This window comes from Dipodomys spectabilis, unplaced genomic scaffold (assembly GCF_019054845.1).
Source record: "Dipodomys spectabilis isolate Male_0828 unplaced genomic scaffold, ASM1905484v1 ptg000320l, whole genome shotgun sequence".
In the NCBI taxonomy this organism is placed as follows: Eukaryota; Metazoa; Chordata; class Mammalia; order Rodentia; family Heteromyidae; genus Dipodomys; species Dipodomys spectabilis.
The window spans coordinates 837,267-981,445 of record NW_024870997.1 but is presented as its reverse complement, the minus strand read 5'-3'; the positions used below and the strand labels follow the sequence as shown (position 1 = coordinate 981,445).

Genomic DNA, 144,179 nt, shown 5'->3' with positions numbered 1-144,179 from the left:
ATAAGGAGAAGTTCACTGAATGCAAGATTCTGCGCACACATTTATGTAAATATAGATCCTATATTTAAATTATGAATTTACGACTATCTGGCTCTCCCTGGCACTCGATGTCAGGTCCTGGGAATGGCCTATCACCTTCATTGCTCACAGACCTGTGTCCTCACCTTGACCCTTTCCTCAATTGGGTCTGCTAGGCTCTGAGTTGAAATCCCAACACAGCGAAAATATGAATCATGATTTGAGAAGCCAATCGATTCAGCTATTTTCCTGTCTTGCGAATGTCCTGTGTCTCAACTAGGATGGAGAAAGCATTAGAAACCCTATAGACATGGAAATAAGTTGTCATCCATGTAAACACTGTTATATCTGTTACCATACTCAGTAAAATACACAATACCTCCATGGATAACACACAAAATAAGAAGTACACCGAACACGAGATGCTTTCCATACATATATATATATATATATATATATATATATATATATATATATATATATATATAAATATAGATCCTATATTTAAACAATGAATTTATAACTCTTGTGGCCGACCGTGGGGATCAATGTCATATCCTGGGAATGGCCTTCCTTCTTAGTTGCTCACAGGATGGTGTGTTCACATTGACCTATTTGCCAATTAGTGCTACTAGGCCCTGAGTTCAGATTCCAGCACTACCAACAATTGGATCATGGAGTAAGAAGCTGAGTGTGAAATTTGTTTTCCTTTTCTCTGAGAGTCCTGGGTGTCAGGCATGATGGAGAACACTTCTACAAATCTAGATGCTGTGTTATAGAATGTCATTAATGTAATAAACGGAATGGGTGTCATCATCTTCAGTAAAATCAATGGTAAATAAATGAATACAACAATAAATACAAGGAACAACCACACCAAACTTGTATGGACTGAACATCTATAGGTAAGTACAAAGCCTATCTTTATATAAACAGTATGTTTTCAAAGGCTGGGGCTTGAATTCAGGCCTAGTGAACAGGCCTGAAATTCTTATCTTCAAGTACGGTGAGCTTCCCCTTCATCCACTGCAGATTTACCCAGACCCTTAGTTCAAATCCAAAACCTGGCAGAATAAATGGTGGGAATTGCAAGCCAGGGAGCTAAATTTATTTTATTTTATTTTTTCCCAGAGCGTTCCTTGAACTTGGGTCCTGGCAACTCTGCTTCAGCTTCGATCACCCTAAGCTGGGGTGCAGCCACTGGACCCACAGCTTATCCTGGGATTCTAGATCCCTAGGCCTTGAAGAGAAAAAAAATCACAGGAACAATGTGGAGATGGCCTATTTATGTTTTCTTTCTTTGTGAGGTGACCCTCCTGGGTCCGAATGACACTGTTGCAAAGGATATTTTACCTTGCATTGCTGAAGGCTGGTGGACTATCGGGGAAGCCATAGGACCACGTGGCAACATAGGCCCTGATTTCAAATCCCAGTCCTGACACCGACCAATGGCATGAGATACTAAGAGACTCGTTCCCACCCATAGGAATGTTTTCAATGTCAGGTTGAATGAGTTGATCGTGAATGATTCTCCTATAAAATTAGACAAGATGATTTGAGGAAGCTGATTGATTTTATTTAATATTTATGAAGCAATAAAAGAATACTATTATTTACAGGAATGCAATAATTTCAAGACACTGATTTAGTTAATAGTTTATTAAGGATGAAAACAATAACATTATTTACATGGAGGCATAATAAATACCCCAGAATTTGTAGAAATGTCGTCTATATAACTAAATAATGTATAGACATCTCTGGCACTATATAAACATATAGATTTATTAGTGTACTGTCATCCACATGTCAATCTGTTCATATTTTGTCAACCCCTGGGGCTTGATCTCAGGTCCTGGGAACTGCCTTTCAGCTCAATTTGCCCCAGGATGGCGTGTTGACACTCACCCATTCATGAATTTGGCCTTGTAGGCCATGAGTTCAGATGCCAGGACTCCCAAACCATTAATCGTGGCGTAAGAAGCTGATAATGACACATTTTTTTTCCTTTTCTCTGAAAGTCCTGGGTGTCAAGTATAAAGTGGAATACATATGCAGACCTATAATCCTATATAATCAATGTAATCGATGTTCTATGTGTCATAATAGTCAATAAAATAAATTATCAATACAAGAAAAGACAAAAAAGAATAAGTATACTGAGTGTAATAGGGATTGAACATATGTATATGAATATTAATCATATATTTAAAATGTACATGAATAGGATGTTTTTTAGTGCTGGGGATCTAATTCAGGCCTAAGGAACAGACTTGAATTTCCTGATTTTAAGGAGGCAAGCTTCCCCTTCCCACACAGTGCAACAAAGTTACCAAGACAATGAGTTCTAATTCCAATTCTGGCAGAAAAAAATTGCATCTTTATATTTTGTGAGGTCAAATTCTTAGGTAATTCATTCTGCCTCCATTTAATTAATGTGATTGTTGAAATGCTTAATGAAGTATTAACTAAAATCGATCAGTGTCCTAGGATATAATTGTGTATAATTTGATCCTAGAATCATTCAAGAACTACTCATTCAATCTTGACATTGATCACATTCCATTGGTAATCTTATGGATAAGAATGAGTTTCTTAGGTTCTCCTGCCATTTGGAGGTGGCAAGACCAGGATTCCTACTGTGGGCTCCAGCTCCCACCACTTCAACCCGAGGATAGGGAACTCACAGGTCTGTGCCAGAACATCAGCAAGACCAATGATTTGGCAGGCACCAGTGGCTCTCAGCAGTCCTCCTTACAAGGCTGTGATAGGAGGATCATGTTCAAACTCACCCTAGGCAGGAAAGTCCTTGAGACCCCTGTCAACTTCAATGCCAACAAAGTCAGAAGTAGAGCTGTGTGGCTCCAATGGTAGAGGGCTAGTCTTGTACAAAAGCAGCTTACAGACTGTGCCCAGGTCCTGAGTTTAAGGTCCAGGACTGGCAACAAACAGACATACACAACAATCTAAAACCAGTCACTCTCTTGTCCCCAACTGAATTAGTAGACAGAGTTCCCTGGGAAAGGGGCTGAGGAAGCCACTGTCATCTTCACTCTGCCCATTCTGCCTGTATCACAGGATTCTGGCCACACTCCCATTCTTTCATGGTTCTTTCTGACCAATGGGATATAAGAATGGTGGTCACACCCACATTCCATGCTGCTTGATAGCACTGGAATTCCTCTGTTGGTTGACACCACTACCAACAGTTGAGGAAGGTAGAGGTGGCTGAGTGGTGATCAAGAGACTCAAGCCGTAGGAGGAAAGGCCTTGCTCAGCACTGCCATGTACCTGCCCACTCACCGGTCCCCTTTAGCATTCCGCACGGCACTGCATTTCAAACCGAGCACTGCTTGCTTGGACCCATGGCACCTCTTGGAGTCCTCAGGTGATGGCACTCCACAGGCAGGCTTGTGGCCCCAACCTGGTCCAGCCCCCCCTGTCTCTGCTCCAGGCCTGAGTATTTGCCATGCTACTGCCTTTGCTGCTCAAACCCACCCGGAGCTGCCTCCAAAAGCTTCTCCCAGCAGCACATGTGAATGGCCTCCTCCTGGGCCCATACCCTATGACCCCAAACCACGTGATCCTCTCCCTCCAGACTGGACCTCCGGCTCCCCCATGCCCTACAGTCTGGCCAGGGCTGTGCCACAAATGTGCCCCAGGGGTGGGAGTGGGTGTTGACCAGTGTATCCCACCCCCATCCCTAGTTGCCAGTGTCCCAAGAAACAGGGAGATGCAGGGATGGGTGAGGAGGGGGCACCACAGAGCCCCTGGACTGGAGCAGTGGGAGCCACACAGCCACCTATCTGCACACTTCATCTTCCTGTTGGGAACCTGGTGGCTTTAGTCAGAGGTGGGGAGTAGCACCTTCACACCTGCCTTCTTGGGTCTTTTCTTTTTCTGGGGTTGGGGGCATTGGATGCAGGTCTCTCTTGAGGTGTGAGCCCTTGTCCTCTGTGCTCGGTCACCCTTTCACCTGAAGAGAGGGTCCCAGAAGAGCCCATTAGGGAAGTGAGAGTGCTGGGGGTCAAGGCAGAATGTAAATATTGGGAGGAACACCCCCCCCAAACACACATACACATACACCCAGCCTGTCCCCTCCCCCAACTCTCAACTGTTCTCACAGAGTGATCACATTTCCTAGCTCTGCCAGTTTCTGCTGGTGCTCCCAGTCCATCTGGTCTCCTTGTCCATCCCAAGACTCTGCCATGTGGACCAGAAGCATGCAGGCTGGATGTAGGGACTAAATCCATGTATGTATCCTTTAGGACCCCATCCATATCCCCAATACCGCCCCCACCTCATGTCAGATACCCCTCTGGGGTCACCATGACCCCCTGCTTGTTTCCTCTCCTGGCTCTAAGGAGCCACTTGTCTCAGAACTCCTTCACCCAGCGTCCTGGCCTATGCTTTTGGTGAATGGGGAGTCAAGGGTCTGGCCCTGGAGAAAGTGATAGGCAGGGTATGCTGCATCATTAGAGTGGTGCTCCCCTTGGGTGGGAGCTCCTGATTACTCCAAGGGAACCCCCGTGCTCTAGCTCGTACAATGTTCCAGATGAGGAACCAACAAACTCTGGAGAGGCACTGCTCTGAGTCTCTGTGTGTGTGTGTGTGTGTGTGTGTGTGTGTGTGTGTGTGTGTGTGGTGCTGCATCATTAGAGTGATGCTCCACTTGGGTGGGAACCCCTGATTCTTCTAAGGGAACTCCTGTGCTCCAGCTTGCACATTGTCCCAGATGAGGAACCAACAACTCTGGAGAGGCACTTCTCTGAGACTCTGTGTGTGTGTGCGTGTGTGTGTGTGTGTGTGTGTGTGTGTGTGTGTGTGTGTGTGTGTGCATGAGAGAGAGAGAAGGAGAGAGAGATATAACATCCTCCTCCTTGTATAACCTGACTGTGCTCAGGTGAGTGATCATTTGGAAAATTGCAGGTGCTGCATGGACGAGTCTTCTGTCACTGGTCTGGATTTGTGTGTGTGTGTGTGTGTGTGTGTGTGTGTGTAGAAGTGGATTGTAATGAGGAGGTGTGGTCCTTTGGTAACTTCTGCTTGCTACATTTGGGGGATGCATGGGCTTTGTGACTGAGGTTTAGGGACCTGGAAGTGTGAGACACTTGAAGGGGACTCAGCAATATTATAAGACCACGGGACCTGTGTGCCTTGGAGCTGTCTACTCCTTTGGGCCTGGTTGGTGGCAGCTGGAGCTTGGTCGGACCTGAGTATGGGGCCCACAGGGATTGGCTTCCCAGGGGGACAGAAAGCATGGCCAGCACTTAGTAAGGATGTGAGCCCTGTTGGTATGGAGTGCACCAGCATAAGTCAGACTCCGGGTTTTCTCATTATGACTTCTGATGGGTGAGGCCAAACCTATTTTAAATCTTTTGCTGTGATCTTCATATCTCAGCTTCCTGAGTAGCTAGGATTATAGACATGAGCCTCTGCCACCGGGACTCTGTTATTTTTGGTGTATTAGTGTTTGAACTCAAGGCCTTACGCTTGCCAGTCAGGTCTTCTACCACGGCAGCCAAGCCTTTCTGTCTTGGGCATTTCCGAAATAGAGACTCACTCAATATGTGCATAGGCTGGGCTGGATCGTGGTCCTCCTATCTGTGACAGGTGTGCACCACGAGGCCCGGTCCTCCTTAGTTGGGATGGTAAACATATAGCGCCATGCTCAGTCATCGGTTTAGATGATTGTCCCAAACTTAGTTTACAGCAGCCATAAAGCTCTGGGTTGGGCCTCCACCATTGTACCTCAGGCTCATCTTGGGACAGTTGTGAGGAAACAAGGGATCAATACAGAGGGATCTCTGGAGCTGGGCCAGGCACAGAAGGAGCAGCTGTCAGATACGGTTCTTGGCAATATTGTGAGCATACGACAGTAAGATAACTGGGAAAGGGCTCAGATGAGGCCTGTTATTATTCCTGTGACATGTACAGGTTTATGAAACAAAACACGGTTCTCTTTCATCCTTATCCTATTCCTATGAGGAAGGAGATCCTTCCCTGTATTCAGTTATGTACCTGGGGAAAATGAGGCACGGAGAAGCCAGGTGACCAACTCATGCCCTCCAGTTGACAGAAAGCTCAGCATTACTTCTTTGCCATGGTCCCTAGGAAAATGTGTGGTATTCAGCAAACTTCTTGTGGTGGGAAGTCCAATTCTTGTCAATCGTGGGGCTTGAACTCTGGGCCTGGGTGCTGTCTTCGAGCTTCTCAGCTCAAGACTAGCACTCTACCACTTGAGCCCCAGTGCCACTTCCAGTTTTCTGGTGGTTCTTTGGAGATTAAGGGTCTCATGGACGTTCCCGGCTGGGCTGGCTATGAACCATGTTCATCATATCTCAGCCTCTTAGGATTATAGTCCTGAGCCACTGGCACCCAGCTTAACTGTAATTTTGATTTTCTTTCTTTCTTTCTTTCTTTCTTTCTTTCTTTCTTTCTTTCTTTCTTTCTTTCTTTCTTTCTTTCTTTCTCTCTTTCTTTCTTTCTTTCTTTCTTTCTTTCTTTCTTTTTCTTTCTTTCTTTCTTTCTTCTCTCTCTCTCTCTCTCTCTCTCTCTCTCTCTCTCTCTCTCTCTCTCTCTCTCTCTCTGTCTCTCTCAGGAACTGGTTGAATGGGTACTGAATAAGTGGCCCAGTGTCCCCATGTGGCTGGAACCCAAGGTGGCCCTCTCATTCTGGAGGTGGGCTGTGGGTCAGCAACTGTCTTACTCAGCCTGTTGAACCAGCCCTATGAGGTAAGCCCCTCTGTGCCCTGGCTAGACCGTGACAGTTACTCATTGTCCATCCTGCCTTATTGAACTTAATATTGTTTTCTATGTCCTTTTCTAGCAACTGGCCAAAATTATGATACATAGTTATGGAATGAAAATATAATACCATCTTAAGAAAGTCATTTAGAGCTCTGGGAATGTGGCTTCATGGTACGGTGATTGCTTACCATGCATGAACCCCTGGGTTCCAGTCCCATGACCAACAAAAAGTCCAAATATGACTTTAAGTTTCCCCAAGTGGGAACATGAAGTATGAGGCCACTCCCTTTCTAAATCACACTTCCAATCGTGCAAATTTGTAAAAAGTAGAATAGAAGTATGATTCTGTTTCCATGCAATTCAGATATAAGAGAATGGACTTAACTGGAAAAAACATCCATCTTGAAAGAGCAGGGATTATACTAGCAATGAACCTGGAGGCAAAGAACATATTTCTTTTTATTTCCTTTATATATATATATATATATATATATATATATATATATATATATATGTTGTTGTTGTTGTTGTTTTAGGTCATGGCACTTGAACCCTGGGCGCTGTCCCTCTGCTATTCAGCTCCAGGCTAGTGCTCTACCACTTGAGCCACAGTGCCACTTCCAGTTTTCTTGTAGTTAATTAGAGAAAAGAGTCGCTGGGACTTTCCTACTGTCTTTGAACCTCAATCCTCAGATCTCACCGCCACCCAGCTTAAGATCACATTTTTAACAGTGTACACTCAGCATATGTAATGTGTATGCTCATCTACCTTTATATGAATTCTTGAGTTAAAAATCTGGGCTACAGGTTAGACTTAACACTCACAAAAATGTTTGTAGTTTAAAAGTTGATACTCTTGGAAAAATAAAACTTAAGAATGTAAAGGAGTCTGGGAAGTTCAGTTTGCATCCAGCCTGGGCAGAACAATCTTTGAGACACTATCTATAATTAACAGCCAAAGCTGCATTGGAAGAACAGTTCAAGTGATGGAATACCACTCATGAGCAAGATTGTTGAATAAGAGCTTGAGGCTTTTGCATACATACATACACACATACGCATACACACAGAGGCACTTATATGTGCACCCACGAATACACAAATGAAACAACTCTCCGAATATGTAGAAAAGTTAGAAAGCAATAGAAAATATGTCCTGAGTAATACTAGAATCAAGTGATAAATTTTAATATTAAAAAGTCCTCTAGTGAACTTTCTTCAAAAAAGTTTGAGACTATTATATAGGTATGGACCAGAGATAGTAAGAAAATCAAGAATTCATTATTAAAGGGATCAGATCCATGGAGGAATGAATCAGAGACCCCTGCAGGTGCATCTGAAAATGTTCATATCCTGTGTCAAATGTTAGAACATCTTTCAAAACTGTACATAAACAATCTGAGCAGTCAATGGATAAGATCATCAGAGAAGTTCAGAATTGCTAGTGTGTTTCTAGATTAAATAAACCAACAAACTATGGCAGGGCAATGTGATACAAGCCTGGAATTCTAGCACTCAGACTAAGACCAGAGATTAGAGAGTGGAATTACATAGTGATACCTTCCTTGGACCAGGTAGTATAATTTTGTCTCAATAAAACAAACCAAATTACAAGAAAGAAATACACAGTTGGAAGTTTGGGCTAATTTTGTCATTATGTTTTGAGAAGTGAAGTTTCCAATTGAAATGCAACTAATATATAATCCTCAGTTTTGTTTTAAATCTCTCTTCATTACAGAATATTCTTAGATGCAAAATAGCTCATGATTCCCATCCAAAATTTGAAAAAGTAAGTAAGCGTCATTCTGTTGGATGCCAAAGAAATGATGAAGTTTTACAAAACTTAAGCCCGGAGAAATAGCACAGTTCGTCTAATGTAGGACTTTGTGGACCTTGAAAAATTAGAATTTAGACTCAAAATAAATTGTTTCTTTTTGTAATTCCATATTCTATTGGATACTACAAAATTCTTTTTAAGTAGAGGTTTTAACTGACAAATTCACAAATGATTCTGGCATTCAATTTGCCTAGAATATTCTTTCAAGAGAGTTATAATTAGAACTTAGTTAATAGATCATTCCAACAGTTCACGTATAAAATGATAATGTGAATAATCTAGACAGAGTTGGCAACGAATGGATGATATTAATTTATAAATTTAGAAAAAACACTTTTTGAGGGTTTGGTATAACATGGTATGAAGAGAATAATTGTGTGACATCTTCTTTCTTCTACTTATATGTTACACTGGAAGCAATTTCCTTAATTATGTGCCTCTGTATACAATGATAAAAATGCTAGATTTGGGTTAATTTTTAGTTTTTTTTGGGGGGGGTCAGGTCGTGAGGCCTGAACTCTGGGCCTGGATGCTGTCCCTCAGCTCTCCAGCTCAAGGCTAGCACTCTACCACTTAAGCCACAGTGCCCCTTCCGGCTTTATTTCTTTTTGCTTATGTGGTGCTGAGGAATCGAACCCAGGGCCTCATGCATGCAAGGCAATTGCTCTACCACTGAGCCACCTTCCCAGCCCAATTTTTGTTTTTGTTTTATTGGTTTGACCTAGGATTGAACTCTGGGCCTTGACACTGTCTCTGAGCTCAAAGCTCCTGCCCTACCACTTCCACCTCAGTGCCACTTGTGTCTGGCTTTTTCTGAGAAGTTTATTGGAGATAAGATTCTAAGGGACCTTCCTGCCTGGATGGGCTTTGAACCATAATCTTCTGATCTTAGTATCCTGAATATCTTGATAGTTAAAAAGTATAAATTTAAATAATATTTGCAAGAGTTCTGATCTCAAGAATACCACTGGGGGAAAATTGATGCAACTGAGTTTATTGTGGTGTTCTTTGCAGAACAAGGAAGGCATCACAATACCAGAGGTGCAGTATTTTTTCACAGTACAGATAAGCTATTCATAATGTGAAATAAGGGAATTTTAAGGTGCACCTTACAAGTTGGAAACTGTTGGGCTAGGATGACTTTATGGCATAAAGCTTGGGATTGCTTACTCTTGAAGAATTATTACAGATGCTTCATAGTTTTATCCTCTACAAGAATGTGGCTATTTTTCTGTTGACTTCTCAATGTGTAACACCCCATTGGAATCTGCATCCATGGCAGAATTATATAACATGAAAACAAGTACTGTTTTGAATCTCTCAGGTATGGAATGTTCAGAATCTGAAAATGAGTAGTTATTAGTCATAGGAATTTTGAAGAACACATATATTCTGTCCTCACAACTTATTTAATTTTAAAAGTTATGGGTTTCCATAGAAGTAAACTGTTTTCGGATTTATGTGTGTGAAGTGCTAAATTTATTTTTTTCCAAAATATGCAAATATATTGTGAAAATATTGTCTAGTTGGATAACATTCAAGTTGACGAACTTCTGATAAAGAAAGGGTAATTAAATTAGATGCCAAATAGTATTGATTTTTTTAATTTTACTATATAAAGAATAATGTTAACTATACCAATACAGTGAAATTTTATTTTATGCAGCTTATTTTTTAAATATAATTTTATTGTCAAAGTGATGTACAGTCGGGTTACAGTAATTGTAAGGTAGTGAATACATAACTTTTCAAACTTGTTACCCCCTCCCTCACTTTTCTCACAGTTTTCCTTCACCTACATACCCCCTCACAAGTTGTAATGTATATTTCCAACATATTGTCTTGTGAGTATTGCTAATGAATTGGTTTGGCCTTTGTCATTTGTGTCATCATTGTGATGTTCCTCTTCCCTTCCCTAATTAAGGTAAATGTATACACAATACACAGGGTACCAAAATCAAATACAGCAAGGGATAAACCAAAGGGGAAAAAACAAAGAAAATAGAAATCACATAATACATAAAAAACAACAACCGCAAATAAAATTCTCTGATTCCATATCTTGGAGTTCATTTTGTTCAACATCAGCTTATATGGTCATAACGAAGCCACTGGAAAATAATAGTTGCATGGACACTATATCGTGAAAAGAACATGTTAACTCTTTTTGATGGTAAAGGTGGAATTAGGATTGGTGAATTTGTGGTTTTCATAAAGGAATTTCAAAAGAGTTTTAAAAATATGACACATAAATTTTAATTGTTCAAACTTTTAAACAACGTAGCCTATTGAGAAAATTTAAAATTGCCTGGGAAAATAAGCTTTCATGCAAAGAAATCCATGGAGACTTAGTGGAAAGGGAGCAATGTGAGTGAAGATGGCTCATTTTCACACTAAACAAACAAACCTCAGAAACCTTGCTGTAAATCCTGTAGCTTTCCTTGAAAACTGTCCTTACCCAGGAAATAGTCCCTTACTGTGTGAAACAAGGTTATAGTGCAATTTAATTCAAATTTCTTAAAAAAAAAAAAGACATCAAAATTTGTGAATTGACCTTTAATTACCAAACAGTAATTCTCTGAAAAAGATAATTTGGGTCAAAATATTTAGGGAGAAAGTGCCCTCCACAATGAAAAAAGCTATTGGGTTTACACTTTTTGTTTGTAATACTTTCCACAATTTCTTTGCACGTGAATCATTGAAACACAGAAAAAATTCTGATTGGATACTTCAAACCAGTGATTTCACATTTCTAAGTGGCTCACAAATATAAATCCTTATTAAAATGAGATAGTGAATACTTCTCTTATTACATAAGCCAAAATGTTTTGGGATCAGAAAAGAATTGAGCACATGGAAAAAGTAAGAAAAGAGTGTTCTTAGAAGCCCTAGCTAAGCAAATTGGCTTCAACAGTGGAGGGAGGCCAAAACTTTTTGATATAGATTGTAATATTTTTGCTACCTAAAGTGATTTTACAGAGCAGATTTGGCCAACTACAATGCAGAACTGATTGAATGAAGACATGAAAATAAATCCCACATCCAATGGAGGCAACTTAAAAGAGTTTTAAAGGAGAAACCATGAAGATGTAGCAGTGGGGGAGGTCTTAGAGTCCTTCACCTTCACTAGACTTGGAGCCAAGAAGCTGTGATTAATCGGAAATCAGGCAAGAGCTAAGAGGAGGACATAGAAATAGGACATAGCATTGTCCTTTGTAACAGACACTGTCATCCAAGGTATGGGTGCTTTAACTTTATTCTCTTCCATATATCTTGTTGACCAAATGCAAGACTAAGAGAAAAATAATCTATTGAAATAATTTTGCAAAGAATAACTTCACTGTTTCTGATATGGTATCTAAGGAGAGTCTTAAGAGAGAAGATAAAAGTGGAGTATTCGGTTTCCTCTAAGCATCTTATTAGCAAAGGATATCTTTGAGGTTAGAAGTGATTGAACCAAAAAGTGTTGGAGTACTTATGTTTGTGGGCACTTTAGACACAAGAAGACTTTCTTTCTTTCTTTTTTTTTTTTTGGGTCCGGTCGTGGGACTTACACTCTGGGCTTGGGCGTTGTCCCTCAGCTCTTCAGCTCAAAGCTAGTGCTCTACCACTTGAGCCACAATGCCACTTCCGGTTTTTTTGTTTTTGCTTATATGGTGCTGAGAAATCGAACTCGGGGCAGCAAGCATGCAAGGCAAGCACTCCACCACTGAGCCACCTTCCCAGCCCGACACAAGAAGACTTTCAAGGCAAAAGAAAAAAAGAAAAATGGATATCCAAACATTTGTGATCACAGTTTCTTGGACTGGTTTTTTTGGAGACAAAGTTTTACATTACAGTTTGTCATGATTAACATCAATGTTGGGTTCTTATGGCAACCAAATGCAGGGGTGAAGTTTAATGGACTCCCTTGAACAAGTAAACAGCATGATAAAAAAAATTGCAAATAATATTTAGTGAATTACTTTCACCAATTACTTTTCCAGAATAAAGAAGGAAATATACAATTCAAAATCAATTGACTTAAAAGTATGAAGAAAAGTAGTGAAGAGAGATGAAAGAAAACATAGAGAATTGTTTTCTTTCCAGCGGAGTAATGGGTTCTTGATCTTTTCTCTTGCATTCTATCTTCACAAGCTATCAAGTGTGGCTCAGGAGTGGAGTATCCAGTTCAGAGAGAACTCGCAGAAGGAAGATAACATTTGCAGCAGATATAGGTGATTTATAACCTGAGACAATCTATTTAAATCTGTTCAAATTTCTCCCCTACCCCAAACTGCCCTCTTTTAATAGTTTTGTTTGCTTTTCCTAGTACTGCCCTTCATTAACTGCTTAAAATTTTGAGAGGTCATATTCATACTCTCTAGAGATTGCTGTTTGGTTATAATTTTTGTGTGTTTTTTAACTGAATTTCAAAAGGTTGTGCAAGTGTGTTACAATTAAATATGTCCATCTAATTGTCCAATGCTCCTGGATCAGATTTCACTCCTTCTATCATAGTCAACCAACTCCTTCTCCAAGATGTATTTCAGATTTACCACTTCCTTATCACATGTGTACATTGATATTCTAGCTGTGCTTGCCCCTTGTTCCGTTTTTCATTCATTCTATGCATTTAAAATTATTCCTCTCTGGCTTCAACTTCCTGATAGTCATTCTGTTAAACTGTCTGTTGATAGTTTGAAAGGTTTATATACATTCCATGGAGTTTCAATCCTGCATATACTTGAACTTATGTCAGCTTATATTTCCATAATTCATTCATCTGCAATAATAATTTGCACGACTGGAGGCATGAAGCACCTAGACATGATTTAATTCTCATCCATTTAGAAGATTAATCGTTAGTCAACAAGAAAGTTTAAAAATGGTTTAGAATGTATTCCAAACTACCAATTTTTATAAATGGCTTTGTACAAGGGTGTGTGATTATTTTATTTTACATGGGATAATATTTTGTACTACATTTAAGTTTTGAAAAAAAGAAAATTAAAATTTACTATTATAGAGGAATATGATAGAAATAGAAGACAGATTTTATGCTTGTCACATCTTTGACAAGTACCCATATTCAAGACTTACTATGTTAGACAGATAGGAAAAACATAAAATAACATATAATAAGGCAACTATTTGTGACTTTTTAAAATGTACCTTATTAAATGATGAAATTTACTTTATTATCTAACGTTTGAGTTTGAAATATGGGAGGCTGATACATTTAACAAATTTGAAAGGCACCTAATGAATAACACAAATGGTGGGTGGTACTATTTCTACAGTTTAATGAATGGTTGAACCTGATTGGCATTAGTGCTGGGTAAGTAAATTAACTCTATTGTACCTCTATTATAACTCTATTGCCACTAAGTATCATTTATTAGTCAAATGTTATTTTGGTGAATGTGATTTTTTTTTGGTAGTTCGTGGGGCTTGAACTCTGGGCTTGGGCACTGTCCATGTGTTCTTCAGCTCAAGGCAAGCACTCTACCACTTGAGCCACAGTGCCACTTCTGATATTAAAGTGGTTTATTGGAGATAAGAGTTTAACGGACTTTCCTGCCTGGGCTGGCTTTGAACCGTGATCCTCAAATCTCAGCCTCCTGAGTATTTAGGATTACATGCGTGAGCCACTAGTACCTGGTTTGAGAATTTGATTTTTCAAAGATTATTTGAAAACGAATACACTTTCAGGAGATTAAATATTTTGAGAATGACAACATTTTTATACCACAGAACCAAGTTTTACTGAAGTACCAGTGTATTTTTTTTTATTGTGAAAATACTGTACAGAGGGGTTACAATTACGTGGGGAAGATAATAAGTACATTTCTTATCAAGCATTGTAGCCTCCTCCTTTGTTTCCACTTCTCATCCTTTTGCATCCTTCCCCTGCACCCCGACCCAATCTTCCCTCCCCTCCCCCGCACCCAAGTTGTAAAGTTTGTTTTCGACATGGGAACTTATACATATCACAGTGTTATCAAGCACTAAGGATATTCTCAATTAATTTTTTTCTGAAGTACATTTGACCTCTAAGTCAAGTTTTCCTGACCTTTATAGACCAATTGTGGATCTATCGTTCCAGGAGCCATTTTTCAGGCCCACTTATGCTGGACTGAAATCATTCATTAATCATTAGGGAAGGGGTATTAAAAATAGTCTTGTGACACTTTGTGATCTTGTTCACTCCTATGGGCTAGTCATCTGTAAACCGAAAGTTTGAATTGCAGTACTTTCTCATAGATTTTGTGGTCTCATCCTTCATTTTAAGTTGACTTGCATTTCACTATTGCTTACTGCTAATTCCTGCTTCTCAAGGAATTGGGGCCCTGAAATATTATTGGAAATGAGAAATTGACATGGCTCTTCAATTATTTCTGTTGGCATGTTGCCTGGGCCTAGTTGAGAAGTCTTGACCCTGTTATCTGATGATGCGGGTAACTGGGACATGGGATCCTAGGACCCATACATCTTGCAGAAGATAATATCTTGTATACATAATATCAGAAAAATTTGGGTCTAATCAATAGGCATGCTTCAGAAATATGGAGAAAAAACAGTTTGGAACAAGCGAGTTGAAACAATAAACAGAGCAGCAGAGTAAAATTCCTTATACTTTAGAGGAAATCAACATTTTTTTTTTACCATGTGAATTCAGAAGAACAAGAACACTTAGAAGGTATCACAAGTTTATAGTGAAGACATTACATTGATACTTTTTATATTCTAGTTTGTATTCTAAACCTAATTATTTGTATTCTAATTCTCTTTATTGGAATAAATAATTATCAATTTATTTGTCAAATTATCAATTAATTCTACTAAGTTTCATTGTGTGAAATATGAAATCAGCACATATAAATATAAAATATATAACTATATATAATATAATAAAAAGGGCACATGTTTTGCGTTGTTCTGTTGTGGTTAGGGTATCAAAGACAACTCTGTTTTAAAGTATTATTGCATTATCTGTACCTCAGTGATAGGTAGAGTTAGACCTAAATCTTTAGCATTTGGAGATTTACAGCCTGGAGGCAAGAGGAAACACTGTGATTAAAACATTACCAATTTAAGGCTTAATAATGAGGAGAAACATGGACTTCTCCTGGAGCTATGGAAATATTTCGTGATAGAAAGGCAGTAGTGTAAGTTCCTGCCTGGTTGGAAGGTAGACAGTCCAGACATTAGGAAATCATGCATATGAAGAATTTTTTTCACCTTGGCGTTAGTTACTTTTGAAATGGTAGGTATAATAGACACTTAAATTTTGATAAAATACCTTCTAGTCTGAACAGTTCTGCTGAACTGTTCATCTCTCTATGGTCCCTTGTAACTAAGATTAGTTTTGTTCCAGTAAGACAATCTATGCTGTCAGGGTAGGATATTCTGGTTGGTCTGTTCCTACATGGAAGAAGGATAAAGGGTCAGGTAGAAATTTGTGCCAGTAAGACCTCATTTGGAAAATTTAAGCTGAAGAAGTTTAGAAGTAGCTCTTAAGCAAGCTTACATTGAATCTATTAGCTCCACAAAGCTAACTCAGTTACATAAATAAGAACTTGAAAAAGCCATCACCTTAGGACCTAGCTATAAGTGCTTCAAAGTATGATCAAATCTAAAATGAAAAAGCCTTAAAATTGTCATTGACAAAAAAACGCAAATGTGAGCAATCGACCGAACAATATAATTTTTTTCCACTATACAGATTATTTTAGGGAAATAAGATCAATAGTATTGTTAGGAACAATAAGGTTTCCTTGCTACAAATAGGCACCCAAGGATATAAGCCTGTATAAATATTGCATCATTAACTACTTAAATTTAGAGGATACTACATGCTTCAGCAGCACGTATACCCAAATTACAACAATACAGAGATTAACATAACACTTGCACAAGGATAATATGAAAATTTGTGAAGTATTCCATATTTTTCATTGTTCAGTTGCAGAAATGAAAAACAGTTATTAAAAGGTTGATTACAAAATTACAAGTGTAACAATATATGCAAGTGTTAGAATTAAACGTTAGTTTGACATCAGTGTATTAAATCTTCACCTTAGAAAGGCCTTTACATAGAACTTTACAAAACTTTTGAAATTAGTTAACATTATCATTTTATCCCAAAGAAACAAACTACTATAAGAACCTAGAAAAAGGGGCTGGGAAGGTGGCTCAGTGGTAGAGCGCTTGCCTTGCATGCTTGAGGCCCTGGGTTCGATATCTCAGCACCACATACGCAAAAAGAAAAAAGTCAGAAGTAGCTCTGTGGCTCAAGTGGTAAAGCGCTAGCCTTGAGCTGAAGAGCTGAGGGTCAGCGTTCAGAGTTCAGAGGCCCAGAGTTCAGGCCCATGACTGGACCAGAAAAAAAAAAGAACCTAGAAAAAAATAATCTTAAATTTTCTATATGAAATGCAATCTGAAAGGACACATTTATTAATAAATAACATATTATAAAACAATGTTGAATTCAAAGTATATCTAGGAAAGAATTAAATAAATTATGGATATTATGCAAACACAGAATATAGAATATTTTAAAATATACTTTTTTCAGTCATGAACCAGAAATATCATTAGCTTCTGTACCACTCATTTCAACAGATAAGATCAAATTATTTCTGATTAAAAAAATCACAAACTCTGCAGAAATCATTATAGATGTACACAAACAACTCAAATGCATTTTGACATCAAAGTCAGGCAATTCAATTGGAAAAATTCCACGGAATTTTTACAGTAAGATATTGCTGTTATTTGGATTGTGAAAATATTTTGTATGGACACAAAGAATGGACGGGCATTTTGATGTTTAAGAAACGTAACTGATATCTTAGCTATGCTAAATAATGTTGCGATAAATATAGTTGTTCTGGTAGCTTTAGTATGGTCTTGTTTGATGCCCCTAAGTAGATGAATGGATTAAGAAAATAGAATTCTATGGAATGGAATTTTATGCCTCCCTCAGAAAGAATGCCATTGCCCCATTTGTTAGGAAATGGAAAGAATTGGAAAACAATATATTAAGTGAAGTAAACCAGGCCCAAAGAAACATAGATCCCATGGTTTCCCTTATTTGCAATAACTAATATATGTCTGAGACAAACAGAAATGGTCAGATAAGTTGATATTAGTTGAATTGAACCCCAAGATAAGGATTCATATGTTATTTTTTTCTTGCTTGCAATTGTTTCTAACATATTTATAAGATGATATCTTTGCTGCTTTGTATGTCCCTCCACCACCGTAAAACCCCTACTTTAATTTTATTTGATGTTGGTATGATTTGTGGAGGGGAAGGGAAGAAACAAATTGTTTAAATAGGGATACGGGTTGACCCATTGCAACAATGAGATATACAAGACGTCAGGTAGAAAAACGAACTTTACAACTTTGATGGGGGGGAGGGGTAGTGAGGGGGGATGGGAGTGGGGGGGAGATGAGAAGGTATGGGAAGGGGAAATAAAGGAGGAGGCAACAATGCTTGATAAGAAATGTACTCATTACCTTGCCCATGTAATTTTAACCCCTCTGTATGGTGTTTTCACAGTAAAATAATAAAATTCAACAAAAAAAAAGATAAAAGAAAAGAAACTTAACCGAACCATTACAACTTAATAGAACAGTTTGTACAACCTTCCACAACTTCAAAGAGTAGTGATACATACTTATCCTTTTGGTAATATCAAAGGCAGTTTCTTCCAAGTTTTTCTTCAGACCTGGTTTGATATAATGGTTCAACAGAAGGAGATCTAGTGTATCTTTGCTATCTATATTCCCATCAGCAAGATGCAAGGGAGTCAAGAGGCATTTAGTTTGGGCATTGGTATCTGCATCATGATGAAGTAAGAAAGACGCCACACTGGTATTATTCCACGAGTAAGCACTGCGCAGGGGTATCCAGCCATTAACAATTATTGCATGACTATCTGCTGCTTGAGCCACCAACTCATGGACAATGTCTACATGTCCACTGTAGGCTTCCCGATGAAGAGGGGTATATTCATTGTCATCCCTAGTATTCACATGAGTGGCCTTTATGGAAAGTAGTCACCACACTCTAGTAAGCCGATTATTTTCAGCAGCACAAAGAAGAAATTTGCTTGGATCCTACTCCATTTTTTTTTCTTGCAATTGATACGATTTCTCACTTTTTCTTTTTTCTTTTCTTTTTTTTTAATTTAATTTTATTTTATTTGAGAACATACTGTACAGAGGGGTTACAATTACATGGGCAGGATAATGCATACATTTCTTACCAAGCATTGCAGCCTCCTCCTATGTTTACCCTTCACCTCCCTTCCCAGCCTCCCCCCTCCCCCGCACCAAATCATACCCCCCTCCCCCCCACCGACATTGTAAAGCTGGTTTTGACATGACATTTTGTACTTCTCATTGTTGCAACAGGTCCACCTGAATCCTTAAACGACTTGTTTGTCCCCATCTTCTCCACATGTTATACTGACATCAAATATAGTGAAAGCGGGGGTTACACTGTGGAGGAGGGACATACAAAGCAACAAAGAAATAATCTTATAAATGCGTTAGAAACACATGCATGAAAGAAACAAAAACATTAAAATACATATTTGAGGGTTCCTTTTCCTAACATCACATTCTCTGACTTTTTCCGCTTGACTCATACCTATACTAGATATTGCAAATAAGGGAAACCATGGGACCTATGTTTCTTTGGGCTTGGCTTACTTCACTTAATATAATTTTTTCCAAGCCTTTCCATTTCCTAACAAATGGGGAAATGTCATTCTTTCTGATGGAGGCATAGAATTCCATTGTGTATATATACCACATCTTCTTGATCCATTCATCTACTGAAGGGCATCTGGGTTGGTTCCATATCTTAGCTATGGTAAATAATGCTGCAATAAACATAGTTGTGCTGGTAGCTTTAGTGTGGCCTTGTTTGTGATCATTTGGGTAAATGCCCAAAAGTGGGATTGCTGGGTCATTGGGGAGCTCTATGTGGAGTCTTTTGAGGAACTTCCATACTGCTTTACAAAGTGGTTGAACAAGTTTACATTCCCACCAACAATGAAGTAAGGTTCCTTTCTGTCCACATCTCCTCCAGCATCTGTTGTTGTTAGAGTTCTTGATTTTTGCTGTTCTAACTGGAGTGAGGTGATATCTCAGTGTTGTTTTGATTTGCATTTCTTTTATGGCTAGGGATGTTGAACATTTCTTCATGTGTCTATTGGCCATCCTTCTTTCTTCTTCAGAGAAGCTTCTCTTTAAGTCTTTCGCCCACTTACTTATTGGGCAGTTGTTTCTTTGAGGATTTGTTGTTGGGTGGTTTAATTTTTTGAGTTCCAAGTATATTTTAGATATGAGACCCTTGTCCGTTTTATGGCTAGTAAAGATCTTCTCCCAATCCGTGGGCTTTCTATTGATCTTGCTAGCTATGTCATTTGCCCTGCAGAAGCTCTGCAACCTTATACAATCCCATTTGTCCAACCTTTCTTTGATTTGTTGTGTTTCCGGGTCTCTATTCAGAAAATTTCGGCCTGAGCCAAGGAGACCCAGGGTTTCTCCTATTCCATCCTGTAATGTTTTCAGAGTGTCTGCTTTGAGTTCAAGGTCTTTGATCCATTTGGAGTTGATTCTGGTGCAGGGTGATATATAAGGATCTAGCTTTAGTTTTCTACATGTAGTTAACCAGTTTTGCCAGCACCATTTACTGAAGAGGCTGTCTGTCTTCCATTCTATTGTTTTAGCTCCCTTATCGAAGATTAGATGGCTATAGGTCTGTAGGTTCATTTCTGGGTTTTCAATTATATTCCATTGGTCCTGAGGTCTGTTCTTATGCCAATACCAAGCTGTTTTGATTACTATGGCTTTATAGTAGAGTTTGAAATTTGGTATTGATATTCCTCCAGCAGTGTTCTTTCCGTTGAGGAGCGTTTTTGCTATTCGGGGTCTTTTAATTTTCCATATGGATTTTTGGATTGCTTCTTCTATTTCCTTCCTTTTTTTTCTTGCAATTGATACGATTTCTCCCTTTTTGGTTTTGTTGCTCATCTTCATCAGAATTGCCTAACTAGAGTCTTTCAGTGCCAGTGGGAATAAGGTGTCCATGTATTTCCCCAATAGTTCATATTGGTTGAACTTGTGGGAAAAATACAGTGAATTTTCTGCATCTGTTTTTTTCATGATGATTTATTTTCTCTTTTTACATTTTTATTGTTCTAAGTCATTCTAACTGGAAAGTAGGGAATTGATGGAGAACAGAGGAGAGATGTTCCTCCGTATTCAAAGGTACAGACTGAAAATGAGGATCAGTGTTGTCTTCATGTGCAGCTTCTCCCAGGAATGAGAAAATGAAGGTGGCTCAGTGGTAGAGTGCTTGCCTTGCATGTCTGAGCAACGGCAGGTCATGCCCACTTTGTAACCTTGTCATTCAGACACACGGTGCAAAGAAAAAGACAGAATACCCCAGCCCTCTGAAGCTCGCCACTTTTTGTGGTATCCTCCTTTTTTTTCTTCCTGCAAACCCTCAGGGCCTAGGATCCCAGGATGGGCTATGGGTCCAGAGACTGCACCACAGCCTAGGGTGATGGAAGCTGAGTCAGCATAGCCACAACCTGAGTTCAAGCCCCGTGGTTAAAAATAAAGAATAAATAAAACAATTAATTAATTATTTAACTAAATTAAAAAGAAATAAAGATCTCTGGTTTGGAATTTCTGCCAGTTTCCTTCCTTAACCTGGAATTTGTACTCAGGGTCTTGGTAAATCTGTAGCAATGTGAGGGAAGGTGCAGCGTTGCCACTACTTGAGTTCAAACCCCGTGCCAAGCCAAAAATAAAAAAAAGTCACTGAGCTCGGCAGGGGGAGTAGTTGTGGAGAAGGGAGGGAAGGGAAGGTAGGGGGAAAACAAACAAAAGAGGAGGCAACAATGCTCAATAGGAAATGAACTCATTACCTTGCTCATGTAACTGTGATCCCTCTGTACAACATTTTTGCCATAAAAATGTACAAAAAAAGAAACAATGTAGTGCTCAGAGAAGCACTTTGGGGATAATGGAAGGATGTCTGAAAAGCTGTATAAAATTCTACACTCCTTTTTTTTTTTTAAATGCTCTGTATGAAACTGAATGAACATAACTGCTTTCAGTAAAAAAAAAAAAAATTAAGCTACTGTCGTGGAACTGTAATTACAGTATTTCTGTAATTGCTGTGATTTTATCTCACCCTCCAGGTAACTCTTTTGCACCAAGAGTGAAGACGAAGCTTACTGTCTTGAGGAAAACAAATTCAAGCTAGAGATATGAAAGCCCAAATGAATGCCCTGCAATGGAAAATAATATTACTATACATGTGTAATATATGATATATACTTACATATGTATGTTTATTACATATAAATTTTATTATTGATTTTGTATTTTATTTTTTATTTGATTCATTTATTTATTGTTTATTGTATTTAGTATTATTATACACATAATATTTAGTGCATGTTTTACATCTATTATAAAATGATTCACAATAATTTAAGACATTGACTCATTTTCATTTATACTTTATTAAGTGTTGAAACATGATACATAATTAAATGGAAGCATTTGTTACAGTCTTCACATGTTTAGAGTCTCGCCCACAGATGAGCTTTGTCTTCTTTATTTTTGGAAACCTTCCTATAGGGATTTCTTTAGATGATTTATAATCAGAGGCCTTTTCTTGAGGATAGGCAAGTTGAGGGATAAAATTTAAGGGTGGGGCTAGAAATGTGACTTAGTGGTAAGGAGCTTGCTCAGCATGCATGAATGCCATGGTTTGAATCCTCAGTGCCACATACTCAGAAAAACCCAGAAGCTGTGGAGTGGCTCAAGTGGTAGAGCTCTAGTCTTGAGAAAAACAAGCTCACAGAGAGTGCCCAGGCCCTAAGATCAAGCCCCAGGATTTTCAAAAATAATAGGCCAGATTCTGGTGCTGACATCTGGAAAACTAGCTTCTCAGGAGACTGGGAGCTGAAGACCACAGTTCAAAGAAAGGCTAAGCAAGGAAAGCCTGTTAGACTCTTATCTCCAATGAACCACCAAAAGACACTGTAGCTCAAGTGGTACTGTTTGCATTGAGCTGAAGGGCTCAGAGACAGTGCCCAGGCTTGAGTTCGAGACACACAACTGGAAAAATGTGAGGGTTAATCAAAGTACTTTTCCTATTTGCTAATTAAGAGAACATTCTCTGGAAAATGAATGCTGATGTATACCAGAATTGGAGTCAGAGCTCAAGGTTCAAGTTTAGTAGATCCATATGCCCAGTCTCTGAGACTCTAGCATTATAACCTTGTGTGCTACAGGGTTCTGAAAGATCCAATGTTGAAAGGGTTAATATGCTCCCCAAGCCCTTTGTGATAAGCAGTTGACTTGTACTGAAAATGTCATTACAGTTCTGAACCTAGCAGAGAATCAGTAGCTCACGCCCATCACCCTATCTTAGGAGGCTGGGGTCTCAGGATCACAGGGTAAAGTCAGCCAGAGTAGGAAAGTCTATGACACTCTGACTTCCACTTCTGAAAGGTCAGATGTTCAAGAGCTTCCTGGGTTTCCCTTGGTGATGAGAAGTTACTTGCACTCTAAATGTTCTTAAAGTTCTCAAGCTATAGAAGCAGGAAAGAAACATTATTGACTCATCATGGGTTCAAATGAAGTTCTCAGGGTCAAAGCCCTGTTAGCAGGAAGAACTCCATTGTATCACTGTATTTGAAGGACAGAAAATAGTTGCAAAAGCCAGGCTAGGTGAAGAGACCAAGGCCTGCAGGATTAGGAGGCAGAATGTACACACTCAACAGGAAAGTGAGCTGCAAAACCACTTCATTAATTCCATGCACAACCAGCAACGGGGGAGGGGGGACTTCAAACATTTGTTAGAGTTATACCAGGGTCAGGCTTTTCTCAGCCTCTTCAAACAATGACTGATTAACCTTCCTCCCTCAGGTGAAGGGAGCCTCAAACTATCTTTAGGTTACCAACAGAGAGCCAGTTTAGTGTGCGAGTGTGTATGTGTGTGGGGGGGGAAGGAACAGAGTTGAAAACCCTGATCTCTGGTTTGAAGGAGTGGGTTTTTCACTCTTCATTTCTCAGATTTGAAGGCCCTTCTTCTACCTCGGTGAGTCCAATCTCCTTCCTTCCTTCTGCACATCATTAATGCCAATCCCCAGTCCAAGGAGAAGCAGGGCCATTTCTCTTCTCTCTCCAAGCACATGGCTTTTCCCTCTTGGCTCTGGGGCCCTCAGCTGCCTGAGAAGTGGGAGAGAGGCAGTCTTCCTGCTCTGTGGTTATGTGAATGCGATGCTGGTATCCTGGCACACTGCAGAAGGCCTCATGACTGCTAATTGTTCCCTTCTTCCCTCTTGACGTCCAAGAGCAGATTCATCTATCATGTTTGTATCTATCTATCTATCTCTCTATCTCTCTATCTATCTATCTATCTATCTATCTAACTATCTATTATCTACCCACCCACCTACCTACCTACCTATCTATCTCTTTGTCAGTTCTCCATTGAACTCAAGGCCTGGGTACTATATGTAGCACTCTATTACTTGAGCCACAGCACCAATTCTGGCTTTTTCTGTGTATGTCCTACTGAGGAATCGAACCCAGGGCTTCTTGCATGCTAGGCAAACAGTCTCTCACTAATCCACATTCCCAGCCCTCTCATCTTTTTCTTAATGGTATTTTTTACATAAATATGCTTCCATTTTTCGTCCGCAAATTAATTTTTCTGAATACCGGTTACTTCTAAGAAACCTGATCTTGTCTTCCCTTGCCTGATTTGTGATTGTTCCTGTGTTGGCCTCATAATAAAATGTAAATAAACCCTGCTGAAAGCCTAAGTGTGCATCATATAAGGACACAGGCCTGAAACCCTGGAAGAGAAAAGCGATGGGCCTGAAATGAAGATTAAGATGCAGTTCGTGCAACAGACATCTCTGAAAAATAAATCAGTAAATAAAAGCAGAAGCATTGCATATGGTCTGTTTGCACTCAGGGAGGTAATACACACACAAGTAGGTAAGGCACTGATACATAACTTGGCCTTCTCCCTTTGAATATTTTTGTAGTCATCCCAGGGCTTAAACTCAGGGCCCAATACAATCCTGAGGCTCTACCACCACCACAGCTCCACTTCCAGCCATCTGGTCGATAAAAATTGGACATAAGCACCTTCCAGGCTTTCCAGCCTGCTCTGGCCAATATCTCCTGCTTGGCTTTCTCTCTCAAAGCTGGAACTCTACCCTCTAGGCCACTGCTCCACTTCTGGTTTTCTGGTGGTTTATTGGAGAAAAGAGACTCACAACTTCCTGCTCAGGCTGGCTTTGGACAGGGATCTGAGGAAGATTCAAGCAACTTTCCTCAGGGATTCGCCGAGGAACCGCTCCACACAAACCTTTAGTCTAAATCTCGAGAGGTACTGGAGAAAAACAGAAACAGGAAGATGTTTCTAGTGTGTTCTAGATACTTAAGGTTGGAAACACTCATAATTAGTAGGTCATTTTATAGGCAAAAGGAGCAGTGCAGACTGCATGAGGATCATTCCAGCTTTTGTTCCACTCATCCTGAGACAGTAAATTTACTGCAGCTCAATGCTAAGTGACTGAACTGATGTGTCCTGTGGACATTTGCTCCCAAATCCTGGAACACTCTATTCTCACTTTTGGTTGCAAGCCTGTGACCAGAGGAGAAGATGAGGAGAGAAAATCGTTTTCAGAGAAAGCATCTATAAAGAACATTGGGTAGTTTACTTATAAATTCAAACCAATGGAATGACCCTGTTAAGAAGTCAGCTTGTCCAGAGTAAAAAATGAAGAAGGAAAGAAGGGGAAGAGCCAGTGGCTTCTGACTCTAATCTCAGCTCTGAGGAGGCTGAGATGTAGAGAACCTTAGTTTGAATCCAGCCAGTATTGGAAAGTCCATGATACTGTTATTTCTAAGAGCTCAGAGAAAAGCCCAGATGTGGGGCTGAGACTGAAAGTTAAAGCAATACCTGAGCAAAAGCAGCTCAGGAACAATGCCTACGGTCATAATCCAACCCCAGGACCTGCCCCCACAAAAAGGTCCTGTACCTCCATGTGTTTGCGTATGTATGGATGTTCCTTTAGGTGTAGCTCCAGAGTAGTTATAATGAACAGCACCAAACTAGGAAATTTGTTTATAATACAATGATTTCATAGCATAGAGAGTGCTTTCGAAACAGTGCATGTTCAGGTACTCCCCTTACTGTTCCGTGTAGCCTGAGGGGTTCTCCCTACCCCATGGTGTGGGAAGAAGTCTCACTCATTGTCTGAACAGGAAAACAAAAGGCCTTACTCCTGTACAGCAGTGAAACAACTCCATCTGGGCCAATTAGTGAGGATGAGTGTGGGTAGGCTCTGAAGGCCCAGAGAAAAAGGCCTCTTTGTACCCCAAGCTATCTCTCTCCCCAGTTCGCTGTTTTGACAGGATGCCTTCATTTGTGTAACCTCTATTGGCAGGCCAAGTTCCCTGCACTTATCCTGCCTTTGTGAGACTATATTCCGGTGTTCAGATACAGTGCTCAATAAAATTCAGGAGTTCTTCTGGCAGAAAACTAAGATATTGAACCTAATGAAATGTTTAATTGCAGGTGATGATGGGCCTATGATGCGTTTCCTAGGTTTCTGGAAGCTTGGGAAATCCAAGCACATATCACATAACAGAAAGCTTCCTGTCATCTAGGGCTGGTGAAGCTCATCATGTTTTGAAACATTTGACCTCTCCTTGTTGGGCCCTGGGTGGCTAGGTTTGGGTTGAACACAGGGCCTGGGTGCTGAACATGAGCTCAATGCAGAAGCCCAGTGCTTTACCATTTTGTGTCTCAGTTTCACTTCTGGTCTGTGTGTGTGTGTGTGTGTGTGTGTGTGTGTGTCTGTGTGTGTGTGTGTGTGTCTGTGTGTGTGCACGCGCGCGCGCATACACCAGTCCTGGAGCTTGAACTCAGCACTGTACTTTGTTTTTCTTGCACAAGGATAGCTCTCTCCCACTTGAACCACGGAGCTAATTCAGGCTTTATTCTAGTGAGGTGGTCCTGAGAAATGAAGCCCAGGGTTTCATATATGCAAAGCACTCTACCCCTAAGGCCCATTCCCAGCCCTCTACTTCAGGTTTGTTAGATTTTTTTCTACTTTTTTGTTGTTGTTGGTTGTAGGAGATGATGCATGGGCCTGCGTGCTGTCCCTGAGTTCTTCAGCTTAAGTCTAGTGCTCTATCACTTGAGCCACAGAGCCACTTCAGGTTTTCTGGTGACCCATTGGAGCTAAGTGTCTAAAGGACTTTCCTGCCCCAGACTAGCTTTGAACTATGATCCTCAGATCTCATCCTCCTGAGTAGCTAGGATGACAGGCATGAGCCAAAAGTACCAAGCTCCACTTCAGGTTTCTTAGGGGTCAATTGGACATAATAGTCTCATAGGATCTTTTGTGTCTGGGATAGTTTGGAACCTAGATCCTCAGATCTCAGCTTCCTGAGAAAGCAGCTATCGACCCCTAGGTCATGGCACTCTGCTGCAAGGGGATCCGTGGTTCCATATGGTGGAGTGGTAGCCATGTGCCCAAGAGGTAAGGATCAGAGCCTAGGCCCTGAGTTCAAGGTCATGACTTAGCCAAAGCAGAACAAAACAATTGTCTTCAGGAGACAACTCACTAGTCTTCAGTAATACATAATTTTGTCCCTGCCATGGAGACATATCTGAGCTCAAACTTCTTGTCTGCATAATCGTCTCAGTATGTAGCTCTTACAAGGACCCAATGAAAGAATGCATCCTGAGAAGGACACAGCACATGGCACTCTTAGCTTGACTCAGCACACAGCATCCTGTGAAAGATTCAGAACACAGCACCCAATGCAAGACTCAGCACACTGCACCCTATGAAAGACTCTGCACATAGCTCCCTGTGCAAGACTCAGCACAGAGCATGCAATGAAGGACTCAGCACATAGATCTATTCCACAAGCTGTCATTAGAATTAGGGAAATACTAGAAATATACTGTGACATCATGAATATTGTGACATCACATTGCTAGATGCAATGACTGTTGTGTCACATTGTCACATCACAAATCTGTTCTGACTTCATCACATTTGTGCCAACAAATGCCTTTGGAATCCTCACAATCACATTCTAAAATTATATACTCATTGTGAGTTAATGACAATTGACGTCTGGCATGTCATTGTCACATCAGCAATCTATTGCAACATCACAAAGGTATTTTGAACTCATCACTATTATGGCATCACCAACTAATTGTTACATAACACTCTTATGACATAATTTGACATCATATTGCAATTGTGGTATTACTGTACCATCATGCTTTCACAAATCTATTATGCCCTCATCACATCTTAGAAAATTCATGGCCTTTGGGATATCAAGCTCTTTCTATGAACGTGTTTCATTATGAACTTGTAGCAACTTAAATTTGAAATAAGATGTGACATTACAAAGTAGTTTTGACATCACTAACCCATTTTTATATCATTAACATTTTGAAAACTGAAATCTGTTAGGAATTTTAGCACTTTTGACAAAAACACATGGCCTTTGTGTCATCACAGTTCATTTGTGTATGTCATTATGATTTCATTCTTATATCCTCACTATAAACTAATGGCAATTGAGATTTGACATGTCATTTTGACATCACAAACCCTTTGTGACATCATCACCAATTTGACATCAGACTGTCGTTATGACACCATCAGCTCATGGTGACATCACCAAGCTACAGTGACATCATAGCATTGTCATTTTGCTGCCATAGACACACTGTGAATGTATATCCTGTGATTTCATAATATTTCAAATGTGGCATATCAGTTGATATCAGAAACACATTGTGACCTCATAACCATTGTAACATTATAAACCCTGTGTGACGTCATAACCAGTGTCATATCACATTGTTATTATGACATCTTTAGCTTATGGTGACATCACAAAATGACAATGACATTATAGGATTTGCCATTATGTCATTGTGATATCATAGTCACATTATGAGTGCCTGATCTGTGATTTCATTGTATTTGAAATGTGGCATATGGGTTGATATTAGAAACTCATTGTGATGTCATAACCATTGTCACATCAAAATCCCTTTGTGACATCAATTTGGCAATGTGACATATTAAGGCACCGTGATATCACAATGGTCATGAACTCACAATGGGTTTCTGATATCAACCAACATGCCACATTAGAAATAGAATCAAATAACATAATAGGCAAACACAACGTGTATATGACATCAGAATGACAATGTGATGTTACAATGCTATGATGTCATTGTAGTTTTACATGTGAAAATTAGCTGATGGTGTCATAATGGCAACATGATTTCACAATTATGATGATGTCAGAAAAGATTTGTTATGTTTCAATGGTATGTCTGATGTCAGTTGTCATTAGTTCCCCATGAGGATATGGATACAAAAAAGTTCTGTGATGTCACAGAGGTCACGTGTGTTTTCAAAGGTGGTAAGAAGTCATAATAGGTTTGTATGGCAAAATGTGATCCATAATGTCACAATGGGAATGAGATGTCACAATGGAAATGAGATGTCTTATTGGGTTTTTGATGTCACAGTGGTGATGAGGTCACAAAAGTCTTGTGATGTCAGTTTATTTATAATATCAGAATGATATATCCAATTCCAATTACTCATAATTCAATGTGAGGATACCAGGTGATAGAAGAAGCTTCATAGAATGAGGTCATAGCATGTGAAAACCCAATAGGACAGTGATTTTACAATGACAATGTAATGTCGTAACATCATGTTATAATAATGTTTTGAGGTCACAATTGGTGACGCCATACGGATAAGGGGTCTCAATAGATTTGAGATGTCCCAAGGGGTTGGTGATGTCACAATGGCATGTAGGATCTCAATTGTCATTAACTAATCATACATATATGAGTTTGGGAAGGGATTCTGATGGCACCAACGTATATGTAATCAAAAAGGTGAAGAACTTACAGGTCTGAGATGTCCAAAGTGACACAATGGTTATGATGTCCAGTGCTGTGATATCATGATGTTACACTGGATTTTAGATATCTCATGTCATATCTGAAATATGAGGTCGAACACAGTATTTCAACTCACAAAGGGCCTAAGATATCACAATGGCATGTCACAAAAATTATGAGGACAGGAGAGGTATTTGATGTCACAGTGGATTAGTGATATAACAAAAGCAATGTTCTGTGACAAAGAAATTTGATGTCACAAAGGTTATGAGTTCACAATGGTTTCTGATATCAACTCACATGGCACATTTGAAATTGAATGAAATCAAAGAATAGGCATTCACAATGGGTCTATGACATCCAAATGACAATATAATGTCAAGGCAGCAATGTTTGATAGGATATGTACTCATTACCTCGCTAATGTAACTGCAATCCCTCTGTATACTTACAATAAATAACAGAGAAGAAAATAAAAAGAAAAAATGATATGGTGTCATTGGGGTTTGGTGATGTCACAATGAGATGAAGATGTCATGATGACAATGTGATTTCACAGTCATAATTATTGCTCAAAGTATTTGTGATGATACAATGCTATGTGTGATCACAATTTTCATTAGTTCACTATGAGGATATGGGTACACAAAGGGTCTGTGATGCCACAGAAGTCATGTGTTTTATAAAGATGCTAAGAGTTCACAATAGCTTTGTGATGTCACAATGTGATTGCAAAGGCACAACAGCAAGGTGATGTCACAATGGGTTTGTGTTGTCACAGTGGTGATGAGACCAAATGAATTTGTGATGTCACTATGAGTTTGTAATATCACAATGACATGTGTAATTTCAATTTCTACTAGTTCACAATGAGGAAACAGTTTCGAAGAAAGAAATTTAAGCTCCAAAGACCTTGAGTTTTTAATCATAACTTGTGTGATATGCTGCCTTTAGTAAGCTTATAATGTTTTCAAACTCATAATAATTCTGGTATGATATATGATATTCGAAATTGACTCTGACATCATGAATATTGTGACATCACATTGATAGATATCAAGACCATGGTATCGGTATCATATTCTGAACTCACAAATCTGTTAGGACTTCATCACATTTGTGCCAATACATGACTTTGGAGACAACATAGTCCCTTTGTGAACTCATATCTTCATTGTGAATTAATGACATTTGAGGTCTGGCATGGCATGGTGACATTTCCAACCAATTGTGACAACACAAACCTATTATAGTAGAAACACATTGTGTTCTAATAGCCATTGTGGTAGCACAATCCCTTTGTGATCCCACATTTCCATTGTGATATCACTAACCCACTGTGAAATTGCAATCCTCTCATACCCAATCCAGGAACGAAATGTGATACCTGAATTCAGTTGACATCTAGATCATGGTGACATCACACTGATAGATGTTATGAGTATTTTGTCACATCCTGACAACACACACCTGTTAGGACTGCATCACTTTTGAGACAACGCATGCCTTTGGAGACATCACAGTCCCTTTGTGAGCTCATATATTCACTGAGAGTTAATGACAATTGAGATCATATGTGTCATTTTGATAGCACCAACCTATTGTGACCTCACACACCTCTTGTAAATTCATCACCAGTGTGGCCTCACCAATTGTGATATCAAAACTATATTGTCATCATATTGCAACATCCATTACCATTGTGATATCACTGTTCCATTGTTTTTTCAAAAATCTAGTATGTCTTCATAGCATTTTAGAAAATTCATGGCCTTTTATATTTCATTCTTCTTCTGTGAACTCATATCCTCATTGTGAAATAGTTGCAACTGAAATTGGACATGTGATTATGAGATGTGACTTCACAAAACTATTTGATTTCATCACCAATGTGACATCACAAACCTATTGTGAGCTTTCATTGTCATTTGACATCACTATCACATTGTGACATCCCAAACCTATTAGAACCTCTTAGCACCTTTGAAAAAACACATATCCTTTGTGACATCACAGTCCCTTTGTGTAACTATACCCTCATTATGAACTGACAATTGATATCAGACATGCCATTGTAACATAACGAACCCTTTGTGACATCACCAATGTGATATAACATTCTCATTATGACAGCATCAACTACTTTTGACATCACAAAACTACAGTGATAAGAGGACACATTTTCATTGTGATGTTATAGACAGAATGTGAATGTCCATTTTTAATCTTTTTGTGTGTGTGTGTGTGGGTCGTGGTTCGTGGAGGTTGAAATCTGAGCTGGGGTGCACTCCCTGCTCTTCAGCTCTAGGTGAGCATTCTATCGCTTGAGCCACAGCGCCACTTCTGGTTTTCTAGTGGTTTTTATTGGATATAAGAGTCTCATGGACTTTCCTGCTTTAGCTTGCTTTGAACTGTTATCTTCAGATCACAGCCTCCTGAGTAGCTAGGATTACAGGTGTGAGCCACCAGCGCCCAACTTTTTCATTGTATTTCAAATTTGACATGTGTGTTGATATCAGAAACATAATGTGACCTAATAACCATTGTAGCATTATAAATCAGCAGTGACATCAAATTGTTATTATGACACCATCAGCTCATTGTGACATCACCAAAAGATAATGGCATCATAGCATTATAAATCACAGTGACATTGTTACATCATAGATGTAACAGTGTGAAGGCCTATTCTAGGAATTCATTCTATTTCTGAAACCCATTTTGACCATATAACCATTCTGATATCACAATCCTTTGTGACATCACATTGGCATTGTGATATCATTAACCTACTGTGCCATCACAAACCAGTCCTGTCCTTATAAGTTTAGTGACATGTTGCCATTGTCATATATTAGGCTCTTTGCGAGCTCACAATCTGTTTTCAATTTCATATTTCTGGTATGACATGTGATATCAGAAATCCCCTGTGACATCATACTGCCAGAGGTCATGACCATTGTGTCACATTGTGATATCACAGAACTGTTAGAATGGCATCACATTTGTGACAACACATGCTTTTGGAGAATTACAGTCCCTTTTTGAACTCATATATTCATTGCCAATTAATGACAATTGAGAACTGCCTTGCCACTCTGACATCATGAACCCATTGTGACATCACAAACTTATTGTAACCTCATGATGACAATGGCATCAACAACTAATTGTGGTCTTAAAGCATTGACATGACATTGTGGTATTGCCAGCGTGATATCACTGTCCCATTGTGTTTTTACAAACCTATTATGGCCACATCACATCTTAGAAAATTCATGGCCTTTGAGACTTCAAGCTCTTTCTGTGAACTCCTGTACTTATGACCTCTAAGGCAAGGAGAAAAACCATTGAGTCACATTTAATATAATAAACCAATTTACACTAGAAAGGGGACTGATTACCTTACCCTGGACTTGATACCCAGGTCCAAGAGCAACCGTAACCACCAAACCTCAGACCTCCAATGGGCACCCTTTCTTAATTGGTCTGCAAACCAACATCCAAAAAATTATCATCTCCAAAGCTCCAAACTTCAATGGGCAAGGCATTTTACTTTTCCATTCCTCCCTCCTTCGCCACAGACCTGTCCTTCCTTCCTGGTCTTTCCCTTTTTTCCTTCCACCACTTCCTTCTTCTGTTCAGGCCACTCCACTCTACACAGGCCTGCCCTTCTCTGTGCCAGTGACAACTTGCCAACCTTCTGCTCTCCGTCAACTTCCTCTCTTCTCAGATTTTTTCCTTCCTGCTGTCCCACCACTTTCTTCCATCCAGGAGCTCCCATTTTTATCTCCCCTTCCAGTGCTCTGAAAATGCGACCTATATATAGGTTGTAACCCTCCTCACTCAAACGCGTCTCCTGCCTAACAGTTTTCAACCATCACTTCCCACACTGCCCAATGTTCAATCACTTCTTGAGGTTAGACACCTCCACCTTTGGCAGCATTCCCCACACTCTCCGGGGGGGGCAGGCCAAGAATTTAAAATGATAATCAGCTCCCACAGATAATTCTGTCCCCACTGGTTATTACAGTATCCTCATAGTGAATTAGAAGAAATTGAAGTTGTATATGTCACTGTTATATAACAAACTTGATGAGACATCACTATCCCATTGTGACCTCATCACCACGGTGACATCACAAACTCATTGTGATATCACATTGCCATTGTGCCACCATGATCACATTGTGATGTCTCAAACTTACTGTGATCTCAAAAGCATTGAAAAAAGCATGCCCTTTGTGACATCACAGATCTTTGTGTACCCATATCACTTTGAGCTAATGACAGTTGAGATCTCAAAACCTTTGTGACATCATTACCAGTGTAACATCACATTGTCATTATGACAACATCAGCCCATTGTGACCTAATAAAACAACATTGACATCGCAGCATTATGAAATCACAATGTCATTGTGATGTTACAGATACCTTGGAATGCCTATTCTGTGATTTCATTCTATATCAAATGTGGCAGGTGAGTTGATATCAGAAATACATTGTGAGGGCTGGGAAGGTGGCTCAGTGGTAGAGCGTTTGCCTTGCATGCTCAAGACCCTGGGTTCGATTCCGCAGCACCACATAAGCAAAAAGAAAAAAACAGAAGTGGCGCTGTGGCTTAAGTGGTAGAGCGCCAGCCTTGAGCTGAGAGCTGAGGGACAGCGCCCAGGCCCAGAGTTCAGGCCCCACGACCGGACTCAAAAAGAAAAAAAAAAGAAATGCATTGTGACCACTAACCATTAAGATATCACAATACCTTTATGACACCATATTGGCATTATGATATCACTAACCCACTGTGACATCATAAAACTGCCCTATCCTCATAATTTTTTGACATGATTCCAGTGTGTTATCTTTGGCTTCTCTGAGTTCATAAATTGTTTAACTCATAATACTTCAGGTATGACAAGTGATATCATAAATCCACTGTGACATCATGACCATTGTGACATCACACTGCCAGATGTCATGACCACTGAGTGGCATTATGACACAATCCTGTTAAAACTCATTAAACTTGTGCCAATATATTCCTTTGGAGAGACCATTAACACTTGTGAACTTATATATTCATTGTCAATTAGAGATCTGGCATGAGACTGTGAGATCACCATCCCATTGTGAAATCGCAAATCTATGTGACCTCCTCAACTGTATGGCATCACCAACTGTTTGTGACTTCAAAAAAATACTATCTCATGTAATGGTAACATCACATTGTCAATGGGATTTTCACCATTGCATTTTCACCAATCTATTATTTCCTAGTATTTTACAAAATTCATGGCCTTTCTGGTTTCTAGCTCCTTATGTGAACTCGTATCTTGTGATCTAGTAGAATGAAATTGGACATATAATGGTGATATTACAAATTCATTGTGACATCACTATCCATGTGTGACCTTATCACCAAAGTGATATCACAAACCCTTTGTGACATCACCTTACCACAGTGATATCATGATCACCTTGTGACATCCCAAACCTGTTGTGACCTCTTAGCACCTTTGAAAAAGCACAAGGTGTTTGTGACATCACAGTCCCTTTGGGTAACCATGTCTTCATTGTGAACAAAGGACAACTGACATCAGGCATCCCATTCTACCATTACAAATGCTTTGTGACATCATCTCGAGTGAGATCACGTTGTTATGATACCAACTGCCCATTGTGACATATCAAAATGACAATGACCTCATAGCATTATGACATCACATTTTCATTGTGAGGTCATAGAGACAATGTGATTGCCTATTCTGTGATTTCATTCTATCTCAAATGTGGCATATAGGTTGATTTCAGAAACCTATTGTGACCACATCACCATTGTGACGTTAAATCCCTTTGTGAACTCATGTTGACATTGTGATATTATTAATGCAATGTAACATCACAAACCTGTCTTGACCTTACAAATTTTGTAATAAGCGACTACCTTGACATGAGCTGGATGCCCAGAGCTAAATGCAGCCTCAACCACGAATCCTCAGACCTCTCAAGATCAACCCAGCCATTGTTAACTGGTCTGCAAACAACCAGCCCCCAACATAATGAACTCCAAAGCTCTACACTTCAAAGGACAAGGCTTTTTCCTTTCTCTTCATTCTACTTCTATCCAGACCTGTCCTATCTTTCAGGTCTTTTCAGTTTTTCCTTCAACCATTCCCTTCTTCTCTTCAGGCTGCTCTATTCTTGACAGACCTCCCCTGCCCTACCCAGGTGGCCAGTTGCCATCCTTCACCACCTGCTCTCCCTCAATTTCCTCTCCTCCCAGTTCTTTACCCTCCTGTAGTCTCATCACTTCTTTCCTTCCAGGACTTTCTCCTTTTTCTCTCCCCTTCTGTTGCTCTGAACATGCATCTTATATATAGGCTGTACCCTTCCCCCACTGGAATATATTTCCTGCATAAGAGTTTTCAAACATAACTTCCCAAATGTCCATGCCAAATCACTTCTTGGCAGTTCACCATGTGGGGCTTGACATCCGATCTCCTTCAGCAGCATGTCCTTCCCCCTCCAGTGGCAGGCACTCCCCTCTCCGGTGGTCTAGACCAGGAGGCCATGATAACTATCTGTTCCCGTGGATTATAGGGGCACTGCTGGTTATTACAATGTCCTCATGGTGAACTAGGAGCAATTGAAATTGGACAAATAATTGTGATATTACAACTTGTGACATAACTAACCCATTGTGACCTCATCACCACTGTGACATTACAAACCCATTGTGAAATCACATTGTTGTTTTGACACTAGGATCACACTGTGACATCCCAAATCTATTATGACCTCTTATAACCTTTGAAAAAAAATACATAGCTTTGTGGCATCACAGTCCCTGTGTGCACCCAAAACCCCACTGTGAAATAGTAACAATTGAGAATCATACATGACATTTTTAACATCAAAAACAATTTGTGAGATCATCACAATTGTGACATCACATTGAAGTTTTGACACCATCTGCTCATTGTGAAAGCACAAAACGAAAATGATATGATAGAATTAGAACTTCACATTGTCATTGTGACATCATAGACACAGTATGAATGCCTTTTCTGATTTCATTCTATTTCAAATGTGGCCTGTAGGTTGATATCATAAACAAATCATGAACTCATAACCATTGTGACATCACAATCCCTTTGTACATCACGTTGCCATTGTAATATCACAAACCCACCGTGACATCACAAACCTATCCTGTCATCATCTTTTGTGACATGCTGCAATTCTGATACCTTAGGCCTTTTTGTCCTCATAATCTGTTGTCGACCTCATTAGATTTCACATATGACATTTGATATCACAAATTCCCCGTGACATCATGACCATGGTGAGATCACACTGCCAGATGTCATAACCATTGTGCCAAATTATGACATCACAAACCTTTTAGGATTTCAATATATGTGTGACAGCACATACTTTTGGAGAAGCCACAGTACCTTTGTGAATTCATATACTCATTGTAAGTTAAAGACAATTGAGAACCATCATGTAATTGTGACATGCCCAACACATTGTGACATCACCGATCTTTTGTGACTTCATCACGAATGTGGCATCATCAACTAATTGCGACCCCAAAAGAATATTTTGAAATGATGTAGTGAGTTTATATTGCCATGGTGATATCACTGTCCTATTGTGTATTCACAAACCTAATATGACCTCATAACATTTTTAAAAATCCATGTCCATTAAGACTTCAAGCCCCTTTTGTGAACTTTATGCACATTGTGAAATACTAGCAATTGAATTGGGACATGTGTTTGAGATATTACAAAATCCTCATGATATCAAAAACCCATAGTGACCTCATCACAACTGCGTATCATAAAGCTATCATGACTCCTAAGCACCTCTGAAAACACACATGGCATTTGTGACATCACAGTCCATACGTGTACCCATATCCTCATTGTGAACACATGACAATTGAATTCATATATGCCGTTGTAACATCACAAACCCTTTGTGACCCCATCACCACATATTCATTATGACATCATTACTTCCTTGCAACATCACCAATTTACAATGACCTCATAGCATTATGACATTATATTGTCATTGTGATGTTATAGACACATTGTAAATACCTATTCTCTTATTTCATTCTATTTCAAATGTGGCATGTGGGTTGATATCAGAAAACCATTGTGATCTCATAAATATATGGCATCATAATCACTTTGTGACATCACAGTGCCATGGTGATATCACTAACACACCGTGGCATCACAAATCTGCCCTGTCCTCATAAGTCTTGAGATGTGCTGCAATTGTGGTATCTTAGGCCCTTTATAAGCTTGTAATCTGCTTTAAACCTTATAATATTTCAGTTATGATATGTGACATCATAAATCCACTGTGACATCATGATCATTATGACATCATACTGACAGACATCATGAATATTGTGTCACACTATGACATCACAAGCCTCTTAGGACATTTGTGACAACACCTGCCTTTGGAGATACCTCAGTCTGTTTGTGAACTCTTATTCTCTGTGATTTCATGACAAATGGGATTCTTTTTATCATTTGGATATCACCAACCAATTATGACATCATAGACCTACGATTACTCCTTATCTGTATGGCATCAGAAACTAACTGTGACATCAAAATTTGTGAAGTCATAATATTATACGATGATCATGACATCTGTCAGTGTGATAATCACAATGGTCATGATGTCACAGTGGATTTCTGGTATCTCATGTAACACATGAAATATGAGGTTGAAAACAAATTCTGAGGGCAAAAGGTCTAAGATATCACAATGTCAGCATGTCACAAAAGTTATGAGGACAGGAGAAGTTTGTGTTGTCACATTGTGTTAGTGATAGCACAATGGCACTGTGATGTCACAAAGTGATTATGATGTCAAAATGGTTATGTAGGCACAAAAGTGCCTTTCTCATATCAATTCTCATACCACAGAATCACAGAATAGGCATTCACAATATGTCTATGATGTTATAATGAGAATTGTTGTCATAATGCAATATGTCATTGAGTTTGGTGATGTCACAATGAGCTGATGTTTCCATAATGAAAAAGTGATGTGACACTGTTGAGGATGTCACAAACACTTTTTGATGTTATAGTGGCATGTCTGATCTCAATTGTCATTACTTAACAACAAGGATATGGATACACAAAGGGCATTTTTCAAAGGAGTTAGGAGGTCATAATAGATTTGAGATTTCACAATGGAATCATGATGTAACAATGACAATGTGGTCACAATTGCTTTCTGATGTCGTGGTGGTGATGATGTCAAAATGTGTTTGTGATGTCACAACGAGTTTGTAATATCACAATCAAATTTCCAATTTCAGTTGCTACCAGTTCACAAGGAAGATACTGTAATAATCAGCAGGGTCCCAATAATACATAGGGTCCAATAATCAGCGTGGCCCCATCTCCTGGCAAGCTGGAGAGGACAAAGTATGCCACCAAAGAAGGTGGGGCATAGGGTGGGAGGTGCTGGTGCATTAATCTCCATGTGTTGAGCTGTTAAGAATTTATTGGGCTGTGGGCAGTTTGGGATGTGACAGTTGAAAAATGTTAGGCAGTTGGAGTGGAGAAGGGGTACAGACTTCAATAGAAGTGGAGAGAAAAAGGGAAAAGTCCTGGAAGGAAAAAAGTGGTATGATAGCATAAGGGGAAAGACCTCGGAGGAGAGGATGTTGAGGGAGAGCAGGAGGTGAAGAATGGCAACTGACGACCCAGGCAAAGCAGTTCAGGCCTGTGGAGAGTGGAGAGGCCTGAAGAGAAGAAAGAACTGGTAGAAGAGAAAAAGGGAAAGACCTCGAAGAAAGTATAGGACTGTGAAGGAGAGACAAAGGAAGGGGAGAAAAAGGCTTGCCCTTTGATGTTTGGAGCTCTCGATATCATAATTTTGGGGGTTGATGGTTTGGAGAACATTTATTATATTAACTGTGTCTCGATGGATTCTCTTGAACTATAAAGGTCCTAATTTTTAGAGACCACATTGACATAATCCATTTGGATGGCAACAGGCCTTGGCCCCAGAGAAAAATCCCCATAGGAGAGAGTGTCAGCACTCAGGGTTGAGAGTTTACCTCGAGTGTTTGTCTCCAGAGGACCAACAGGGACAAAAGTCATTTAGGAACCTCTAAGGCTACGTCTGGGCAAGCTTGCCAGCCTGTTTTGAGGACCCCCTCTAGAGATCAAGTGTGGCTTCCTTGGGAAGCCATCTGGGAACTCTTTGAGAGGCTGTGTAGGGCTTCCAAAGAAAGCCATCTGGAACCTCATCAAGAGTACATCTGTGACTTCCTTAAGAAGCCATCTGAGACCTACTCTGGAGTTCATCTGGGGCCTTCTCCAGGGGCTATCTTGGACTTTCTCCAGAGGTCATCTGGGGCTTCTTCAGGAGGCCACCTGAGACCTCTTCAAAAGTAGTCATTGGGGCTTCGTTATGAGGCAATCTAGGACCACCTCCTGAGGTCATCTGGAGCTTCTTTGGGTGGTCATCTAGGGTTACCTTGATGAGAAATGTATGACTATCTTCGGACATCATCTGTGACTTCCTTGAGGAGCCATATAGGACCTTCTCTGGATGTAATCTGTGGCTTTCTCAAGAGTGTTATCTGGAACCTCTTCTGAAGTTCATATGTGGCCTCTGTGAGTGGCCATCTGGGAGCTACTCGAGAGGTAATCTCAGCCACATTGAGAGGACATCTGGGACATCCCTTGGAGGTCATCTAACACTTCCTTGGGAAGCCATTTGAAACCTCCATGAGAGGTCTTTTAGGGCCTTCTAGGAATGACATATGTGACATCCTCCAAAGATCATCTGTGGCCTCCTCAAGAGACAATCTGGGACATTCTCTCTGTCATCTGGGACCTCCTGTAGAGGTCAACACTGAGAGGCATGGGAGATGTGGGTTGTCTGTGGCTATTGGTCTGTGTATGTATGCTGATAGTTCTGTGTCCTGTATGCACCTCTGTTTACTCTTTTTCTCAGGATGGGAGAACAAGGCCTAAAGGTGTCATATCCAAAACATATTCTCCTCCAGGTTTAGAGAATTCCTCAGAGGAAGATGCACTGATGTACTCTCTCTCCTATTCTTTGCCATCATCACCTCTAATGTTAAGTCCTCCCATACCAAAAGTGGTTACTTGTACCAATCTGAGGTGGTGCAATGTGGTATGTTACCCTTATTACCTTTGAGACAGGAACATGGAGGAGATGGTGGGCAAGCCCCATTTCTAATATATGTTCCCTTTACAACTAGTGACCTGTATAACTGGAAACAGCAAAAATCCATGCTTTTCAGAAAAAAGGGGCTCATTACTTCGTTAGAGACAGTAATTTTTAAACACAAGCACATCTGGGATGAGTATCAGCAAATTTTACAGTCACTTTTCACCTGGTAGAAAAGGGAGTGAATCCTGCTTGGTGACTTGAAGGTGGTCCTTCGACCAGAGAGTAGCCCCACTATTGAACCAGCAAGTCTTTGCACAGACTTACCCAAGCTGAGACTAACAGCAATTGAGGTATGGAGGTGCTTACCTATTATTGCCAGGTTCTGTTAGCAGGGATACCGCAGTGGCTAAAAAGCCAAATCATCAATCTAAGGTGGGTGAGATTTTACAGTTCCCCAGTGAGTACCCTAATGCTTTTCTGAAACTTCTCCCAGAAGCCTATAGGATGTATAGGCCTATAGATCTTGAAGCCCTGGAGAATGAAAGAGTCCTCCTAAATATGGCATTTGTTACCCAGACAGCCCCAAATATTAGAATAAAGCTTCAAAAGTCAGAAGGTTTTGAGGGAAAAGTTTATTCTACTTTGGAATTAGTCGCCCAGAGGGTGTTTGTTAACAGAGATACCCGGGAAAAAGAGTCTAAGAAAAGGGTTTGAGTTTTGGTAGGAACACCAGAATAGGGATCAAGAAACCCTTGGCAAAGACAGTACAATTCATTTGCAAATGGCAATAGGGAACCTCTAGGACTACATCAGTGTGCTTATTGCAAACAAAATAGACATTGGGAAAAGGAATGCCCAAGGAGGAGAAAGATAGAAAATGACAGGTTAATTAATCACATTAACCACCTGGAAAATGTGTTCATATATCTGGAGAAACATGCAAAGGAGCTTGGGGCTCTGAATTCCAACTATGTTTAATTTAAAAAGCAGCCCTTTGAAGTTAAGAAATGTGGCATAGAAAAAATTCCACCATTCTATCTCAAAACATAGTCTTATAAAAGACTGAGTCTCCAATATATACCAGTCAAAACCCACCAAGAGATTAAAAGCACATAGAAGAGCACATTGGAGAAAACAGAGAAAATTATTTGACGTGAAGAAAAGATTTAAAGATATAAATTAAGAAATTGTGCGAGTCAAAAAGGAGAAGAAAATCCTCAAAAAGAACCTAGAAAACACTCAAAATCAAATGAAATTCAAGTACATTAGCCTGGGTGAGCATGAGGCAAATTAGGGGACCACAGGTCAGAGGCAAACAAGCACAGGACAGCAATGCTGCCATCCTTGCTAACCACAAGTGAGGCCAAGAAGAGATCCTAATGCTGCATTAAGAAACCATCGCCATGACAAAGGAGCTGGACCTGATACAAGAATGTATTAGGCTGAAGTACATGTTGATTATAAGCTTTGAAGAGTGTCACCAGAAATTCAAAGCAACAGAGAAAGAAGGAAAGAGTAGTTAGCAGAGAAGACGGGGAAGTGCTGTGTCATAGAAGAGGAGGCCAGGAAAAGTGAACTGGAAAATATCAGGCTCAAGAAAGAGATTGGTACTATTCAGAAAGAGTTAAAGGACCACATGCTCTGACAGAGAGTGCCGGGGAAAGGAAAAGAGCATTAGGAACAAAAACAGAAGAGCTAAACAAACAGTTGGAAGATCTGTCACAAAAATACACTAAAGTGGAAAACTAGAAAGAAAGACTACTAGAATAAAAAGCCAAAAAGACTGCTGAGATCTTCACCATAAATGTAATGCAGAAACTTCATGTCCCAATGGAACAGGTGGAGGTGGGAAAAATTACCTCTCAATAGCACCTTTGTGAAATTAAGGGAGGAGCTGAAGAGCAAGCAAAGGTGTTGTGAGAAGGAGCAGCAGTTGGCTAGTCAAAGAACTCTCCTGTGACCCTGCCAAAACACTTGCAGATTAAGGAGCACATTGAGAACTAGAGTGGGATCACGAAAGCAAGTTTGAGAGAAAAGGAGGAGAATAAAATGGAAGAAGACTCCAAGATTCAGAGTACAATACAGGAAGTAAAGAAACTAGAGACCCTAAGATACAGGGAAACATCTGAGCTGATCACGTAGCTTGGGAGACCACTCTAAAACCAGTTGGTTCTCTAGAGCTACTAGTTGTTAAGATTAAAAGAAGAAGTGAACACAATAGTAATAAGTGTGCAAATGTTGATACTGAACTTGTGAAAATAACATACAGGCTCAAGCTTTCTGTCAGTTTACATATAGATATTTGCACCCAGGTAAATTGAGTGAGACCACTGCCTAAAACTTCTGAAACCAGTGGGGCCTCAGCCTGACAATTCTTTGTAATGTGTGTAGGTAATTTCCATCAGGTAAATGCTGAAAAGCTGGAACCTATGGAAAGAATTCATATATGAAGAACCTCAGATCATGAATTTGGGAAAGTGGACTCCACAGATGTAAAGCCTGGAAAGTATGGCTATTGGTATCTGTTAGTAATAGTGGACAATTTTTCAGGCTGAGCTGAGGTGTGTACTAATTCCTTGATTTGGCTTACCCTTAGATTTGGGGTCCAAAGATGGCCCTGCATTCATGGTCCAAGTTCTTAATTATTAACTAACACCCTAGGAATAAATTGGAAGTTACAATCCATTTATAGACCTTAGAGTTCAAGGCACTAGAAAGAATGAATATGACCTTAAAGAAAACTAACTAAATTAAATACAGATACTGGCCATGGCTACGTAAGCCTCCTCCACTTTGCTCTCCTTTGAGCAAGATGTAGCTTCTATGTTAAAGGATTTAATCCCGTTGAAATACTTTAGTGTAGACCACCCCCTTTGGTTCCTAAACTTGGGAAGGTTATATTAACAGAAATGTCTAACTACAGACTGCAGGCATTAAAACATATTCTGTTATGTACCTATCCTTTGGTAATCAAGGCCCACTGGCCACCTAAGAAAAACTCCACCTGAAAGGGAGGGGCCAAGATGGTGATGGAACAGCAGGGAAACACCTCAGCTCTCTCCAACCAAATACAGAGTTTGGATTTCAATGCTCTGTTTCTCGAAATGACCCACAAAAATGGCAATTACTCAGAGAGATACAGGAAGTGAAAAAAGAAAAGGGAAAAACCTACACAGACAGTAAAGTGGGAAGACCCTTCCCCCACCCGTTGTTGGTGATGGGGCTCCACACTAAGCAGCTTAATTGGTGGGGTTTCATGCCCGGCTCCTTAAGTGGCCAGGCTCTGGACTGTCTGTGGACCACACACTCACAAGCATCCCAAGGCTCTCAGAAGACTGCCAAGAGGTGGTGCCAACCTAGAGAATACAAGCAGAAATCTCAGAAGGCAGAGCCAGCACGAAAACTCGCCTCACCCTCCCTGCTGGCATAGCACCTCTTCCTGGTTGGTACAAGCAGCCCAATCCAGTCAGGAGCAGCAGCAGCTGTCAGCAGTGTGGCAAATGACCCAAGACTGGCAGCGTGGCTCAACTGTCCTGGTGGTTTAAACAGCCTAGCCTAACCTGGAGAAGCAGCGGCAGCTGGCAGTGGTGGCAAACCACCCAGACTCTGGGCACAATGCCTCTTGACACTAACCCACAGGAACAGCCCAGACCAGCCCGGGGCGGCAGCAGTGAATCGGGCAGGGACAGCTGCATTGAACAACTCCAGATCCATGACGGTTTGTGCCTCTCCATACTGGTCCGCATAAGGAGCTCAGTCTAGCCTGAGGTAGCAGCAGTGGTTAACACCTGACTGGTGGTGGGGTGCCTGGCTTCCATAAGTGGCCCAGCTGATCTTGGAGCAGTGGCAGCAGCTAAGGCAGTGGCAACAGCTGTGGCAGCAGCAGCGGCATCAACAGCAGCAGCGAACAACTCCGGACCCATAGTGGGGTGCAGCGCTTCTCCATACTGGTTTTCATAAGCAGCCCAGCCAGGCCAATGATGGCAAAGGGGGTGAACAACCCCAGACTTGAGGCAGGGTGTGGTCCTGAACAACCCCAGAAAAGTCTCATGAACTTTCCTGCCTGGACTGGCTTTGAACCTGAATACACATATCTGAGCCTCCTGAATATTTAGAATTACAGGCATTCACACCAGCAAGGTCTTATTCTTGCCAACCCCCTATTTTTTTCTGAAATAGATCATTTCTTAGTTCATACAAGGAATTTAAGCAAATACAAGAGAATCGATATAATACCCTGTATTCTATCTGACCATAGTGGAATCAAACTAGTTCTCAATAATAAGGCATAAAGTAGAAAAAACTTAAACACATGGAAATTAAACAGAACTCAGTTGACCAATACATGGGTCACAGAAGAAATTAAAGAAGAAATTAAAAACTTCCTACAATTCAATGAAAATGAAGAAACATCACAACGAAATCTATGGGACACAGCAAAAGCAGTCCTGAGGAGCAAATTTATTGCTCTCAGTGCACACATCAAGAAAACAAAGACCGGATTGGGAAAGTGGCTCAGTGGTAGAATACTTGCCTTGCATGTATGAGGCCCTGTGTTCGATTCCTCAGCACCACATAAGCAAAAAGAAAAAAAGCCAGAAGTAGCATTGTGGTTCAAGTGGTAGAGTGGTAGCCTTGAGCTAAGAGCTGAGGGACAGCGCCCAGGCCCAGAGTTCAGGCACCATGACCAGACCCCACCCTCCAAAAAAAAAAAAAGAAAAAAGAAAAAAAGAAAACAAAGATCAAGTAAACAATCTTATGATGCAACTAAAACTGCTAGAGAAACAAGAAAAATTTGAACCTAAATTTGCTAGACAGAAAGAGATAACTGAAATAAGAGCTGAAATTAATGAGGTAGAGACTAAGAAAATTATAAATAAAATTAATGAAATAAAAAGTTTTTTTAAAAAAGTCAATAAAACTGAAGGACCATTGGCAAGAGTAACTAACAAAATAAGAGAGGAGACCCAAATCAATAATATCAGAGATATCCCAGGAAAATTACAACAGACATCCAAGATATCCAAACAATCGTAAAGAAGTAATTCCAGACTCTACTCACAAAGGAAGGAAAACCTAGCAGAGAGGGATAAATTTCTACAGAAATTCAAATTTCTATTCTGCCCTTTCCTTTTCAGCCATGCTTCTCTACCATGTGTTGTGGGGGTAGCAGTTCGGTAATCAAACATCTTTTTCTGCCTGAATAGCATGTGGTGTTCTCTTCATTGGCTTCCTAATGAAACCTACCTATTTCATATACCTTACATATGGTGCCATGATTCGGATGTGGTTTTTGAGTCAGAAATGTTAGAATTTCCTAACCACCACTTTTCTGTGAACCAAACTGCCTTGAGACTTTTAACCAATACCATTGCTGGCCTTCACATCCACATCCACATTACTTGTCCACTCTGGTGAGTGAAACTACTCTCTATGGCTCTCTGTTGGTCAATCTCTCTGCAGATGTGGCACCATGACAGATAGCTCGTATGGCCTTTAGCCGAAAGGCTGGTCACCTATGAAGCTGAGGATGCTAGGTTTGTGGGGCTTGGCCATTTCTCTCTAGAGGTCTCTGTGGAAAGTCGGGATGCTGCTTCTGCCTGGTCAGCTCTTCTTCATTTACCAGACTGACTCTCCTACACATTTACTGGGGTGCTGTGAGTCATGCCCGAGCCGTGAAACACCTTTGATATGCCCCCTGTGCTCTTTGGATAGCCAGAGCACCTAATGTTTTAATACTGTTCTCAGATTTAGACGATTATTGCCTCTGCAATGGTACATGGTCAGAAGTCTGTTTACTTTCAGGTTCTCTATGCTCTGTGCTATTCATGTCCAACTTTCTATATCTCTCCCTTTCTTTTCTACAACTTTTTGGATTGTGTCCTGAAGAATGGAATATGGGCTGCGTTCCAGGGACCCCCTTTGGGTTCCCTCTCAAAGGCTTGCCAAACTAAGGTTGATTTTTTTGTTTAGGCTTTCTTTGCATTTTTTTCAGAAATTTGCCATCTTGAGTTCACCATCTTGGCCACATGGTTGATTAAGGGTTTGGCCCCACACAACCCTTTCCGCTCCACCAAGCTTACTACTCCTCCAACCACCTATTCTAATGTGCCTTGCTATCAAGTTGCTGTTTTCACAGACCCTGGTAACTGAGGCCCAACCATCTGATGTGATTTGTTAGCAAAGATGTCTAAAAAATGTTGTTAAAAAATTTAGGTTTTGCGTTTTGCCTTTTTTGTTTTGTGTTGTGTTCTAGTACTGACAACATGATTCTAAAATATTGGGCATATGTGTCCTAAGATTCTCTCATCTAATGAGTTTTTTCATTGCAGAATATTTGGTCAATTCTTGATAAGGACCAGGTAAGCTCTACTTATTCTATTTGATCTCCTTGTTACTTTAGTTGGAAATAACAAAGGGCTTTTGTGGCAAAGATTGCAGTTCAAAGCCAGGCCGGGCTGAAAAATCCCTCAGACTCCATTTCCCAACTAACCTGCAATCAGCCAGGCAGGAAGCATTTGCTCAAGCCTCTTATCTCTAACCAGCAAACACTGCCAGTGGTACTATAACTCAAAGTGGTAGAGTGCTAGTCTTGAGCAGAAGTGCTCAGGGACAGTACCCAGGTCTTGAGTTCAAACCTCCTTGAATACCAACTGGGACAAACCATCCCAGTAACAAGCACCTAGATTCAGCCAGTCTGGGGAATAAGGAAAAATGGAAAGGAGTAAGAGGAGATATTATCACATCATCCATTTTGTGCCTGCACTTTAAAAATTAACCAGAGCCGGGAGATCAACAGAAGTAAGAAGACTGCCCATCTAATGTCAATACCTGTCTAACTTTCAACTGGAAAGGAATTTATATTCTTGCATTTGTTACTTGACTTATTCTCTACCTAGTCACCAGATGTCAGAAATAGCTAGCGACATTTGTACCAACATTTTCAGCCCCAAGTCCTTCCTCTTGTTATTTATTTGCTCTATATTATTTTTTTCAGTCCCTCAATGCCTGAGTCTTCTCCAGACATCATCCAAGAGACTTGTCTCCTCTAGACTTCATCTAAGCACTCAATGCCCAAGTGACAGCTGCTTCCTGCTGCCTTCTCCTAGAGGGGACCATATCTCAGCCTTTTACCCCTACTGTTGACACCCGTGAAAACAGGAAGTAGCCAGAGAGAATCTTTGCCCTTTTTCATAATTATCAAAACGCTGGAATATAAGGTGTGAACAGGGACACCTTCCTCCCTCGTGGCTAAGTTTCAGCCCAGTATCTGTTACATAGGTAACTGGCAGACCTGGAAGCAGTCACTTTCCCCTCCTCTTAGGTCACATCCTGGGCCACCTGTGGTCACATGCCTCCCATCTGATCTTAAGAGGGTACCAGACCCTGAGGTCACATCTGGATCCAGTGTGACCACACCTTTCCCCCACCTGGCCACACCTTCTCCTGTTCTTGGCCTAGATAAGTCCTGGTCCAGAGGTGGGTCACCCCTTCCTTTTCAGCCATGCTTCTCCACCATGCATGGTGGGGGCAGCATTTCGGTAAATAAATTCTTTTCCTGCCTGAAAAAAAATTGCCCAAACAGAACCAAGAAGAAATAAATCAATTAAACATGTCAATAACCTACAAAGAGATAATAGAAGTAATCATAAGTCTTCCAACTGTAAAAGACCAGGACCTGATGGATTCACTACAGAATTCTATATGGCCTTTAAAGAGGAACTAATTCCCATACTCCTCAAGCTCTTCAGAGAAATAGAAACAGAGGGAGTAATCCTAAACTCATTCTATGAAGCCAATATCACCTTCACACCCAAACGAGGCAAAGACTCAACAAAAAAAGAACTATACACCAATCTCTTTTATTAAGACAGATGCAAAGCTCCTCAATAAAATTGCAGACAACAGAATCCAGAAACCTCACAAAAAATACCATACATTATAACCAAGTAGGCTCCATCCCAGAGATGCAGGGATGGTTTAACATATGTAAGTTAATAAATGTAATCCATCACATCAACAGATCCAAGGTCAAGAACCACATGAATATCAACATTGATGCAGAAAAGGTTTTTGATGAAATTCAGCACTTATTCATGCTAAAAGTTCTGGAAAAAAATAGGAATATATGGGACATTTGAAAAGACCATAAAAGCCCTACATGGCAGATCAAAGGCCAATATTATACTTAATGAGGAAAAACTACAACCAATTCCCCTAAAAACAGGAAAAAGGCAAGGATGCCCAATATCTCCACTCTTCTTCAGTATAATTCTGGAATTCTTAGTCAGCGCAATAAGGCAAGAAGAAGACATTAAAGGGATCCACACAGGAAAGGAAGAAGACAAACTATCTATTTTTTTTCAGATGGCATTATTTTATAAATTAATGATCCCTAAAGCTCAGCCCCAAACTCTTAGAGCTTATAAACCAATTTGTCAAAGTAGCAGGATACAAAATTAACCCACAAAAATCAGTCGTCTTTCTGCACACCAACAATATACAAGCAGAAATGGAAATCAAGGAAACAACCCTATTCACAATAGAAAAGTATCTAGGAATTAAACTAACCAAAGATGTAAAGGGTCTATTTCATGGAAAGTGTAAAAGCCTTAAAAAATGAATCATAGAGTGTGAAGACTCAGTGTCTATGTTGAGGGGGCAGAATGATACAGGCTCCAGTCTCAGGATTATCTGAGGACTGCGTTTGGGATTAGGAAAGCTCTTAGCACGCCGGGCTAGAGAGGGAAAATGTTCTCTCTCCCTATCTCAAAACACATGTCACAGACTTCTGGCAGCTGAGGAAGTAGCTCTTCTGCTTGCTTAAGCATAGATGAACAGCTGGTCAACCATTTTCCTGAGATTGGTGAAGTGGTTTGAGCTTGCTCTAAAATAGCTTAGATAATAATATACCAAGACATTTTCTCATAGGTCAAGTAAAAATGTATCTGTTGAAATTTTTGTGTGAATGTCTTCTGACCAAATCTTGGCAAAGATCATGCTTGCTTGTCTTTAAATACCTACTAACAATAAAGCACAGCATGCAGTGGCAATTGCTGTTTGCACTCTGCATCCCCTGTGTCCTGGTGATTTCCTGACCCTTACCCAGGGACCCCAATGAACTAGACATTGACAATTGGCGCCCAAACAAGGACCCTGCATTGTTGAATTCAGGAAGGGATATTCAGGTAAGTACTTTTAATTACAGGGTGATGGGACAAGTTAAGTCTACTCCGTACTTACATATGCTTAAACATTTTCTTGCTGCCTATGGTGTAAATATTTCTTCTTTTGACATAGAAATGTGTATTAATGTAGTTAGGGAATGGAATCCTTGGTTCCCCGATAAAGGAACATTAGATGTTGATAATTGTAAACGAGTAAAGAATAATGAAGAAAGAGCTGTTCGAGAAGGGGAAGAGATTAGATTTTGGTCCTATTAGATTTTGGGCTATTTTACATACCCTTTTTAAAGCTTTGAATGAGGAAACATTAATAGCAGACTTAAAGAAAGAGGCCACCCCATCTATTGTAGATTTACAATTGGACTCTGAGGTTAAGGACGCAATAGATAAGGATGCATTGCAATTAACAGAGAAAAAACTAGAGGTAAAAATGGGCTGAAAAGGAGCAAACTGAAAGTGTAAATAAAATGTCTGAGCAAATGGAATTGATTTTATCAAAATTACAAAATATGGAGTTGGAAGTTAGCAGAGTGAAAGAAGAACCTGAGAAAGTGAAAGTAAAGCAGGCTTCGGCTCCTCCGCTGGCTGATACAATTTTTACAGCATCACTCCCTCACGAAACAGAGGACTCCGACAGTGAGTTTGATGATGAAATGCCTATTTTTTCTTATGCTGTAATTCGACCACCCCGTATGAATGGTATAGCTCAACCAGCCAGATATGAAGGTGTTGCTGTTTATGATATTGGTAAACCTAAAAAGGCAGTGACATTGTATGGACCTCAGTATCATTATGTTAAGGAATTGCTTAATGGGCTTGCTCAACATTACAATAATTTTGCTCCTGAGGATTGGAAGATGCTTTGTAGAGCCTTGCTTAAGAAACCTAAATACCTACAATGGCAAATGTGGTTTACTGAGTTATGTACAGAAAGGTCTAGACAAAATGCACAGAGCAGTAATCCCAGCCTACAGGTCATAACCTTTCCCATGTTGAGTGTAACAGAACAATATGTGGAGGCTCATATGCAAGTGAACTCTCTGAAAGAGATCCATGAGCAGTTACACGACATAGCATGGGAAAGGATTCGGACAGTAGAAGAGCATTTTGGCTCTTGGACTAAAGTAATTCAAAAAACTAATAAACCCTGTGTTAAATTTTTATCACAATTATAATAGCACCTAAAAAATACAAAAAGATACAGTGGTTAAATATTTAGGATATGTTATTTCCAGACAAACAGTGACACCTCAAAAATATCTTTATGACTTGATCAATTACATACGTTAAATTATTTTTAAAAGCTATTAGGAGATATTAATTGGATGCGACCAGCCTTAGAAATTCCTACTTACCAATTACATAATTTGTTTTAATTGTTACAAGGGGAGCCTGATTTACATAGCAAAAAATTTTAACTAAGAAGGCTAAAAATAAATTACAATTTGTAGAGCAAAAAATAAAAAAGAAATGTTTTTACATCGAGTAATGCTGAATCAACCCATAAATTTATATATTTTGGATACATGGAAATACCCAACACGAACTATAGGACAAAATGAGCTATGATTAGAATGGATTTATACACGGCATAGATTTACAAAGAATATTATGCCTTATGAAAAACAGTTGACAGTTATTATTCAACAGGCCAGGCAACGGGTATTTACCCTATCGGGGTATAATTTATTTAAAATTATTTTTCCTTTGCCAAAAGACCAAGTAAAATATTTGTTAAACATGTCTGAAATGCTACAAATAGCATTAGTAAATTTTAGTGGGCAATTTTCCTATCATTTTCCCAAAGGTAGATTGTGGGATTGCTTGCATAAACAACAATTTTTCATTAATGATATAATTACCAAGGCCCCTATTCCCACTGCTATTACCGGTTTTACAGATGGCTCCAAAAAAAAGTGCTTATTTTGCAACAAATAAATATTGGGTACAAACAACTACTTTAGCATCAGTTCAACAAAATCAACTTTTGCTATTATTAAGGTGTTGCAAGATTTTGTGGGAGATATTAATATTGTTACTGATTCTGCCTAAGCCGTAGTAGATGTGACTAATATAGTCACTGCTATTACATATTCATCTAAACCCCAGCTAAATCAGTTATTTAAACAATTACAAGCATTACTGCAACAACGTAAAGCCAAAGTATTTGGAACAAATATTAAGGGTCATTCTTCATTACCTGGGTACCTTGTATATGGCAATAATCAGGTTGATAAATTAGTTAGTTTTGCTTCTGCTGAACAGGATCATGTTCATTTACATACAAATGCTGGCCATTCACATATGCATTATAAAATACCTTATTCTCAAGCTAAACAAATTATTAAAAGGTGTCCTATCTGCAGACCAATACATTTGAGAGTTGTACCTGCTAGAGTAAATACTCGAGGATTACCACCTAACAAGCTCTGACAAATGGATATAACCCATGTACAAGCCTTTGACCATTTTTCATTTGTACATGTTACAATAGATACTTATTCAAAATTTGTTTGGGCTTCTGCCCTTATAGGAGAAACTGTTAACCATGTAAGCTTTTGACATTATGGGAGTGCTTGCCAAAATAAAGATTGATAATGGACCAGCCTAAAAATATCAAATTTAAAAGATTTTGAGAACTTTATGATGTGGTACATATTACAGGAATAGAATATAACCCCCAAGGACAAACTAGTATTAAACGAGTTCATGGCACACTAAAACAACAAATTAAAAAATTAAAAAGGAGGAAAAGGTTGGATGAAGGTATGAATAATTTGTGGTTTTCCATGCAAAAACCTAAAATAATTTTACATCAAGCTCTTTTTGTTCTTAACTTTTTAAACTTACCACAAGGAGATATTTTAACTAGAGCTGAGCGCCATTTTGAACAAATATCACAAAAACACTATTTAAATGCTCCCACATGGATTAAGATTACATTGAAAGCAGAATGGCAACTAGGAACATTATTACATAAGGGGCGATGATAGAGTTTTGTGCCTACACAGGATGGCAAACAATACTGGCTTCCTGTACGATGGATATAGACGCGGCCCAGTGAGGACAGCCCCATATCCTGCAAGAAATCGGCCACCAGTTGAGGAAGAATAAATCGCCACTGCCCACCTGGGGGCAGGTTTAAAAGTTGACTGGAGAAGAACAAAAGATGTTACAACACACTGGTAAACCTGTCACAGATGAGAACTTGTTCTGGCCATGCGTGCCCTGCTTACTGTGAATCCTGTCCATGCTAATGCTAATGTAAGTTATTGGGCCTTTGTTCCTAACCCTCCTTTATTGGAACCTGCTGTTTGGGGAGACATGGATATAACCGTCTATACTGTTCCTGCTGTTTTATCTCCTCCTTGGAATAATTTGACATTTTACAATAAGGATAATGATAGCTTTTTAAATTTTACTTACTATACTCATTCCTTGCCTGTTTTTCTGGAGCCTCCTCCATGTTTACTTATGAATTGGCAACATTGGGTTTTACCTGGGAAACACACTTCCAATTCTAAAACACAGCTGCAGCGATTAATTACTTAGTCCATTAATAGTAGCTGGGAAAGAGTCACCTTTGATGGCCAGTTATCCTTACCAATGTGCCCTGATTTTACTTACATTGATTTAAAATATCAGCCTTTTGTGTGGCAAGAGTGTAGAGGAACATTTGGAAAAATGTTCAATAATTGTATTAATTGGGGAACTTTTGGACAATTTATTAACACATGTTCAGAATGAAATATTACCAGATGTGATTTATCAAATGTTACTAGGATGCTGGATACCATTAATGGATCGCTTACTGGAGCTCGATTGATGGCCTGGGGAGATGGGGCCATTAAAGATGCTCGATGGGCTTTCATGTCTGTACCCACTGCTGATCAAACTCATCTTTGGAAGATCGCAGCGGTGCTGAAACCCATGATGCTACCAAATGGATTGTTTTCGGGGATGGCGAACTCTGCATCCACTTATAATTTTACTTTGTACAAATCTTATAATGTAACTGCTTGTGTGCCTCTGCCTTATGTATTTATAGTGAGAAATTTTACATTTTATCCTACTATTTTTTGTTTTAATTGTCCCCTGTATTCTTGCATTAATTCCTCTCTTAATTTTAATGACAGTGATAGTATTATGATTTTCCACAAAGAACTCATATTTGGCTACCTGTTAAATTAGGAAGAGAATGGTCCCAAAATCCTTTGGATAGTGTTGTTATTGAATTTTTTACCAAACTACTAAAACGTACAAAATGTATGATTGGAGCCATTATAGCTGTGATTTTAATCTAAATTGCTATTACCACTGTTGCTGTGGTGTCTGGAATTGACCTACACAGTTCCTTATAAACTAAACACTTTGTGAAAGAATGGCACCGGGATTCACATAAATTGTGGGTCTTACAAGCAAAAATTGATGCTCAATTACAAACACAGATTAATATTATTAAACAGACAGTGGGATGGTTAGGAAAAAGTTATTGGTTTTGGAGAAACAGTTATTGTTAAAATGTGATTGGAATTCCACTACCTTTTGCATTACTAATGTAAAATATAATAAATCTATCCATGATTGAAATGGATTACAGCAGTATTTATCTGGAAATTCTACTGCTGCTCAATTGATTGCTCAGTTACAATTTAATGTACATGATATTTTTTGTAAACAATTTGCCAATGATGATGCTTCTTATATTGCTGATACATTTATTAAACAGTTGGAAGGACTGGATCTTAAAAGAATACTACAAACCATGTCACATACTGCTAATGGTATGGGAATTATAATTGTGATTATTCTGTTTGCACTTGTGCTGTTATATTTGATTTTTATGAACCCAATGCAAGCTTCTATGATATCCCTGTGGAAAGCTTTACTTTTAAAACAAAAGAAAAAAGAAGGAAATTGTGAAGACTCAGGGTCTATGTTGAGGGGGCAGAATGATACAGGCTCCAGCCTCAGGATTATCTGAGGACTGTGTTTGGGATTAGGAAAGCTCTTGGCACGCCGGGCTAGAGAGGGAAAATTTTCTCTCTCCCTATCTCAAAACACATGTCACAGACTCCTGAAAGCTGAGGAAGTAGCTTTTCTGCTTGCTTAAGCATAGATGAACAGCTGGTCAAGCATTTTCCTGAGATTGGAGAAGTGTTTTGAGCTTGCTCTAAAATAGTTTAGATAATAATATACGATGACATTGTCTCATATGTCAAGTAAAAATGTATCTGTTGAAATTTTTGTGTGAAGGTTTTCTGACCAAAGATCATGCTTGCTTGTCTTTAAATAACCACTAACAATAAAACACAGCATGCAGTGGCAATTGCTGTTTGCACTCTGCATCCCCTGTGTCCTGGTGATTTCGTGACCCTTACCCAGGGATCCCAACACACTAGACCTTGACAATAGAGGCTACCAGTAATCAAAAGATTTCCCGTATTCCTGGATAGGCAGAATTAATATGGTGAAAATGGCCATACTGCCAAAATTAATAAACACATTCAATGCTATTTCCAATAAAATTCCAGTGACCTACTTTTCTGAAATAGAGAAAATAGTCCAAAAATTCATATGGAACAACAAAAGACCTAGCAAAGCCAAAACAATTTTAGGCAAAACAAAGAATGCAGGAGAGATCATGATACAGGACTTCAAACTATACAATAGAGCCATATTAACAAAGACAGCTTGGTACTGGCACAAAAAGAGACCCAAAAATAAATGAGACAGGTTAGAGGAACCAGAAATATAGCCACATTTGAACAGTCAGTTGATATTTGACAAAGGAGCCAAAGACATACAATGGAAGAAACACAACCTCTTCAACTACTGGTGTTGGGAAAACTAGCCACATGCAGAAAACTAAAAGTGGTTCCTAGCCTATCACAATGCACTAACATCAACTCAAAATGAATTAAAGATCTTAACATCAAGCCTGAAACTCTGAAACTACTGCAGGACTGAGTATGAGAGACACTTGAACTTATAGGTATAGGCAGGAACTTCCAGAACAGATTTCCAGGGTCACTACAAATTTGAGAATGACTTAATGGTACTACCTTGAAATAAATAGTTTCTGCACAGATAAATAGTTTCTACAACCAAACTAGAAAGAAAGCCAAATAATTGGGGAAAATATTTACCAGCAATTAACTTGCCCATGTAATTGTAACCCCTCTGTACAGTTTTTTCACAATAAAAATGAAATAAAATAAATATTTGCCAGCAATATATTAGACAAGGGTCTAATAACCATTATATATGATGAACTTAAGAAACTAACTCTTCATAAATCTAACAAACCAATCTTAAGATGGTCAAGGGAGCTAAACAGATAGTCCTCAGAAGAAGAGAAAAAAAACAGCAAAGAAACACATGAGGAAATGTTCATAATCCCTGGTTTTAAAAGAAATGCAAATAAAAACAAATCTGAGATACCACCTTACTCCATTCAGAATGGCCCACATCCTAAATTTAGCCAATGACAAATGCTGGAAGGGATGCAAAGAAAGAGAAACATTACTGCATTGCTGGTGGTAATGTATATTAATACAACCACATTGGAAAGCAGTCTAGAGGTACCTCAGAAAGCTAAATATAGACCTCTCCTATGAACTGGTCATACCACTCCTAGGCATCTACTATGAACAACAGGAACCAGTATACAAAGACACACACCTCATTGATTATTGCAGCACTGTTCACAATAGCCAAGATTTGGAAACAATCCAGATGAGCCACTACTGATAAGTGGATCCAAAAATTGTGGTACCTATATACAATGGAACACTATGCAGCCTTTAAAAAGGACAAAATGATGGCATTTGCAGGGAAATGAATGGAACTAGACCAAATTATTTGAGTGAGGTAAGCCAAGAACAACAAGACAAATGGCACAGGGTCTACTGATATGTGGAGGCTAAAGCCAAAATGCAAGAAGGTATGACAAAGTAAACAGGACACGAGAAACAAAGGACAGCCACTCATTTTGTTGTATCACCATTAATGACCCCATGTTCTTGACCATGTAGACGGTTGAAATATGCACGCAATGGAGGGAAGCCAGGAGGAGGAACACAATAAGTGGAAAATGGAACAACATACAACAAAGTGGCCCATCAGCTGCACTGGACATAGAAGAAAAATAACTAAGCAACCCAAACACAGTGATGAGAAGGGAAGAATGAGTGGGAAAGAGGGAAAGAGGGAATAGCCTACACTAAGCAAAAGGAAAAAATGCAAACATCATCTGAGGTGGGAAAAATAATTTGGATTGTCAAAGCTCATATAATTAACAAACTTTAGACCATGATAACAATAATTTGCCTTGTCAAGGTTAAAAAGTGTTTGTGACTTTACTAAGTATCACAATTCCACAATACTGTGAAATATGTGAAATATATTTAATCACCTATCTCGATTTTTTCAAAACGTGTGAGAAGGGAAGTGTTATGAGGGATGAGTGATAATGTTGTCAGACACCTTGTATTCATGTACTGTTTTGTAGGATGGGAAATTCTTTGTAAAACTACTTATAGATAATAATAATAAAAACTATAAAAAATAAATAAACATTATGTTGACAATAAAATAAGTTCAAATATAAAATAAGAAATTAAATCCAGTTGGAAGGAAAATTTCTTTGGGGAGAGTAATGTAGTGTATTCTATAGCAAGTCTCACTTCAGCATTAAATTCAAAAGCTAGACCTCAAGTAAATGAAATAAACTAAGAAATTGAGTTGAAAAAAGAAAAAAAAAGAAACTCCACCCACTCTTCCTTGCCTGGACAGCTGGTGTGTGTAAAACTGCATCATACTCCTGAATTGGAACCGAAGTAGCAAGGACCTTACTTGGTCGTGCTAACTTCACTGTTGCCTATTATATTAGCACGAAAACAGCATTAGATCCATCAGTCTCTAGTGAAATAGGCAGTGGACCCATATAAAGAGAAGGCTACAAGATGGATTGTGCAGACACTCCGAGGGTCCCTTAAGGATAAGACTTACTAAGTGTTAATTAGTAATAACTAGTGTGTTTTTATAATTTACTTCTTTACAATTAAATTTACATTTTAAGCCTGTTCAGTGGGTGGAGAGATGGGAATTTTTAGGATTTGGTAAGAAGGAATCAAGGATTTGATTTGACATGAAAACCAGTAGGGGATGTATAAAGCAGCAAAGCCCTAATAATCAGCATGACCCACTAATCAATGTGGCCCCATGTCCTGGCCCACAGGAGTGCATGGGTCATGCCACAAACGGGGACAGGGCATGCTGCTGGAGGGGGTAGGATGTCATCCTCAAATGAGCTGTGAAGAAGTTACTGAGGAATGTGCAGTTCATGAAGTGATGGTTGAAAACTGTTAGGCAAGAGACCCACTGGGTCTGAGAGGGGTTCAACCTATATATAGGCTGCATGGTCAACACAATGGAATTGAAGAAGATCAAGTGAAGACCCTGAAGAAAGGAAGTGGTGAGATAGCAGGAGGGGAAAGACTTGGGAGGAGAGGAATTTGAGGGAGTGCAGGAGGAGAAGGATGCCAATTGGCCACCAGGCCAGAGAAGTGTAGGCCTGTGGATAGTGGAGAGGCCTAAAGAGAAGAAGGAAGTGATGGAAGGGAAAAAGGGAAATGAAGGACATGTCTATAAAGAAGGAGGGAGTAAGAGAAAAGGAAAAAGCCTTACCTATTGAAGTGTGGAGTTTCGAGATGATAATTTGAGGGGTTGGTGGTTTGCACACTAATTAACTATGTGCAGGGCTGCCCATTGGATGTCTGAGATTTGGTGTTTGGGGCTGGCTTGTCAATGTGTGTACAGCCCAGGACAAGGTAAATGCAGGCCCATTACTAGCATAAATAAAGTTATCCTCAATGTGGCTTATTAGATTGTCTTGTGTTTTGTGCAACATAAGTATACGAGTTTACAAGTTAATAGTGTCAAAGGCCACGAATTTTGTAAAATGTTATGAGGTCATAATAGGTTTGCAATACCCAATGGGACAATGATATCACAATGGCAATATGATGTCACAATATCAAGTCATAATAATATTTTGATGTCATAATTAGTTGGTGATGCCATAATGGTGGTGAGGTCACAATAGGTTTATGATGTCACAATGGATTGATGATGTCACAATGACATGTTAGACTTCAATTTTCCTTTAACAAATGTGAATATAAATCCAGAATGGGATTGTGAGATCTACAAAGTTATGCATTAGCCCAAACGTTATGAACTCCCAACAAGTATGTAATGTCACAATGGATTACAATGTGCATGATATCTGACAAAGTGATGACATAATTTTCATGATATCAGAGTGCATTTCTAATATCACATGTCATACCTGAAATAAGTAAAAGACAGATTATCAGATCAAAAAGGGTTTATGTATCACAAGGGCATCATGTCAAAGTTATGAGGAGAGGACTGGTTAATGATGTCACATTGATGATTCTGCTTCGAAGGGTTTGTAATATAACAATGGTATAACTGATCTCAATTGTTAGACCAAAATGAATACATAGGTAAACTACTGAATTTTTTTGTCACAAAGGCCATATGCTGTTTCAAAGATGCTAAGAGGTCATAACTGATTAAAACGTCACAATGTGATGGTGATGTCACAATGGCAATGTGATGATGCAATAAGTTTGTGATATCACTGGGGTCATGAGGTCACCCATGGAATAGTGATGTCATTATGAGTTTGTAATATTACAATCACATGTCTGATTTCAATTGCTACTAGTTTACAATGAGGAAAAGAGTTCAAGGAAGGAGATAGAAGTCCTACAACCCATGAGTTTTCTAACATGTGATGTCATAATAGGTGTGTGAAAACAGAATGGTAGAGTAATATCACAATGTCAATATGATGTCACAATATCATGTCATAATAAAGTGTTAAGGGAGTTCTGAGGAAGATGGTGGAGGAGAAGCTGGAAACTAAACAAGCTTTCTCATAGATAGCAGTTTTAGTGTTCCAGTGAACAGTCCTAGGGTAGAGAATCACACCAAATGTGCCATCACAGTACAGAGAGTGTGTCCAGAAAGGGAAAATCCAGTCATGGAGACAGATCTGAGCACTTGCTAGTAGCCGTGGCTGCTGTGGCTGCAGCAGCAGCAGCAGCGGCCATAGCCATCATCCCTACAACAGAGAAATCCCAGGACAAAGGTGCCAGACACAGCGGACAGGGGATTCTACTCAACACCAGCAAGAACTGAGAAGGAGCAGATACCTTCATCCTTCAGATTGCAGACCAGAGAGTGCCCAGGAACTAAGATACTGACAGGAGTAGAACCCTGAAATCCTCACTCCTTCTCAGGGAGCAGAGGTGGGAATGCCAGCCCTCTCCCCTTCCACCACTGGAAATCTCCATCTTTGATACTGACAAAGGCCTGGCTGAGCAGGTAGCTACAACTCAGCCCTTTGAAGAAAACAAAAGAGTCATTTTGCAAATCACAGGAACTAGAAGGACCTGCCAGGCTCAGTTCCACCCAGGGGAAAGTCACCCCGCCCAGGCAGAGAGAGCTCGGCCATCAGAGAAGTGACTTTCTTCACCGTGTAAACAGAGGCAGAGTCTGTCCTCCCTACAGAAGCCTAGACAAACAATTGAAATTCAGTAAACATAAATCCTGAGAATGACTCAAAGCTGGACTCTGTGTCTCAGGAGCTAGCCCCTCAGGGAAAAGCTACTGTTTGTTGAAAGGCCTCAAATCTACACAGAACCTAGCCTCTTCACAGCTTCTCCAAACTAGAGGAAATTGCCATTTCCCTCTTTTCGGATACTCAAAGCAGATCTCCCTCCCATTGAACTAGCCTGGGAGGAGGAACACAAAATCCTGCCTAACACAGAGCATTTTCTGCCCAAACAAACTGACTTAAGAAACCAATCAAGCTATAGGAAAACCAAACACCACAAACAGACCAGAGACTCGATGAAGAGACTGGTTATGGACACAGGGGAGATACAGGTTCTTCCCATTCCCTGCCCCCCTAAAAAAACTCAAAACACCAAAGACCTCTTTTATGATTTTTTAAAATTTTTATTTTTAAAGTGTTTTCTGTAAATATTTTTCTCATAATTTTTTTTTTTGGTGTATGTGTGTGTGTTTAATATCTTTTGACCTTTTGGTCCTTTTTATTGTTTTCATATTTTCTCTTTCTTTTTTGCATGACTTAATTGCTGTTCCGCTCATCCCCAGATATATACCTGTTGTCAATTATTACACCTTATCCCCCATTTTGAACATAATTAATACAGAAATTTATTACTCAATTCACAACCTCTTAGGCTTAAATTCTTTACGAGCAGTCTTATCTCTTTATACCTACATAATTTTCTAGTAACCAATATAAAAAAATATTTTTTAATTTTTCATGTCTCCTTTCTCTCCTCCCCTCTTCTCGTCCTAGTCTTTTCTTCTCTCAATATCATTTCCTTAAACTTACATAAATTGTGTTTCACTTCTTAAACTTGAATTTTTGTTTTCCCATTTTTTCTTTAAAATATCTCTCCTATAATTCTGCCCAATCCATTTCCCTCTCAGAGATTAGGACTTGGTTCAATTTACTCTCCTTTAATTTGTCCACATTCCTCTAGTCCTATTTTTCCACACATTTTACCTAAAGCTAATAATTTCTGGTTTGCCAAATCCTTCTTTGCTGTTTGTAACCCATTAATCCATGGTTGTTTGATGTTGAATAGATTATATCTGTTGAACTATATTGTATTTGAAGCCATTTTGATTGTGCGACTACAGGACTCTGGTTGATGCTTACCTTAAAATAATATTCTAGCACAAAATTGGTGTTACTTTCATACCAAATTGGCACAATAAGCTGGAAGAACACAAGAAAAATGGCAAATCCAGGTGTCTGAACTCCCACTCATGATAATCAGGTGACAGAACAGTTAATGAATAATTCAGAGGAGAGTTATCAAAAGCTCTACAAACACTGCTGGTAAACATGGTGAATGAAATAATTAAAAACTTGCAAAAGACTCAGTGTGAGTATGATAGAGAGCGAGAGGAGGCAAACAAAAATTAATACAGGAATCTTGTGAGCATTAGGGAGCTACTTAAATATTAAAACAGGAATTGCATAAGCCGGTTGAGAACAGTTAAAGAGAAATACAGGGATAACATGAGAAGGCTGAAAACAGTCATAGAGAATTACAGGAATTGTGTGAATGTGAGGAAACTTATCAAAGTGTAATACAGGAATTGAGAGAGTGGGATGAGATTAGACGAAGATCAATACAGGCATTCATGGAATTCATAAACAGACAGCTGCAACAATTCAGAGAGACCACAAAAGGAATGATGAATGGAGCCCAACAGAAGGAATGGGAGTCCAAGGAAACAATAACCAATCAACTAAGTGATTTGAGAATAAACACTGAACATCAAATTAAGCAAGTAAAGTTCAAACAATATGTAAAACAAATCTCCAACAAAGAATTTGAAGCCATCAAAGCAAACCAATTAGAAGGAAAAGAAATAAAAAACAAAGTAGAAAGACTTGACAGTAAGTTAGACCATGCAGAATATCAAATCTCAGGGACTGAAGACAGCCTGGATATTATAGAGAAAGAACATACAATTATCCAAGACAAATCCTAGAAATATGATCTATTCAACACTTGGAAGACACCATCAGAAGGCGAATGTGAGGATACTGGGTGTAGAGGAGCACCTAGAGACAGAAGTTAATGGTCTAGGAAATTTATTTAACAGAATCCTAGCAGAGAACTTCCCAAACATGCAAAAATATTGGCCTATTCAGATACAAGAAGCTTTTAGAACCCCATGTAGACCAGACCAAAACAGAACATCCCACCTTCATATTGTAATCTGCACAGGATCAATTCAGACCAAGGAAAGGATCCTTAAAGCTGTCAAGGAGAACAGATCAGTCGCCTCTAAAAGGAAAACAATTAGAATAACCTCAGATTTCTCAGCAGAGATGAATAAAGCAAGAGCTTGGCATGATGTATGCCATGCCCTAAGGATAGTAAGTATCAGCCAAGAATACTGTTCCCAGCTAAACCCTCTTCATAACCGAAGGTCAAATAAAAAGAGTCCATATCAAAGAAAAATTGAAACAATAAATCTCCACCAAACCAGCTGTACAAAAGACACTTAAAGGTGTCCTACGCATAGAAAATGAACAAGACCACAGTAAAGGGTGAGAAACTGCATTCAAGGGAATAAAATTAGAACTCAACACCAAAAGCCACAAATGAAGTCCTGTAACACATGGAGGTTGAACAACACACTGTTGAATCACAAAAGGGTCATGGAAGAAATTAGAAAGGAAATACAAATGTTCATGATATTCAACAAAAATAAACACACAAATTACCAGCTCCTCTGGGACACAGCAAAGGCAGTACAGAGAGGCAAGTTTATAGCTGTGATTTCCTACATCAATAAATTAGAGAGATCTGAAACCAACAATTTTATCAGACATCTGAACCTCCTTAAAAAAGAGCAGCAAAGATAAACCCCAATCCAAGAAATGGAAAGAAATAGTTAAAATTAAATCAGAATTAAATTAATTAGAATCCAAAAACACCATATAAAGAATCAACAAAACAAAGAATTGGTTCTTCAAAAAATTTAACAAAATTGATAGACGCTTAGCAATTCTTACCAAAGAAGACAAGACACCCAAATAAGCTCAAAGATGAGAATGGAAACATCACCACAGAAACAACCAAGATTCAGAACACTGTAAGGGAATACTTCTCAAACCATTATGCTAATAAGTTTGAGAACCTGGCAGAAATGGACATTTTCCTAGCTAATATCGACTTGCAGAAACTCAACAAAGATTAGATAAATCAAGTAACATGACCATAAGAAGCATAGAAATAGAAAGAGCAGTAAGAAACCTCCCATCTAAGAAAAGCCCAGGACCAGATGGATTTAAAAAGGAATATTACAAGGCCTTCAAACCAGAGCTCACACAAATACACCAAAAACTCTTCAACGAAATTGACAGAGAAAGTTCGCTACAGAAATCTTTCTATTAAGCCATCATAATCCTCATCTCAAAGCGAGGCAGGGACTCATCAAAGAAAGAGAACTATAAACCCATTTCTTTGATAAACATTGATGTAAAACACCTCAACAAAATTTTGGCCAATCGACATCAACATTTCATCCAAAAACTCACACACAATGATCAATCAGTATTTATTTCAGTGATGAAAAGCTGGATCAATATATGCAAATCAATTAATGTAACTCATCACATCAACAAGAGCAAGGGTGAGAACCACATTGTTATCTCAATAGATGCAGTGAAAGCATTCGACAAGATCCAACACCCCTTTATAATGAAGGCTCTGGGAAAACTATGAATCCAGGGAACATTCCTCAATACAATAAAGGCTTTATATGACAAACATACAGCCAGCATTATACTTAATGGTGAAAAACTAAAGCCATTTTCTCTTAGGAAGGAGACAAGGATGTCCACTCTGCCTGCTTCTCTTCAATCTAGTATTAGAATGACTATCTACATCAATAAGAAAAGATACAAATAAAAAAGGGATCCAAATAGGGAAAGATGAAGTAAAATTCTCCCTCTTTGAGATGACATGATCTTGTATTTAAAAAATCCCATGGACCCATTCAGAAATTACTCATGATGATTCAAAACTTTGGCAAATTAGCAGGGTATAAAATTAACTCTCAGAAATCAATGACTTTTTTGTATGCCAACAATGAGAAAAGCGTGGCTGAAATTAAGAAAGCAACTCCATTCATAATACCCCACAAAAAATAAAATACCTAGGAATTAACTTAATCAAAGAAGTGAAAGATCTTTATGATGAAAACTTTAAAAGGAAATCAAATCAGAACTTAGAAAGTGGTTAAAAAAAAAAAAAAAAAACTCCCATGCTCCTGGATTAGAAAGATCAACATCATGAAAATGGTAATACATCCCAAGGCTATCTACAAATTCATTGTGATACCTATCAATATTCCAAACTCATTCTTCAAGGAAATAGAAGAAGCAATCCAAATATTCATATGGAACAATGAAAGACCCCGAATAGCAAAAACAATCCTCAACAGAAACAACAGTGCTGAAGGAATATCAATACCAAATTTCAAACTGTACTACAAAACCATAGTAATCAAAACAGCTTGGTACTTGCACAAAAACAGATCTCAGGATCAATGGAATAGAGTTGAACACCCAGAAAATGAACACACAGATCTATAGCCACCTAATCTTGAAGAAAGGAGCTAAAAAATAGAATGGAAGAAAGACAGCCTCTTTAGTAAATTGTGTTTGCAAAGTTGGTTAATCACTTGTAGAAAACTAAAGCTACATCCTTACATATCACCCTGCACCAGAATCAAGTCCAAATGAATCAAAGACCTCGGAGTCAAAGCAGACATTCTAAAAACATTACAGTACAAAATAGGAGATACTCTAGATATCCTTGGAACAGGACTAAATTTTCTTAATAGATACCCATAAACACAACAAATCAAAGAAAGGTTGGACAAATGGGATTGCATGAAATTGCAGAGCTTCTGGAAGGCAAAGGACAAAGCTCTCAAGATCAATAGAAAGCCCATGGATTAGGAGAAGATCTTCACTAGCCATAAAAGGGATAAGGGTCTCATATCTATAATATACCTGGAACTCAAAAAATTAAATCCCCCAATTACAAATCCTCAAAGAAACCACTGCCCAATAAATAAGTGGGCTAAAGACTTACAGAGAATCTTCTCCGAAGAGGAAAGTAGGATCGCCAATAGACACATGAAGAAATGCTCAGCCCCCATAGCCATAAAAGAAATGCAAATCTAAACAACACTGATATACAACATCACTCTAGTTAGAATGGCTATAATCAAGAACTCTAATAATAACAGATCCTGGACGGGATGTTGTTGAGATTGTAAACTTGTTCAACCACTTTGGAAAGTAGTATGGAGGTTCCTCAAAAGACTCTACATAGAGCTCCTTGATGACCCAGCAATCCCACTTTTGACATTTACCCAAGTGATCACAAACAAGAACATACTAAAACTACCAGCAAAGCTATGTTCATTGCAGCATTATTTACCATAGCTAAGATATGGAACCAACCCAGTTGCCCCTCAGTAGATGAATGGATCAAGAAAATTTGGTATATATACACAATGAAATTCTATGCCTCCATCAGAAAGAATGACATTTCCCCATTTGTTAGGAAATGGAAAGACTTGGAAAAAATTAAGTGAAGTAAATCAGACCCAAAGAAATATAGGTCCCATGGTTTCCCTTATTTGCAATAACTAATTTGTGTCTGAGACAAGCAGAAATGGTCACATATGTTGATGTTAGGCGAAATGAACCCCTTGGTAAGGACTCAAATTTTTTTTCTTTTCTTTTTTCTAGTGTATTTATAAGATGATTTCTCTGTTGCTTTGCATGTTCCTACTCCACGGTTTAACCCCTGTTTTCAGTATATTTGATGTTGGTATTATTTTGAGAGGGGAAAGGAAAAACAAATAGGGATACAGGGTGACCCATTGCAACAATGACATCTACGAGATATTCTGTCGAAAAGCAAACTTTATAACTGGCGTGGGGTGTGGAGGTGCAGAGGGGGAGATGGGAAGGGATGGGAAGGGGAAACAAAGGAGGAGGCAACAATGATTGATAAGGAATGTACTCATTACCTTATTCATGTAATTGTAAACCCTCTATGTGTATTTTTACAATAAAAATCATGAAATTATAAAGTAAAAATCCATGTCACTTTTTTTTGTCGGTCATGGGGCTTGAACTCTGAGCCTTGGCACTGTCCCTCACCTCTTCAGTTCAAGGATACCACTATACCACTTGAGCCACAGTACCATTTCTAGTTTTCAAGAGTTATGTTGGAGATAAGAGTCTCACAGACTTTTCTACCCAGGCTGGCTTTGAACCACTATCCTCAGATCTCAGACTTTGGTGTAGCTAGGATTACAGGCATGAGTCAACAAAGCGCAGATCCAAGACAATTTTAAAAAAGCAAGCTTATTGAAACTTCTGGCTTTTCCCAAGAAACAATCTTACTTTGTCAGCATTAGTTTATAACTATGAGTTACTTTTAGATGTAACTGTGAGTTTTTCAATAGAATCAAATATAAGTTTTATTATTACTAAGTATCTCACAAAAATCCACTGCAATTGATTTCTCCCAAAGTCAATTATTACATACTATATTACTCACTATTATTGTTAGAGTCTATATTACATATAGTGTGAAGTGAACCATTTCATATAAATTAGTAGATGCTATTTTAGCATTATAAATTCACATCTGTGATTTTAAACGAAGGAAAAAATTTTTTCAAGTTTAAATGAAATATGAATATGTAGTGTGTCCCAACTGAACCTAAAATTCTGAGTTCATACAGACATAATTATTTTCTTTCCACTAAAGACTTTGAAGTAACACTATTAGAAATAGTGAGGCAAGAGGAGGAAGAATTAAAATCATGTCAAACAATGTCTCCGTTATTCTGTTAACCCCACCTCTTTGATGACCTGCCAATTCCCAGTTGTCACAAAGCTTCAAGTGTCTCTCTTAGAATTCTATTTGGAAAAGTTCTCAATCACTGATTCTTTTTGTACTTTCTGTTATATGAAACAAAATATAGACACAAAACAATTTATATATAATGCACACATATGTTGAAGTCACTACAACTGAAAAAACAACCAACAAAGTAGAACTCCCTCCGGAACAAAAATATGTTGTGTCCATTTTTTCATGAAAGCACAAATAACTCAAATACATGTTAACTTGGAGTAGAGCCATAAAGATAACTGTGTCTCAAAAATACAGTTGTGTTAATTTGTAATTAAATTCGTCTAGATGAATCTAATATAGCAAATCCCTTGAATGGATAAAATTGTTTAAAACAAATGTGACTGTATGAGAATTGAGATCTGCACAAAATTAAAAGAATAAAATAACAAAATCATGACATATTTTAAAAATTCAGAAATGTAATGAATAAGTCCAATAATATCCATATTAAAAACTGATTCCTACTGATTTAACAAGAAAAAAATATGCAACTATACAATCTGAGCAGTGTACATGAGTCTACATAATTTTAAACTACTCCAAATTACACTTTGTAGAAGATTGAATGTGGGTTATCTAAAGGAAAACTTCAACACATGATATAAATGAAATAAAAATCTCATGAAAAGAGAGAAGTAGTTACTGGAAAATACTAGTTTAATAAATGGTGGTCAAAATCTTTCTAGTACTGAAAAAATTGCACACCTATTTAGTTAGATCCAGAAAAAGACCCAAGTTACTCGAGCTGATTTGAAACTTTGGCAAAGTTGCAGTATACATCTGTAACATTTCTATGGATGTTGACTCTGGCAAGGAATTCATTTCCTCTTTGACCTGACAAATAAATATATGAAAGAACATAACTTCTACAACTAAATATCAAGACCTAACTAAACATATAACCAGAAAAGTCATCATGTAAGCTGTATTGCAACTGGGGTAAAATTGAGATACCACTTCACCCCAATTAGAATGCCTATAATCAAGAACTCTAGTAACAACAGATGCTGGAAGGGATGTGGACATAAGGGAAACTTACTACATTGTTGGTGGGAGTGTAAACTTGTTCAACCACTTTGGAAAGCAGTATGGAGGGTCCTCAAAAGACTACACATAGAGCTCCCCTATAACCCAGCAATTCCACTTTTGGGCATTTACACAAATGTTCACACACAAGACCACACTAAAGCTACAGGCACAACTATGTTCATTGCACTCTTATTTACCATAGCTAGGATATGGAAACAACCCAGATGTCCCTCAGTAGATGAATGGATCAAGGAAATGTGGTATATATACACAATGGAATTTTATGCCTCCATCAGAAAGAATGACATTGCCCCATTTGTTAGGAAATGGAAAATCTTGGAAAAAATGATAGCAAGTGAAGTAAGTCAGGCCCAAAGAAACATATGTCCTATAGTTTCCCTTATTTGTGATAACTAGTATATGTCTGAGTCAAGCAGAAAAGGTCAGATAATTTGATGTTAGGGAAATGAACCCTAAGATATATATTCAAATGTTTTTTTTTTCTTTCATGTGATTGTTTTTTAACACATTTATAAGATGATTTCTCTGTTGCTTTTTATGTCCCTCCTCACTGTATAACCCCTGCTTTCACAGTATTTGATGTCTGTATAATTTGTGGAGGGGAAGGGAAAAAACCAATCGTTTAAATAGGGATACAGGTGGACCCATTTCAACAATGAGATGTAAAAGTCGTTATGTCGAAAATGAACTTTACAAATTTGGTGGGGGGAGGATGATGGGGGTGCGGGAGGAGGATGGGAAGGGATGGGAAGGGGAAACAAAGGAGGAGGCTACAATGTTTGATAAGAAATGCACTCATTATTTGCTCATGTAATTGTAACCCCTCTGTATAGTACTTTTCACAATAAAAAAGATAAATCAGTCATACTGATTCTGTATTTATTGTAAATGTTGATTTTTTCATTAATTATTTCCTTTACTTTGCTATTTTTAAAACATTGTGTTAAATGATGTATAACTTGGTAACTAATTTTGTATGCCTCCTTAAATTTTGTTCTGAGTGTAATGTCTCACTTCCGTTCCTAACCCGTGAAATGATGTTGATTACAAAATAATTCTAATAGCCACTGTTTATAATACACAAAATCTCATAAGCATGACACCAAAAGCATTGGTTAACATTTGGATATCAGGGTCTCATGACTGATAAGGCCTATCTGCATGAGTATCATTGTACCTAGATACCTCAGCCTAAATTCAGCCACTGCTTAAAAATGTTTATATCTTTGTCACCCATCAGAGATTAAGTCTGAATATAAAGCCTAAAGAAAATGATAAAGTAAGAATTTAGCTTTTCTGGATATAAAATAACAATATGCAAAATAGAGCAACTCACTGGTTTAAAGTCAACCTATTTCTCCAAAACATTCTAAGTATTTCCTTAAAATGTGTATTATTCTCTTGAAAGGAATGGGGAATGTGAGAAGAGGACTAACCAAGCATTGCCTTCAAATATACGTAATTTGGATGTACCTCTACAATTCACTTTAAGCATTACTGATAAAAAATGTTTAAATAATTGATTTTCTGGTCAGATATAATATATCCTAGTTTCATATACTAAACTACATTCAGAAAATGGTATATAACGATTAACTAAAGAAAGTCCTGGAAGAAAAAATGGCATCTCTATACTATGTGATGCCCAATTCTTAGGTATTTCATCCTGCCTCCATTTAATGAATTTGATTGTTTAAATCCTTCATAATTTAGTAATTAAAATAGATCAGTGTCCTATAATATAATTGTGTATGATTTTATCCTAGAATGATTCAAGGAGTGCCCATTCAATCAGGACAAACATCACATTCCATTGGTATTCATATGGATAGGAATGAGTTTCTTAGGCTCTCCTGCCATTTGAAGGTGGCAGGATCAGGATTCGAACTGAGGGCTCCAGCTCCCACCACTTAAACCTGAGGATAGGGAACTCACTTTTCTGCCCAAGAACATCAGCAAGACCCGTGATAAGGCAGGCACAAGTGTCTCTCAGCATTCCTCCTTGATACTTATAAGGCTGTGATAGGAGGATCATGGTCAACGTCACCCTAGGCAGAAATGTCCTTGAGCCCCTTTTCCTACTTCAGTGCCAACAAACCAGAAGTTGGGGCATATGGCTCCAGTTGTAGAAGGCTAGCCTTAAGCAAAAGCAGCTCATCGACTGTGCCCAGATCATTAGTTCAAGATCTGGAACTGGCAACAAACAGATATACAGAACAATCTGTGCAGCCATCCAGGTAAAGCAGGTCACCCTCAGCAGCCTTTATTTACATTTTATGCTGAGGCCAATGCAGGAACAAGCACAAACCAGGCAGGGAAAGAGAAGATGAGGTTTCTTAGAAGTAATCAATATTCAGAAAATTAAACTTTGGAACATAAAATGGTAGCATAAAAACTACCATTAAAAAAAGATGAAGGGGATGGGAATGTGGATTACTGAGAGTCATTTCCTTCCATGCAAGAAGACCTGGGTTCGATTCCTCAGTAGCACATACACAGAAAAAGCCAGAATTAGTTCTGTGGCTCAAGTAGTAGAGAGCTACAGACAGTGCCAAGGCCTTGTGTTCAACCCAAGAACTGGCAAAGAGATAGCTAGGTATATAGGTACGTAGGTAGGTAAGTAGATACATAGATACATAGATAGATACATAGAAAGATGAGAGATGAATCTGGTTTTGGATGTCAGGAGGAAAGAAGGGCTTTCATAACTGTTTTCTACCTTCAAATACAATGTTACCCTGGAGTTCTTCCTGCTAACAAGGCTAGGGCTCAGATCCTGAGAACTTCATTTGAACCCAGGATGGGTCAATAATGTTTCTTTCCTGCTTCTATACCTGGAGAACTCTAAGAACATTTAGAGTGCAAGTACTTATCACCAACGGAAACACAGGAAACTCTTGAACTTCTGACATTTCAGCAGTGGAAGCCTGAGTGTCATAGACATTCCTGCCCTGGCTGGCTTCACCCTGTGATCCTGAGACCTCAGCTAGGATTACAGGTGTGAGGTACTGGTGCTCTGCTAGGTTCAGAACTGTAATGACATTGACAATACAAGTCAAGGCCCATCATAAAGGGTTTGGGGAGCATATTAAGCCTTTCAACAATGGACCTTTCAGAACCCTGTAGGACACAATGTTGTAATTCTAGAGTCTGAGAGACTGGGCATATGGATGTGCTACACTTGAACCTGGAGCTCTGACTCCAATTCTGGTGTACATCAGCGTTCATTTCCAGAGAATGTTCTCCTAATCAGCAAATAGGAAAAGTAATTTGATTGACCCTCACTTTTTTCCAGTTGTCTGTCTGGAACTCAAACCTGGGCACTGTCCCTGAGCCCTTCAGTTCAAGGTGAACACTCTACCACTTGAGTCATAGTGCCACATGTGGTCTTTTTGTGGTTCATTGGAGATAAGAGTCTAACAGGCTTTCCTTGCCTAGGCTGTATTTGAACTGTGGTCTTCAGATCTCAGTCTCCTGAGAAGCTAGGTACACAGTTGTGAGCCACCGGCATCTGGCCTATTGTTTCTACTCTCCTGGGGCTTGATCTTAGGGTATGGGTACTGTCTCTGAGCTTCTTTTTCTCAAGGCTAGCGCTCTACCACTTGAACCACTCCACAGCTTCTAGGTTTTTCTGAGTATGTGGCACTGAGGATTCAAACCCTGGCATTCATGCATGCTGAGCAAGCTCTATACCAGTAAGCCACATTCCCAGCCCCACCCTTAAAATTTTATCCCACAACTTGCCTATCCTCAAGAAAAGGCTTCTGAGTGTAAATCATCTAAAGAAATCCCTTAGGAAGTTGTCAAAAGATAACTAAGACAAAGCTCACACTTGGGAGAGACTCTAAAGGTGATGACTGTGACTAATGCCTCCATTTAATTATGTATCATGTTTCAACACTTAATAAAGTATTAATGAAAAACAAGTCAATGACCTAATTTATTTTGTATAATTTTCTAATAGATGTGAAAAACATAATAAATATTATGTGTATAATAATACTAAATACAATAAACTATAAAATGTATAAAATAAAATAAATACAAAATCAATTAAAATCATAATATGTAATAAACATACACATGTAAATATATAATATATTACACATATATAGAAATATTTTTTCTATTGCAGGTCCTTCATTCAGAACTCTAGCCTGAATTTCTTTTCCTCCAGGACAGTGAGTTTTTCGTTCACCCGTGGTGCAAAAGAGTTACCTGGAATGTGAGATCAAATCCCAGCAATGATGGAAATACTGCCCCCAGTTCCAAGACAGTGACTAAATTTTTAAAAATCAAGCAGTTATGCTTATTCAGTTCCATACTGAACATTAAGAAAAAGCAGTGTAGAATTTTGTATATCTATTCAGACATTTTTCCCTTACCCCCAAAAGGCTTCTCTGAGCATGACTTTTTTCATTTTTTTATTGTAAAAATAGATGGGTTACAGTTAAATGAGCAAGGCACATTTCCTATTGAACATTGTTGCCTCTTCCTTTGTTTTCCCCAAAACATCCCTTCCCTCCCATCTCCACATCTACTCCCCCTGCCGATCTCAGTGACTTATTTTTTTTATTTTTGGCTTTGCACTGGTTTTGATCTCAAGTAGTGGCAACTCTGAACTTTCCTTCACATTGCAACACATTTACCAAGACCCTGAGTTCAAATTCCAGGCTAGGAAAGAAAACTGGCAGAAATTCCAAACCAGGGAGCTTTATTTTTTATTTAGTTAAATGATTAATTAATTTTTAAATTAATCTTTATTTTGCCAACACAGGGGTTGAACTCAGGTCGTGCAACTCTGACTCAGCTTCGATCGCCCTAGGCTGGAGTACAATCTCTGGACCCATAGCCGATCTTGGGATCCTAGGCCCAGAGGGCTTGCACGAAGAAAAATAAAGTAGGATACCACAAAAAGTGGAGAGCTGCAGAGGGCTGGGGTTTACATTTTTTATCTTTACACGGTGACCATCCTGGTTCTGAATGACACAACTGCAATTGGACCTGACCAGCCATTGCTGAAGGCTGGTGGGCTATCAGGGAAACCATAGGCCTACCTGTCAACCATAGGCCCTGGGTTCAAATCCCGATCCTGACACCTACCAATGGAAGGAGATCACAAGAGACTAATTCCTGTGCATAGGAATACCTATTGAAAGAGTACTTCATGCTTCAGTGTAGTCTAAAATTGGATGCAATAATCCTATCATACGGATTGATCTTAATTAATAGTTTATTGAACATGAAAAGAATAATATTCCTTCAGTGGCGGTATAATAAATGCCTAAAAGTTGTTAGGAATATAGTAGGTTTCATTCAATCATAGACAAACAGATCTGGTGCTCCTTTCCAATATGTATTTATTTGTATACCACCATCTGCCTATCCATGTATCACTGTTTTGGCCAAAACTGGGGCTGGATCTCAGCACTTGGGAACCACCTGACAGCTTCATTGGCTAGAGGCTGCTGTGCTCACACACATCCATTCATGAATTGGGACTGATAGGCCCTGACTTCAGATCCAAGCACTGCCAAAAATATAATCTTGCAGTAAGAAGCCGAGTATGACACATGTTTTCCTTTTCTGGGAGAGTCCTGAGTGTCAGGCATGATGGATATCATATCTACAAATCTGGATGCTGTGATAGGATGTAAACAATGTAATAAATGTTAGCGGTGTCATCAGAGTCAATAAAATAATTGCTAAATAAAAGAATAAAACCAGAAATAAAATGAATAACTACACCAAACACAATACGTACTGAATATCTGTATGGAAGTATAAATCCTGTGTTTAAAATGGATATGAAGAGTATGTTTTCCCAGCCTGAAGCTTGAATTCAGACCTAGGGAACAGGCCTGACTTTCTTGTCTTCAAGCATGGTCAGATTCCCTTCTCTCACAGTGCTGCATATTTACCTAGACCTTGAGTTCAAATACCAAGCCTGGCAGAAAAAATGGCACGAATTGCAAATCAGGGGGCTAATTATTTAATGGCGGGTTATTGTGGAAGCATTGTCCTGCATGACAACATAGGTTGTGAGCCTTGGAGAAGCAAAAGTTGAGAAGGTGACACCTCCAGAAATTGAGAATCACAGAGGATGGAGACATGCCCCAGACCTAGAGGGATGTGGCTCTGCGAGCACTCTCAGAAGCTGAAATCCACAGGGGGAAACTCCTGCTGCAGGAGTAGTGACCCCTTTGCAGGGATCACCACACAGCAGCTCAGTGGCAGACAGAGCTGGAACCACAGGCCTCCTGCCCCATGAGCTGACACCAGAGCAGGTGTGGGGATGGGAAATGGGACAGGGGGCATCCGAGAACAAAATCTGCTTCATTCATGACCTGCATGATGACGTGGACTTCCATAGTCCAGCAGATGAGCACCACCATCGATGCAGCCAGCTGTTGGCACACATCTGCACTGACTTGGAGTCCCTCATGGCGTGTAAAAGCAGATGTTCATCCTGGATGAAATGTGTCTGGAGAAAGCCAAGCGTGTGTGCTGGCTCTCCCAGGAGAAGATGGAGAAAAGAGAGCTGGGGGAGCTGCTGTCCCTTCTTGCAGGGGAAGGAGCAGATAGAAGGCTCCAGATGCTGGCACAGGATGAGCCCCCATAACTGCAGCTGCTTCAGATGCCTCAGGCTCTGGGGTGGGCAAAATGAGGGAGGAGCAGAAAGGTTTTGAAGAATTGCAACTTCAAGACAGCTTGGAAACTGCCAGAGGAGTGGTCTGGGTTCCCGACCCTGTAGATGACTCCCCTTTGGAGCACATCCTGCAGCAGATGCCCCACATCCAGAGCCACCTACAGCTGGTAGGCTTGGTCAAGGAGCGCTCCCTTTTTTCTTCTGTAGACTGATGTGGATGATGACTCTCTATGTGACATACTGATTCTCAAAAGCCACAGCAGCCACCAGAAATATGTGGCCAGGTAGCCTTCTCTCAGGCCTCCATCTGCCATGTGATGGGAAGGGTAAACTGAAGGTCAGTTAGGGCAGAAGCTGCCGGGAAGCGGCCCGAATTCAAGGGACATCTAATAGCCCATTGGTGGCCAGGGAAGAGATCTATGTTTTGCTTATCTCAAACAATAAATTGTTTTCAAAGGAAAGAAAAACCTCCAACAAAGATTTGTTCTTCAAGGCCTCTGGCTTGAACTCAGTGCCTGGCCCCTGTCCCTGAGCTCTTTTTGGTTAAGGCTGGCATTCTACCAGTTGAGTGTTTTCTGATAGTTCATCAAAGATAAGAGTCTCACACACTTTGCTACCCAAGCTGGCTTGGCACCATGATCCTCCAGATCGCAGCTTCCTGAGTATCTAGGATGACAGGTATGAGCCCCCAGTGCCCAGCTTGTGATGACTTTTGAAGGCATTTTGTCAAGTCTGTAAAAGGAGTCGCAAAGGGCCTGGATAGACCATGACCCAATCAAGGAGCTGGGATGGGAGAAGGCTCACCTTCTAGCCATTCTGTTCTCCAAAATTAAAGATGCCAGTTGGTGTTGTATGCATCAAATACCTAGGCCAACAGCTATCAGGCTTAGTGGGGAATAGGTAGAGAATACCCAAAGATTGCAGTGTAGAAATCTCTGATTTTGCATGCATGTGGTGTGTGTGTGTGTGTGTGTGTGTGTGTGTGTGTGTGTGTGTGTGTGAACTCAGGGCCTAGGCTCTATCCCTGAGTTTTCTTGGTCAAGCCTAGTACTCTGCCACTTGAGCCACAGTCCCACTTGTTTTATGATGGTTAATTGTAGGTAGGAGTCTCATGCACTTTCCTGTCCAAGGTGGCTTGGATCAAGAGTAAACACAACTCACAGGTACAATCCCCATGGTGGGCAACTCCTGCCCCCTGTTGGCCAGACGTGGAACATGAGAGGCCGTGCCATTTTCCTCTAGATTTCAATTGGGGGAAGTGACCAGGGCCAAGCTGACTTTTGCTCACCATGGGTGCTGATGCCAGAGCAGGTCTGTTCCACCCTAGGCCAAGAGAGTGCCAGGAGTCCCGGATCCTAGGGGCACAAGGAAGGGAGAGGTCAGCTCCAGGCCGAGCTAAGAGCCTTTGCCCACAGACACCCCAACTTGGCCTTCCTGATCACCATAAGATCTGACAAAGAACAACCCCAAAAAAACAAAATTGGAGCTATGGGTCAAAGTGCTAGAGCTCTAGCATTGAACCAAAGAGATCAGGGACAGAGCCCCCAAGCTTTGAGTTAAAAACCCCCAGCTGACCCTGCCCCATAAAACACAGGTTGGCTAAAGTAAACTTGTAGGATTTGTGAAGTGTTTCTGAAGAATGGTGATACTAAAGAAAGCACCCTAATTCTAATGACAGCTGAAATTGTGACATACAGCTATGTGCTGAGTCCTTCACAGGGTGCTGTTTGCTGGGGCCTTCCTACATGGAGTTTTGTGCTGAGTCCTCAAAAAGGTGCTGTTTTCTGAGTCATCCCGAAGGGTGCTATGTGCTGAGTCCCTGAGAAGAGTGGGCCATGCTGGGTTTTTAAAAGGGTGCTGTGTGATGAGTCCCTTACACAACGTACTATATGCTGATTCCTTCAAAAGTTGCGGTGTGCTAATTCACCCCAAAGGGTCCTGCTATGTGCTGAGCCTTTGAGAAGTGAGGGAGGAGGTGAATTTTTCAAGTGCTTTGTGGCAAGACCTTAAAATAGGGTGCTCTGTACTGTCCTGCAAATGGTGCGATGGGCTGAATCCTTTGACAGTGTGGTATGTACTGAGTCCTTCCACACTGTGGTATGTGCTGAGTCTTTCAAAATTGTGCTATCTGCTTAGTTTTTGAAGGGTGCTATGCACTGAGTGCTTTACACAGAGTGCAATGTACTCAGTCTTTCAAAGGGGGCTGTGTGTGTCTTAACACAGGATGCTATGTACTGAGTCCCTGGGAAACAGTGCTGTGCGCTTGAGTTTTTCAAAGCATGCCATTTGCTGAGTCCTTTACACTGTGGGCTATGGACTCCCTCTTTCAAAGGATGCTGTGTGCTGAGTGCTCTACACAGTGTACTATATACTGAGTCATTCAAAGGGAGCTGTGTACTGAGTCCTTTACACAGGGTGCTTTGGACTGTTTTTTGAAGTGTGCTGTGTGCTGAGTCATCTCAAAGGGTGCTATGTTCTGAGTCCTTGAGAGGAATTAAATGCGGGGGGCGGGGAAGGAGGGCAGGGGCTGTGAGGCTAGGAGGGTCTGGAGAGTGGTGAACGGTGTGACATGGCACATGGTTCACCACGACCAAGGATGAGAAGGCAAACTTACCCAGAGCATTGACTGTGTCCGTGGGAATCTGGGCAGGGTGCTCTGGACCCCCACTGGTGACATGGATTCCCTCGCACGGCATTGTACCAGTGGTCAATCATCTCTGGGGTCCAGAAAACTCCAATCTGTGTCCCGTCTGGGCAGTTTCCAGCTGGGCAGTGGTAGGCACGTGCATTCCCCCTGCGGATCCCGCTCATTATCAGGCCATGGCAGTTAGCAAGGGCTCTCTGAATGCCAGTTTCTTTTTTTTTAATTTTAATTTTTATTTTTTGTGAACATAATGTACAGAGGGGTTACAATTACACAGGCAAGATAATGAGTACATTTCTTACCAAGCATTGCAGCCTCCTCCTTTGTTTACCCTTCACATCCCTTCCCAGCCTCCACCCGTCCCCCAACACAACCCCCCCACCCCTCCCGCACCAAAGTTGTAAAGTTCATTTTCGACGTGACAACTTCTACTTCTCAAAGTTGAAACGTTAAACGACTTGTTTTTCCCCATCTCCTCCACAAATTACACCGACATCAAATATAGTGAAAGCAGGGGTTATAATATGGAGGAGGGACACACAAAGCAACAAAGAAATAATCTTATAAATGAGTTAGAAACAAATGCATGAAAGCAAAAAAAACATTGAAATATATATCTAAAGGTTCATTTTCCTAACATCACATTATCTGACCTTTTCTGCTTGACTCATACATGTAGTAGATATTGCAAATAAGGGAAACCATTGGACCTATGTTTCTTTGGGCTTGGCTTACTTCACTTAATATAATTTTTTCCAAGCCTTTCCATTTCCTAACAAATGGGGAAATGTCATTCTTTTTGATGGAGACATAGAATTCCATTGTGTATATATACCACATTTTCTTGATTCATTCATCTACTGAGGGGCATCTGGGTTGGTTCCATATCTTAGCTATGGTAAATAATGCTTCAATAAACTTAGTTGTGTTGGTAGCTTTAGTGTGGTCTTGTTTGTAAACATTAGTGTAAATGCCCAAAAGTGGTATTGCTGGGTCATAGGGGAGCTCTATGTGAAGTCTTTTGAGGAACCTCCATACTGTTTCCAAAGTGGTTGAAAAAGTTTACACTCCCACCAACAATGAAGTAAGGTTCTCTTCTGTCCACATCACCTCCATCATTTGTTGTTGTTAGAGTTCTTGATTATAACCATTCTAACTGGGGTGAGGTGATATCTCAATGTTGTTTTGATTTGCATTTCTTTTATGGCTAGGGTTGCTGAGCATTTCTTCATGTGTCTATTGGCCATCCTTCTTTCTTCTTCAGAGAAGTTTCTCTTTAAGTCTTTAGCACACTTATTTATTGGGCAGTTGTTTCTTTGAGGATTTGTTGTTGGGGGATTTAAGTTTTTGAGTTCCAAGTATATTTTAGAAATGAGACCCTTGTCCGTTGTAAGGCTAGTGAAGATCTTCTCCCAATCTGTGGGCTTTCTATTGATCTTGCAAGATATGTCCTTTGCCATGCAGAAGCTCTGCAACTTCATGCAATCCCATTTGCCAAACCTTTCTTTGATTTGTTTTGTTTCCGGGTCTCTGTTAAGAAAATTTCGGCCTGAGCCAAGGATACCTAGGGTTTCTCCTATTCCATCCTGTAATGTTTTCAGAGTGTCTGCTTTGACTCAGAGGTCTTTGATCCATTTGGAGTTGATTCTGGTGCAGGGTGATATATAAGGATCTAGCTTTAGTTTTCTACAAATAGTTAACCAATTTTGCCAGCACCATTTACTGAAGAGGCTGTCTTTCTTCCAGTCTATTATTTTAGCTCCCTTATCGAAGATTAGATGGCTATAGGTCTGTAGGTTCTTTCCTGGGTTTTCAATTCTATTCCATTTGTCCTGAGGTCTGCTCTTATGCCAGTATCAAGCTGTTTTGATTACTATGGCTTTATAATAGAGTTTGAAATTTGGTATTGATATTCCTACAGCAGTGTTCTTTGCCTTGAGGAGCGTTTTTGCTATTCTGGGTCTTTTATTATTCCATATGAATTTTTGGATTGCCTCTTCTATTTCCTTGAAGAATGAGGTTGGAATTTTGATAGCTATCGCATTGAATTTGTAGATATCTTTGGGAAGTACTGCCATTTTCACGATGTTGATCTTTCAAATCCAGGAGCATGGGAGGTTTTGCCATTTTCTAAGTTCTGTTTTGAATTCCTTTTTCAAGATTGTAAAGTTTTAACCATAGAGGTCCTTCACTTCTTTCGTTAAGTTAATTCCTAGGTATTTTATTTTTTGAGGGGCTATTACAAATGGAGTTACTTTCCTAAATTCAGCCACACTTTTCTCATTGTTGACATACAGAAAAGCCATTGAGTTTGGGGGGTTAATTTTATACCCTGCTACGTTGCCAAAATTTTGAATCAGCTTGAGTAATTCGGGATTGGAGTCTATGGGGTTCTTTAAATACAAGATCATATCATCTGCAAAAAAGTGAGAGTATTTTTTCTTCTTTCCCTCTTTGGATCCCTTTTATGTTTGCATCTTTTCTTATTGCTGTAGCTAGGCATTCTAATACGAGATTGAAGAGGAGAGAGTGGTCATCCTTATATTGTTCGTGACTTAAAAGGAAATGGCTTTATTTTTTCACCATTAAGTATAATGCTGGCTGTAAGTTTGTCATATACAGCCTTTATTGTATTGAGGAATGTTCCACAGATTCCTAATTTTTCCAAAACCTTCATCATAAAGGGGTGTTGGATCTTGTCGAATGCGTTTTCTGCATCTATTGAGATAACCATGTAGTTCTTATCCTTGCTCCTGTTGATGTTATGAATAATATTAATTGATTTGCGTATATTGAACCAGCTGTGCATCCCTGAAATGAATCCTGTTTGATCGTGGTGTATGATTTTTTGGATGAATTGTTGAAGTCGATTGGCCAAAATTTTGTTGAGAAGTTTTGCATCAATGTTCATCAAAGAAATGGGTCTATCGTTCTCTTTCTTTGATGAGTCCCTGCCTGGTTTTGGGATGAGGGTTATGATGGCTTCATAGAATGTGTTCGGTAGTGAACTTTCTCTTTCAATTTCATTGAAGAGTTGGAGGAGTATTGGTGTGAGCTCTGCTTTGAAGGCCTTGTAGAATTCCACTGTAAAACCATCTGGTCCTGGACTTTTCTTAGCTGGGAGGTCTCTTATTGCTGTTTCTATTTCAATGCTTGATATGGGCCTGTTAAGATGGTTTAACTCATCTTGGTTTAGTTTTGGCATGTCAATATTTGCTAGGAAAAGGTCCATTTCTGTCATGTTCTCAAACTTATTAGCATAAAGTTTTGAGAAGTATTCCCTTAAAATGTTCTGAATCTTGGTTGTTTCCGTGGTGATGTTTCCATTCTCATCTCTGAGTGTATTTATTTGGGTGTGTTCTCTTCTTTTTCTGATAAGATTTGCTAAGGGTCTGTCAATTTTGTTAATTTTTTCGAAGAACCAACTCTTTGTTTTGTTGATTCTTTCTGTAGTTTTTGTGGATTCTAATTCATTTAATTCTGATATAATTTTGATTATTTCTTTCCATCTACTGGATTGGAGTTTATCTTGCTGCTCTTTTGAAAGGAGTATCAGATGTGTCATTAAATTGTTGGTTTCAGATCTCTCCAATATGTTGATGTAGGAGCTCAGAGCTATAAACTTCCCTCTGAGTACTTCCTTTGCTGTGTCCCAGAGGAGCTGGTAATTTGTGTGCTCATTTTAGTTGAATAGCATGAACATTTGAATTTCCTTTCTAATCTCTTCCATGACCCACTCGTGATTCAGCAGTGTGTTGTTCAGCCTCCATGTGTTACCGGACTTTCTTTGGTGGCTTTTGGTGTTGAGTTCTAATTTTATTTCCTTGTGTTCAGAGAGAATGCAAGGTATAATTTCAATATTTCTGAATTTGGACAAGTTTGCTATGTGGCCAAAATGTGGTCTATTTTAGAAAATGTTCCATGTGCTGCTGAGAAAAACGTGTATTATGATATTGCTGGGTGAAATTTCGGTAGATGTCTGTTAAATCTAGTTGATTTTGCAGGTGTTTAGATCTGTGGTTTCTCTGTTGAGTTTTTGCAGAGTTGATCTATCTAGTGGGGAGCGTGGTGTGTTAAAATCCCCAATAATTAATGTCTTTGGATCTATGTGGGATTTGAGGGAAAGTAGTGTTTCTTGGATAAATTTGGGTGCTCCATTGTTTGGCGAATAGATATTTAGAATTGTAATATCCTCCTGAAGGAGAGATCCCTTAATTAGTATTTAATGACCTTCTTTAAATATACTCACGAATTTTAATTTGAAGTCTATTTTATCTGATATTAGGATTGCAGCTCCGGCTTGTTTATGGGGTGCGTTTGCTTGGTAGATTTTTCTCCAGCCTTACCATTGAAATTGTGTTTGTTTTTATGGGCAACATGTGACTCTTGAAAGCAGCAGATAGAAGGATCTTGTTTTTAATCAAACTAGACAGTCTATGTCGCTTAATTGGAGAGTTAAGTCTGTTAATGTTAAGATATAGGGCTGAGAGGTATTTGGGAGTTCCTGCCATGATATCCACCTTCTTGGGCGTTGCAAAAACTGGGTTCTTCCTATGGTTCTTGGATTCTCAGTTTGGGTGCAGTTTCTTGGCCTTTATTGTGGTCTTGTTGGTTTTCTATATGTAGGACATCTTTAAGAATCTTTTGTAAGGCTGGTTTGGTGGAGATGTATTGTTTCAATTTTTCTTTGATATGGAAGTTTTATATTTGGCCTTCAGTTATGAAGGAGAGTTTAGATGGGTACAGTATTCTTGGTTGATAGTTGTTTGTTTTTAGGGCTGGGCATACATCATTCCAGGCTCTTCTTGCTTTGATTGCCTCTGCTGAGAAATCTGAGGTGATTCTAATTGGTTTTCCTTTATAGGTGATTAATCTTTTCTCCTTCACAGGTTTAAGGATCTTTTCCTTGGTCTGAGTTGATCCTGTGGGGATTACAATGTGACGGTGAGTTGTCCTATTCTGATCTGGTCTATTTGGAGTTCTAAAAGCTTCTTGTATCTGAATAGGTCCATCTTTTTGCATGTTTGGGGAGGTCTCTGCTAGGATCCTGTTAAACAAGTTTCCTAGACCATTAACTTCTGTTCCTACGTGCTCCTCTACACCCATTATCCTTAGATTAGGTCTTCTGATGGTGTCTCCCAAGTGTTGGATAGATCTATCATATTTCTTGGACTTGTCTTGGATAGTTGTATGTTCTTTCTCTATAATATCCAGGCTGTCTTCAATCCCTGAGATTCGATCTTCTGCATGGTCTAACCTGCTGTCAAGACTTTCTACTTTGTTTTTTATTTCTTTTCCTTCCAATTGGTCAGCTTTGATGGTTTCAAATTCTTTGTTGAAGCTTTGTTTTAGATCTTGTATGAACTTCTTTACTTCCTTAATTTGGTGTTCAGTATTTATTTTCAAATCACTTAGTTGATTGGTTATGGTTTCCTTGGACTCCCATTCCTTCTGTTGGGTTCCATTCAGCATTCCCTTTGTGGTCTCCCTGACTTGCTTCAACTCTTTGTTAATGGATCCCATGAATGCCTTTAGTGATCTTTTTGTATTCTCATCCTGCTCTCTCAATTCCTGTATTCCTCTTTGCTTAGCTTCCTCCTGTTCATGCCATTCCTGTAGTTCTCTTTGAGTGTTCTCAGCCTGTTCACACCATTCCTGCCTTTCTCTTTGAGTATTCTCAAGCTGCTCATGCAAATCCTGTAGCAGTTTTTGAGTAGCTTCCTCACGCTCATGATATTCCTGTATAAACCTTTGGATTGCCTCCTCTCTCTTTCTCTCACTCTCATACAGAGTCCTTTGTAGGATTCCAATCTTTTCCTGCATTGACCTATTGTTTGCCTATTCTCTCTTCCTATCATGCTCATACAGAGTCTTTTGTAGGTTTTCAATCTTTTCCTGTATTGACCTTTTGTTTGCCTCCTCTCTCTTCCTATCTTGCGCATACAGGGTTCTTTGTATGTTTTCATTTATCATGTTTGTCAGCAGTGTTTGTAGAGCTATTTGGGAACTCTCCTCTGGATTATTCATTATCTGTTCTGTCCCCTGATTATAATGCCATTTTTCTTGTGGTTTTCCGGCTTACTCTGCCCATTTGCGATTAAAAGAACACCAGTTTTGTGCTAGAACACTAACTTAAGGCAAGCATCAAACAAAGTCTGAATTTGCACAGTCAATAGTCTGCAGATATAATCTAGTTCAACAGATACCTCTATTCAACATCAAACAGCTATATATTAATGGACTATGAACCTCAAAGAAGAATTTGATAAACCAGAAATTATTAGGGTTAGGGAGAGTTGTGGGTAAAAAATAGGAATAGTGTGATGTGGGAAGGTACAGGGAGAGTTAACTTAACTAAGTCCTAGTCTCAAAGCAGGAAATAGGTTGGATAGGATGAAAGTAGAGAGAGAGAATTCAAGAAGAAAGAGAAAGCAATAAAAAAAGAGACCAGAAAAAATACAAAATTAAAAATTAATATTATGCAGAAACAAGAACAAACTATTCAAAGAACGTGAATGTAATGAAAGAAAGGGAGGGATATAAAGGAGATGTGAAAAATTTAAAAATAAAAATACTTAAAATATTATATAGGTATAAAGAGATAGTACTGCTATTAGGAATTTAAGTCTCAGAGGTTTTGAATTGAGTAATAAATTTGTGGATTAAGTGTGTACACAATATGGGATAGGGTCTAAGAGTTAACTACAGGTTTATGTGAGGATGTGCAGAACAACAATTAAGTCCCATAAAGAAGAACAAAAGAGAGAAAAAGTTGAGAAGGATAAGGAAGAAAGCAAAAAAAAAGATCAGAAGTTCAGTCAAGCTAAGCAAAAAACAAAAAGAAAATTTTTTTTTTTTAAAAAAGGGAAAAAAAATGAAAAACACACACACGCCTGTATCACTAAAATAAAGATTATAAGGGGAAAATGTTTCTAGAAAACAATTTTTTTCAAAAAATTTAAAAATTAAAAATTAAAATAAAGTTTTAGAAAAGAAAAAAATTTTGTGAAAGGTATAAAAAAGAAGAAGAAGAAAAAATTCTTCGATTTTTTTTGGGAGGGTTGGGAAAAATCCTGTATCTCCCTTGTGTCTGTAATCAGCCTATGGTTGCAGTCTATGGTCTGCTTGTGGTCCTGTGGCTTTGTTGATTTCTTAAGTCAGTTTGTTTGGACAGGCAGAAAAATGCTCTGCTTTACCCAGGATTTTGCGATCCTCCTCCCAAGTTAGTTCAATGGGAGGGGGGTCTGCTTTGATTATCACAAAAGAGGGTGATGGCTTTTTCCTCAAGTTTGGAGATGCTGTGATGAGGCTAGGTTCTTGGTAGAGTTGAGGCCTTTCAGTAAACAGTAGCTTTTCCCGGGGGCTAGTTTGTGAGAACTCAGAGCCCAGCCTGGAGCCACTCTCAGGGTTTCTCTTTACTGATATAGAGGCTGCTAAAGGTAAGGGCAGCCTCTGGCTCTGATTACCCAGTGAAGAAAGCCACTCCTAGGGCTGGCACCCGAACTGGGTGACTTTTCCCTGGGTGGAGCTGAGTCTGGCAGTTCATGCCGTTAAGTTCTTGTGACCTGATAAATGACGCCTTTTATTCCAAGGCCTGAGTTGGAGCTAGCAGCTCCGCTGAGCTTTTTTGGTATCCAAGATGGAGATCTCCCGTACTGGGGGGGAGGGGTGGCCTTCCCTCTTCTGCTCTCTACGAAGGATTGAGGATGTCAGGCTTCTACTCATGCCGAGTCTTGGTTCCTGGGTCATCTCTGGTCTGCGAACTGCATGATGAAGATGGCTGCTCCTTGTCGGTTCTTGGTGGTGTTGAGTGGAATCCGCTTGCCTGCCGCATCTGGCTCTTTCGTCCCAGACTCTCTCTCTTTCAGGTATGGCGGTACGGCCACGGCCGCAGCGGAAGCGGCGGCTGCTGCTGGCAATAGCTCAGATGTCTCCTTGCCTGGATTTTCCCTCTCTGGCCTTACTCTCTGTCCTGTGCTGGGACACTTGGTGTGATTCTCTGGCTTAGGACTGTTCACTGGAACTCTAAATCTGCTTTCTATGTGAGAGCTTGCTGAGCCTCGAGCTTCTCCTCCACCATCTTCCAGGAACTCCTCTGAATGCCAGTTTCTGTAATCTGCTGTAGTCTGTCTAGAAGGAAAAGGGGACAGCTGACTTTGGAACCTTTTGATTGGGACAAATTAAATACCATATTTTCCAGGGTTTTATCATGAAGCTGGCAATTTCCACTAACACCTGGGATTATGGGTCAAATTTGACAGACCATTTCAGCCACCAAACAATGATGTTCAAAGCACCACAGGCAGAGTTCCCTAGCCAGATGGTCTCCTGCTATGAACATCATGCCTTGACTGCCTTTCTCTGGCAGCTGTTGATTCTATTCCTGCTCTCTCTAGGGTGACCACCACAGTCGAGGACATCGGGGGGGGGGGGGGGCAGAGATTGTGACCTCACCATCTCCAGCTTGCCTGCTGTGAGCAGAGATTATTCCCAGCATCTGCACTGGACTCTTGGAGATTCAGAAACCCGGGATCCTTCAAGGATCCTTTCTCTGCAACATGAATCTTGGGGGCCGGATATGGTAGACCATCCTGGCTAGCCCCAGGGGGAGAAGAGGAGGCCCCTTCAGCCAGGCCTTCAGCTCAACGCAACCTCGTTCACACCTGTGTGGGGAATTGATTGCCACAGAGATGGTCAGCCACTGGACAGAGATCTTTGAGAAGATAGGCATCCCAGAGGCCCCGGAATCCAGCGAGTACATCGTGGCTCACTTCCTCGGAGCCAAAACAGTTAAGTGCAATGGCACCAGGAGGGCAGGAAGAGGGAGGACAGAGAACTGTGGGAGAGCTACATCAGGCTTCCCCCCCACCAGGATGCTTAGCTGTATCAGATGGGACTTTTCTGTAGTATTGTCGTAGGAAGATGCTCATTTATTTATCCAAAAAACAGTTACAGTGTGAGCCAGGCTCCGGGGGGTCGATAGACAATGAAAGGTTCCAGTGCTGATTCCACAGTACATGAAGAAACCTTGGTTTGAGCTGGATGCCGATGCTTCACACCTGTCATCCTAGCTACTAAGAGGCTGAGATGGGAGGATAGAGGATTAAGGCCGGGCAGAAAAGCCTGTAAGACTGTTATGTCCAACTAACTAACAAAAAGAAAACAGCAGAAGTGTTTGTGTGGCTGAAGCTGTAGTCTGTTGGCCTTGAGTAAATAGGCTCAGTCACATAACCCAGGTTCTGAGTTCAAGGCCCAGGAGTGAGAGAAAGAAAGGAAAGAGAAAGAGGAGGGAATTACAGAGAGAGAAAAGGAAGAAAGGAAGGAAGAAGGAAGAACATGCAAACCTTGGTTTGGAGTCCCTGGAACAAGGAGCCAACCATTCACATCTCTGTGGGGACAGTTTCAGAGCATAAAGGCAGTATGTAGGACCAAGCCACAGACCCCTCAGCAACTTCATGACATCCAGAAGGCTGGTGGTCACCGACTGCAGCGGGAAGCAGCCTCGAGTAGACCCTTGGGCTCAGGGTGGGTCACCAGGTTTCAATCATCTCCGGCCCCAAGGAGTTTATTTTCTGGTCAGATAAGAAGGAAATGTGTAAGGACTAGGGAGGTGTTGGGGTGATGGAGTGTCAAGAAGGGGGAGCAAGGGATAAAAAGGAAGATGAAGAGGGAGGATGATCCCAGTTCAGGTGTGTCAAGACCTCGCCTGTCAACCTAGACCATCACTGAAAGAGCTTTTGACCCAGCCACGTTGCAATTAAATGTCCTGGTGCCCGTTGACCACCTGGCTATAATCCACCGCAGGAGCCTGTGCAGTACGACTTTGGGGACTGGGATTTCGAGACTCAATCTGAAGGTCACATCCCCGGTGTTCATTTCTCGACCAGAGAAAGAGATAAGCATGCCACTGGCACAGGATAGACAGGGAATGAGGGCGGAAGTCGGGTTCAGTGGTGCCAGTCTTCCTCGAGTGGGCGTTAGGACCCTGTGATTGCCATTCTCAGAGGCAGAGGTGGGTGTCTTTGCTGGCTCAGCCTTTAGTCTAGATGGCAGATCTGGGACTCAGAGAGGGCCAACTGAAGGTGGGGAAACGTTGGGTAGAGGCTGGTGGGAAAACTAGAGGCACTAGGCTCTGAGCATTGTTGTTTCTTTGAGGATACTCACCACCTAGGAACATTCCTGGGATGGATGAGCCCTTTTCTCCTTTCGAAGAGAGAGGGACCCTTGGCCCAGAAATCCTTTCGTTCCCACATCTTGTGGTTGGATAATTAGAACTCACCTCACTGCTCAGTAATGAGGCAGTACAGTGAGAGATCCTGAGTCTTTGATAAGGTCAGGGGATCCTCAGTATGAGATTGTACTTGAATGTCCTAACTAGGTGCATGGTCAGTCCCATCTAAGACTGTCATGATGTAGGACATAGAATCTAAAGAATCAGAGCATGATAGGGCCTGTTCTGGGGGTCTTGAGTATTATGTGTTAACTTCGAGCTCCCATGTGCCCAACTGCTTCTCTTTCTTGGGTGGGTCTTTGCTAGAAAAAGCATGAAACTAGGAACTGGGTCCTATACCTTGGCTTTGATGCTGAAAGCTAGCACACTACCACTTCCGGTTTTCTGTCAGTTCCTTGATGACAAGAGTCTCAGGGTCTATCCAGACCCGGCTGGCTTTGACATATGGTCCTCAGATCTCAGCTCCTGAGTACCTAGGATGACAAACATGAGCTACTGGCATCCAGTGAAAGATATTTTCCATGCTTGTCATCCTATCCCCTCAGGAGACTGAGATCTGAGGACTGTAGTTGCATGCCACCCTTGGCATCAAAGTCAATGAGAACTCATTATCTTCAATTAAACACCCCCAAAAAGTTGGAAGTGAATATGTGGCTCTAGTTATTGAGTGCTTGCTTTGAGCTGAAGGGATCAGGGACAGCACCCAGACCCAGAGTTCAAGCCCCACAACAGAGAAAAAGGAAGAAAGTCAGACATCTTTGCCTGCAAAGGGTGGGGGAGGTGGGGGGGGCAGGCGGTTGCTGTGGTTGGGAGACTAGGTGATGGCATCACTGTACAGACATTTCTATGAACTCCCCAATTTTGCCCCAGTTTGAAGAAACAGCTTCAGGAGGACGTGGCCTGTAGCAGGCAGGGATTGGGTGAATGGGTGCAGGGGTGGGATTGTTGTGTCTGTATTCTCTCCATTGAAGGATGGATTTGGATGCTGGGTGTCAGAGTCTGAAGTGAAGGTTTGCAAGAAGTTTGCAGCTTGACAAATTGGGTTTCCTCTGGGTATATAAAGGTGGCTGAAGCCGGGCGCCACCGGTGCTCACAACTGTCATCCTAGCTACTCATAAAGCTGTAAAGATCATGGTTCAAAGCCAGCTTGGGCAGGAAAGTCTGTGAGATTCGATGGCCAATGGACCACCAGAGAACAGGAAGTAGTGCTGTGGCTCAATTGGAGAGTGCTCATCTTCAGCTGAAGAGCTGAGGGACAGAACCCTGGCCTACTGTTCAAACCCCATGACCAACAAGAAAATAAGAGGTGACTAAGTTTTCTGTATAGCATTGTGTATGGTAGGAAATTCTATGCTGGGTTGTGAGACATTTCAGATATGTGAGAGGCTCATTGTTTTGTCTACAGTGGGTCTGAAGTCGGGAGTGCCAGCTTCTTGGGGATGGGATGTGACCCTAATGGAGGGAGTTCATGGTTCCGTTCTCAGGGACTGCTGAAGCCTTGGGCTATACATGTGTGTGTGTGTGTGTGTGTGTGTGTGTGTGTGTGTGTGTGTGTGTGTGTCTGTGTGTGTGTCTGTGTCTGTGTGTGTCTGTCTGTCTGTCTGTGTCTGCGTCTGTGTGTGTTTGGAGGTAGAAAAAGTGGCCTTGAACTCAGGGCTTAGGTGCTGTGCCTGAGTTTTGTGCTCAAAGCTATTGCTCTGACTCTTGAGCCACAGCTCCACCTCTGGCTATGTGGTGGTTCACTGTAGATAACAACCTCACAGACTTTCCTGCATGAGCTGGATTTGAATAGTGATCCTCAGATGTCAGCCTCCTAAGTAACTAGGATGACAGACAGGATCCACTTGAGCTGGCTTTGTGTGTGTGTGTGTGTGTGTGTGTGTGTATAGAAGTGGGTTGTAACAAGGAGCACCTGAATCTTTGATAACTTCTAACCGCTGTCTTTGGGGGGTGAATGGGCTTTATGGCTGAGGTCTGGGGGCCTGGAAGGGTGAGACTTGAAGGGGACTCAGGGCTGCTAAATTATAAGATGAAGGTATTTGTGTGCCCTGGAACTGTTCACTCCCTTGGGCCTGGTTGGTGACAGAGGGAGATTGGGAGGACCTGGGGGTGGGGCCCACAGGGGGTGGCTCCCCAGGGCAACAGGGAACGTGGCCAGCACTTAGTATGGATGTGAGCCCCGTTAGTATGGAGCATATTTGCATGGGTCAGACTGGGTCTTCTCATCATGATGTCTGATGGAAGAGGCCAACCCTATTTTAAATATTGACCTGTGATCTTCAGATCTCAGCCTCCTAAGTATCTAGGATTATAAGCACGAGCCTTTGGCAGTGGGCCTCTGATTATTTTCGGTATATTAGGGTATAAACCCAAGGCCTTAGGCTTTCCAGTCAGGTCTTCTACCACAGGAGCCAAGCCTTTTTGTCTTGGTCATTTCTGAGATAGAGACTCAATATATGCTCAGGCTGGGCTGGATTGCGGTCCTCCTGTGACAGGAATTGGTCACCATGCCTGGTCCTTCTCTAGTTGGGATGCTAGACATATAACGCCATGCTCAGTCATTGGTTAGATGGATTGTCCCAAACTCTTAATCCATGGCAGCTGATTCTTGACCACAGTTGAAGCTCTGCATTGGGCCTCAACTCTCTGACCTCAGTCTCCTCACAGGACAGTTGTGAGGAAAGAAGGGATCAATACAGGGGGATCTGTGGGGTAGAACCAGGCATTGAGGGAGTGGTCATCAGATATGGTTCTTGGCAATTATGTGAGCATATAACAGGAAGATACCTGGAAAGAGCTCAGATGGGGCCTATTATTTATCATGATGCAGGTATGGGATTATGAAACAAAACATGGCTCTCTTTCATCCTTACCCTATCCAATGAGGAAGGGAATCCTTCACTGTTGAGTTTTGTAGCTGGAGAAAATGAGGCACAGAGAAACTGGGTGACCTACTCATGACCCCCAGCTGACAGGAAGCTCAGCCTGACTTCTCTGCCATGCTCCCTAGGACAATGAGTGCTATTCAGTCCACTTCTTGTGGTGGAAAGTCCACTTATTGTAAGTTGTTGGGCTTGAACTCTGGGCCTGGGCGCTGTCTCCAAGCTCCTCAGATAAAGGCTACCACTTTACCACTTGAGCCACAGCACCACTTCCGGTTTTCTGGTGGTTCTTTGGAGATAAGAGTCTCACAGACATTCCTGCCTGGGCTGCTATGAACCATGATCCTCATATCTCAGCCTCCTGTGTAGTTACCATTATAGGCCTGTGCTACTGGCACCCGGCTTAAGTGTATTTCTGACTCTCTCTCTCTCACAGGAACTGGTTGAATGGGTGTTGGAGGAGGTGGCCCAGGGTCCCCATGTGGCTGTGAGTCACGGTGTCCCTCTCATTCTGGAGGTGGGCTGTGGTTTAGGAGCTGTCTCGCTCAGCCTGTTGAACTAGCTCCTTGAGGTAAGCCTCTCTGTGTCCAGGATAGACTGTGATGTTTATTCCTTGTCAGTCCGTCTGGTGAGACCTTCCCCACTACCCTCTGCTAAGACATTTAAAGGAAAGTGGATGAGGAAGTATTCCGTTGTCCAACTGCACAGCACGATCCCGGGCCTCTGATCTTCACCGCCACCTATCTGGCCAGACCCTGATTATAAGAAAATGAATTCACTCTATGTCTACTTCGCTTTGCTGTGGTGTGTTGCTTCGGAGAGGGGGGGGGGGGCGGTGTGCAGCAGAAAGACCTGTGAACTAACATCTCCTGGGGAACATTTGTTCTTGTGACAGAGCCAAGTCATTGCTGTGGATAAGGAAGAAGCAGCCATCAGACTGACCCAGAACAATGCTCAAAGGTAGGTAGGCTGTTGAAGTATCAAACCCACCCATGTCTGCTTACCACTCACAACAAGGAGGGTGCACTGAGGGTGGCCCGGCACTGGCCCTAGGGGATTATACATGGATGGTGGCGGTCAGGTGCCAGTGGCTCTCACCCATCATCCTGGCTATTCAGAAGGCTGAGGACTGATGGTTATGACTAAGAGCCAGCCCAGGCAGGAGAGTCTGAGGGATTCTAATCTCCCATAAACCACCTCTCCCCCCACAAAAAGGCAGATGTGGTGCTGTTGCTCAAGGGTTAGAGCCTCAGCCTTGAGTAAAAGAAGCTCAGGGAATGAATCCAAGACCTAGGACTCACACAAAAAAATGAATAATGGGCACCTGTTATCTTACAACCAAAAAGGATGGATTCAGTCTTCTCTCTGGTACTTGTAGCCAAAGGTAAGGGGCTTCCTTTGATGTTCCACTAAACCTCTCCTTCTCTCTATTAACTCTCCCGGCTTCAGTTGTGGGATAGAATTCAGATCATCATACTTGGTGTGACCTTATGTACCCTATTCTACCCACCTTCCTTGGGGTGGAGATCCTGGATGTACTCACCGCTGGGAGAATGAAGCACCAGAGTGATGTGGGTAGGTATCCCAGAAACTCATACTCAAACACATAAACACACTCACCTAGCCAACTCAGACTAACCTTTTCCAAAGGCACTTTATCTCCTTGGATTAACTGACCTAGGAGAGGAACTTGATCCCCTGTAAATGATTATTTTAACTAGGGCTTGCTAGTTGACATGAGATAAACAAAATCTCAAAAGAAAGGCCCTGGTGCCTGTCACCTCTGGCTCAGGATCACACCTGACAACCTGGCTACTCGAGAGGCAGAGATCTGAGGATCAAAAATTGTAGCCAACCATAAGCTGCAAAGTCAGTGAGACTCTACTCTCCATGGAACCACCAAAAAGCCAGAAGTGGAGCTGTGGCTCAAGTGATAGAGTAGCAGACTTGAGCACAAAATCTCAGAGAGACAGCTCCCAGACCCTCAGTTCAAGCCCACACAAAGAAATGGCCCCATTTGTTGCCCCCAGATTGCCTGGGCCTCGAGTGCCTTGTCATGGAGTTAAATACAGCACTGGTCCTTGGGTAGTATATCAGAGCCTTCAGAAAGAAATTGAATGGTGGAAGCCAGCCCTTCCCCTTTGTGTGCTCTCAACCCACATCAACTGGAAGGCAGAGCATGACAATACCGGCAGCTTGCAGAGTGGAAAAGATCCTCCTCTGCCAGGGTTTTTGGAGTGGGCTTCTTAGAGACAGCACTTGAAATGGGGCATTGCTTAACAAGGAGGATCTGACAAGAAGCACAGAGAGCAAAGATGCTGTAAATCAAGGACAACATAGCAGAGTGTGTTCATTTCCAGCCAGGGCTGCTGTTGAGAAACTCGGTAAATATGTGCAAGACTGTGCCGAGACAGGTCCAAGGGGTCACAGAAGAACAGGTTTCCAAGGTTGGGATTGTGTCTTAGCAGTAGTGGGCTTGCGTGGCACTCAGGAAACCCTAGTTTTGATTACTAGGTTCCGCATACACAGAAAAAGCCAGAAGTCACACCTTGGCTCAGGTGGACGAGTGCTGGCCTCGAGCAAAAGTAACTCGGGGACAGCGCCTGGGCCACGAGGTCAAGCCCCAGGACTGACAATATAAAACAGCATTCCACGGGACCTGGGTGACAGGTGGATGGCTATGTCCTGTAGCTCTTAGTAGATCAATCCATGCATTGTGTCTCCTTCTTTGACAGCGGGGATCTGGACACTCCTTCTGTCCTGAGCACTCCTAGACCCACTTATCAGCAACCCTCCCAACATTTTCCACCGGGACATGGAGCAGCTGGCCCCAGAAATTCTCAGGTACTGGTTGGGTTCGGCGGGGGATACAGGGCAGGCTGCTGAACACCTAGTGGTCTCATCTGCCCTGGAAGACCAGGCCATCCAGAGGAGGCAGATGAGATCTTAGAGAGGGGTAGTGATGTGAAGGGGGCCCTTTAATACCCATGGCCCTACCCCAATTCTGAGCCTCCATTTGCCATGCCTGAGGGAGGTAGAGGAGTGTCTAGGTGCTAGTGTTTAGAGGAGAATGAGTTGGAAATTCTAAGGAATGAGAAACCATAAGTCCCACTCTGGTGGCTCACACCTGTCATCCTGGCTACTTGGGAGGCTGAGATCCAGAGGAACTTGTTTCCCAGCCCAGGCAGGAAAGTCCCATGAGAGTCTCATCTCCAATCTCCAACCAAAAGTGGTGCCATGGCTCAAGTGGTAGAGCACTGTCCTTGAGCAAAAATCATCATCGGGGACAGTACCCAAGCCATGATTTCAAGCCCCTCAACCAAAAATAAAAACAAAAAACAAAAAAGAATGCACCCCTTGCTTACAAGAGATGGTGAAGGAGTGCGGTTGCTGTGGTTGGAAGAACAGATGCTGGCCTCACTGTACAGACATTTCTAAGAACTCCCAGGTTTGCCCCAGTGTGAAGTCACAGCAGGGTGTGCATTGGCTTACCAAGAACTCCAGAGGTTGTGTCCTATCTTACCTAAGGAGTGGACCAATGAGAGCAAGGGTGGGAGGGTAGTGTCAATTTTATTCTCTCCATCCAAGGAAGAATGGTTTTGGATGCTGGTGCCAAAGTCTGTAGTGAAGGGTTGCATGTGCTTTGTGGCCTGACAAGTTGGGTTTCCGCTGGGTCTAAGAAGGTGGCTGAAGCCAGGCGCTGACCGTAGCTCACAAATAACATCCTAGCTACTCAGGAGGCTGCGATCTGAGGATGACAGTTCAAAGCCAGCTTGGGCAGGAAAGTCTGAGAGACTTTTTCTCCAGTGAACCACCAGAAAACCGGAAGTGATGCTATGGCTCCAGTGGTAGAGCGCACACCTTCAGCTGAAGAGCTGGGGGACTACACACAGGCCCAAAGTTCAAACCCCAAGACCGACAACCAAAAATACGGTAGCTGGCTTTTCTTCATAGCAGTGAGTACAGTAGGAAGTGCCATGCTGAATTATGTGCCATTCCAGATGTGTGAGAGGCTCTGAGTTTTGTCTACATTTGATATGAGGACTGTAGAGCCATCTTTCTGGGGGTTAGGATATTCAGGTGATCAGGGACTGCTGAGGCCTTGACTTACCCGTGTGTGTGTGTGTGTGTGTGTGTGTGTGTGTGTGTGTGTGTGTGTGTGTGTGTGTGTGTGTATTTCCCTCATCTCTGTCCACTTCCAGGGTGCCTGTCTGCCTCTTCCTGAACTCGGATGGTGCCCCTCCTCCCTGGCAACCTTGCATTTAGCCCCCTATCAGGGTCTACAATGAGTCCTAAATTGCCAGAGACCTGCATATGCCAGCTTTTCTTTGGGGCCCAAGTCCGGCTGTCCATATCTTTGGCCGCCTCCAGGGGATTCTGAATCAGCAGGGTCAGCTGGCATGTGTTCTCCCCTGCCTCTGGGGTGGCAGGGTCAGTCATGCGCTGTTCTGTCATTTTCCTCTGGCTGCATATCCCACTCCCAGCAGGCTGGCAGTGGAGTGGGGGAAGGGTGGTTTCCAGTGGCTCTGGCCAGATCGAGCTTGATAGCTTACTGAAGGCTGTCCAAGCAAGGATGATCTGGGGCTACATGGGAGGTGAAGCCAAGGTGGCTGGGAAGTGTTAGACAGTATCAAGGAAAAGTCAAGGTACCTTATCACAGGCAAGTCTATCTTCTGGGCCCAGCTGGGCTTCTCAGGTGCTTCTAAACAATTCCGGATGCCCAGAATACAGAGGCACAGACTTTAGATTCCAGGACCAGGTAACTGTGGGATAAGGGACTGGTATGTACCAGTACCTCAATGTACTGGGGCATTAGCCTTGACATGGCTATGACCCACTTGTGTAAGTTCACTTCTTAGCCCATGGCCACACACCAGCTACTTCTGCTGTGGAAGTGGCAGGATCAGAAATGAGATCTAGGATGACCAAAATCTGGATTTATGGCCGGAGTGGGGTGGGGGATGTCTTTAAAAAATCTTAGAGCTGGAATTCAGAGCTTGGCACTGTCCCTGAGCTTCCTTTGCTCAAAGCTAACACTCTAACACTTGAACCACAACTCACCTTTCATCTTTTTTTAGTAGTTTAGTAGACAGAAGTTTCTCACATATTTTCCTGCCTGGGATGGCTTTAAGTGGCCACCCTAAGACCTCAGCCCCTTGAGTAGCTAGGATTGCTGGTATGAGCCACGGCAACTGCTAAGGTTGTGTGTGTGTGAGTGTGTGTGTGTGTGTGTGTGTGTGTCTGTGTGTGTGTGTGTGTGTGTGTGTGTGTGTTTCCCGGGGCTTAAACTCAGAGCCTAGGTGTTATCCTTTAGCTTGTTTGCACAAGGTTGGTGCTGTGCCACTTGAACTACAGTAGCTCTCTTCCCATCTTTTTGGTGATTTATTGGCGATAAGAGTCTGCCCAGGTTAGCTTTTAATCTTGATTGATCCTCCGATTTCAGCCTTGAGTAGCCAGGACTATAGCCACTGGCATCCAGTTGCAAGGATATCTTTTCATACTCTCTTCTATTGTAACAGCTGTCTACTTGCCCTGGCCAAGATCTCTGACCTCCATAATAGCTCCCACCAGCCCCTGATTGTGTAGAGACAACAAAGGTCAAACTGATCCCATTTCTTTGTCCTCAGGGGAGGAGGTTATGTTTCCTCTGAAGCCTGGGATAGGAGTGGTGGCTGTAGATAGGTGCTTAGCTGAGAGAGAGGTAGTCTGTTTTAGCCAAGAAGGTAAGTGTGGCCAAATGCTAATAGCTCATGTCTCATATTCCTAACTCCTCAGGAGTCTGAAATCCGAGGATTGCCATTCAGAGGAAGTGCAGCAAGAAATGTCTGTGAGACTCTCCTCTCCCAAGAACCACCTGAAAGCTGGAAGAAAAGATGTGGCTCAAGTGGTAGAGAGCTAGCCCTGAATGAAAAAAGGGAGGGACAGAGCCTGGGCCCTGAGTTCAAGCCTTAGTACCAAGATGCATACTTGCTCATCCACACACAAACACACACCACACACACACAAACACACACACACACATACACACACACAAACATACATACACATACAGAGGAAGGTAGTAATGATGAGCTGAGCTAGAACTGGGGGCAGTAGTGAGGCATAGTCAAAGTAAACTCTCAAGCCAAATCAAGTGGTTTCTCCCTAAGTCTTCCTTGGGCTGAGGGGTCTCAGCCATGGCAGTAAGTTCCATAGAACCTACCCCTCCATCTGTGCATGGGGCCATAGGACCAAGGGAAGGACACTAGGGATGCTCGTTTGTAGTTGGCCCACGATTGCAGATCTTAATCTGCACCCAAGCACTGGTGAGGAAAGCAGGACTCCGAGCCCTGGGATTCCTGGGATAGCGACTGTTACAAGCAGCAGCCAGTTGGCTGTGGATTCCTGAGCCTAAAAGGCTTTCATGAGCCCAACTCAACACCTGCCCAAGGTGTGCCAGAAAAATTCACACACTTGTGATACCCGGATGAGTGGACGTTACTTGGTGTGACATCTTGCACCTGCCCCTCCTGGCCCAGAATCCTGGTCTGAGATGGCGATTTACTGCTCAGATCCACATTGCACCCATGACAGATGCAATTCTGATGATCTCCATGCCCCAAGGCTCCATCTTTCTCTGGTACTGTGGCCCATTCTGTAGGCAATGGCCTCCAAACAGGCTCCACTCAAGACTTGTAGAACACCTACACATTGGGAGAACCTCAGGGGGCCCACTGGAAACTACTTTGCCTAGAGCCACACAGTGAGGTCCAAGCATACCAGGTGTTGGTCACGGGGTTTGAACTCTGGACCTGGGCTCTGTCCTAGCTCTTAAGCTTACCACTTGAGCTACAGAACTACGTTCGGTCCTCTGGAGGTTCCTTGGAGATCAGAATCTCCCGGACTTTCCTGGCTGGGCTGGAATTGAATTGCGATCCTCACATCTCAGCCTCCTGAGGAGGTAGGAGGACAGGTATGAGCCACCGGCGCCCAGCTGATCTGGCCTTTCACCAGAGTGGACTAGGAGCTCCTGAAAGCTATTCTTTATTTTTCTGTGCCAGTACTGGGCTTGAACTCAGGGTCTGGTCTCTGGTCTCTTAACTTTTTCTCTCAAGGTTAGCACTCTACCACTTGAGCCCCAGCTCCATTTCTGGTTTTTGGTAGTTCATTTGCAAGAAGAGTCTCACTAACTTTCCTCTCCTGATCTGGCTTGACCCTCGATCTCTATCTCAGTCTCCTGAGTAGCTAGGATTTACAGGGTTTGAGCCACTGGTGGCATTGGGCTAGAAGCTTTTCTTAAGCAAGAGTTCTTCCCTGTGTTTGCCCTGACTCCTCCATGCAATGGATGCCTGAGGGTTAAGAGCTGTGAAAAATAGGCTTCCAGCCACAGGAAATGGCTGAGGTCCTTGGAGTAAAGCCAAGCTAATCTTCCCCCTGAGGCCCATTCTAGGACCCCACCCTCTGCCCTGTGACTCAAGTACAAACCTTGACCCAGCCTTGAATGTTCTACCAGACTTTTCTGAAGCCACAGAGCCTTCATTCCAACAACATCACCTGCTCTACAGCACACCTTAGGACCTTTGTCCATGCTGTACCTACTGCCTGAGGCTCTCTTTCCTGTATCCACATCTTAGAACTCCTGTAGAATTTTGGCACTGGATATATCAAGTCTTTGCTTCCCTTCTACCTCTTTTGTTATATTGAGTTGGTAGAGATGGAATTTTTGCAGGCTGACTGGCAAATGCTCTATCTTGGTGTGTGTGTGTGTGTGTGTGTGTGTGTGTGTGTGTGTGTGTGTGTGTGTGTTTGTGGTGTGTGTGTGTGTGTGTGTGTGTGTGTGTGTGTGTGTCTGTGTGTGTGTGTCTGTGCCTCTCCTGGGTTTGAATTAATGGCCTGGATGCTATCCTATCCCTAAGCTTTTGTGCTCAAGGCTAGCACTTTACTACTTGAACCACAGTTCTATTTCTGGCTTTGGGGGTGTTTAATTGGAAAAGAGGTTCTCATATAGACTTTCTTGCCTGCAATTGGGATCCTTAGATCTCAGCCTCCTGAGTAACTGCCAAGGGTGAGCCACCAGCACCTGCCTTCTACCCTACTTCTTGCATATAACCTTGGCCTTCCTCTGAGTCCCAGAAAAAATATGTCTCACCAGGTTCACATCTTTTTGTGCCAGTCTTGTAGCTTGAAATCAGGGTCTGGGCAAGTTCCTGAGCTTCTTTTGCTCAACGGTATCACTTAAGCCAAAATGCGACTTTTGGCTTTTGCTGTTTCTGTGGTACTGAGGAATCGAACCGAGGATTTAGTGCATGCTAGGCAAGCACTCTACAACTAAGCCACATTCGCAGCCCAAGGCTCACTTCTAAAGGGAGTTATGAGGGTGGGATTTATTGACATACCTCTTTCAGCATAGAAATCGCTGACTATTTCATATCTTTACCAAGATTTGGGAGCAGCCTGTGACTAGGCAATGAGGAATGATAATTGAGTGATAGCCACCAGGCACCAGAGGTCTAGGCTCACATCCTACAGAGCGATAGAGAATATGGAGCCAGAAACTTTGACAACTCCTACAGTCTAGGAACTGTGGTCTCCCTGGAGGCAGTGGCCGGCTTCTAATTGTCCCGATGGGACATCTCAGCCAGAACATCAAGCTTCAGTTATTTAATGGCATACAAGGATGCTTTGTTCAAGTTGCCGGCTCACACTTAGTACTCTTCAGGGCTTGTCTCAGCTTGCCCAGGTTGGGGGGCTGGGCATTGGCAACCTGCTGAATGCCCATCATCCATACATCATCCATCCATACACAGAGACATGGAGTTATTGCCTCCTTTTGGGGGGGGGTGCAGTTCCGTGTTGTACTATCAGCCTAGGCCCTGTCCCTGAGCTCCTTTTGGTCAAGGGTATTGCTCTGCCCTTGAGCCACAGCCCCATTCATGTTTGTTTTTTTTCTGTAATCTCTTAGAAATAAGAGGGTCGTGGACTTTCCTGCCCCGGTTGAATTCAAATTGGCATTCTCTACATCTCAGCCTCTTGAGGAGCTAGGATTACAAGCAGGAGCCCCTGGGTCTTAGTTTTCTTTTCTTCTTGTTCTTTTTGTAATCATAACAATCTGAAATCTTCATGGTGTTATTCCAATGGTTTGGATTCAAAGAAAACTACCCAGGCTTGGAGTTCGAATACCAGGACTGCCAACCACAAATGGAAAGAGATCCTGAAAAACTCATTCCTATTTATGTGAATGCTAATGGAATGTTATAAAAGTAATAATTAAATTTGCAGTTAATTCATGATTCTATTTTAGAATGCCACGCAAAAATTATTGGATTTATATCTGCCATTGTAGCACCATGGTGTGATTTCCCCTAATGGAAGGATATTGAATAATTTTTAATTAATGCTTCTATAAATATTCAACCAGGATAATTTATTAAATGGAGGCATAATTTCATAACTAATAATCGGTAATAATTTAATATCCTCACATTCCCTCTCTCTTTATGCATATATATATATATATATATATATCTACACATCTATCTATCTTTTATCTATCTAGCTATCTATCTATCTACCAATCTACACAATTGATCTGTTTATTCTCTTGTCACTACTGGCACTACTGGGGCTCAGTGGTAGAGTGCTTGCCTAGTACATACAAAGCCTTGGGTTCAATCCTCACTACAATGTGCATAGAAAAATCCAGAAGTTGTGCTGTCGCTCAAGCAACAGAGCACTAGCTTTGAGCATAAAAGCTTAGGGACTGTGTCTAGACTCTTACTCAACACCCAGGAATGGCACCAAAAAAAGAATGTTCTGACTGCAACTATATAACGATAGCACTGCAAATACCTCATCACAGAGCAAGCCAGAAGTCTGATGCTGACAACTGCCATCTAACCTGACTTAGCCAGAGGTAAACGGCTGCAACGCAGCTCCACAGAACCAGATGGTGCTGGCTCCATCACCTTTGTCATGCAAGATACTCGGGGGCTGAGATCTGACACAGGTGGGTTTAAAACCCAGCCCTGATAGGAAGTCGGTGAAATTCTGAGCTGTGGCACACAGTGGTAGAGTTCTAGCCTTGAGCAAAAGATCATAGGACAGTACCCCCAAACTTTCAGTGCAGTTCCCGTGGCTGACTCCACCTCCCCCCAAAACCCCATCCCTCTTAATCATTAGATGTGAACTTTATGTGGTTTGTTACGTGTTTCTGAAAGAATGGTGGTACTGAGGAAAGCACCCTAACACTGACAGCTTGTGGGATACAGCTATGTGATGAGTCCTTCATGGGGTGTTGTGTGCTGAGTCCTTCACGGGGTAAATTCTTCCACTTGGTCCTTGTAAGGGCTCCAGAAGTCAGATGATGGTGCAGATGAGAATCTTGAGGCTCAGATATGTCTCAATGTCAGTGCCAATTGTGTATGTACCTAACTCTAGTGAGTTGTCTCCTGCAGACAATTGTTTTGGTTTATTTTTCTTGGTCGTGAACCTTGAACTCAGGACCTAGCCACTGAACCATGTGGAGCCAAGAACCCTCTTTCAACAGAGTGTTACAGTCTAGGCATCTGTAGCTGAGGTCTGTCATCCTACCTACTCAGGAAGCTGGTATTTGACAACCTCGGTTCCAAACTATCCCAGACACAAAAGGTCCCAAGAGACTATTATCTCCTATTCACCACTTAGAAACTTGAAGTGGAAGCTAGGTGCCAATAACTCGCACCGTCATCCTAGCTACTCAGGAGCCTGAGAGCTGAGGATCACTTTCCAAAGCCAGACTGGACATGAAATTCTTTGAGAGGATTCTCTCCAGTGAATTAACAAAAACCTGCAGGGGTGCTGTAGCTCAAGTGGTAGAGCACTTGTATTTAGCTGAAGAGCGCAAGGACAGCACCCAGGCCTAGACTTCAATTCTTCTGACTTACAAGAAAAGAAAGAAAGAAACCTGAAGTGGATTGCTGGGAATGTGTCTTAGGGTAGAGTGCTTTGCATGTATGAATACCTGGGCTTGATTATTTAGTACCACATCACTAGAATACAGCCTGAAGTGGCTCTGTGGCTAAAGTGGTAGAGTGCTATCTTTGTACAGGAGAAACTCAGGTACAGTGTTCAGGTCCTTAGTTCAAGCTCCAGGACAAGTGTATGCACACACATTCATGCACACACACACACACACACACACACACACACAGATACCAGAAGTGATGTTGTGACACCAAATGGTAAAGCACTGAGCTTCTGTTCTGAGCTCATGGTCAGCACCCAGGCCCTGTGTTCAACCCCAAAACCTAGCCACCCAGGGCCCAATTAGGAGAGTTCAAAGGTTTTAAAACTTGATGAGCTTCACCAGCTCTAGATGACAGGAAGTATTGTGATATTACACATGTGCTTAGATTTAGCAAGCTTCCAGAAACTAGGAAGGCACTGTTGCCAATCATGAATCATTTTTATAAGGTTCAGCTCCCTTGTTGTCTGCCAGAAGGACCCTTGAATTTATTGTAGCAAGTTATTTCAACACTGGAACATAGACTAACAAAGACAGGATAAGTGCAGGGAACTTGGCCTTCCACAGGAGGTGGCACAAATGGAGGCTTCCAGTCAAAATAGCACTGAGGAGAGAGATAGCTTGAGTTTCAAAGGAGCCTTTTTTCTCCTAGGCTTCAGAGCCCACCCACACTCCTGCTCACTAATTGGCCCAGATGGAGTTGTTTGTTACACAGCTGTAAAGGTGTGAGGATTTTGTCTGCCTGTTCCAACAATGAGGCAGACTTCCTCCAGCAGTCCCTGGTGTCGAGAAAACCTCAGGCTACACTGGTATCGGGGAACCCCGGAACATGCACTGTCTTGAAAGCACTGTCTGTGCTACGAAATCATTTTATTCAAAGAAATTTTCATAGCTTGGTGCCTTTCATCTTAGGGATTCTGGACCTTCACCGATAGAAATACATGCATACATATATGGGGAGACAGGGAGTTACTTTTTTTTGGCAGGTTCAGGGGTTGTATTATGAGCCTAGGCACATTTCCTGAGCTCCTTTTGCTCAAAGGTATCACTCTGTCCTTGAGCCACAGCCACACTCATGGCAATTTTTTTTTATTTCTGGGATCCCACAGAAATAACAGTGCTGTGGACTTTCCTGTCCTGGCTGAATTCAAACTGGCATTCTCTACCTCTCAGAGTTCTGAAGAGCTAGGATTACAGGCAGGCACAAATGACACCTGGCTTTCTTTTCTTCTTGTTCTTTTTTTCATTGTGACAAACTGAAACCTTCACAGTGTCATTCTAATGGTTTGTATTTTGAAGTAAACTACCCAGGCCTGGAGTTCGAATGCCAGGACTGCCTCCTACAAATGGAGGGAGATCTTGAGAAAATCTTCACTATTCAAGTGAATGTTTAATGGAGTGTTATAAAAGTAATAATTATATTTGCAGTTAATTCATGATTCTCTTATACAATGCCACACAAAATGTTTTGGATTATGTCTTCCATTCTAGCACAACGGTGTGATAGTCCCAATTAAGGAATACTGTCTACATTTATATTAATGCTTCAATAAGTATTCAACCATGATACTTCATTAAATGGAGGTATAATTTAATAATAATTCATAATATATATAATATAATATCCTCACATATTCTCTCTCTCATATATATAGACAACTACACATCTATCTATCTATCTCTATATCAATCTCAATCTTTATATCTATATCTATCAACCACTACTATGGCTTGTTCTCAGGTCCTCAGAACTGGCTGGCAGCTCAGTTTGCAAAAGGCTTTTTCTCTACACTGACCTTTTCATGGAAAAATAAGGGTAATAAATGTAATAAGGAATAAACCCCTGTATGTAAATAGATCTCATATATGAATATTATTTATCAGTGCTGGGGCTTGAATTCGGGCCCTGGAAACTGGGCTGAAATTGTTGTATTCAATGATAGTGAGCTTCCTCTGCACCACAGTGACATAGAATTGCCCAGGCCCTGAGTTCAAATTCTAGGCCTTCCAGAAAAATGGTGCAAATTCCAAGCCAGGGCCTTAATTTTTTTTGGCCAGGCCTGGAGCTTGAACTCAGCTCGTGGCAACTCTGCCTCAACTTCTATCATCCTAGGCTGGGGTGCAGCCTCGGGACCCACAGACCATCCTAAGATCCTATGACCCGAGTTCAAATCTTGGGACTCGCAAAAAAAAAAAAAGGAGAAGTACTGGGAAGGTGGATCAGTAATAGAGTGCTTAGCTTGCATGCACAAGGCTCTGGGTTTGATTCCTCAGCACCACATAAGCAGAATAAAGCTGGAGGTAGTGCTATGGCTCAAGTGGTAGAACGATAGTCTTGAGCTGAATAATTGATGGACAGCACCCAGATTCAGAGTTCTGGGCCCAATACCGAAAAAAAAAAGAAGAACAAAAAGCGGGGGGAAAAAGGAGAAGGATACAACTGAGAAGTTCCAGAAGGCGGTTTTACATAGTTTATTCCTTTGCATTGCAACCACCCTGGGTCTAAATGACAGGGCCCAGAAAGTGTACATGACCTTGTACTGCTGAGGTTTGGTGGACTATCATGGAAGCCATAGCCAAAACCAGCAACCTAGGCCCGGGGTGCGAATCTCAGGACTGCCACCTACGAATGGTGGGAGATCCTAAGAAATACATTCCGATATACATCCATACGAATGGAATGTTGTAAACTAACAATTACATTAGTAGTGTATGATTATATTATAAAATTATGCACAATAATTATAGTACACTGACTAATTTTCAATTAATACTTTGTTATGTATTCAACCACCATTCTTAAATAAAGGAAGGAATAATTTATCGATAAGTGGTAGTAATATAGTATATAAAATCAAATAATATACAGATATCCTTGTCTTGTTTTATACATACATGCATATATATATATATATATATATTTCTATATATCTATGAAACAATCTATATATCTGTTTCTACATTTGTCATTCCTGCGGCTCAGTGGTAGAGTGCTTGCCTAGTACATACAAAGCCCTGGGTTCGATTCCTCTCTACTGTGTGCACAGAAACATCCAGAAGTCATGCTGTTACTCAAACAGCCAAGCACTAGCTTAGCATAAAAGCTTAGGGACTGTGTCTAGACTCTTACTCAAGACCCAGGAATGGCATAAAAAAAAGATAGACTGTTCTGACAACTATATAAGGAAAACACTGCAAATACCTCATCAGAGAGCAAGCTGGGAATCTGAAGCTGATGGTTGGCAACTAACCTGACTTAGCCAGAGTTTAACAGCTGCAACCCAGCACCATGGAACCAGACACTGCTGGCTCACCCTTAGCTGCTCGGGGGATGAGATAAGACACTGGTGGGTTGAAAACTCAACCCTGGCAGGAAGTCTGCCAGACTATAAGCTGTGCCTCAAAGTGGTAGAGATGTAGCCTTGAGGAAAAGATCTCAGGACAGTACCTCCAACCTATGAGTGCAATCCAGAGGCTGATGACCCTATCCACAAAAAAGACCTTTCTAAACCGTTAGATGTGAACTTGTGCGGTTTGTGAAATGTATCTAAAAGAATGGTGATACTGATGAAAGCACCCTAATTCTAATGACAGTTTGTGGAATACAGCTATGTGATGAGTCCTTCCAGGGGTGCTAGGTCGTTCATGGGGTACTGTGTGCTGAGTCCTTCACAGGGTCCTGTATACTGAGTCCTTCATGAGTTATATTGGTTCATCTGGTCCTTATAAGAGCTACAGAAGTAAGATAATTGTGCAGAGGCTCATATATGTCCCCAAGGCAAGGCCAAATTTATGTATACACCGAGCTGTAGTGACTTGTCTCCTGCAGACAATTGTTTTGGTTTTGTTTTTTCCATCATGAACCTTGAACTCAGAGCCGAGTTGCTGACTTTCCTCTTGGGCTCATGGCTAACGTTCTACCATGTGGAGCCAAGGACATTCTTGCAGCAAAGTGTCAAGGCTTAGGTGTCTTTAGCTGAGGTCTGTCATCCTGCCTGCTCAGGATGCTGAGGATCTTGGTTCAAAACTATCCCAGATCACGGTCCAAAGCCAGCCTGGGCAGGAAATTCCTTGAGATGGTTATTTCCAATAAACTACCAGAAAGCCTAAAGGGGTGCTGTAGCTCAAGTGGTAGAGCATTACACATGAGCTGAAGAGGTCAGAGGCAGCACCCAGGCCCAGACTTCAACTCCTCCAACTTATAAGAAAAGAAAGAAAGAAACCAGAAGTGGAGCACTGGGAATTTTTCTTAGAGGTAGACTGCTTTGCATGTGTGAAACCCAGGGTTAAATTCTCAGTACCACATCTAGGGAAAAAAAAAAAAAGCCTGAAATGGCTATGTGGCTCAATTGGTAGAGTGCTGTCCTTGTACAGGAGAAAAACTCAGAGTGGTTAGGAACTGAGTTCAAGCACCATGACTGGTGTATGCACACACACACACACACACACACACACACACACACACACACACACACACACGGAGGCACCGTTGCCAATAATGAATCATTTCATTAAGTTCAGCTCCCTAATTGTCTGCCAGAAAGACTCTTGAATTAGTGGTAGCAGTTTGTTTCAACACTGAAACATAGGCTTACAAAGACAGGATGAGTGCAGAGAACTTGGCCTGCCAAGGGAGATGGCACAAATGAAGACTTTCTGTCAAAACAGAGCACTGGGAGGAGAGATAGCTTGGGGTGTAGAGCACATGGGGAGCAAAGATGGCGCTGAGAGGGGGTTGAGTGGGCAGAGCCTAGTTTACTGTAGAGCACATGGGCAGCAAAGATGGCACTGGGAGAGAGTAGAGTGGGCAGAGCTCAATTTACTGTAGAGCACATGGGCAGCCAAGATGGCGCTGGGAAAGAGTAGATTGGGCAGAGCCCAATTGATCTTCCGATCAGTGCCTAACCAGCCCGTGAAGGCTCAGGTTAATGATAGGGGGGGACCTTGACAGTGATTGGTTCCTCTTCCTCCCTTGCCATGCCACCAGCCCTTTTTGGCTTTAAAAAGGGCTGCTCTCTGTTAATAAAAGAGTTTTTCTTTTTTTGTTTAATTTAATTTAATTTTTGTTGTGTGAACATACTGTACAGAGGGGTTACAATTAAATGGGCAGGATAATGCGTACATTTCTTATCAAGCATAGCAGTCTCATCTTTGTTTACCCTTCACATCCCTTCCCAGCCTCCCCCCCAATCCTCCCCGCGCCCCCCCCACCAACGTTATAAAGCTCATTTTCGACATGACAACTTGTACTTCTCAATGTTGCAACAGGTCCACCTGTATCCTTAAACGACTTGTTTTTCCCCATCTCCTTCACAAGTTATGCTGACATCAAATATAGTGAAAGCAGTGGTTATACTGTGGGGGAGGGACATACAAAGCAACAAAGAGATAATCTTATAAATGCGTTAGAAACAAATGCATGAAAGAAAAAAAACATTAAAATACATATCTAAGGGTTCATTTTTCTAACATCACATTATCTGACCTTTTCTGCTTGACTCATACATATACTAGATATTGCAATTAAGGGAAACCATGGGACCTATGTTTCTTTGGGCCTGGCTTACTTCACTTAATATAATTTTTTCCAAGTTTATCCATTTCCTAACAAATGGGGAAATGTCATTCTTTCTGATGGAGGACCCCTTCCTTCTTTTGTGGGATGGACGAAGACCCAACATTGGGGTACAAAGAGGCCTTTTTCTCCTGACCTTCAGATCCTGCCCACACACATCCTCCCTAATTGCCCTGCATGAATTGTTTGTTACAGAGTTGTACAGGAGTGAGGCTTTTTCTCTGCCTGTTCCAACAATGAGGCAGACTTTCTCCAGCAGCCTGGGGTATGAAGAACCCCTCAGGCTACACTGGGAATATTGAGGGGAGCCAAGGAACATGCACCATCTTGAAAGTACTCTCTGTGCTATGAAATCTTTCTATTCAAAGCAAATTTCCTATCTGGGTGCCTTTCTTCATAGAGAATCTGGATGTTCACCGATACAAATACATGGATAAATTCACAGACACATGGAGTTACTGGCTCTTTTTTTGTGGCAATTCCTGAGGCTTGAACTGTGAGCTTAGACATTTTACCTGAGCTCCTTTTACTCAAGGAAGCATTTTATTGTGTCTTAAACCATGATTATTACCCTAGGCTGGGTGCAGCTTTTACACCCACAGATGATTCAGGGATCCTAAGACCCAAGTTCAACTCCCAGCTCTTGCAAAAACAAAAACAAAACAACAACAACAAAAAACAAAAAAAAAAAAAACCATCAAACCAACAAAAATGGAGGAGGAAAAGACCAGGAAGTTTTTTACAACAGTTTTACCTTTGTTTCCTTAGTACTGTGACCCTCCTGGGTCTCAATTACTTGGCTTGAAAATTGTACATGACCTTGCATGGTCGAAGGCTGGAGACTGTCAGTGAAGCCTGAGTCCAACCCAGACACCTAGGCCCTGAGTTCGATCCCGGGAGTGCACACGGTTGAAGATCTAGGAAATTTGTTCCTATCTATAGGAATACAAATACAATGTTTGAAATGTACTAATTAAATTACTAATTAGCTAGTCATTCCAGTATATGATTGTAAGCAATAAATATAGGTCATTGATTAATTAATACTTTATTAAGTCTCCTACTGTGATTAATTAATGGAGGTATAATTTTATACCAAATAATTGGTAATAATATAATATATAAAAATAAGATACAGACATCACTCATTAACTGGCCCATACTGCGACCAGGTGAGGCAGGCCGGACTTGTCGAGCGGTACTAATTGGATGAAGGACCCACTAAGTTCCCCATAGCAGGAGTGAGACAAAACCTGGGTGAGCTTCTACCTGATTTTATAGACCAAGTCCAACAGAATGTTCACCGCAAGTCACCAGCAGGGGACCTCTGAGATCAGTTTGTAAAGCTACTGGTTTGGGAAGGGATGAATGCAGACCACCACACAGCCTGCGTGGGATTGAGAGAGTGTTCCCTGAGCACATGGGTGGTGGCCTCCCAAGATGTGGAACACAACAGCCCCAGGCCCAATCACTATCTTTAACTTTACAGGCTCAGACATCTGCAGGCTTTTACCCAGACTCTGGCAGCCCAGGGCCAAGGAACCCCAAGGCGATCAGGGAGAGGGACTTGTTTTAAATGCAGACAGGAGGTCCCCTTTAAGTGGGACTGTTCAAAACAATCCCTCCTGCCCTCCACCCACTGCCAACCAGCCAGGGGGGTCCAAACCACTCCCTACACCCTGCCGCAAGTGCAGGAAGGGATACCATTGGAAAAAGGATTGTTGATCCAAATTTGATTGAGATGGGAAGCCTTTAAACTAGGGGAGGGGCATCCTCCAGCCCCGTTAGCTCAAGGAGGAACCCCCTCTGCTCTAAGGCCCAGGCAACCTCATGGCAGGACGACCCAGGCCCATTGGACCATCCCCCTGAGGGAAGGACTCCACCCTAAAATGTGTATTTTCATAGGGGTAAAGCAGTTTCACTGCCTAATTGACGTGAGGGCAGATTGAACCATACTCAGGGAGGAGGAAGTTCCCTAGGACTGGAAGCTTGCACATAGACCCCCGATATTGGGGGTAGGGGGCAAATCCCAGTCCAAAGAGTCGGTCGCCCTTATGAAATGGAATAGCCTAGATGGAGAGCAGGGAAATATATGCCCTTTAGTGACAAAAAAACCTCACCGCCAATTTACTAGGGCAAGACATGCTAAGACAAATGGATGCTGTGGTCACTACAGACCATCAAGCATCCTATGATGATATCCTGGATAGAGTAAAATCACAAAAACTTAAACAGGATCTAGAGGAAGTTAAGAAAAAGAATTTTTTAACTTTCATAAGTACAGAGAAGAACATAAGGGACCCACTTGGGTGCACCCCCAATCCTAAAGGCAGTTGTCCCCCAAGTACCTCCCATTAGGTGGAAACCGAGAAGCCCTATTTGGGTGGAGCAGTGGCCATTGACCTAACCTAAACTTGTAGCATGCCACCTTTTGGTGGAGGAACAGATAAAACTTGGGCACATACTTCCTTCTGTGAGTCATTGGAACACACCTGTATTTGTTATCCAAAAAACATCCAGGCTTGGTTTGTGCTCCAAGATCTACATAAGGTAACTGAAAGGATAGAGCTAGTAGGAATTCCCTAAGAGGAATGCCCTGGACTCCCGCTTCAGAATATACCTTGGTTGTAACTGATATTAAAGATAGTTTTTTTTTTATCCCCTTGCATCTGGATGACTGCAAGAAATTTGCCTTCTCCATCCCCTCTCTTAATTTTTTCCCATCCTGATCGGGGGTTTGAATGGACGTTGCTGCCACAGGGAATGGCCAATAGCCTGGCCTTTTGCTAACAATACTTGGCCACACTTTTAGGGCCTGTGCTGGGTTCAGACACCTCCCTTGCCTATGCCTACATGGATGAAATAATTCTGGGGCACCAAGACCTGGGCCACCTGGAGGGTCTTCTAGCCCAGGTTCTCACCATATTAAAAAAGGGTTTTTTTTTTTTTTTACCATAGCCCTAAATAAAATTCAAATGGTACCTCCTTTTAAGGTGTTCGGATCCCACCTTACCTTGACTCAGGCCAGCCCTCTTAAGCCTTTGCTGGATATTCCAGCATCTCTGTCCCTAACCAAACTTCAAAGTCTTTTAGGGGAAATCAATTGGCTGTTTCCATGGGATCCCATCCCTAAAATAGTCTTGTGCCCTTATTCACCAGACTAAAAGACAGGACACCCCAAGAAGTTATTATAATTACAAGCAGCCATCGGGCAATATTTTTACAGTTCCAAAGAGCCCTGTATGAACTTTCCCTGAAAAGGTTTTCTATTCTTAAGCCCATTTCCCTCTCGTTGTTTGCAGGTGTTACATTGATTTCTGCAGTTTTAAGTCAAAGAGGGGGAGCCATAGAGTGTGTTCACACTCCTCTGGGGGGCACCCCTCAGGTGTACTCTCAGGCAGACCAACTTGCCGATGCTATTTTCAAGGGAAGGACCCAATCCCAAAGGCATTATGGTCTTGACCCTCACTCCATTGTTTTTCCTTTTCGGATGGCAGACGTTGAGTGTTCACTTGAGCCAATGCTCAACTTGCTCTCTCCCTGGAAGGGTTTCTAGGTCAAATTGACTGCCATTATGGGTCATCTAAATGGACCGTCATGTTATGGTGACTTCCCCTCATAATGCCTTCTCTATTTTCTCCTAAACCTATTCCTGGCGCTTTCCATGTTTTTACTGATGGAGGTAAAACAGGCTCTGTGTATGCAGCCTTTGAGGAGCAACAAAAGACCCCAAGCCAACAAAGATTTCAACCTTGTCAAGGGTCAGCACAATAAAAAGAAATGTTTGCCGTAATTATGATCCTTCGGGACATTCAAAAACCCCTTGATTTGTATTCTGACAGTTTATATGATTAACTTGCTCCCCCATATTCCCCAGGCACATATTAAGCTGGATGGAAACCCTGTTTTCCCATTTTGGACACCCTTAAGTGCCTTTTAGATTGATGGGGAGCCCTTATTCATACTCAACATTTGAGAGGGCATTCAAAACTTCCTGGGTTTTTATCCATGGGCAATAATTGGACAGACCAGTTAGCTACTAGCCCACAAGCTTTAATGTTACAAGAGGCCACCCATTTACATGATTTAACCCACAATAATTGGAGAGGTTTTCAACATAGATTTCCTCAGATTCCTGTAAAGGACCTCAAAAGGATAATACATACCCGTAAAACATGCCAGCCCTTCTTAAAAGAACCCCCGCTCCAACCACCAGGGGTAAATCCCAGAGGCCTCAAACCCAATGTCCTCTGGCAACCTGATGTGACTCATTTTCCAGCCTTTGGTAAGCTTAAATATATATTTGTTTCTATAGATACCTATTCAGGAGCATGTTGGGCTACAGCACATACAGGAGAAAGAATTAAACATTCAGAAGCACATTTTCTTCAATGCTTTGCCACCTTGGGTCTACTAGCACAAGTTAAAACTATAATAGACATTGTTTTGTTAGTAAAGTAATGTCATAGTTCTTTGAGAGATGGCATATTACTCACACAGGAAATCCCTATAATCTTCAAGGCCAAGCAATTATAGAAAGAAATGGGAGTTAACTCCCTTATATAGTTACAGATAGCTATTTTTACCATTAACATTTTAAATTTTTCAAAAGGGGCAATTGAATCCAGGTTTCAGAAACACTGGGGATAACTAAATCCTAAGCGCCAAGTGAAAGTCAGGTGGAAGGACCCCCTGACACAACAATGGAGCAGACCTGACCCCCTAGTTACCATGGGCAGGGGATTCAGATATGTTTTTTCAATAGGGGAGACAGCCCTCATTTGGATCCCAGCCAGGAACTTTAAGTTTTACCCATTTCTTCTATACAGGAAGAAGCCCAAGGATAAACTAACCAACAAGGAAAGTAAAATGGCTATGCTTGTCGAGGCTTGTGTTTAAAAGAGAGAAAGCTAAAAAGATAATTACTGACCATCCCCAAGGGCAATCATCCCTTGAGAAGCTCTTGCGTTCTTTAACAATTGCAGATGGTGATACTCCAGCTGTTGGCTGTCCTGACCCTCCTAGTCCTGGCAATGGCCCTACGGAATCCACATCAACCTCAATGTGTGACCTGGGCAGTGATCAAATGGAGAAATCATCAACAGCACCAAAAGATATGCTGTCCCTTCGACCTGGTGGCCTGAGCTGCATTTTGACATCTTTGACCTGGCTAGAGGATCCTGGGATGTTGGAGATTGAGACCCCCTTTACCAAGGATGGCCTGAGTGTGGGGGCCCACGAGGATGCACTGTGCCTCATGTGTGGTACCCCTAATATCCAGGCTGCTCCTATGCTTTAAAGAGGTCAACCTTATAAGATAGTGACTTTATATATGTCCCAGAAGTAATCGAACTGCTTCGGACATTTCTAACTGTGATGGGGCTGACGTTTATTAACTTTACTGAAAAGGGAAAAAGGATAACTAACTGGGAGATGAGCAGGATGTGGGGGTTGCAGTTATATGGGAAAGGGTGGAGACCAAGGGATCCAACGCATGGCTCTCCGTGTCTATTATGATAAGCTCAGTGCTGAAGATTACTCCATACTTTAGGTGAACCACGGAAAGAGGAGGTGCCAATTGGGCGAACCTCATAAGAGTTGCCCTGACCTGAACCTCAGCAAAGAGGTGGGTTTGCCATTATAAAAGGGGGAATCTGTAGGGCACATGGACAGCAAAGGTGGCGCTGAGAGGCAGTTGAGTGGGCAGAGTCAGAGTTGTTTATGTTAAAATCTGACTGTGTACCACAACCAGGAACAGTGACGTCTGTAGTTATATAGCTCGAAAGACAGCAGAGAAAGTATAGAAAGCTTAGGTGCATGATAGGGTGACCTCTACAGTGATTGGTTGGTTCCTTTTCTTCCCCTTCCATGCCACGTGGTTTTTTGCTTTAAAAATTGCTTGCTGCATGGTGATAAACGAATTCCTGCTTGACTTCACTCCTTGTTGCATCTGACTGTCTCTGGGGCTACGGGAGGCTGGCGAATGGGCCAGCAGCACACTTACCTTTCCACGGACCCCATTCATCTTCCGCGGGACAGATTAAGATCAAACAGGTAGGAGGAGAACAAAGAAGGAAGCAACAATGCTCAATAGGAAATGTACTCATTACTTTGTTAATGTAACTGTAACCCCTCTGTACAACATTTTTACAATAGAAAACATACATAAATAATGTAGTGCTCAAAGAAGCACTTTGGGGGTAAGGGAAGGATATCTGAATAACTGTACAAAATTCTACGTTGCTTTTTTTTAATGTTCAGTATGGAACTGAATAAACATAAGTGCTTCCATTAAAAATTTTAAGTCATTGTCTTGGAATTGGAGCCAGTATTTCTGCCATTGAAGGGATTTGAGCTCATTTCCGGGTAACTCTTTTACTCCATTGGTGAAGGGGAAGCTCACTGTCCTTGAGGAAAAGAAATTCAAGCTAGAGTTCCCAGGGCCTGCATTGAGGCCCTGCAATGTAAAAAATATTTCTATACATGTGTAATATATGATATATATGTACATATGCATGAATATTATATATTGATTATTATAATTATTGATTTTGTATTTATTTTATTTTATTCATTTTATAGTTTATTGTATTTAATATTATTATACACATAATATTTATTATGTTTTGTACATCTAGTATAAAATTATACACAATAAATCAGATCATTGACTTGTTATTCATTAATACTATATTAAATGTTGAAACATGATACATAATTAAATGGAGGCATTAGTCACAGTCATCACATGTTTAGAGTCTCTCCCAAGTATGAGCTTTGTCTTAGTTATCTTTTGACAACTTACTATAGGGATTCCTTTAGATGATTTATACTCAGAAGCCTTTTCTTGAGGATAGGCAAGTTGAGGGATAAAATTTTAAGGGTGGGGCTGGGAATGTGACTTAGTGGTATAGAGCTTGCTCAGCATGCATGAATGCCAGGGTTTGAATCCTCAGTGCCACATATTCAGAAAAACCCAGAAGCTGTGAAGTGGCTCAAGTGATAGAGTGCTAGCCTTGAGAAAAAGATTCTCAGAAACAGTACCCAGGCCCTTAGATCAAGCCCCAGGACTGGCAAAAACAATAGGCCAGTTGCTGGTGGGGAATTCTTGGAACCCTAGCTTCTCAGGAGACTGAGATCTGAAGACCACAGTTCCAAGACAGCCTACACAAGGAAAGCCTGTTAGACTCTTATCTCCAATGAATCACCAAAAGACCTCACATGGCACTGTGGCTCAAGTGGTAGAGTGTTCGCCTTGAGCTGAAGGGTGCAGGGAGAGCACCCAGGCTTCAGTATGAGAAAAACAACTGGAAAAAGAGTGAGGGATAATCAAAGTACTTTTCCAATTTGCTAATTATGAGAACATTTTCTGGAAAATGAACATTGATATACATCAGAGTTGGAGTCAGGGCTCAAGGTTCAAGTATAGCAGATCCATATGTCCAGCCTCTCAGACTCTAACATTATAACCTTGTGTCCTACAGAGTTCTGAAAGGTCCAATGTTGAAAGGCATAATATGCTCCCCAAGCCCTTTGTGACAAGCACTTGACTTATATTGTCAATGTCATTACAGTTCTGAACCTAGCACAGCACCAGTAGCTCAGGCCCAAAACTCTAGCTCAGGAGACTGAGGTCTCAGGATCACAGGGTGAAGTCAGCCAGGGCAGGAAAGTCTACGACACTCTGACTTCCACTTCTGAAAGGTCAGAAGTTCAAGAGCTTCCTGTATGTTTCCCTTGGTGATGAGAGGTTACTTGCACTCTAAATGTTCTTAGAGTTCTCAAGCTATAGAAACAGGAAAGAAACATTGTTGACCCATCTTGGGTTCAAATGAAGTTCTCAGGATCCAAGCCTTAGCCCTTTTAGCAGGAAGAACTCCAGTGTAACACTGAATTTGAAGGACAGAAAACAGTTTCAAAAGCCTGGCTAGGTGAAGAGACCTAGGCCTGCAGGATTAGTAGGCAGAATGTACACACTCAACAGGGAAGTGAGCTGCAAAACCACTTTATTCATTCCAGGCATAGCCTGCAAAGAGGAAACCTCAAACATTTGTTAGAGTTACACGAGGGGCAGGCTTTTCTCAGCCTCTTCAAACAATGACTAATTAACCTTTTTCCTCAGATGAAGGGAGCCTCAGTGTATCTTTACGTTAATAATAGAGAGCCAGTTTCATGAGGGAGAGGGGAGGAACAGAGTAGAAAAACCCTACTCTCTGATCTTAGGAAGTAGGTTTTTGACTCTCTGTCAGATTTGAAGGCCCTTCTTCTACCTCTTCCAGGCCATTCTCCTTCCTTCATTCTCCACATCATTAATGCAAATCCCCAGTCCAAGGAGAGGCAGGGCCCTTTCTCTACTATCTCCAAGCACCTGAGTTAGAACCTAGCTCTGCCCTCTTGGCTCTTCTGCTGCCTGAGAAGTGGGATAGGGACAGTCTTCATGCTCTGTGGTGTGTGATGGCGATGCTGGTGGCCTAGAGCACTGCAGAAGGTCTCATGACTGGGAATTGTTTCCTTCTTTCCTCCTGATGTCTAAGACCAGATCGCCTATCTATCTATCTATCTATCTATCTATCTATCTATCTATCTATCTATCTATCTATCTATCTATCTATCTATCTATCTATCTATCTATCTATCTATCTATCTATCTATCTATCTATCTATCTATCTATCTATCTATCTATCTATCTATCTATCTATCTATCTATCTATCTATCTATCTATCTATCTATCTATCTATCTATCTATCTATCTATCTATCTATCTATCTATCTATCTATCTATCTATCTATCTATCTATCTATCTATCCATCTATCTATCTATCCATCTATCTATCTATCCATCCATCTATCCATCCATCCATCTATCCATCCATCCATCTATCTATCCATCCATCTGTCTATCCATCCATCTGTCTATCCATCTATCTATCTATCTATCTATCTATCTATCTATCTATCTATCTATCTATCTATCTATCTATCTATCTATCTATCTATCTATCTATCTATCTATCTATCTATCTATCTATCTATCTATCTATCTATCTATCTATCTATCTATCAATCTATCAATCAATCTATCTATCTATCTATCTATCTATCTATCTATCTATCTATCTATCTATCTATCTATCTATCATCTACCTACCTACCTACCTAACTACCTAGTGAGCTAGCTATCTAATACTAAATTAATTCTTACTTTTATAACATTCCATTTGTACGGATGTAACATCGGGATGCATTTCTTAGACCATGCCGCCATTCATTAGTGGCAGTCCCAGGATTCGACCTCCAGGTCTAAGTTGCCGGTTTCGGCTATGGCTTCCCTAATAGCCCACCAAACATCAGCAATGCAAGGTCATGTGTACTTTCTGGGCCTTGTCATTTAGACCCAGGGTGGTCACAGTTCAAAGGGAAAAAAAAGTAAAACCACCTTCTTGAACTTCTCAATTTTATCCTTTTCCTTATTATTTTTGCCAGCCTTGAGATTTGATCTCGGGTCCTAGGAAACCAGTGTTGGCTGTGGCAGAGGTGCCAAGACCTAAGTTCAAGCCCTGTGCTTGGCAAATAAGTAAGTAAGTAAGTAAATAAATAAATAATAAGGCTCTGGCGTGCAATTTGCATCATTGTTCTGGCAGGCCTGGGATTGAACTCAGGATCTGGGTAACTCTGTAGCATTGTGGGTGAAGGGGAAGCTCACTGACCTTAAAGACAAGAAATTCAGACCAGTTCCCAGGGTCGGAATTAAAGCCTCATCATAATATTCATATATGAGATCTATTTACATACATGGGTTTAATGCGTATAAGGTTAATTACCCTTATTTATTTAGTATTATACATATAACACTTCATTTATTACATCATTTCATCTAGATTATATTTGCATATGGATTATACATCGTATTGAGACCCAGGACTTTCACAGAAAAGATAAAAATTTGTCAAATTGGCTTCTTACTTCATGAATAAATTTTTGGCCTTGCTGGGATTTTAACTCACAGCCTAGAATGCCCAATTCATAAATGGGGTCTCAGTCTTAGCACACCAGCCTCTAGCAAACTGAGCTGTGAGGAAATTCTGAGGAGCTTAGATCAAGCCAGAGTAGTGCCCAATATACACATTGAGAGATATGTATGTGAGTGTGTGTGTATGTGTATATATATATATATATATATATATATATATATATATAGAGAGAGAGAGAGAGAGAGAGAGAGAGAGAGAGAGAGAGAAAGAGGGAATGTGAGGATATTCAATTATGTATACTATCACCAATAATTAGTTATTACATTATGCCACTATTTAATGAAGTATCATGGTAGAATACTTATAAAAGCATTAATTAAAAATTAGTCAATATCCTTCCATTTCGGGAATCATACTATGGTGCTAGAATGGAAGACATAAATCCAATAATATTTGTGTGGCATTCTAAAATAGAATCATGCATTAACTGCAAATTTAATTATTTCTTTTATAGCATTCCATTCGCATTCACAAAAATAGGAATGAGTTTGTCAGGATCTCCCTCCATTTGTGGGTAGCAGTCCTAGAATTTGAACTCCAGTACTGGCTAGTTTACTTCGAATGCAAACCATTGGAATGACACCTTGAAGATTTCAGACTGTCAAGATTAAAAAAAGAACAACAGGAAGAAAAGAAACCCAGATGTCAGCGGCTCCTGCCTGTAATCCTAGCTCCTCAGGAGGCTGAGATGTAGCAAATGCCAATTTGAATTCAGCCAGGGCAGGAAAGTCGGCAACACTCTTATTTCTAAGAGATCACAGGAAAAAAATAACACCATGAGTGGGGCTGTAGCTCAAGTTGCAGAGTGCTTCCCCTGAGCAAAAGTAGCTAAGGGACAAGGCCTAGGCTCATAGTTAAACCCCATACCTGCACCCCCCCAAAAAAAGGAGCAGTAACTCCATGTCTCTGTGTATGCATGGATGATGTATGGATGATGGGCATTCAGCAGGTTGCCCATGCCCAGCAGCCCCTGGGCCGGCTGGGACAAGCCCTCAGAGAGTACTAAGTATGAGCCGGCAGCTTGAACAAAGCATCCCTCTGCCATTTAATAACTGAAGCCCCGAAGGCTTTGCCTAGGCTGGTGTGTGCAATGGATGCATTATGTTCTAGCTGAGGTGTCCCATTGGGACACCTAGCAGCCAGCCACTGCCTCCAGGAGTGGTCGAAGTTTCTGGATCTATATTCTCTATCCCTCTGTAGGATGTGAGCCTAGGCCTCTGTGGCCTGGTGGCTCTCACTCATTCATCATTCCTCATTGCTGAGTCATTGACTGGTCCCAAATCTTGGCAACGTTATGAAATAGTCAGCGATTTCTACGCCAAAGGGTAAGCCAATAAATCCTACCCTCATAACTCCTATTACAAGTCAGCCTTGGGCTTCAAATATGGCTTAGGGGTAGAGTGCTTAACTAATAGGCATGAAGCCCTGGTTTCAATTCCTCAGTACCACACAAACAGAAAAAGCCAAACGTGGCACTGTGACTAGCCTTGAGCAAAAGAATCTAAGGAACATGCCCATACCTTGAGTTCATGCCCCAACACTGGCAAAAAAATAAAAGGGAGCGTGGTGAGACATATTCTTCTGGGACTCAGGAGGGCCGAGGTTAGAGGAAAGAGGTAGAGGGCAGGTGCTTGTGGCTCACCCCAGTAATCTAAGCTACTCAGGAGGCTGAGTTCTGAGGATCACAATTACAAGCAGGACAGTCTATATGAAACAATTTTGTCCAATTAAACACCCAAAAAGCCAGAAGTAGAGTTGGGATTCAAGGAGTAGAGTGCTAGCTTTGAGCACAAAAGCTCAGGGATAGTGTCCAGGCCATGAATTCAAACCCCAAGACTGGCACAGACACACAGACACACACACACACACACACACACACACACACACACACACACACCAAGATAGAGCATTTGCCAGTTAGCCTGCACAATTTCCATATCTCGAGGGAAAAAGGAAGGGAAGACTTGCTCCAGCAGGTGATATAACCAGTGCCAAAATTCCACAGAAGTTCTAAGGCGTGAAACAGGATAGAGAGCCTCATGCAGAAGGTACAACATGGGCAAAGGTCCTGAGGTGTGGTGTAGAGCAGGTGGTGTGGGTGGAATGGAGGTTCTGTGGCTTCAGACAAATCTGGCAGGACATGCGAGTCTGGGTCAAGGTTTGTACTTGAGTCACTGGGAGGGAAGAGGATGGGGTCCCAGAATGAGGCCCAGGGGGAAGATTAGCTTGACTTTTCACCATGGACCTCAGCCATTTCTTGTGGCTGGAAGCCTATTTTTCACAACTCCTGACACAGGCATCCTTTGCATTGAGGAGTCAGGACAAACGCAGGGAAGAACTCTTGCTTAAGAAAAGCTTCTAGCCCAATGTTAACAGTGGTTCAACTCCTGTAAATCCTAGCTACTCAGGAGACTGGGTTCAGAGATTGTGGGGCAAAGCCAGCTCAGAGGAGGAAACTTAGTGAGACCCTTCTTGCCAGTGAAATACCCAAAACCAGAAATTGTGCTATGGCTCAAGTGGTAAAGTGCCAACCTCAAGGGAAAAAGTTAGGAGACCGGAGCCCGGTCCTGAGTTCAAGGCCAGTTCTGGCAAAAAAAAATAAAGAAAAGCTTTCAGGAGCTCCTAGTCGATTGTTGTGAAAGGCCAGATCAGCCAGGCACTGGTGGCTCATGCCTGTCCTCCTAGCTCTTCAGGAGGCTGAGATGTGAGGGTCCCGGTTCAAAGCCAGCCCCGGCAGGAAAGTCCGGGGACTCTGAAACTCCAGAAACCTGGAAGTGGCCCTCTGGCTCAAGTGGTAACCTGAAGCTAGGTGACAGCAACCCATGACCAACACCTGGCTTGCTTGGATCTCACTTTGTGGTTCTAAGCAGAGTATTTTCCAGTGGGCCCCTGAGTTTCTCCCAATGTCTAGGTATCCTACAAGTCTTGAGAGCAGCCCATTTGGAGGCTTTTGCCTGTAGATTGAGCCACATTATCAGGGAAGTGTCCAGCCTTGGGGCATGAAGGTCATTGTCTGGCTCATCAGAATGAAATCTGTCATGGGTGCAGTGTGGGTCTGAGCAGTAAATCAGTGTCTCAGACCACGGTTCTGGGCCAGGAGCGGCAGAAGGTGGCATGGCAGGTAAAGCCTACTCATGTAGATATCATAAGAGTGCAAATCTGTCAGGCACACCTCCGGTGGGTGTTGAGTTGGGCTCATGAAAGAGTTGTGGGTTCAGGAATCCACAGCCGGCTGGCTGGTGCTTGTATCATTCGCTATCCCTGGAGTTCCAGGGCTCACCAGTGCTTGAGGTCCAATGAAGGTCTTCAGTCATGGGCCGACTATAAAAGAGCATCCATAGGAACATTTCCCTTGGTCCTGTGGCCCTGTGCACGGATGGAGGGGCAGGTCCCATGGAACTTACTGCCATGGCCCAGACACAGTCAGGGGCTGCTGGGAGCTTATGTGTACTGTAGTTCAAGTGGTAGAGCACAAACCTTGTGCAAACAAGCTAAAGGATACCACATAGGCTCTGAGTTCAAGCCTCGGTAGATGCACAAACACACACATACACACACACTCACGCAAATACACACACACACACACACACACACACACACACACACTCATGCACAAAAAAGCACAAACAACAACATCCTTAGGAGGTCCCAATGGTTCATACCAGCAATCCTACCTACTTACGATGTTGAGCTCTTAGGATGGCGGCTTGAAGCCAACCCAGGCAGGAAAGTATGTGAGACTCTTCTCTCCAGTAAACTACTAAAAAAGATGAAAGGTGAGCTGTGGTTCAAGTGACACAGTTTTAGCTTTGAACAAAGGAAGCTCAGGGAAAGTGCTTAGGCCCTGAGTTCCAGCTCTAAGATTTTTTTTTACAGACACACTTTGCCTCCACCTCACCCCCAATCAGGCCATAAATCCAGATTTCTTTCACCCCTTGATCTCACTTCCACTCCTGCCACTTTTATAGCACTGCCACAAGTGGCTGGTGTGTGGCCAGCACTGGATTAAGAGAACTTTTAACAAGAGGGGCATAGCCAGGTCAAGGTTAATGCCCCAGAACATTGAGGTATTGGCCATACCAGTTTCTCATGCCCCAGTTCCCTGTACATAGAATCTAAAGTCTGTGCCTCTGTATTCTGGTCATCCAGAATAGTCTAGAACGACCTGAGAGACCAAGCCGGGGCAGGAAGATAGACTTTCCTGCGATAAGTTACATTGACATTTCCTAGACACCAACGGATACTTCTAAGCCACTTTGGCCTCACTTCCCATGTATGCCCGGACCTTCCTTGCATGGGCAGCCTTCAGTCAGATATCAAGCTCAAGTTGGCCAGAGCCACCAGAAACCCCCTTTTCTCCACTTCACTGCCAGCCTAAAGAGAGGGACATGCAGCCAGAGGCCCAGCTGAGAAAAAGAACAGGACATCGAATGACTAAGGACCCACAGAGGCAGGGGAGACCCTATGCCAGCCGGCCCTGCTGGCCCAGAATCCCCTGGAGGTGCCCAAAGATTTGGACAGGCCAGACTTGGGTCTCAAAGTAACGCTGAAATGCAGGCCTCTGGCAATTTAGGACTCATTGTTGACCTTGATAGGGTGCTAAAGCACAAGGTCGGCATGGAGGAGGGGCACCATCTGAGGCAGAAAGAGTCAAACAGGCACCCAGGAAGTGGACAGAGAAAGAAGAGGGAAAAATACACACACACACACACACACACACACACACAAGTAGCCCAAGGCCTCAGAAGTCCCTGAGCAATCTGAACATCCCACCCCCAAGAAGATGGTACTACTATCCTCAGACCAACTGAAGACAAAACTCATGGCCTCTCACACATCTGGAATGGCTCATAACACAGCCTGGAATTTCCTAAATGTACACACGACTATGCAGAAATCTCAGCTACCTTATTTTTGGTCTGTCATGGGGTTTGGATTCTGGGCCTGTGCACAATCCCTCAGCTCTTCAGCTGTAGGTGGGCCCTCTACCACTGGAGCCACAGTGCCACTTCTGGCTTTCTGGTGGTTCACTGGAGATAAAGTCTCACAGATTTTCCTTTCCAAGCTGGCTTTGAACCACGATCATCAATCAGATCTCAGCCTCCTGAGTATCTAGGATGACACAGTGTGAGCCACCAACGGCGCCTGGCTTCAGCCACCTTCTTAGACCCAGGGGAAACTCATCTGGTCATGCCACAAACCACATGCAACCCTTCAGTTCAGACTTTGACACCACCATCCAAAACCATTCTTCCATGGATGGAGAGCATATAATTGACCCTAATATCCCATCCCTGCTCTCATTCACCCACTCCCTGCCTGCCACTGGCCACGACCTATAGAGTTCTTGGTAAGGCACCATCCATCCTACTGTGGTTTCACACTGGGGCAAACCTGGGGAGTTCTTAGAAATGTCTGTACAGTGAGGCCAGCACCTGGTCTCCCAACCACAGCAACCTCACTACTTCAACATCTCTTGCAAGCAAGGAAGGGGTGTTTTTCTTTCTTCCTTCCTTTCTTTGATTTTTGGTTGCGGGGTTTGAACTCAGGGCTTCGGTACTGTCCCTGAATTCTAATTTTCCTTAAGGCAAGTGCTCGACCACTTGAGCCACAGTACCACTGCCAGTTGCAGATTGGAGATGAGGCTCTCGTGGGACTCTCTTGCCTGGGCTGGGAAATGAGATCCTCTGGATCTCAACCTCCCGAGTGGCCAGGATAACAGGCGTGAGATGACAGGTGTGAGCCGCCTGCACACGGCTTAAGGTGTCTTGTCCTTCAGAATTTCCAGCTTGTCCTCCTCTAGATGTTACCACCTAGACACCCCTCTACCTCCCTCAGGGACAGCAAAGGGAAGCTCAGAATCTGGGTGGGGCCATGGGCATTAAAGGGCCCCCTCCACATCACTAGCCCTGTCTAAGCTACCATTTGCCTCCTATGGATGGCCTGGTCTTCCAGGACAGATCAGACCCACTAGGAGTTCTGGTGCCTTCCCTGTATCCCCCTGCCCCCTGCCCCAATCAACCAGTACCTGAGAATTTCTGGGGCCAGCTGTTCCATGTCCCAGTGGAAGATGTTGGGAGGGCTGCTGATAATGTGTCCAGGGTTTCCAGGGCAGAAGGAGTGTCTAGCTCACTTCTGTCAAAGAAGGAAACACAAAGCATGCATGATCTATTAAGAGCTACAGGGCATAGCCATCCACCGGTCACCAAGGTCCCTTGGAGAGCTGTTTTATGTTGACAGCCCTTGGGCTTGGCCTTGGGGCCTGGGTAGTATCCCCGAGTTTCTTTGGCTCCAGGTGAGCACTTCCACCTGAGCCACGGTGCCACTTCTGACATTTTCTGTGTATGCAGGACCTAGGAATCGAACCCGGGGTTTCCTGCATGCTAGGCAAGCCCTCTACCTCTAAGACACAATCCCAGCCCTGCATAGCTGTTCTTCTGTGACCCATCGGGCCTGTCTCCAGACAGTCTTGCACATCTCTACCATGTTTCTCACCAACAGTCCTGGCTGGAAATGAACACGCTCTGCTATGTTCTCCATCATCTGCTGCAATTTTGCTCTCTGTGCTTCCTGTCAGCTCCTCCTTGTTAAGCAAGACCCCCTTTTCAAGTGATGCCTCTAAGAAGCCCGTTCTGATCACCTTGGCAGAGCTGGAACCACTCTGCTCTGCAGGCTTCTGGCCTTATCACACCCTGTCTTCCGTCCAGTGTGGGTTGAGAATGCACAAAGGGGAAGGGCTCCACCACCGGATTTCTGAAGGCACTGATACACCACCCAGGGACAGGTGTTGTACCACACTCCGAGATAGGGCCCTCGAAGCTCAGGCAATCTGTGGGCAACAAGATGGGGCCATTTCTTTGTGTGGGGTTGAACTCAGGATCTGGGAGCTGTCCCTGAATTTTCGTGCTCAAGGTTGGGGCTCTACCACTTGAGCCACAGCTCCACTTCAGGCTTTTTGGTGGTTCCATGGAAAGTAGAGTCTCACAGGCTTTCTAGCTTATGGTTGGCTTCAAACTGTGATCCTCAGATCTCAGCCTCCCGAGTAGCTTGGATGACAGTGTGAGCCTTAGCCCCGGTTGACGGGCACCAAAGGCTATTATTTTTTTGCTCCCCTTTCAACTAGCAAGCCCAAGTTAAAGTAATCAGTTTCAGGGGACCAAGATCCTCTCCTAGGTCAGTTAATCCAAGGAGATAAAGTGTCTTTGGAAAAGGCTAGTCTGAGTAGGCCTAGTGGTGTGTGTGGGTGTGTGGGTGTGGGTGTGTGGGAGTCTGTCTGGGATACCTACCCCCATCCCTCCGGTACCACATTTTTCCAGCAGGGAGTGCATCCAGAATAGTCACCCCAAGGAAGACGAATGGGGGAGGGTACCTAAGGTCACATCCAGGGGGATGATCTGAATTATGCCCTGCAACCGAACCTGGACAGATAAAGGAGAGAAAGAGAAGTTTTGGGGAACATCAAGGGAAGCCCCTTATCTTTGGCTACAGGTACCAGCGTGAAGACTGAATCCATCTGTCTTGGTTGTCAGATAAAATGTATACACAGTTCCCTTATTTTATTATTATTTTGTGAGTCCTAGGGCTTGGATTCAGGTTATCTCTGAGCTTCTTTTGTTCAAGGCTGAGGCTCTACCACTTGAGCCACAACACCAAATCTGGCTTTTCTGTGTGTGGGTTTTGAGGGGGAGGTTGTTCTTGGGAGATAAGAATCTCACGGAATCTCCTGCCCGGGCTGGCTCTGAGTCACGAACATCAGACCTCAGCTTCCCAAATAGCCAGGATGATGGGCCGGAGCCACCAGCTCCTGACCGCCACCATCCATTTATAATCCCTTAGGCCCTGGGCTGAGCCACCCACACTGCACCCCATTGTTGGGAGTGGGAAGCAGACATGAGTGGGTTTGATACTTTAACAGCCTTCCTATCTTCGAGCATTGTTCTGGGTCAGTCTGATGGTGGCTTCCTCCTTATCCACAGCAATGACTGGGCTCTGTCACAAGAACAAACGTCCCCAGGGAGGTTTCAGGTCTAGGTATTTTTTTCTGCACTCCGCCCCCCTAACCGAAATGACACACCCTAACAAAGGATAGTAGACACTGAGTGTTTTCATTGTCTTATAACCAGGGTCTGACCAGATAGGTGAGGGTGAGGGTCAGAGGCCCAGGATAGTGCTAGGCAGGGGGACAATGCCTCCTCATCTAATTTCCTTCAATGGTCTAGCAGAGGGATTAGGGGAAGGACTGATGGGATGGACAATGCATAACCATCATGGTCCAGACAGTGTACAGAGGGGCTTACCTCATGAAGCTGGTTCAACAGGGTGACCAACACAGCTCCTGACCCACAGCCCACAACCAGAATGAGAGGACCACCTTGGGTTCCAGCCAGATAGGGATGCTGGGCCACCTCCTCCAACACCCATTCAACCAGTTCCTGTGTGAGAGAGAGACAGAGAGATAAATAAGGCCAAAATTACACTTATGCCGAGTGCCGGTGGCTCAGGCCTATAATCCTAATTACAAAGGAGGCTGAGATATGAAGATCATGGTTCAGAGCTGGCCCAGACAGGAATGTCTGTGAGACTCTTATCCTCAAAGAACCACCAGAAAACCGGAAGTGATTCTGTGGCTCATGTGGTAGAGCACTAGCCTTGATCAGAGGAGCTTGGGTACAGTGCCCTGGCCCAGAGTTCAAGCCCCACGACTGACAAGCAGTGGACTTCCCACCATAAGAAGTGGACTGCATAGCACCCACTGTCCTAGGGAGCATGGCAGAGAAGTCAGGCCAAGCTTCCTGTGCACTGGGGGTCATGAGTAGATCACCTGGCTTCTCCATGCCTCATTTTCCCCAGCTGCAAAACTGAATAGAGTGAAGGATTCCCTTCATCATGGAGATTGGGTAATGATGAAAGAGAACCATGTTCTGTTTCATTACCCCACACCTATTGCATGATTAAGAGCAGACCCCATCTGCCACATTACCTCCTGCTGAGTCTCCCTGAGAGATCATGCCAGGCAAAGCATAAGCTTCATGGAAGCATGCCTGGAGAAGGGGGTGTTGGTTCAAGGCTTCCTATACACTTGGCTGCACCTTTATTGCCTCTACCTTTATTCTTACTATATTCTTCTTGGCTGTACATTTGCTGTCTTTATTCTTGTTTTGGCTATTTTTCTATTGATCCGTGAACAGAGCATGTTGTTTCTTTCCAGTCCAATAGAGACGGTTTCTCTATATAATAAAGACTAGGACCAAAGATTAGATGTGGACAATTCCCCAATCAATATATCATCTGATGGGATGCTGCCTCCAGAAACTCCTGCAACTTCAAAAGCAGTTTTACGGCTCCCTCATAGTAAATATAGAAATATAAAATTTCCAGATATGTTACAATAGGCAGAATTAATGAATTAAACTAAACCAGAAGGAGTTATCCCCAAAGCACAGAGAGTTATAGAAAAAGGGACCTCTGATAATAAAAGGAAAAGAAAGATTCCCACAACAGTTATGACTAAGTTTGGTCCAGCTTACATTATAGGGAATAGATGGCGGTTTCCCACCTCTTTCATTTGGAAATATGATGGCTGACTTATTAACTAGAGAAACCATCATGCTTTATTTGTAATTAATCACCTTAATACTAATGAACAAAAACTTACACTTATGCAAAAACATTGGAGCGAAATTGGATTTAAAGTTCAGCCAAAAGATAAAAGGAAAGACTTGCTCACAGGCACCTGGAAAGGGCCTGATGTATTAATCACCTCGGGAAGAGGGTATACATGTGTGTTTCCACAGGATGCCGAGTCACGCATCTGGAATCTCAACCGACTCGTGTGCCTCTACAAAGATAAGAGAAACCCAGCAAAACAAAAACAAAAACAAACAAAAAAAAAAACAAAAACAAAACCAGAAGATGCAAATGAAGAAAATGATGCAGAAGCTCAAAAGTCTTCACCTTTCTCCTCAACAGGTAAAGACAACGAAAAAAGCTCAACCACCAACCTGGTAACAAATTAAGAAGATCACCCATTCTGCGGAGGAGATTGTGGTTTCTACGGGAAAGACTATCACTGTTGAAAATATGTTTCTTCCTATGCTTGCCATTATTGCTATGCAGTCAGTGTCTGTTTCAGGAGAACAATACTGGGCATATGTTCCTAATCCTCCTCTTCTATATCCCGTGCGATGGGAGGGATGAAGATATAAGTAATGACAAATAATAGTGACCTGCTAGGGGGTTTGGAGGACTATTCTAATTCTCATATGACTTCTCAAACAATTAATTATGAAGGAATGACTGATACCACTCCAATTTGTATAACGCTATCAGGAGAAAATCTCCCTGGGTGTTTGCCTATAAACTATAGAACTTTTTTGACTGATGCCCTTGATCAATCCAATGATAAAAAGTTCAAAAAAAGATTGATGTGGGAAATTGGCATGATGACATTAGACTTTCATACTTATAATGAATCCTTTTTCATTCCCAAGAGGAATATACATTTAGGTAACTGCCTACAAAAACATCATGACAAGGATCAGTTTGGGGATGCATTAATTACCTCACCAAAATGGTGGGAATGTGGATTTCAAAAGGCCTCTTTTTTATAATCCTATTGGGCACCAGATAATATTTTTGATTTTTCCATTGCTAACCCCGATTATGATTATGCCTCCTACTTAAAACATAATTCATCAAAGTTTAATGGCTATGCTCCTGATACGCACGGGGAACCCCTGAAAAGATGGCTCACTCCAGGGTGGGTGGCTTCCATTTTGGTTAGTCACTCTCCCTTTCACAATAAAACGGGCATTCAGCTGGATTTGTTCAGACTTTTTGCAGCAAAAAACATGATTTTACTGAAAAAGCCCAAGGAAACTAAGAGTACTGCAATTGGGATAAGAGCATGTGTGGGTTATCCTATGGGAATTTTAGCTGGAAAACTAGATAATTTAATCATTATTAATCAAAGAAAATCTTATTATATTAGCTGTAAGGATTTTATTTTTACTAATTGTTTTACTTCTTCTCTGGGTAAAACATATTCTGTAATTTTTATTTTAAAAAGACCTTCGTATGTAATGTTACGTGTAGATCTATAAAATGACCCTTGGTTTAAAAATTCTGCTTTACAAATGTTGAAATCTCTGGATATTATGTTGCAGCCAGAACGCTTTGTTGCGGCCTTGATTTTAGGAATAAGTGCTTTAATAACAATAATTAGCTCTTTAGCGATTTCTACAGCAGCCTTAATAAATGAAGTAAACACTGCTCGTTTTGTTACTGATTTAAGCAAAAATATTTCATTAGCCCTAGTAAAACAATAAATTATAGATAAAAAGTTAGAAATGAAAATAAATGCTCTGGAGGAAGTGGTTCTGTCTATAGGTCAGGAAGTTCAAAATTTAAAAACACAACTCTTAGGTAAATGTCAGGCTAGTTTTAAATATATATGTGTTACTGCTCTAAAATATAAATTTTCTTTTAATTGGAATGCCACCAAAAATCATTTGTTAGGAGTTTGGATAGATAAAGATGTCTCTAATGTTATGGAGGTTTTACAGGACAAAATTACAGCAGTTAGTAAAGCTCAGATGTAAAAAATTTACAATCTTTGGCAGCGTTATTTAAGCATAACGTGGAGGCCCTCAATCCTCTGGATTGGATTCATGTAATAATTATAATTGCCATTGTCAGATCAATTCTCCCAATTCTTATTCTTATATTTCCAGTCATTTTCCGGATGATCTTTAGATTTGTCTCTTCTGTGAACCAAGACATTCATGAGCTTCAATTAAAAAATAAAAAAGGAAGAAATTCCATGACACCTCCTGCTGAATCAGCATGAGAGATCATGCCAGACAAAGCATAAGCTTCATGGAAGCATGCCTGCAGGAAGGGGGTGTTGGTTCAAGGCTTCCTATACACTTGGCTGCACCTTTATTGCCTCTACCTTTATTCTAACTATATTCTTCTTGGCTGTACATTTGTTGCCTTTTTCTCATTTTGGCTATTTTTCTATTGATCCATGAACAGAGCATGTGAAGCCACTTCCCCTCGTGCCTGTCCTAGCTACTCTCTGCTCTCTCTCTCTACCTCCACTTCTCTCGCGGGCCGCCTCACACCCTTTGCGTATGCGCACCTGCCCCTGTGAGATCCTGGCCACTGCTGCCTCCACAGTGAGGCCCCTAAGCCCTGCCTCCTCCTCCCCTTGGCCCAGTACCCTCTTCCCTTTGGCTCCGCCCCCTACCCTTGCCCACAAGAGCAGCCCTGACTGGGCCCTAAGGCTTCCAGGCCATGGGAATTACAGCCTCACCTCAGCTCAGCACTCCCCACCAACCCTAGCACTTGCTCAGGGGATCGAATCTCCCCTCAGCCCCACGACAAGAGGAGACTCTCCTCCAAGCCTCTACACTCCACATATCAAGCACATGCACAGTGACCCAGTGAGAGAGAGAGAGAGAGAGAGAGAGAGAGAGAGAGAGAGAGAGAGAGACAGAGAGACAGAGAAACAGATAGAGACAGAGACGGAGACAGAGAGACTGAGAGACAGAGAGACTGAGAGAGATTGTTGGGGAAAACTACCTCTCAAGGACTCAGAACATAGCACCCTTTTGGATGACTCAGCACACAACATACTTCAAAAAACATCACAAAGCACCCTGAGTAAAAGACTCAGCACAATGTGCCCTTTGAAGGACTTAGCATATAATAGCCTTTGGGATGACTCAGCACACAGCACCCGTTGAAGGAGGGAATCCATAGCATGCAGTGTATAGGACTCAGTGCATGGCACACTTTGAAAAACTCAGCATGTAGCACCCTTTCCCAGGACTCAGCATATAGCATCCTGTGTTAAGTCTCCATACACACTACCCTTTGAAGGGCTGAGTATGTAGCACCCTGTGTAAAACACTCAGTGCAAAGCACCCTTTGAAACACTCAGCACATAGCACAATTTTGAAGGACTCAGCACATACCACCTTGTGGAAGAACTCAACACACACGGCTATTTGAAAGACAGTACAGATCACTGTCTACAGGACTCGGCATATAGCACTCACCTCATCCTCTCTTCTCAAGGATGCAGCACATTGCACCCATTGAGATAACTCAGCACACAGCCCTCTTTGAAGCACTCAGCAAAAGTATCCTGTGTAAAGGAATGGGCCCACAGCACCCATTGAAAAATTCACCTGTCCCCCCCTTCTCAAGTGGTCAGCACATAGCACCATTTGGGATGAATTAGCATCCCACACTTTTGAAGGACTCAGCATAAAGTACATTGTGTAATGGACTCAGCACACAGCACCCTTTGAAAAATCCAGCACAGCCTACTCTTCTCAAGGACTCAGAACATAGCACCCTTTGGGATGACTCAGCACACAGAATGGTTTTTGAAGACTCAGAAAAAACACCCTGTGTGGGAAGGACTCAAAAAACAGCACCCTGTGAAGGACTCAGCACATACCTGTATGTCACAAGTTCAGTTGTCATTAGACTTCGGGTGCTTTCTGCAGTATCATCATTCTTCAGAAACACTTCACAAATCCTACTAATTCACATTTAGCTAATGTGTGTTTTATGGGGGAAGGTCAGCTGGGGGTCTTGAACTCAAAGCTTGGGGCCCCTGTCCGTGAGCTCTTTGGTTCAATGCTAGAGCTCTACCACTTTGATTCACAGATCCAATTTTGGTTTGTTTTTTTTGGGTTGTTCTTTGACAGGCCTTATGGTAATCAGGAAGGCCAAGTTGGGGTGTCCATGGGCAAAGGCTCCTATCTGGGCCTGGAGCTGACTTCTCACTTCCTTGTGCCCCTAGGAGCAGGGCCTACTGGAGCTCTCTTGGCCTAGGGTGGAACAGATCTGCTCTGGAATCATCACTCAGGGTGAGCGAAAGTCAGGTTGGCCCTGGTCACTTTCCCAAATTGAACTATAGAGGACGATAGTCCTCCATGATGGCAGAGGGATGCATGTTCCACCTCTAGCCACCAGGAGGCAGGATTTGTCCACCATAAGGATTGTATCAGTTGTATTTACTCTTGTTTCCCTGGGGCTCCCATCATGCTTTGAAGCCACCCTGGACAGGAAAGTCCTTGAGACTTACCTACAATTAACCATTGAAAAGCAAGTTGGGCTGCGGCACAAGTGGCAGAGCACTAGTCTTGAGAAAGAAAACTCAGGGATAGAGCCTTGGCCCTGAGTTCACACACACACACACACACACACACACACACACACACACACACACACATGTGCGCACACACACACGTGCACACACCACATGCATGCAAAATCAAGGATTTCTACACTGAAATCTTTGGTTATTCTCTACCTTTTCCCTACTGAGTCTGGTGGCTATTGGCCTAGGTGTTTGATGCAGCCAACACCACCTGGCATCTTTAATTTTGGGGAACAGAATGGCTAGAAAGTCAGCCTTCCCCCACCCAGCTCCTTGACTGGGTCAAGGTCTATCCAGGCCCTTTAGGTCTCCTTTTACAGACTCGCCAAGATGCCTTCAAAAGGTATCAAAAGCTGGGCACTGGTGGCTCATGCCTGTCATTCTAGCTAATCTGGAAGCTGAGATCTGGAGGATCATGGTTCAAAGCCAGCCTGGGCAGGAAAGTGTGTGAGACTCTTATCATCGATGAACCATCAGAAAACAAGAAGTGGCCCTGTGGCTCAAGTGTTAGAGTGCTAGCCATGAGACAAAGAGCTCAGGAACCTGAGTTCAAGCTCCAGGACTGGAAGAACAAATCTTTATTGGAGGCTTGTTTTCCCTTTGAAAACAATTTCTTCTTTGTGATAAGCATAGCATGGGCCTCTTCCCTGGCCACCAATACATGTCCCTTGAATATGGGCCACCTCCCAGCAGCCTTTGCCCTACCCAACCCGCAGTTTACCCTTTCCATGACCCAGCAGATGGAGGCCTGAGAGAAGGCCACCTGGCCACCTACTTATGGTGGCTGCTGAGGCTTTGGAGAATCATCGTGTCACATAGTCATCATCTACATCAGTCTACAGAAGAAAGGGAGGGACCGTTCCTCACCTGAGCCCATGAGCTGTGGGTAGCTCTGGATGTGGGGCAGCTGCGCCAGGATGTGGTTTGTGGGGGAGTCCTCTATGGGGTTGGGAATCTTGATCTCCCTTCTGATAGTTTCCACACTGTGTTGAAGTGGCAATTCTTTAAAACCTTTCTTCTCCTCCCTCATTTCGCCCGCCCTGGAGCCTGGAGTCATCCAAAGCGGCGGCAGTGACAGGAGACTCAGCCTGTGCTGGCATCAGGAGCCCGTTGTCCATGTCTTCCCCTGTGAGGAGTGACAATGGCTCCCACAGCCCTCTCCATTTCTCCATCTTCTCCTAGGACAGCTGGTACACACGCTCAGGTTTCTTCTGATACAGCTCAGCCAGAATGAACATCTGCTCTTTACATGCCACGACGGACTCCTCAACAGTGCGATCTGTGCCGACAGCTGGCTGCATCTATGTTGAAGATCACCCGCTGGACTATGGAAGTCCATCTTATCAGGCAGGTCGTGGACAAAGTATAATTTCTTCTCAGACGCCCACGTGTCCCGTTTCCCATCCCCACACAGCTGTGGTGCCAGCTCATGGGATGGAGTGCTTGTGGCTCAAGCTTTCTCTGGCACTGAGCTGCCAGGTGAACCTGGTGCCTGCAGCAGGCCTGCCACTCCTGCTGCAGGAGTTTCCCCCTGTGGATTTCAGCCACTAAGATTGCTCACAAATCCACGTCCCTCTCAGTTTGGGGAATGTCTCCATCCTCTGCAATGGTCATGTGGTGGGGAGTCGACTCCTCTCCTTTTGCTTCTCCAGGGTTTTAGACTTCCCCTTCCCCAAGGAACACCAGGAAGCTCAGCTGGGCCTGCAACCGCTCCTCCTGTGGTCTGATTACTTTCAGGCACTTGAGAGTGTCCTGCCACTTTGAGGGCACCACCTGGTCTCCTCAGTTGGTCGGGCTGTGCACTTTATTCAGCTGCTCCAAGAGTTGGGTCTGTCTCTCTATGTGCTGCTGCAGGGCCTACTTCTCGGAGCTAAGCCGCTAGTTGGTGGTGATGTGCCGCTCATAGATGGCTCTGAGCTCCTGCAGCTGGGCCAGGGACTACTCCTGCTGGTCCTGAGATGCTTGGCTTTCTTTCTCTCTCAGCCACTTCTTTCCTTTCCTCTCTCTTCTCCTCTGTGTGTACCAGCTGTTCCCACAGGTGTTTCTTCACCTGCTGCTGTGTCCAGGATGCTGGCGAGCTCCTTCTCCTCACCGATCACCCTGTGGAGAGCCTCCCACAGCAGGGCCAGCTGTTCCTCCAGCTGTCTGTCACACACATATGCACATCATGGGGTCTCGGGGATCTCCTGCCAATCCTTGACCTTCTCCTCCAGTCTGCACAATTGCTCCTGCTGCTCTGCGTTCTGGAGATGGAGCCTCTGGTTTTCCTGGATCTGGATGTGAAGTTATTCCTCCAGGTTTTTCAACTCCATCTTTGTGCAGTAGGCCTGGGCCTGGAACTGCCACTCAGCCTGAGATGGGCCATGGTTCTTCCAGTATTCTCTAGGCCGAACACCTGCCTCGACCCTTGCTCCTTATCCTCTGTCAGTTGTTTCACCTTCTGGGTCAGCTGCCGGGCCTCCTCCTTCCACGTGGTCCTCTCAATGTTCAGGTCTTCTGTGAAGGAGTCTCTCTCTAGATTCGCTGTGCTCACCAGTCAGCTCACGTTGTCTAGTAGTCTCTTCAATTCTTCATGCCCCACCAGTGCTTGTTGGAAATTGCAGATTCCTTTCTCCCTGTTGTCCAGAGCACATCCAGCTTCTCCTGTAACTTTGAGTTCACTTGCTCCAGGTCATCGAAGCTTCTCGCCTTCCTTGAGCAGAAGGGCCACCTCATGCAGCTGTTCAAAGAACATTTCAGTCTCATTCTGTGATCAGTAACCACAGAAGCTGACATTTCCAGCTCTACCACGCACTGCTCTGTGGCCTGCAGGCAGCTGGTGAGAGCTTCGTGCTCCCTTTCTGTGTCATTGGCCACCTGCTGCACGCAGGCGGGTGCACATTGTAAATTGCCTTCTGCGGAAATCAAACTCTGTATGGGTGCCTTGTGGATCTCTAGCTCCATTTTATGTGCTGCATGCTCCTGGGCTATCTTCTGCCTCTCTGTCTTCCATTGATCCTGCAGGTCTGACTTTTCCTGCTTCAGTGGTTGGATCTTGGCATAGAGTGCCTGGTTTCTTCATTTGCTGGGGTCCAGGGTGGGCACCACATGTCAGTAGCACCTCTGCAGATCCTTGGTGGTATCAGGACCATTGACACTCTGGAACCTCGTGGCTGTGACTGTGTCCAAAGGCACGGGAGGCCAGTGATGGGCATCACCTTTGGCCGGACCCTTCCCTTTTTCATGTTCTTTGTTTTCTTGAATGTTGCAGATCTGTCAGGAGGATTCTTCTACCGGTTTTCTGGTGGCAGTTTCATCCCCACAGCTTTCTCATGGAGTCTTGTTGTTTCAGACATCTGAGCGCTAGGATGGGAAAGATGGGCTGGCCACGTTCCCAGGCTCTGGGAAATCCTGTCTTCTCCCACTCACTGATTAGGATGTCAATTTCGTACTCTACTCCAAAGTCACCTGGAGTCTCTTGCTCACCACTTAGCCACCTCTACTTTCCTCAACTGCTGGTAGTGGTGTCAACCAACAGAGGGAATCCTGGTCCTTCTGGGCAGCATGGAATTTGGGTGTGGCCGCCATTCTTGTATCCCATTGTTCAGAAAGAACCATGAAAGAATGGGGATGTGACCAGAATACTGTGATGCAGGCAGAATGGGCCGAGTCAAGATGAGAGCAGCTGCTTTCCAAGGAAACTCTGTCCAATCCTCCTGGGGACATGAAGGTGACCTGCTTTAGCTGGATGGCTGCACAGATTGTTCTGTATATCTGTTTGTTGCCAGTCCTGGACCTTTAACTCTGGATCTGGGCACAGTCCTTGAGCTGCTTTTGCTCAAGGCTAGCCCTCCTCTGGAGCCACACGACTCTACTTCTGACTTTGTTGGCACTGAAGTTGGACAGGGGTGACTTTGACCATGATCCTCCTATCACAGACTTGTAAGTATTAAGGAGAACTACTGAGAGCCATGGGTGCCTGCCTAATCATTGGTATGGCTGATGTTCTTGGACAGACTTGTGAGTTCCCTATCCTGAGGATTAAACGGTGGAAGCTGGAGCCCACAGTTTGAATCCTGTTCCTGCCACCTCCAAATGGCAGGAGATCCTAAGAAACTCATTCCTATCCATATGAATACCAATGGAATGTGATATATGTCATGATTGAATGGGCAGTTCTTGAACGATTCTAGGATAAAATAATACACAATTATATCCTAGGACTCTAATCAATTTTAAACTAACACTTTATGAAGCATTTAAACAATCATATTCATTAAATTGAGGCATAATGAAATATCTAAGAATTGGGTGTCACATTGTATGAAGGTGCCATTTTTTTTGCCAGGACTGGGATTGGAACTCATGGTCTGGGTAACTCTGTTGCACTGTGTGGGAAGGGGAAGCTCACCTCCGTGAAGTCAAGAAATTCAAGTCTGTTCCTTAGGCCTGAAATCGATCCCCAGCACTAGAAAACATCTTTTTCATGTATATTTTACATACATTATTTATGTTTACATACATATGTTGACTCTTTATTGCATTCAGTGTAGTTATTCATTTTATTTTTTGTTTTATTCATGTATTGGCCATTTATTTTATTGAGTATTATGGCACATAGAATATTGATTACATTGATTACATCGGATATAGGTCTGCATATGTATTCTACTTCATACCTGACACCCAGGAATTTCACAGAAAAAGAAAATGTGTCACCATCAGCTTCTTAATCCATGATTCATTTTGGAGTGTTTGGGAGTGTTGGTGTCTGAACTCAAAGCCTACAAGGCCAAATTCCTTAATGGGTGAATATCAGAACGCCATCCTGGAGCAAACTGAGCTGACAGGCAGTTCCCAGGGTCTGAGATCAAGCCCCTAGGGTTGACAAAATAAGAACAAATTGACATGTAGATGGTATTATGCTAATAAATATATATCTTTATAGAGTACCAGAGATGTCTACACATTATTCAGTTATATAGACTACATTTCTACCAATTCTTGGGTATTTATTATGCCTCTATGTAATTAATAGTATTGTTTTCATCCTTAACAAACTATTAAGTAAATCAAGGTCCTGAAATTATTATATCCCTGTAAGAAATTGTATTCTTTTAATCCTTCATATTAAATAAAATCAGTCTACTGAAATTATGATGTCTAATTTTATATGAGTAGCATTCACGATTAGCTCATTCAACTGTGACATTGATAACATTCCATCGTTATTCCTATGGATGAGAACGAGTCTCTTAAAATCTTCCACTATTTGGAAGTGGCATGACTGGGATTCGAAATCTAGACCTATGTTCCTGTGTGGGATTATGGCTTCCTCAATAGCCTGCTAGCCTTCAGCAATGCAAGATGAAGCACCCTTTGGAGCCCTGTCATTCAGATCCAGATGGTCATAGTGCAAAGGAAGGAAATGTAAAAGTGCAATCATGCAACATTTTTTTCTTTGGTCGGTCATAGGGCTTGAATTCTGGGCCTAGGTACTGTCCCTGTGCTCTTCAGCTCACGGCGAACACTCTACCGCTTGAGTCACAGTGTTACTTCTGGATTTCTAGTGGTTTATTGGAGATAAGATTCTAACGGACTTTCTTTCCCGGGCTAGCTTTGAACTGCGATACTCAGATCTCAGCCTCCTCTGTAGCTTGGATTTCAGTTGTGAGCCACCTGCCCCCAGCTCTGCCACTTTTTTTCTGTGCATATTTTTTCCACTTGCAAGGCTTGGAGATCTAGGATTCCAGGATTGGCTGTGGCTCCAGTGGCTGCACCCCAGCCTAGGATGATGGAAGCTGAGGCAGAGTTGCCATGACCTGAGTTCAAGATCTTGCTTCGCAAAAATAAATAAATAAATAAATAAATAAATAAATTAGCTCCTTGGCTTGCAATTCACGCTGTTTTCTTCTACTAGGCTTTGGATTTGAACTCAGGGTCTGGGTAACTCTGTAGCACTGTGCACGAAGGGGAAGCTCACCATGCTTGAAGACAATAAAGTTGGGCCTGGTCCCTAGGCCTGAATTCAAGCCTCAGCCCTGGAAAACATACTATTTATATTTATTGTAAAGATAGTATTTGTATTTACTACAGATGTTCAGTCCATATCCTGTTAGTTGTGGTTATTGATTGTATTTTTGTTTTATTCAATTATTTACCATTTATTGACTGTGATGATATGCATTCCATTTATTATACTGATGGCATCCCATCACATAGTATCTAAATTTGTAGACGTGTTCTCCATCATGTCTGACACCCAGGACTCTCAGAGAAAAGGAAAACAGGTGTCACACTTGACTTCTTATTCCACAATCCAATTGTTTGCAGTGCTGGGATCTGAACTCAGGGCCTAGCAGACCTAATTCAACACGGCAACCTCTAGCCAAGGAAGCTGCCAGATAGTTCCCAGACCCTGAGATTGAGCCACAAGGGTGAACAAAATAGCCATACATAGATAGGCAGGTGGCAGTATACCAATAAATATATATTTGTATAGAATTCCAGAGACATCTACTTAGGATTCAATGACATCAACTACATTCCTACCAACTCTTATGTATTATTATGCTGCCATTGAAGGAGTAGTATTGTTTTCATGCTTAATAAACCATTCATTAAGATCAATCAGCATACTAGGATCATTGCATCCCATTTTAGATTGGACCGATGCCCGCAGATACTTATACATTCATGAGTTTGCAAACATTCCATCGTTATTCCCGTGCATAGGAACAAGTCTCTTGGGAAATCTCCCCACTGGTAGGTGTCAGGACCAGGATTCAATATTAGGGCCTTCGATGACATATGGGCCTGTGGCTTCCACGATAGCCCGCTAGCCTTGGCCAATGCAAAGTGAAGTAAACTTGTAGCTTTGTCATTCAGACCCAGGTTGGTCACCATGCAAAGGAATAAAATGTAAAAAATCCATCCTGCAGGTATTTTCCAGTGCGGTTTTTTTTTTTTTATCTCCTGCAAGGCTTCAGGGCCTAGGATCACAGGATCGGCTATGCGCCCATGGCAGCCCACCAGCCTAAAGTGATCGAAGCTGAGGCAGAGTTGCCATGAACTGAGTTCAAATCCCTTGGTTGGCAAAAAATAAAATAAAATAAAAATAATAAATAATAAACCACCTTAGCCCAGAATTAGCACCATTTTTTCTGCCACAGCTGGGATTCCAACTCAGATCTGGGTAACACTATAGCACAGTGGGTGAAGGGGAAGCTCACCATTCTTGAAGACTACAAGGTCAGGTCTGCTCCCAGGGCCTGAACTGAAGCCCATGTCACCTTCACTCTGCAGGCCGCCGAGTTCGGACCCAGCATGGTCACCATGCAAAGGAAAATGAACATAAAAAGCGCCAGATCGAACTTCCTGCCACTTTTTTTTCCCCTTCGCTGCTTTTTTTCCCTGCAAGGCCTGGGGTCCTAGGATGCGATGATGAGTTGTAGGTCCAGAGGCTGCAGCCCAGGATGATTGGAACTGAAGCAGAGTTGCCACGACTTGAGTTCAAGCTCTGAGTCTGTTAAAAAAAATTGTGAAGGAAGCACCCTAGCTCCGAATTCGCCCCATTTTACTGCCATAGCTGGGATTTGAACTCAGGTCTGGATAACTCTGTTGCTCTGTGGAGGAAGGGGAAGATCACCATTCTTGAAGAGTACAAGTTCAGGCCTGCTCTCAGTGCCTGAATTGAAGCCCCAACACTGGCAAAATTCATATGCCCACCTATTTTACACATAGGATCTCTATTTACATACATGTTTGAAATGCATCATGTTTTCAGTGTAGTTATTTATTTTATTCTGTGTATTAGAGATGCATTTTGTATTTTATTGTGTATGATGACAGATATAAATGTGCTGACATGCATGACAACCTATTCACATGTCTATAGAGTTGCCTATGCCTTGTCTATCCTAGATGAGACCCAGGACTTTCACAGGGCCGGAAAGAAGGTGAACTGATGTACTGCTCACATCAGGATTCATGTTTTGGCAGTGTTGTGATTTGAACTCAGAACCTAGCAGGCCCATTTGGCGAAAGGGTCAAGGTGAGGACACTGGCCTGTGAGCAACTGAGGAGCTAGACCGTTTCCAGGACTTGACATTGAGCACCAGGGAGGGCCCGGATAGGCATAAATTCATAATTTAAACATAGGACCTCTATTTATATACATGTGTGGACAGCATCTTGAGGTCAGTGCACTTCTCCTTAATTTGTGTCTAATTCATGGACGTAATGTATATTTTACTGAGTATGGTGACAGGTATAACTGTGCTGACATGGATGTAAACCTGTTCACATGGCTATAAAGTTGCCTATATAGCATGCTCCATTCCTAGCTGAGAAGCAGGACTTTCACAGCAAAGGAAAAGAGGAGGATCACTTGGCTTCTCACATCAGTATTCATCTTTTGACAGTGCTGGGATTTGAACTCAAGGCCTAGAAAACCAAAGCGGTGAATGGGGCATGGTGAGTACACCAGCCTCTGAGCCAATAGAGGGTTAGGTCCATCCCGGGTCCTGAGATTGAGCCCTGGTGGGGGCCATTAGTGTTATAAATTCATAATTTACAGAGATGATCTCTATTTACTTACATGTGTGGAATGCATCACGCATTCAGTGTAGTTATTCGCTTTATTTTGTGTCTTAATCAGGGATGCATTTTGTATTTTATTGCATATGATGACAGATATAACTTTGCTGATATGGATGGCAACCTATTCCAATGTGTATAGAGTTGCCTATATAGCATACTGTGTCCTAGCTGAGACCCAGGACTTCACAGCACAGGAAAACAGGTGCAACAATGGGCTTCTGAAAGAAGCATTCATGTTTTGGTAGAGTTGGGATTTGAACTCAAAGCCTAGCAGTCCCAATTGGTAAAAGGGTCGAGGGGAGGACACTGGCCTGTGAGCAACTGAGGAGTTAGGCCGTTCCCAGGACCTGACATCGAGCCCCAGGGAGAGCCAGGATAGGCATAAATTTATAATTGAAACAAGATCTGTATTAACATATTGGTGTAGACAGCATCTTGCGTTCGGCGCACTTCTCCTTAACTTGTGTCTAATTCATGGAGGTATTGTGTATTTTACTGAGTATGGTGACAGATATAACTGTGCTGACATGGATGGCAACCTGTTCACATGGTTACAGAGTTGCCTATGCATTCATTCTCCATCCTAGCTGAGACCAAGGACTTCCACATGAGAGGAAAACAGGTGCAAAGACTGGCTTCTGACATCAGGATGAAACTTTTGTCAGTGCTGGGATTTGAACTCAAATCTGGGTAACCCCATTGCACTGTGGGGAAAGGGGAATCTCACCATCCTTGAAAACTAGAATGTCAGGCCTGGTCCAGGGCCTGATTTGAAGCCCCAGCACTGGACAAAATAACAAGCCCACCTCTTTTAAACACAGGATCTCTACTTCCATACTGGGGTGGTATGCATCTTGCCTTCAAGGTAGTTTTTTTTTTTTTTAATTTTGAGTCTTATTCATAGATGTATTGTGTATTTTATTGAGTATGATAACAGGTATATCTGTGCTGCCCTGGATGACAACTGATTCCCATGAGTAGAGAGTTGCCTATGCATTCTTCATCGTAGCTGAGACCCAGAACTTGCACAGCACAGAAGAACAGGTGCAACGACTGGTTTCTCACGTCAGGGTGAATTTTTGGCAGAGCTGGGATTCGAACTTGGGGCCTAGGAGGCCCAACTGCCCAATGGATCCATGTGAGCACACCAGCCTGTGAACCACTAAGGAGCTGGACCTTTCCCAGGAACTGAGATCTAGCCCTAGGGAGGCCACAATAATCCTCAATGCATCATTGAAACATGGGATTTCTATTCACATCCATGTGTGGACTTCCTCCTGCATTGAGGATAGTTATCCTCTCCATTTTGTGTGTTATTCATGGATGTATTGTGTATGTTCTTGAGTATATGATGACAGGTATAACTGGGCTGGCATGGATGAAAACCTATTCCTATGGCCACAGGGTGGCTCATGCATTCTCCATCTTAGAGGAGACCCAGGACTCGCACAGGAAAGGAAAACAGGTGCAATGATTGGCTTCAGACATCAGGATGAATCTTTTGGCACTGCTGGTATCTGAACTTGGCGCCTAGCAGGCCCAATAGGCGAATGGGTCCACGTGAGCACACCAGCCTGTGAGCCACTAAGGATCTAGGCCATTCCAAGGACCTGAGATCAAGGCCCGGAGTGAGGGGGAGCACAATTGTTGTCCATTTATAAGCTGAAGGTAGTATGCAAATAAGTACATATTTGAATAGAGTAGGAGACATGGCGACCTGTGATGGAATCCAATTTACCATGTTACTACCTATTCTCAGATCTTCCCCAATGCCTCCATTTCTTGACTGTGATGATTATTGTCACACTTCATCAACTCTTCATAAAAAATAATGGATACCCCATGAGTCTTGCTTATCATTTCCTACTCTCATCCTGCAGGAACTACTCATTCAAGGATGAGATGATCACATTCCACACTTCCTAGGTCCGGAAAGGAGTACTTCAGGATCTTCCACCATTCCCACAATGTAGGGGGGCTGACCCGGATTCCAACCCATGCCCTCCGTTGCATGGTTGGCTGTGACTTCCCCGATAGCCAGCAGGCCTTCAGCCATGCCAGGTCACCTTCACTCTGTAGGCCGCTGGGTTCAGACCAACATGGTCACTATGCAAAGGAAAATAAACGTACAAGCACGAGATGGAAATTCCTGCTGCTTTTTTCCCCTTCTGGCCGTTTTTTGTTTTTTGTTTTTTTTTTTTCTGCAAGCCCGGGGCTCCTAGGATCCGAGGATGGTCTGTGGGTCCAGAGGCTAAAGCCTAGGATGATTGCATTAAAGGCAGTGTTGCCTCGACTTGAGTTCAAGGCCTGGGTTTGGCAAAAAAAAAAACATAAATAAATAAAAAATTATGAATGAAGCACCCTCGCTCAGAATTCACGCCATTTTATTGCCAGAGCTGGGATTTGAATTCAGGTCTGGGTAACTTTGTTGCACTGTGGGGGAAGGAGAAGATCACCATCCTTAAAGACAACAAGGTCAGGGCTGGGAAGGTGGCTCAGTGGTAGAGCGCTTGCCTTGCATGCCTGACGCCCTGGGTTCAATTCCTCAGCACCACATAAGCAAAAAGAAAAAAGCTGAAAGTGGTGCTGTGGCTCAAGTGGTAGAGCGCTAGCCTTGAGCTGAAGAGCTGAGGGACAGTGCCCAGGCACAGAGTTCATGCCCCACGACCGGACCCAAAAAAAAAAAAAAAGACTACAAGGTCAGGCCTGCTCCCAGGGCCTGAACTGAAGCCCTAACTCTGGCAAAAATCATATGCCCACCTATTTTACACATGGATCTCTCTTTACATATGTGTGTGGAATGCCTCATGCTTTCAGTGTGTTTCCATTTTGTATTTTACTGAGTATGATGACAGATATAACTATACTGACATGGATGGACACCGATTCCCATGTCCATGAAGTTGCCTATGTTTTCTCCATCCTAGCTGAGACCTAAGACTTTCACTGGACAGGAAAGCAGGTGGATCTATGGGCTTCTAATATCAGGATTCATGTTTCGGTACTGTTGTGATTTGAACTCAGAACACAGCAGGCCAATTGGCAAAAGGGTCAAGGAGAGGACACTGGTCTGTGAGCAACTGAGGAGCTAGGCTGTTCCCAGGACCTGACATCGAGCCCCAGGGAGGGCCAGGATAGGCATAGATTCATGCTTGAAACATAGGATCTATATTGACATATATGTGTGAACAGCATCTTGCATTCAGTGCACTCCTTTTCCTTATTTTGGGTCTAATTCATGGAGGTATTGTGCATTTTGCTGAGTATGGTGTCAGATATAACTGTGCTGACATGGATGATGATCTGTTCCCATGGTTATAGGGTTGCCTATGCATTCATTCTCTATCCTAGCTGAGACCAAGGACTTCCACATTAGAGGAAAACAGGTGCAATGACTGGCTTCTGACATCAGGATGAAACTTTTGTCAGTGCTGTCATTTGAACTCAGGTCTGGTTAACTCCATTACACTGTGGGGGAAGGGGAGCTCAACATCCTTGAAAACTAGAATGTCAGGCCTAGTCCAGGGCCTGATTTGAAGCCCCAGCACTAGACAAAATATAAAGCTCATCTCTTTTAAACATAAGATCTCTATTTACATACAGTTGTGGTATGCATCTTCCATTCAATGTAGTTTTTTTTTTTTTTATTTTGAGTCTTATTCATGGATGTATTGTGTATTTATTGAGTATGGTGACAGGTATATCTGTGCTGCCATGGATGACAACCTATTCCCATGGCTATAGAATTGCCTAT

General features: G+C 42.0%; 1 pseudogene; it reads left to right on the top strand.

Moving 5' to 3' along the window:
- Window positions 1-16,443: 16,443 nt before the first annotated feature.
- On the top strand, window positions 16,444-16,543 carry LOC122128017 (annotated as a pseudogene).
- Window positions 16,544-144,179: the final 127,636 nt, after the last annotated feature.